This window comes from Podarcis tiliguerta (assembly GCF_965153285.1).
Source record: "Podarcis tiliguerta genome assembly, chromosome: 8".
Classification (NCBI taxonomy): Eukaryota; Metazoa; Chordata; class Lepidosauria; order Squamata; family Lacertidae; genus Podarcis; species Podarcis tiliguerta.
Window position 1 is genome coordinate 32,974,609 of NC_139541.1, and position 144,179 is coordinate 33,118,787.

The 144,179-nt window shown below is 41.5% G+C and overlaps 1 protein-coding gene and 1 long non-coding RNA gene across 2 annotated transcripts; both read left to right on the forward strand.

The window, feature by feature from the left end:
* The first annotated feature begins 14,400 nt into the window (after positions 1 to 14,400).
* On the forward strand, positions 14,401 to 107,156 carry TOX3 (TOX high mobility group box family member 3). The gene is made up of 7 exons (XM_083451885.1): positions 14,401 to 14,522; positions 77,706 to 77,771; positions 84,440 to 84,697; positions 99,003 to 99,272; positions 101,312 to 101,539; positions 102,732 to 102,812; positions 105,188 to 107,156. The coding sequence occupies exons 1-7, from the start codon at positions 14,421 to 14,423 to the stop codon at positions 105,941 to 105,943; spliced, it is 1,761 nt and encodes a 586-aa protein (XP_083308011.1). The 5' UTR covers positions 14,401 to 14,420; the 3' UTR covers positions 105,944 to 107,156.
* An 8,430-nt stretch (positions 107,157 to 115,586) lies between these two features.
* LOC310684959 lies at positions 115,587 to 116,906 on the forward strand. The gene is made up of 2 exons (XR_014515006.1): positions 115,587 to 115,860; positions 116,595 to 116,906. It is a non-coding gene; the product is annotated as an uncharacterized lncRNA (long non-coding RNA).
* Positions 116,907 to 144,179: the final 27,273 nt, after the last annotated feature.

The following is a 144,179-nucleotide window of genomic DNA, read 5'->3' on the forward strand; positions in this document are numbered from 1 at the left end:
GTGATTGACTGGGGGCCACTAAGAAAAAGGGCTGCAGTTACATTCCCTGATAACGCTGCTCTCAGCAACAGATTGTTAAGCCAGAAAGAAACTTGCTTGGGAGCAAGAGTTTACTGCTAGGTGTGAAGCAGTGGCACACTTCTCCCCACATATGAGCAACCAACCTGCACTTTTTTTTGGGGGGGGGGGAGAGAGAGAGAGAGATGGGATGGCAATAATAGTGATGGTGGTGGTCCTCTTTCAGAGAATCTGTTATTTCTTATTTTTTCTTTCTTTCTTTTAAACCATGAAATCACTTTTGCAAACACAGAATCACTTTGTTTCATATACATAGAATGTTATGTACTAACTAGAAACTATTGGCTTTCTGGCACGCTCATAAATATTTTTTATTTTGTCAGGCATTTGGCGTTGACTGGCTCTTTCCTTGGCTCTGGTTCATGATGTATTTTTTTAATAATTATTTGATTTTCATTGCAATTAATGGTAACTTAATCTCTAAGCTACTTTGAAGGTAAACAGGCAGAAAAGCAGCCTAGGAATTTTAAAATAAAAGGGGGTTGTGTCTGGCAAAGTCATATTAAGAGCAGACCCATTGAAAATAATGGGCTTCCATTAGTTGTTTCCACTGGTTTCAGTGGATCTATTTTAGGTATGATTTAGTCAGCTATGAAAATCCATAGGCTACTTTTCTGTCCACTGGCCTTCAGAGCAATGTAGAGATTTAGAAACTGTTCAGTACTGATACATGATACACAGAAAAACTTGGAAGCAGAGAACAATGGAAAGGAAACAAAGGGCCAACTCTCACTTAGCCATAAGGAGAGCAAGCCCACTGGAATTAATGGCCATGACTAATGCAAAGACCAATGAGTATAATGTGTCTACTATTAGTATGACTTTAAGCACATTTAAAGCATGTGGCTTCCCCCAAAGAATCCTGGGAGCTGTAGTTCATTAAGGGTGCTGGAACTGTAACTCTGTGAGGGGTTAACTACAGGCCCCAGTATTCTTTGGGAGATCGCCTGTGTTTTAAATATATAGTGTGGATTTGACCTTATAGCACAATCCTTGCTCAGAAGTAAGGATGAGGGGGAGATTTGATTCAGTACAGACTTAAAGGTGAACCTGCTAGATCCACACTCTCTGAAACGATGCACAAACTGAAATGCAGCCATCCTTCAAAATCCATACTCCTCCGAATTTTGCAATGAGGTTCTCCAGCCAAGTAACATGGACAGAAATGCATATACTAGCAGGAAAATGCATATACTAGGGGAAGCACGCATAGAAGCATATATATATGTGCATTATATTAGGGGGAAGTGCTTGCAAAAATGTGTTAGTCAAAATATGTTTATTTTGAGAAATTTGCACTAATATGCTGACAAGTTTTCATGAGGATTAAAAAGAATGGCAGTGGTTGCAGAAATGTGGAGAACTGAATTTAAGATTAGGACAGGCATAGGCAAACTCAGCCCTCCAGGTGTTTTTTGGGACTACAACTCCCATCATCCCTAGCTAACAGGACCAGTGGTCAGGGATGATGGGAGTTGTAGTCCCAAAACATCTGGAGGGCCGAGTTTGCCTATGCCTGGATTAGGAGAATTAGAAATGAGCAGATTTCTTTCATCCCTACTCAGAAGTAAGTCTTATTGCTTTCAGTGGAGGCTTACTCTCAGGTAAGTGGGGTTAGCATTGCTGGGTTACTTGTATACCATACAAAGTATTTTAGGATAGAATTTTATGCACAAACACTTTCCCCTTTTTAATAAGTTAACTTCAGATCCATTTTACTGTGTTGCTGCCTTTGTTTTCATTTTAAATGAAAGGTAAGTACGGGGGGGGGGGGGAGAGATGAAGCTTGAGAGATGCTCTCAACATATGCTTCCTTCTTACACAGAGGTCAGTACCTAAGTTTAATTGCTGTAGTTGCCCAAATATGAGATGAGTTCCACTATATATGCCAGTCTATTTAGATAGTACCTTAAACCATTTTCACATGTGTGGCTTAAATTGCCTTTGAGCCTCTCTGGTGCTATTTATGTTCATACCTGATGACTGCTAATGCAGAAAAGAAAAAATGGAGATGAGATATCCGTAATACGACTGGGGGATTGTGGGCAGTGCAGGTTTAGTACAGCAATCATATTGTGAGAAGTAATGGCACTACTCTGCTTTGGTCAGACCTGAAGCACTTTGTCTAGTTCTTGGCACTGTACTTGAAGCCCAGAATCTGTCCTTGTCCTTCTCACCTGGAAAGGCCAAGGGCAACGAGTTACTGTATGTGTAAAAAGCCCTTAACGGCTTGAGACCACTTTACCTGCAGGATTGCCTTACCCTTAATATGCCCACTCAGCCACTTCACCATTACATGTGCCACGTGATGCTCATTTCATGCTTGTAAGAAACCAATCTTTTAGCAGCGTAGCATTTACACTTTGGAACTCCCTGTGTCTTGACCCCAGATAGGGCCTTTCCCTGTACGTTTTTCAAAGCCTCCTAAAAATATCTTAGTTTAGGCAAGCCTGTCCTGACATGCAGAATTCTGTATTTTAATCTCTTTTTGCTTCCTATTGATTTTAATTATCTTTTGAATGCTTTTAAAATGCCTGCTGTTTTCACCTGTCTTTTGTTTGTAATGTTAATGTTTTACTTTTTTCACAATCTACTTAGAGGTTTTATTGCAATCAAGAAGCATGTAAATTTTGTGAAATAATGAATAAGACCCCGAACTTATTCATTATTACATTTATATCCCACCATTTGTCCAAAGAACTCAAGGTGGTGTTTTACCCTCACAACAACCCTGTAAGGTAGGTTAGGCTTAGAGACAGTGACTGGTTTCATGGCTGAGCAGGGATTTGAACCCGGGTCTCCCAGGTCCTAATCCAGCACTTGAACCACTATGCCACCCCAGCTCGACACTGCAACCCTGGAAACCTCTATATCTGACCCATAGGACTTTCCCCACCCCACACTCCTCCCCAGCCATGCCCATTCTCCCCAGGCCATGACCCTAAGTGGCTCTGCTCTGCACTTCCCTTGAGTGTTTTTGCCTAGCTGGAAGGTGCTGTCAAACTCTGATCATGCCTTTTCCTAGCTGGATGAAGGATAGAGAGGAGTTTGTGAGCATGTGCGGAAACTAGCGTACTGTACAAAGGTAAAATTTACATGTCTTGTTCCACCCACTTCTGCCTCTGGCCTCGCCCACCACCACACCCATGTGGCCCCTGGAAGGTTGCTGCCTTTGCAGCAGGGCTCATTTTGCCTTCTTAAGTGCAAAACCTGGTTCCATCTCTGGTCCATCTTTTTCCCTCTCTCTCCTGCAGCTGATTGCAGGGACTTTGGTTTAGTGAACAACTGCCCTCCTCCTCTGCCCCCAACCTGGTCCACGCCTGTCTCCCAAGTATGACCACCCACAGCTTGGTTCAAAAGTGAAACTGATTCACTAGATACCAATAGAAAACAGAAGCAAAACAAACAAAAATTTGTGCCTATTGACAAATGGAAGATGCTGTAGAAACGCCATTTGCTGTGCTTTGCCCTTCTCAAAAATTAAAACCTATTTCTTTTATTTCCCACCCGCACCCTGGCTCTGAACAGAAATCAAGCAATTCCAAGGAACTTGCTCTGAGAATCTTAAACAGCCTACTTGAGAAAGATGGTGTTTTGTTGTCATCCCCCTTCAGTTTAGAAAGATTAGAAAGTGATAGCTGTGTCAAGTCCTCTTAAAAATAATATGCTTTCATCCTATGTCTTAATGTAACACTATCTTACATAGCAGATGTTTGGGGAATGCTTTCTCCACTTATGCAACGACCGAGGCATACCAATGCTGGGAACGCAGTTTACCTTTTGGAACTGACAAGTGTCAGGCAGAGAAGAAGAAGAAAAAGAAAACAATGAAAAAGTGGGGGGAGGACTCAGAGAGCAGGTCTGTAATCGACATCACAGAGATATATGTTGGAAACAGGTTGAAAATGCACCTCCTAAAGGGAGAAGGGTAAGGAAGAGAGGGGAGAATAACACAAGACGCGGAAAGCAAATGTATATAAATAGTAAGCATGGAGTTGAACGATGATCTTTAGCGCAGGCAGATCCCAGGAGCGGTGGGAAAGCCTGCAATTTCTTATGGGATGCAGTGATAAAGAAATTGCATACTTATTTGAGAGGAACATAAATAAAGATTAATAGGTTAATGAGTTATTTTCCTTTCATTACTACACCATTGTACTTTATTATAATTGCTTTGCACTCATTTAATTAAATTTGAACTGAGGCCAACACAAGATAATTTGTTTTCCCTGTACTAAACAATGAGTATGCAGATTGAAAGTACCGGAGCCATAATCAGCCCTCTGTTTCGCAACACTTTTCTACTCGGAGTAGACATTATAATTGATAATTTGATTGTTGCGGCACTCTGCACAATATATTTTAAAGCAACATTAACATAATGGAAATTATGTCGTGTGCCTAATCTGTGCTGTTCATTGTGCAACTGTATGAATGAATCCCCTGTTGGAATGAATGAGGGCTGGAACTAACACAGGTACACCTACCTGTATCAGGGTACAGGTACATTTGTTTAAAATGTTTCGATCCCACCGTTCCAATGCTTGACTGGCTTCCTGCAAAGATAACGTGGGACAATAAATAAATAACTTGTACGAAACAGGAAAAAGAACCTCACCACATTCAACACAGCAGGAGCAAGGTTTCATTAAAACTCAAACACCCATTTAACTAGGTTCTTTTTGCACCCTCTGTGGAAGGATAGGCGGAACAATTCAGACTACCACTGGGGAGGTTGCTCCATAGCCTAAGTGCTTGGAACTACAGTAATATAAAACCCTTGCTGCTAGAAGTGGCTCACCAGGTAAGGAAGAGCCACTACCCGACCTTCTCAGCAGGTGGGCCTCTGCTGCCATGGAGGCTGGACTTTAAGGGCAAATGGGGCACAGCCCCACCAGCCTCAGACCTCACTACTATACAAAGCCTTGCTGAAAGAAAGCCGTCCATTGGCACATAAATATGGAGCAGGCACCAATGGAAGCTTGTTGGCAAATATGGTTTGCCATTGCCATTTTGTTTTCATAGCAAACTTTGTTTAAGGCCCGTCAACTAATAGACAGGGTCCCAGTCTAAGAAAAAATAAAATAATATGGGATCCTTGCAGCTTTAACTAGATGCTTTTTAGTGGAATGGTTTAAGCAGGTTCAAATCAATTGATGACCTTGGCTGAGACACCACCTCTCACTCCTCTTTCTGTGAAATGCGCAGTTAAACTACGGAACTGGCTCCCACAGGAAGCAGTGATGGCCACCAACTTGGATGGCTGTAAAAAAGGACTGGACAAATTCACAGAGGAGGAAGTTGTCAACAGCTACTAGCCCTGATGGCTGCTGTTCTGCCTCCACTGCCAGAGACAATAATAATTTTGAATACTAGAACGCTGGAAGTCGCTGGCAGGGAACAGAAAGTTCCCTTGTGTTTGGGTCCTGCTAATGGGTTTCCCACAGGCATCAGGTTGGCTGTGAGATGAGGATGCTGGACTAGGTAGGCCTTTGAGCTGACCAGCAGGACTTTTCCTATGTTCTACCTCACAGAGTTGTTGTTGTAAGGATAACATGGGAAGGGTAAGAGCTATGTATGCAAACCTTGAGTTCCTTGGAGGAAAATATGTGATGAGATGAAGAAAAGATGAGATGTAACAACAACAACAACAACAACAACAACAACAGGACAAATAAGGTTTTGAAATAGGGGGTTCTAGCACCGGGATCCATATATTTAATGTGCTGTATGTGCTGGACAACTAATCTACTGACCAAGCATTCATGCATGCATTCATTCATTCATTCATTCATTCATCATCAATCAATCAATCAACAAATTATAACCTGCTTTCCCCCTCCACAAAGGAGTTGACCAAAGCAGCTTGCAAGTATAAAAACAAGCAGCGATCCCCACATTAAAACACACACTTAAAATGCAAATTTTCTGATGCCCTAAAGAAATATCTAATTTAGCATGCTTATTTTGTTTTTGTTCAGCTAACAAACTTTGAAACAGCCAAGTTTGCCTAAATACTGCATTTGCAATTAACAACATTAATTGCTACTAATTCGTTTATGAAATGTGGGGGGGGGGAGGGGGATTCTGTGGAAAAATACAGCACTGAAAAGTTGTCGAGCTGCTGAGTCCATCCTGGCTCCTCAGCCTGTGAACCTGCATTCCAGGTCTGGGTTAAGGTGTGGTGCACTTGAATCAAAATGGTCCTGATGCTAGCTGTAAAAATGGGGGTGTTTCCTACCAGCAAGCAAATCTGAGGCAGCTGTGAACACCATATTAGATTGTGTAGCTCAGTGGCAGAGCATGTCCCTTATAGCTAAGTGGTGAATCACCTGCCTTTCATGCATAAGGTTCCAGGTTCGATTCCTAGTATTTCCAGGCAGAACTTGGAAAGAATCGTATCTGAAGCCCTGAATAACTGCTGTCAATTATGAGCCAGGTGGACCAATGACTTGACTTAGTGTAAGGCAACATACTATGTTCCTATGCTGGGAAAAATTCAGAGACCTCTGTTGGCTTCAGCACTCCTAATTGTATCTGCATCACACTTGTACTGACTTAGGTGCCTAAAAGACAATGTGTACTGCACCAACCTTGCTGTTAGTATAAATTGGGGATGGTGGAATCCAGATATTCTTTTCTTTACCCAGGTGATGAATGTTTAGGACATTTTTGGTAGACTGCAGATGTCCTACTTAATATCTAGTATTAATAGCTTTTTAGCATTCAGTATGGATTCTGATATGATAGCTGTACTTAACCCCCTCTGCAAAGAACAATCATATGGCTGCATTGGCAATAGCCTCTATTTAAGAATAGACAGGAGGCATATTCGAAACACTGTAGGCCTGTAATTCTGACTTCAGCAATGGAGAAGCTACAGTAAACATTAATCACAGAGAAAATTGAGCAACAGCAGGAAAGTCCTGCTTAGAGCTAAATCAAAGAAAAATAAAACAGGTCCTTCAAAGCTAAACAACCAGTGGTGGTTAAAGCAAAGAGATGAGGGGAGGCTGGGGATGGCTGAGGATACAGGGTAAAACCATTAGTGTTGCTCTTAATGAGATAATAAACCAAACACTCCTGAGCACAGAAGCACCAAATAGGAAGGTTTCAGCACAACATGACTTTATTCTGTCAGTGCACACAAGACCGTCATGAGGTTTTGGTTACCTTATTATGGAGAAGATCTAGTACAAACAGGAAAGGTGCAATGAAAGGTCCAGCTAGCGGTGGCTGGGGCAAAAAGATCTTGCTTATTTATGAAGGTTACAGAAACCAGGTCTGTGTTCTTTAGAAAAGGGGAAATTAAGAAGGCGCGTCTCGGGGTTGGAGAGAACACTGAAGGGAATTGAGAAGATAAATGTTACAAGGCTGGTTGAGCTACTCTGCAATAAAGAACAAAGGATCATGACCTAAAGGGGACCTGGGAAATATATAGAAGAGGAGGAAATATGGAGCAACGCCATGGAAGGTAACACAATGGAGTCCAGAAAACTTATGTAAGTGCTTCACTTGAGAAATGGAACATTCACACATTCTGAAAATAATGGGAAACAAAACATTCACATGCATAATTATGGATTAGCCTGTTATCCTGCTTTTTTAAAAATAGATTAGATTGTTATCCTCCATATATTAAAATATACAGTATGACCCAATAAAATGCACATTTAGATACATACCAGGAAGTGTACTAAGTCTAACTGCAATAAATTAATAAACAGAACTGCATGTATGTACAGGGGTTCCCTTCGTTTCCTAGGTCTCAAAATCACCTCCATCACAGCTCACTTGACTTTGCTTAGACATGCCTTTTTCATGCAAATTCTCCAATCTTGCTCGTCAAACATTTAATATTTTGAATATACTCCTCCAATATCCATCATAAAGAGGCAAAGCTACTCAATAATGCTTTGCGGCTGGAGTATTGTGAGGTCGCCACAAAGGAATGGGTTGGTTTTTCCCCTCTTTCATTCAGGTCGTAAGGTCAAGCTTTGCTGGATTAATTTTGCAGAGCCCCTTTGTTATAAATAACAAACAAGGTCATTTATTTTCATTTCCTTGTTTCTAATTGCATAGATCTCCTTTGGAGTATGAACTCGCTAAACAGGTGGCTGAAATGCTGGGAAGCAGGAGAGGGAAGACTTGAAACAGTTCCAGAAAAGAAGCCCCGTCCCACTCTAGTCAAGCAGCAGTGATGAGTTTGAGGTTTAACTCCTAAGCAGGCTATGCACCTGCTTACAAAGCAAGGAGTATTCACACTCAAGGCAAACACAGATCCATGTAAATGGGGAGCAGAAAGGACAAGGCTCCCCCCCCCCAACGTTGAATGCTTTGCTGGTGTTTTGTAAAATTTAGCATTGTTACATCTTAAAGGAAGGGGAACGCATTAGTGAAGGCAACCAATATCTTCTTTGTTTGGAGTATTATTTTACAGCCAATTCCTAAATGAGCTTTCTCAGAAGTAGGACAATAGCTTACCTCTGTAGCATTAAGTAAGAAAAAACTGCTTTCTTTTCTTTTATTTTTTTAAAAGGGAGAAGTACACTGGAATTCTAAGGCTGGAGCAAGACACCGTGGCAGGGGTGTAGAACTCACATCTAAGGATGGATGTACGTGTCAATTTCAGTTTTATTCAATTCCTCATTTTCCCAATTTTAAATTCAATTTCTTCACATTTCTGCAGCAAATTTTAAAAGAAATCTTCATGAAATTTCACCCACAATTTAGTGCGAATTTCTCCCGATATACACATTTTTATTTTGAATTTTTACTAATATTACATTTTTACAAGCAATTTTCCATGATAAAATGCATGTTTGCACACTATCTTCACTAATTTATGCATTTGTATGCAAACTATCCACTAATATATGCCTGTTGGTACATATTGATTGATGGGAGATCTTCAACACAAAATTCAGAGAAGGGTAGATTTAAAAGGATGTTGTGTTTCAGTTTGCATATTGGTTCAAGGAGTACAAATTATGCTGTTTCTCATTAAAACTGAATTGTCCCCCCTCTTCTCTGCAAATCGTAGCTATACAAAAGTGGCATCACCACACTTTGAATTTCCCCACTGCTGTGCCACTATACCGACTGTGGTGATGATGCCATGTCATGCTTTTTCTTTTTAACAAGATGTTACTTGGGCAAAAGAAGGATAAAATGCTGGGCTCCTGTTTTTGCATCAACCCTGCATCTGCCAAAACATTTAGTTCTAGCCACAGGATGCTAACTTCATTCCAGAACTAGGGGTGAATGGAACATTTGCTTGCTTTGATTTTGGGAGTGAAAGCAGTGCTTACCGGGGGTTGAAATGTTTTACCAAACCCAGCTAGTCCTTAAGTCAGTTCCCACTCTGGTGCTTTCCTTTTTTTCATTTTTAGGATTATCAAAACAGATAGTCTCGGAATAATTATCCAGCCAATTGGGGAAATCATGCAGTCAGTGTGATAATGGTATTATGCAATGTAGCTGATCAGCTTAGGTCACAAAGTATTCCCATATCCCTACATAAGTTTTTATTGGGGTCAAGATTTAATTTTAGAGATGCTCAGTTTCTGCTGTTAATGGTATTGTATTCTTGCATTGTTATTGTTAGGCCTTATTATGAATTATGTGGGGATTGCTTAATTTTATTGTATACTTACTGAGATGTTTTCATTTACTGTTTATGATTACAGTACTCACATTTTGTTATACTTTTGTAATTATGCAAATATTTTCATCTTGTAAGCTGTCTTGAACATTGTTTTAACCATGGAAAGGCAGCATAATGGCAGTAATGTCACAAAGAAAATTTAGAGTGAAGACTTTTCAGTTCAGCGCTGCCCTCCCTCTGAATAAGTGAATAAATTTGTTCTCTTTTGCAGCTCTTCCTTCTTGAAAAAAAGGGAGGGGATTTTTACCATCAAGTTTTACCATAAAAGTTTTCATAAAAACTGTTTGCATTTTCAGCTGAACACTATCAGACACTTTATTCTATACTTACACAAACGCATCAGAAGCAGTGGTGTAGCGTGGGGGTGCAGGGGGTGCCGGCCGCACCAGGCGCAACATCTGGGGGGGGGGCGCTCGCATTCGCAGCTCTCTGCCCCTACCTGGCTCCACAGGTTAGGGGGCGCAAATTACTTGCCTTGCCCCGGGTGCTGACAACCCACGCTACGCCACTGATCAGAAGAGCCTGCTGAATCAGGCCAATGGTCCATCTAGTCCAGCATCCTGTTCTCACAGTGACCAACCAGAGTTTCCAGATACTGATTCCTCTTCTTACAAGGTGCATTGCCTGCAGTCACACTAAGGTTACCAGATGTCCCCGTTTCCCGGGGACAGTCCCTGGATTTGCAAATCAGTCCCCATACAAAATCCATTGAAGTTGAAAAGTGTCCCTGGATTCATTGAAAAAAAAAATCTGGTAACCTTAATTCACACATTACTAAACACATATTTATCTGAATGGCTAAGATAACAAGGGAAACATTTTATCTGGTCAGATGTTCAGACAAATAGGAGTGCCGTTGAGATCAGGTAATTTATTTATTTTTTGCAAGCATTTCCCAGGCCATACTGATTTATTTACTAACCCGATCAAAATGTTGAAGTGTGAAAAGAAAACTTCTGTGTGAATAACTTTTACGCTCCCTGCCAAAGAACAGAGAAACGAAAATCCACTGCAGAAATGACCCAGTATTGACTTTTATTGTCAGGAACACATATCTTCCTCATGTGCAATATTTCTATCATTTTTACTCGGTATCAGCAATCTCATCGAAAGTCAAGCCTTCCTCATTCACGTCAGTCACTCTTTCCCAGTCCCCAAACTCTCCTGTTGGGATTGGGAGCTACCATCCCCCACTCCATGGGGGTAGGAGTGTTAAGCCAAAGGATGAATGGACACTGCAGCATCAATACCACTGACGTGTGTAATACTATGAAAAGTATCCAATGCTGCCTGGCCTCAGCACTGCTGACACTATGACAAATGTTTCTCCCCTTCAATTACAGGGCCAGTTTTGGGCTGCAGTTCTATACACACTTAACCTGGAAGTTAACTACCACTGAACTCATATGATTGTACTTTAGTTATGGATAGTTGTGATTTAGGACATGTAAATTCCACTTTCTGGAAAGAACACACAACAGAGTCCAGCAGAAGTATGCTGTTAGGTTTTCACTGGTGAGAATGATATGTGTTCCACAAGGTTACTGAACATCATTTTTTTCAGTGGGCTTTCTTTTTTTAACTTCCTTTCTACTCTGAAAATTCTGTTGTTATCTTCTAGGAAAACCAGAGCACTTGAAATGTTTGAAATATCAAATATTTGTCTGGTCTATGAGGAAGTGCCCTCATTACCGCCATTGTTCTATAGTTGGCCACTGAAAAAGAAATGCTGTTATTAAGCTTCTGTGTGATGCTAAATGTGTGTAGAAGGGTGGACCTGGATATATGAAAATGGGTCCTTTTAAAATGGAAATGCACTGATGTGCACTAGATATGGCTCTGCCAAACTTTTCTTCTTGAAATGAATGTAAGGCTGAGGAGGGATCTGATCAACTTACAAACAATTACACAAGCAAATGTATGGTTTGGGACCATAGCGTGGCGGTCCCAGGTTCAATTCTTGGTGTCTCCAGGTAAGGCTGGGAAAGATGGAAAGCCTGAAGAACTGCTGCCAGTCTGGGTAGTTACCAGTTTTCAGAAACCACAGGCGGGCAGAGTGCTGTGTGCTCATGTCACAAGAGGTGATCCTCTGGGCTGTTCCAGCAAGCTCATCTTATGTTCTTATGTAAACAATGATGAGCAAGATGGACCAATGATCTGACTGTACAGGCCTATGTTCAATCCCTGGCGTCTCCAGGTTGGGCTTGGAATAGCATAAACCCTGCTGTTCCAGGGTTGAGCTAGATGACCCAATGGCCTCTCTCAGTATAAAGCACCATCCTGCATGGAAGATTCATGTTATTTTCTACTCTCAACTGTTTTCTTTATAAGCTACAGATGGGAGAACCTCAGGCCTAGGGGCCAAATGTCCCCTCTTGCCTTCAGTACTCTCCCTGGGATATCCCTCTCAATGACCCTGGCTTTGAGAATTCATTGAGAATGCTTCTTGTTCTGTGCATGTTGATGCACACCCAGCACTTGTTGGCTGCAGCACCCATGGAGATTTCCATGTATGGATGAACATCACAGAGAGAAGTTAAGAGTCAGATTAGGACCTGGGAGACCAGGGTTCAAATCCCCCACTGGGGCATGAAGTTCACGGAGTGGCTTTGGGTCAGTCACCATCTTCAAGCTTAACCCTACCTCACAGGGTTGTTGTGGCGATTAAATGAGGAGGGGGAGAAGGACCTTGTGCACCACCTTGAACTCCTTGGAGAAAAAGGCAGGATATAAATGCAATAAATAAATTTTAAAAATGCACATTACTTGTTTCATCACCTAGTGTATTCATATATGTCAGTGGGGAGCAGGATTGTGTGTTTAGCACCTCAATACATTTGTGTATCTATCACACCTATCACATTTTCTCCATGCTGGGTTTCTGTGGGGTGGGGAAGCATTCCAGGTGCACAGAGTACATGTATAAAACGAACCTGCGGAGGTTAGATGCTCAGCAATCCTGCTCCCACCTACCACCTTCCTTTATCCTTAGAACGGACAAATTTGTTAAAACAACAGAAGGCCGCGGGTGAAAATTCGAAGGAGGAGCGTTAGATTGGAGGCAACACGAAGTAAAAGCCCGCTTTAGGGTGCTCTACCCAGCTCAGACTGGTTCCCACGTTCAAGGGGTTACAAAGGCTTCCCTTCAGATGCCCGCCTGCGAGCCAGCCTACCCTCTTCCTCTCTACCAATAGAAAGTCTGCTGCATACATACACGTGTATTACACTTTCTTCATTTCCCCTCCCCTGGCGGCCCGGCAAGCTCAGAGGAGCGAACCCCAACCGCACTGCCGAAAGTTCTGGCTGCGGTGCGTAATAGACCCATGGTCCCCATTCACACGTGCACTTGTCTCTCCCCCCCCCCGCGGCTCCCCTCCTCTGCGCACGTGCGCTTCGGTTTCCTCTCTCCCCCTCAACCTTCGAGGCGGCCGGCCGGCCAAGGAGCGCGCGCGGGAGGGCGGGGCGGGAGAGAAGCGAGTGGGCCCCGGCCCCTTCGGACGCGCGCGCGAGGTAACCCTCCTCGGCGGTGTGCTGCTGAAGGGAGCGAGAAAGCAAGAAAAAGAAAGAGGGGGGGGGGGCAGTACTGCCAGAGAGCGAAGCGGCGGCGAAGAACCCGGCGACCCGACCACCAAGTCCCCCCTTCAGCCTCATTCAAGTTGGGCGGTGCCAAGAGCAGCCGCCCCCGTCGCCCCGCTTTTGGAGCACTTTTGGGGCGTGTGTGTGCTTGGAGACAGCGAAGCTGCCTGCCGCGCGACCCTCCCTCTCCGCAGCTATTCGGGGCTCCTTTTCTTTGGCGCCTTCTTTCTCCCCTCACGAGTTCCTCTGCCCTTTCTCTCTGTCCACACACGCACACAAAACAGTCACTTCCAGAAGAGGGGAAGGGAAAAGAAAGAGACACATACATACAGAGAGAGAAAGAGAGAGAGAGACCCTTGCGCCGGCTGCCTCGGCGGCGGAGCGCGCGCCCGCCCGCGCGCCCGGTCGCCGTTCCCCCCTCTCCTGAGGCAGGCGGGAGGAGGGGGCCCGAGAGAGAGAGAGAGAGAGAGAGAAGCCGAGAGAGTGCGAGAGAGCCGCTGCTTCTGCTTCTTTCTCTCCTCAGAGCCGGGCGCGTGGCTTCTTTGTGTGGTGCAGCTGGTTCTGGAGGCAGAGAGAGAGAGAGGCAAAACCCGGGGGCTTGCCATTGGAGGGGGGTGGGGAAAGAGAGAGAGAGAGAGAGGACTGAGAGAAAGCTTTCGCCCCACTTCTCCAGAGGCGCGAGAGGCTCCCCCTTCTTGCTCCCCCCTCACCTTCGCCTCACCTGTGCCTCTCCTTCCACGCCTTCGGCTCACCTGCCGCTCTGCCCCCTCCCCTCCCCCGTCTCTATCATCCCATCCCTTGTTTGTTTTTGTCCCCCCCCTTCTCTTTCTCCCTCCTCTTCCCTCCCTCCTTGTCCTCCAGGAAGCTTCGCCTCTTTCCACTTCTCGCAGATTCCCAAACAACTTGAGCAACGTTCTTCCCTCCAAACCCGGGCACTTTTTTATTTTTATTTTTATTTGGAAGGTGGATCTATTGAGAGCCTCTCAGAACTTCACCCCTTTTTGGACCACACGGACCTCCTCTCTTTAACTCTTCTTCCATCCAACACCCCCTTCCTTCCCCCCCCCTGCCCCAAACAATCCCCCCCCATCCCTTCAACATGGATGTAAGATTTTATCCTGCTGCGTCTGGAAGCTCGCTTCCTGGAGACCCTTCCAATCTGGACTTTGCCCAGTGTTTGGGTTACTACAACTACAACAAGGTGACTACTTCTTTAATTCCTCCCCACTTTTCTTGTTTTATACCTTTGTTTCTGGTGTGCCTCTCTAGTTTTCCTCATAATATTGTGCCTGGTGGTGCTCTGTTTTGGGGTAATATATATATATATATATATATATATATATATATATATATATATATATATTGTTTTAGGGGGTAGGTGGAACGAGGGGGAAAGGGCACTGCAACTACTGAAACTTTCTTTCCCTGATGTTAAATGGGGCAGCAATTTTTTAATCAAAACTTTCTCAAGTGTTCTCTCCAACGCTACCGCCTCGCTGCTCCTTCCATGGCCTGTACAAAAAGCCATCTCTGGCTCCTGTTGTTGTTGTTGTTGTTGTTGTTGTTGTTACTACTCCCCCTCCCCAACTTTGGAGGGATAATCCCTTATCATTTTCTCACAATTCTTTTGAAATAAAGCACAGTTTCCCTTGTAAACACACACATACAAATGTAGGGCTTGCGGAATAGCTACTATTTCATTGGCCGTGGGGGAAATTGCTGATGAAGGGAAAGTGTGTGCATGGTGTATCCGGGCAAAAATGGGCTTGTGCAGTTTGCAAAGATGCTGCTTTCTGCTTTACTTGGAATCCCTGGAACAATGGGCAGTTTTTGCTGAGGCTCTAAGAAGTACTTTGGGAATTGCAGCCAGTGAGCAGCTGCCACTATTGTCTGCCTTTCTTTCTTTCTTTCTTTCTTTCTTTCTTTCTTTCTTTCTGTTTGTTGTGTTGTATTAATTTTTTTAAAATCTTAATTTTTTTAAAAAAGTCAGATCTATTTCTTTTCTTACAGTCCTTGGTATTTAGAGTAGGATAAAATGTAATGCTGATCAGAGATTGTGCATTGCTGCCCACTCCCCCCCCCAACTCATTTGGGTCCCACTTTTTTCACATTCCGCCACAGTTAAGACATTAACTAAGGCATTCGTTCTGACAAAGCATGCTTGTGTGGAGTTTTATTGAAATCTGTGGGATCCACATCCCAGAAAAAAATGTGTTTAGGATCTGGGTGCCAAAGGTCATTCCAAGTGGGAATTAGTTCAGTGGATGCATGATTCCTTGCCTGCTAACATTACAAAGCAAGCGAATTGTTTCATTTGACTTGTTTGTCTGCCGGAGAAGCTGTTGGTACTACTTAGCTCCATGGCTTATTTACATCTTTCTTGTGGCAGTTTATAGATGAGAAGGCAGATGTAGCAGCAGCAGCAGTCAGCAGTCAGCAGAAGAGAAGGGCACTCCCTACCCTAAATGCATTTTAAAATTAATAATAATAAAAAATGTTTCAACCACAGCTAGTCTGTTTTTGCCAACAACCGGGAAGGAACAGGGAAATGCAAACTTAAAGAGAGACATGGTGACTCATGCTATTCTGAAAGGGACTTCACTGTTTGCATTAGGCTGTGTCAATAGCTCACGGAGTTATTAGCACGGGGCCTTCATACATGTATATAAAGATCCCTTTCACGGCTAGCTGTCTCTCTCCTCCATCACCACCACTATGCTGCCTTTGCCCAGCCTCTGGGGCCCCTTGTGAGATACTGCCTGTTGAGATACTGTGCAAATGGTTAACTGAATGAAGAATGTAATGATGATTACCTAGGTAATGCATGAGAAAAAGGAATTGGTCGGGGGTGGGAAGACGGAATTTTCAAAACAATATCTGTGGTTATCAAAAGTTTCTTACTAGGGGATTGCTTGAAAAAAGGATGTCACCAAAGCAAGCTCTTTTTTAAAGAAGGCTCTGTTTTCGAATGTGCTTGGTCAGGCATGATGGTCATGTTTGATGGAAGCTGAACTGGTGTTTGCCTTGTCCCATGTAGCCAAAGCATACCAATTCCTTTTCACCAAGGTTATGTTAAGCTGCTCCTGGAGAATGCATGCCTGAGCGTGCTCTTGGGAGATACACCACTGAGAATATGAGCACGCTGCTGCCTTGATAGTATGAAAAAGGAAAAAAAGAGAGAGAGGAGGGACTCAACACAAATTAGGGGCTAGAGCATCACCTTTGATTTTTAAGAGTTTTCAATGCTCTGAATAACTGCACAGTCGCTTGTTAGGGCAGCCAAATGTATAAAGTCGCCATCATTTAGAGAATGGCTAAATGTTTGCTGCACTTTGTATTAATTCATGAACATTTTTGAGCTAAACTACATACCAGCCATATTTTTTTGTTTGGCTATTTATCCTTGGTGATAATGAAAAGACACTGTGTACATTCTTCTTCGTTTGCTATGTGCCTCTACAGAGTGTGCCTCTACAACATGTGAATGGCTCCAAAATTAGAAATTTGCAGACCAATTGTAGGTACCTTTTGAATAATGTTCTATTATTGTATCTTCAGCATCACGAGGAAGGAAAGTGTGAAACTGCTGTTGGATACCATTTCTTACAACACCAATCTCCTCAAAACAAAACAAAACCAAAAAAACACTAAACTGGTAGGAAGCTATTAACTCTGTTGCACTTTTCCTGCCCCTGTTAAAAAAACACTTGTATTGCCAACTTGCAATTAAGGTGGAGGATGGATATGGCTTGGGCTGTGATCCTAAACACACTTTGAAATAAAGATCATTGAAATCAATAAGCTTTGTAAGAAAATATGTTTAGGAACAGGATGTTAAGACGATAATTTTATTGCACTTTTAAAAAGTAAGTTTACTATGGGTTTACTCTAGGGTAAACAGTTTGAAGCCAGTGGTTGCAAATCTCATTCTGATTCATATAGTTTTAAACCACAGATGGTTGGGTGGTTGATGACTTGTTCAGATGAACCTTGCTTCTTTCTTTTGCTGAGCTCATCCAAGCTGCTCCTGATTGCTTTGTCATCTAAAATGCCTTTGCATTAGTGTATTTTTATATACATAGCTATTAGCTGACGTTCTTAAGATGTGTATCCACCATTTGTAACAATGTTGCAGCAATGTTAGTAGTTGCATTGCAAATAAAAATCAGTGTCTAAGGCAATAATACTGTGGACCATAAGAACCAACTCCTAGGGGCCAATGTCTATTTGGCCCACCCAATAAAATATTTGAGGGGGCTGCCCCCCCAAACTTGATGGGCATTGCCATTCAAATGGTGTACGTGTGCCACATCATGTGATCAGTTATGCAGGACAGGGCTTACCTGCCCCCCCTTCAATATTTTGTTCAAGTTGGCATTCCTGCTGTAGTCATTGCAAAGCTTAAGAACAGGCCGGCAGTATTGACTGGCAACATAGTAGGGAGGACATTCTTCTACATATAGTTGAATACAATGGGCAATAACACAAAATACATCATTTGTGTGTGTCTAGAATAGCTCATGGGTTAGAGCAGGCTTCCTCAACCTCGGCCCTCCAGATGTTTTGAGACTACAATTCCCATCATCCCTGACCACTGGTCCTGCTAGCTAGGGATCATGGGAGTTGTAGACCAAAAATATCTGGAGGGCCGCGGTTGAGGAAGCCTGGGTTAGAGTAACTTCAGGAAAATCTGCATTTAATAGGATTTGTTTAGAGTGAATGCTCTGAGGCTAGGCAATTGTGCAAGGCTTCATTGTACGTGTTCATAGTTAAGAAGTTTATGCTATTTGGGTTGTATATGGACTACTAGGGATTGAGTGGCTTTGTCCTTGCCTCATCCTTGCTACATTTCTAGTGTACCATAATAAGACATTATAATGTGTAAGTTCAGTCCTGTTTGATGGTAGGGTGAAGTTGATGGGGTTGTTCCAGAGTTACTGGTTTCAGAAGTTTGCAATTGCAGGTCCTCTGGATATGGCTGGACTACTATTCCCATCACCCCTGACCATGCTGGCTGTGGCCGATGGGAACTGGAGTCAAATAACATCTGGACATCTGGTCACAATTTTCCCAACCACTTTTCTAACTAGAGATGCCAGGGGCTCAACTTCTGACTTTGGCTTGCAAAACATGTGCCCTACCACCGAGGTGCATGCATGCTACCTCTGAAGTATGTCCTCTTCCCTGGCACACACACTATGTTGAGCTTTTGAGAATGTTTCCACCTGCAACATATTATTGTGCCACGTGTTGTTAAAACTTCTCTGTTAAAGCTTGCTTTGGAACAATCATATTGAAGGGTGGCATATGAATCTATAAAACACATGAATGATGGTGGGTAGGGGGAGAGAAGCAGGTGGCACTGGGTTCTAAGTGTATCTCTCCCACACTACAACTGATGATCAGTTAAGGGATAGTAGCAGACAGGCTGACACCCCATTCATTTGATCAACAATGCTACCACGAGTATGTTGGTGTCCTTTTGGGGACATTATGCCTTTGCTACCCCCCCTCTCACACACTCTCAAACAACTGGATTGATCTGGAAAAAGACTGTATGTGGCATAAGCTAAATTGCTGCATGCTGTGGGTTGTGGCACACTGCTTTCATAAATAGACAATTTTGGGGGGAGGGAGAGGGAGAGCGATAATACAGATGATGTTTCACAAGACAAGGCACAGCAAATGAGTTTCTGCAGCTGCAGTTATCTAAAACATTCAATGCAAACACCACAGTTGGGTAAATAGATGGTACAGATAAAAGAAGGAGCAGATGGCCAATGGATGCTTGTATAGCTTGCAGTGCGAGGCTTGGCTATATCGCTACACTGTGGTGACCCTTTACCTGCTTACGCTCTGTAACCAGGAAGAACCATTTAATTTCCCCCACTTTCCTGCCTATGCAACCTGCCTAAACTTTCACCCTGTGTAAGATGGAGAGCAACAGTTGCTATCCGTGCGGCATTGTTTCCTAGGGGTTGGGCTGCAGTACGGCCTGTAGCCTTGTACATTCTGTATGGTTTTACTCTTCCTACAGTAACAGCTAGGATAGAACTGAAAGTGGGGCGTGATTTCCATGAATCCTTTTGGCTGGTGGGGTGGAGAGAGGAAAAAATAAGACTAAAATGCAGCTTTTTCGCATTTCATCTGAAAAGCATCAACATCTTTGTAATGATAGACTCTTGAGACTATTAGGCTAATTTTTCCACAGAAGATCTATGCAGTGCATTTACCTTGAATAGTGTGCACTCAATTTTAATATAGACTAGACTAGTTTGTCATCTCTCAGAATTTTTAGTCCTGCCAAAAGGGTGGTAAAGGGAGATAATATGAGTGTGTTGAGGTCAAAGGTTGAACGTTACTGCATCTTTATGTGGGGCAACTTTGAAGAGTGTGTGATGAATCTATATCTTCACTGAACTTTCCAGGAGACCTTTGTTAAGTTCTTCCTTATTTTTTCAGTAAAACGAACTGTGTATCATTTTCTACCACTTTTGGAAAGATAGCTTTAAATTGGTGTTTTATCAAACTGTGTTCTGGGGAACTTGGTGGCTTCCCTGGATGCTCATCAGAGGTTCTTCAATGAAACAATCAGTAATGGTGGATAGGTTTTCCTAGAAGTTAAGCTGCCCATCACTACTTAGGCCCTCTCTGCGATACACATTTAAATCAGTATCATGCCACTTTAAACAGGCATGGCTTCCCACAAAGGATCCTGAGAACTGTAGTTTGTTAAGGGCACTGAAAGTTGTTAGGAGACCCCTATTCTGCTCCCAGAGCTACAAAATACAGCGTGGTTTAACAATCTATCCCTTTGCCCAGAGAACTCTAGGAGTTGTAGCTCTGAGCTGGTATTTTTGCTTTGTTGAGTACTTATGTGGGTGTTGTTGATTTTTTGCTTTTCTTGATAAATAAGTCTGCTGTCAAAATAGCTAAGGAGGTAAGCACAAGCTCCCTGTATTCTAACATGAAGAGAGGTGGCAACAATTCTGGCTTAAGCTAATTTACCCCAGGGAAAATGTCACAAATACTTAACGATGCAAACAAGCCATGCGGGACCATGACATACTGCTGTGCACTTGGTAACTAGGTGTTGGTTACCACGCAGGAGGAGCATCAGCTGCTGGTGGTTGATTTTGTGAAATCGACAGGAAGCTACCTAAACACACTGAGAGGAATGCCAGTGCCTGTGACTGTAACTGTATGGACCTCTAAAGGTTTGTCTTTAATAGAGGAATTAGCAATCGGATCACACACACTGCCCTGGACAAACATCTTGTTTCAGATGTGTACAAATGGCAACTCGATAGGAGTCTAGTGGCTCCTGTGTAACAGGACATCATATTACAGTGTCAAGCTTTGTGGCTTTCACACCCATATCCTCAACTGGCCATGTTTAATGTGATAGTGTTTGGTTATGCTATATGCTAAGGCAGGCTTCCTCAAACTCTGCCTTCCATATGTTTTGAGACTACATTCCCCATCATCGCTGACCACTGGTTCTGCTAGCTAAGGATCATGGGAGTTGTAGGCCAAATACATCTGGAGGCCCTAGGTTGAGGAAGCCTGGCCTACAGTAATGAAACCACCAAGAGTTTGAGCCAACATTATTGCAAAGTATTCAACTGAGTGCACAGTATAGCCAGCAAGTCATTCATATTTCCAAATGGTTTGGGGCTGATTCTTCTTGACTTGTTCTGACCTGGTGCTGAATTGGTGCAGGAGCATAGGAAGTATTGTGATTTTAGATTTTTTAGTGCACGCAGCTTCCTATTTATTTAGACAATATGTTAGAGATTGGTTCATTCTGATGATGCTACAATTTCTATTTTCTGCGGTGTGCTTTTTACTGTTTTAAGCTTGGACATTTTGTGAACTGCATCAAATATGTTTGCCCAAAGAAGTCTATATACCAACCAACTAACTGTCATTTCCTGTCTTGTTTTTAACGACTAACTAGATGTTCTACATAAAAAGGGACATTTTTCAGATTGCTTGTTGGCAGCTGTACTTTCTTTGTGTGGTGTTCAACATTTTGATCTACTGGATAGTGTTTGTTCTTGTGAAGCTGATATGAATTGGCTTTCGGGTTTGTTACCTGGTCTTATGAGTGCTCTGATGAGTATTTATTGCATCACGTTATTTCCAGACTCAAATTACATTCATTAGTAGCTAGCACAATGTTTCTCCAACTTCCAGAAGTTGGGTCCTTTGATAAAAACCTATGCTTTGGTCTCCCTGAAGTTGAAACAAACTATCTGTCCCCAGGTGACATGCATTCATTTTGCTCCTGAATATGAGAATTTGTAAATTGAGACATTACTGCAAACACTGGCACCCAAAGTGGAATGAAGCAGTATGTCTCTAAGCCACTGCCCTCTTAAAAACCTTGCAAAGGGAAACCTTAAAACAAAGCAGTGACTCTTCTTCCCAAGTCAGATTGCCAGTCACCCCCACAAATCTCATACACATCAGTTAGAGTCCAGTGCCATGGGATGGTTATTTTAACTTGTGCTCATAACCGGTGGGGGAATTATAAAGCTGTATCTAATGTCTGCTGGCGCAAGGACTTTTGCACTAGCAGATGTTCAAGTTTTCATGTTGTGCAACATAATCCAATACAACAGTTGCTCTAGCAGAAACTCATTATTCAACAGATTGCACAATCTATTGTACAGCAAAAGTTACTAGCAGCATTCAACTTGTGCAAAACATTTTGTCAGCCAAACAGGTAGGACACTATAGGACTTTAACTTAGTGCTACATTACACACAAGCCTAAGACTCTGTGTGCATGAAGATGATATTTCTCCCTAGATTTTTGCACTCCCTTTCCAAGTGCACCTCCAAAGGGAATGTTATCAAGACATTATGAAGCTGAGCTGTTATTAATCACCAGTGAGCTCAGTTTGTTCTGCTAGACTGATGCAGCTAATTTATTGAGATAGTATACACTGATTTGTTCAGTGCAACTCAGAATTCTTTCTTCCTGGCCAAGTGTCAGTGAGAGAGCCTTCTGCAGCTATTCGTCTATTCTGTTCTTCTAGTAAATAATTGACAAGCATCATGTCAACCATTAATAAAAACACACATTTCTACTATTCTGAGACCCTATACTGATTATCACTTCCATGGAAGGGGCTACCACCATTTTGAATATGGCTTTATTGAATTGCATTATTTTGATGAATTTGTTGCCGCTGTTGGCTTTATTTATATGCTATTGCATTTGATAGTATAATGATTGCAATTGTTGGTGGTGGTTGTTTTCTTTATTTAAAAAAATGCTATTGTGATTAGTGTGAGCTACTTTGAGCTCAACATTTGTTGTTGGGAAAACAGAATACAAATATCAAATTAAATCAAAATATTTCATTATCAGTAGCACTTACCCTGTCCGTCTGTGTTGGATTTTATAACTGCTGGATTGGTTACATTTATTTATGGTTTTATTGAGTTGTCGTTTGTATATTTTAATTGTATCTATTTTACTGTGCAGAGCAGGGGTAGATGCCTCTGAGAGAACATAAAGCAATGAAGAGAGTAGGGCATAATGTAGATACTTGGGGACCTTGTACCTCTGCATGAAAATGATCAAGGGTGTAGTGGCAAAAGGCAGTGGTGTCATAGGAAGTTCATCATCGTCCCTAAAAAGGAGCCTCTTAGCAGGACAACAAACTTAGATGAAATAACTGGTGACTAGCATACATTCCAAAAGAATAGAAGGAAGTGGATGGTGATGATGATGATTACTAATTTGATGTATTGCCTGCCTTTCATCCAAAGCCCCTAGGGTGGTTTAAAACAATTTAAAATACAACATTAAAAATGATTTAAAACAAATTGCAATCACAAGGATGAGGTAGGTCCTAAAAGTATATATCTTAAAAGGCTGGATTAAAGAGGTGGATCTTCAGTATTCAACAAAAACCATATATTGAAAGTAACCGATACACCTCTGTGGGGAGGGAATTTCTTAACTTTGGCGCTGCCACAGAGAGTGTGCCCTCCTGGGCCAGCCCCCAAGCTTCTGCAGGCAGTGAAACTATCAAGAGGGGCCTCTTTGTTGATCTCAGCCCCAAGAGGGTCTGAAGGAAAGAAGGTCTTTCAGATATTTTGGGTTGTATTCAACGCTAGTCCTATTCAGAGTAAACCCATTGAAATTAATGAACCTAAGTTAGTAATCTTTGTTAACTTCAGTGAGTAGGACCAGTGTTGAATGTGACCTTTTGGGCTTGAATCATTTAGGGCCTCAAACTAACATGAGCACCTTGAATTGGGCCCAGAATAAAACAGGTAGCCAACAGTGTTCGAAACTCCCATTGTTCTAGGCACATTTTGCGACAGGGAATTTCATTAGTGCAAGCAGTTTTTGAGCTCTGGATGCAGTCCTGCACCTAAAATTTCAGATTAAAACTGTAGAGTAGAAGGAAAGGAGGACCCTTTTCTGCCTTCCCACTTGTGAAGGCTGGAGAAGAGACCCTCTTAAGAATATTAGGGGTGTGGGAAGGACTAGACCATGTGAAAAATAAACATAATATTTTAGTTGCAGTTCATTCATTTTCAGCGTTGTATTCTTATTATTAAAAAACATGCCTAAACATTCTGTTGTTGCATCCATAACCTAGGTTTAAGGTGCCATTAAGCTCCTAGCTTTCATACCTCAGTTTCTAACACTGGTAGCCAATGCAGATGTTGATTCAAAGTAAGATATGGAAGAAGAACTGGAGGAAAACATCATGAACAAACTATACATATGAGTGAATCATTGCCTCACAATGGTTCAGAGACAACAAAGATGCTACATTGCTTGCTACACACACACAGAAGCCATGAAAGACTTTCTGAAGAGGGTTCAATATCTTGCTTAAAACATTTGTGTGCCACTTTAAGGTGGCTGTGATCAGCCTGACCAGGAGCCAGTAAGGTTGTACCTCAGCTGGTTTTGGTGGGAGCCACATTGGGATGTCCGTAAGAGGCCCTACTGACAGGACAGCTATGGATGGTGGGATCTCTGCCATTTGCATCTTTCCTGAATCGATTACCAGCTGCAGTCACTTAGCCCTAATTGAGGTGAAGAGGCTTTTTGTGCTTTCTATAGAATGCTGAACACAAAAGTGGTCCATGGTTGTGTCATTGCACAAAAAATGGTATTTCTTCTCTGATATCTTAGTGGAGCTTGCCCAGGAGAACTGTCATGGCCCCCTCTGGTTGCCATCTCTGGTCCTGTACTGAAAGGGGTAGCCTTGGACTAGGAAGCTCATTATGGAGTAGGATTTGTTAGAACTTGGAAATATTAAGACCTATGAGCAACATTGGTTAAAGTTCTCAAGTATTACCTTCATGAGAATTGTGATGTTTAAATGTCACCATGTTGGTACAAATTGACTGAATAGTTTTAGATCATTTTTAGGACATGTGTTGGCAGGTGATGCCTGCTACTTATGGCATCTGATGTACTGGGATATTTCGCAATTCTGGTCACCAGGGCTAGAAAAGCAACTACGGATCTCTCTATCAAATTGCGACCTTGTCAAAACTGGTTGTCTGCATAACTGCAGGTGGCAAAGAAACACTTGCTGTTGAGCTGTAGGTAGTAGGCCACTATACCTTTTTCCCCTGCCATGGAAATGTTACAAAATATGGCTTTCTAGTGGCTAGTAATCTTCACCCCAGACATAATGTTGGAGTTTGTTTAGACCAGGGATGGGGAACCAGTGGCCTTCCAGATGTTGTTGGACTGCTAGCCTCATCATGCCTGGTCATTGGTCATGCTGGTTGGGGCTGATGAACCACATGATCCTCCTTTCTGGATTAGATGTATGGTAGGGGCATGAAGTCATTCTGCATACTTTGCTAAGATGGTAGTCCTGGCAGCATCTTTTTGGTGAGTGTACTGTATGGACTGGCTGATGGTGCAACTTGATTCTAATACTTGCATGCAGTTTAAACTCACCTTTAATTTGCAGAATAATGTAGCGAGCTTGTGCAAGGAACATTTTGCCCTCTAACTGTTAAGTACCATTTTGGGGGGGCTGATGGGGAATTACCACACGAAAAAGTTGCAAAAATAAGAATAAATTGCACAACATTGAAATATACCAGCTGTTTGACATTCTGCTTCTATCTTGAGCCCTTTTATGGTTTTGCTGATGGGAAACTAATTTTGGGCATTGGCTTTAGTTCAGTAGCTTTTTAAATAAGCAACCCTTCTCCCCCTCTTAGTTATTGAGTCAATTACATGCCTTTTGCTGAAAATATTTAGCAGCCACCAAAGTTCTAAACAGTCTGTTAAACAGCCTCTGCTTGCATGCTGCTAGCATGTGCACTTTAAAAATATTAAGTAGTGTGTTTTTATCTTACTGCTGCACTAAACTCCCCCACCTTGTTCGGTGACTGTATGCTATGCCTTGGAAAGGGAAGTTTTCTGGCTGAATACACACCAAACATTTTAAACATAGTTTCCTCCAAAGAATCCTGGGAGATGTAGTTTGCTAAGGGTGTTAGGAATTGTAGCTACATCTCCCACAATTCCTTGGGGGAAGCCATGTGCTTTAACTAAGGAACGCGGGTGGCGCTGTTGGTTAAGCCACAGAGCCTAGGGCAGGGGTAGTCAACCTAAGGCCAGGGGGCCGGATGCAGCCCAATCGCCTTCTCAGTCTGGCCCGTGGACGGTCCGGAAATCAGTGTGTTTTTACATGAGTAGAATTTATTTAAAATACTTCTCTGGATTTTTTGTGGGGCCTGCCTGGTTTACATGAGTAGAATGTGTGCTATTTAAAATGCATCTCTGGGTTATTTGTGGGGCATAGGAATTCATTCGTTCATTCCCCCCCCCCCCAATATAGTCCGGCCCACCACATGGTCTGAGGGATGGTGGACCAGCCCACAGCTGAAAAAGGTTGCTGACCTCTGGCTTGCTGAACAGAAGGTCAGCAGTTTGAATCACCGCGACGGGATGAGCTCCCGTTTTTCGGTCCCTGCTCCTGCCAATCTAGCAGTTCAAAAGCATTAAGTGCAAGTAGATACATAGGTACCAATGTGGTGGGAAGGTAAATGGCGTTTCTGTGTGCTGCTCTGGTTCGCCAGAAGCGACTTAGTCATGCTGGCCACATGACCCGGAAGCTGTACGCCTGCTCCCTCGGCCAGTAAAGCGAGATGAGTGCCGCAACCCTAGAGTCATCCGCGACTGGACCTAATGGTTAGGGATCCCTTTACCTTTACTATGTGCTTTAACTGTATGGTGTGTACACCGTCTGTTTGGAGACAATGTTTGTGTTCTTCCATTTTCTGTTGAAAACATTCATCTGTTTAAAGAAAAAATAGTGCCCACATTTGACAGAAGCAGAGATGCCCCCCCCCCCGGTTTTTAGTTTTTCCAGGTTCTGCTCTTCCCACTCATTTACCAGCTCTTCCTTTTTTCTTTGTGTTGCTTTTGCTTTTTTTGGCTGGGGGGGGGGCGCTTTCTAACGTTTGCTCCTTTTCTTCTTCTTCCTTGAGAACTGCTCATCTTATTCTAGCACCTCCAGGCAGACACTTCTGCCTACAGCTTGTCTGATTGTGTGTGTATCCTCTGCATTTGGCCAGAGGGGCTTTTAATTCTGACTTGTTGCCAGCACTGTGGTTGCAGCAGGATAGCTGATTTCATGTATTTGGTTATTTTGGTTGATCACCCACCAGAACTACCTGAAAGCAGCTTTGCATTATTATGGATGCCACATGCAAACCTATTTAAATTGCTCTGGGTGGCAAGCATCATGGCTACAATCCTAATTCCACCTACTTGCAAGTAAGCCCCATTGAATTAAGTAGACATAGTTAGAATTGCAGTGCTAGTTACTTGAATGCTGATGTGGATGGTGTGGCTGGAATGATCTTAACACCAGTGGGAAACTTTCATTTTAGCTTTTTTAATATATAAAAAAATTAAAATTATATGCTGCCTTTTGGAGCATAGCCCACCAGGGGTCGTTCATGGTGTCATAAAAACACAGTCTAAAAATAATCAGAACTGACAGAGGCAGCAATGTTAACAGTTATTAAAAAGGCCAGTTGAGACAGAGACTAATATAGCAGCTAACAGAGCTATATTCTGTAAAATAGCTCTCTGTAACGTAGGAGGCTGCCTTAAAAAGAATCAGACTAATGGGCCATCTTTCTCATTATTGTCTACATTGCCTGGCAGCAGCTCTTCAGGATTTCAGATAGGGTACATTCTCAGCCCTACCTGGAAATGCCAGGTATCAAAACTGGGACCTTCTGCCTTCAAAGCAGATGCTCTTCTACTGAGCTATGGCCCTTCCTCAAAAGAACTTGTTTAAGAAAAGGCAGTTAAAAAGAAGAGATTAAGAAAAATTGTCGAGGCCATGCATCCCCAAAGAGGAGGAGGAGTTCCAGAAAAGGTCCTGCCTTTCATGCCCACCAGCCAAATTGACTTTACAGGTGGGGCAGGATGTCTGAAGCACATATCAATGGCTGGACAGGTCTATTTGGCATTGGTACCGAATCACCTCAGTTCTTGTGTGCATGGCTGGATGCAAACAGGATGTCATAGAGAAGAATTTAAAGTGGACTTCATATTGAAGTTGCCTAAGGAAGAATGATAGTGAATTTTGGAATGGGGAGAGCTCCAGAAATTGCCCGGTTGGAAGCAATGAGCCATGGGGCAGGGTGTTAGCCCTCATTACTGAAGACTGTGGTTCACTGTCTCACTACTTAGTGAGTAGGACTAAAATGGATCTGTGACAATCTCATATAAAGGACTTGGTCAAGGTAACTGTAAATCAGGAACACTGATTACCCATAATAAAAGCAACCCTGACAAAGGAGAATGTCTCTTAAAGCTTGCATTGCTGCAGTTAATCCTACATAAATTTTGATGGGTCATACATTAAATTGATAATGAGCTGTCCCCTATGAGCTCACAGTTATATCATATATTGAAGACAGAAAAAATAAATAAAAGGCCATTGACTGTCCACTTGTGGTTGTCCACAGGATACTTGCCTACCTATATGAACTGCTTAGAGGTTATGGGTGATTAAACAGTATTTAAATCCTTGAATAAATACCTCTGAAATGAGATCATGAACATATAACATGTTTAGTTTGCCTGGAGCAATCATGTAGGTTACCTCAGCAGCCAGGGAGAACTCTTCTATTTTATCAGATAGAAAGTGAACACTGAGGTTTTGTGGATCACAACAAATTGTCCTAGTTTCTAGGATAAAGATGGCTGATAGCCTTGGAAAAACAAGTGATTGAGTGCCACATTAACATCTTAAAAGCTATGCAAGTGCATTATTTGTTGTACTTGGCCTTTATGAACAGCAGTTTGGGGTGATGCAGCCCACAGAGATGTGGTTGAAATAGAGGCAATAATTCATCTGCTTTGATGTTCTTATAAGGTCCAACTGTGAGCCAGGGTATTTTAATAACTCTCTGATTTCTTATCACTGCCTGATCAATGAGATCACCAGAGTCTTTGCTGGTGGTCCCCTATGGCTCAGATACATGGCTTGTAACTATGAGATCCTGTGCATTCAGTGTTGTGGGCCCCAGGCTGTACAAGTCTCTCCCAACTGAGATTAGAAAAGCACCTTTCTTGTTGAACTTCAGGTGCATGACAAAGACTTCATTATTTCAGCAGGCCTGCTAAGGTAGTGTTTGGTTTTAAGATGAATTTGTATTGCTTTTTGTATGCACTTTATGTTTTGTAATTTTATACATGCCACTTAGAAATGCCAATGATTAAGTGGTATATAAATACCTTAAATAAATTAAAAATTAAGGAAAGGGAAAGTTGACAAAAGTTATAGCTGGTGGGGAAGCTCCTTACCCTTGTCTGTTCCAGCAACATTGCGTTGGTACCAATGTTAGAAACTGGGATAGAAAAGCTAGGAGCCAAATGGCTTCTGGGACCTGGGTTGTGGGTACCAAAACAGAATGCCTAGTTGCCTCAGGGTGGGGGGTCGGCAACACTCTTTATTATTTTGTTAAGAATGAATTAATATGCACTTTACATAAGTGACACATTTTTTAGCAGAAATTGTTAATACATGTTTAATTTGGTGTTTACAATAAAAATATTGGTACCATTCTTCAGTTTTCAAAACACTCTACTCTTTATTGTTAAACTCCTTAACATATTGTCTATCCTTAACATATACTTTGAGTCTTCAAAGCACATACATTTCAGTAATCCTGGAGGGTCAGCCAGGCAGAAAAAAACGGCACCCAGACTTTTTGAGGTGCTTGTAAATGGAGAATCTCTAGGTGCAAAATGCACCCTACTAATTTTAAACCCTGGTTGGGGTGGAAGAAGGTGTCAGAAATGGAAGGATAGTTTGTCCAGTTCTAACAAGCTTGGGAGGCATTGAAGTGTTAAGCAAGACTAGGGGCTTCTCCAGACATCCTTTCCATTGTGCATTTGTGATGATCTGAGCTCATGCCACTATAGGGGCAGTCACACATGATGGCTTTCATTACTGTTTTCACCTGCAAAAGTTTTGGTGTCCACACTGCTTCCTTTCCAACCAGTGCATAGCTCATAACGTCCTGCTGAAATCCCATTAACTTTTATGGCACAGATATTCTGTTTCATTTTTGCTGTAGTCCCTCCAGATAGCAATAATGTAGTAGCATCAGGGCAGCATCACGGGACAACTAATAAAGCAGAATAAATTCACAACCTAATGCATTATTATTGTGTCAAGAATGTGTGGCAGAACTGCCTCCCCCCACCCATAAACAAAAATGTTCTGGAGTTGTCTTTCAGATGAGAGACTGTGGTTGGGTAAGAGTTGTCCAACACTGGATAATACAGTGAGCTCTTCAGTATCTGGGAGAGCTTCCAGGAGAGACTGGCAGTTCTGGCTCAAGGTCATTGTTGGGAGGAATTAGTTCACTCTGCCACAACAGTGTGAAGATCAGTGAGTGGTCCACAACACGGTTGTGTCTGCTTGAGATCATATTTAGGTAGCAGCAAAGAATTATCTGCAGCAATGGAGATGGGCTTGGGTGCTGGAGATCCATGAGCATTGTGCATACATTCTAGTTTATGAGTCCTTAGGAATCTTAGATTGTAGTCACCTTGAGTCCTATTCAGAGTAAATCCATTGAAGTTCATTAACTTATTAGTCATCCCTGTTAACTTAAATGGGTCTAATTTAAGTAGGACTAGCATTGAATACTGCTACCACCCTTATTCAGTGCCTTCCAATCTTTTCTGAAACAATGAAACGAAAAAGGAAACAATATGCCAATGGTAGCAACTAAGAGTTTGTTTTTGGCTTCCTGGTTGTGAAGGTTCTGTAAGAAAAAAACAATGAAATGAAAAGGGATGAAAATATATGCCCATGGCAGCAACTCAAGAGTTTATAGTAACCCTTGTGCTGCATAATGGTGTGATGGTACTTAAATTGTGCTGTGTACCATGCTTTTTTCCTCCCTTTTATCAAGTTAAGCAACTTCCTTTGCATTGAATAAATGCAGAGAAGCTGTTTTTAAGAAAGCAATTAATGTAGCAGAAACCAATGCACCCTGCTGTTGAAAATGATTTCCCTGCAATTTTCTTTAAGAAAAAAAAGCACCAACAACAATATGAATAAAAAGTAATAGAAAGAGTTCACCAGTACAAACTAGTGTTGCTTTGCCATCTCCCTTTAAAAACAAAAACAAAAGATTTCAATTCATAGGGGAATTAAAAACAAAACAATGACTTGGCCTTCATAGGGAAATTCACACATCTCTAGAAGTCCTGTAAAACACTACCCCTCTTGTGGATTGATTGCCTCTGGGTGGCTACTATGAGAACGGGATGCTAGACTAGGTGGACCATTGGCCTGATCCAGCAGGCTCTTCTTACGTTCAGTGAAGTAAACTTCACCATCCACTAGCGGTTCTTTGTGCTACTGTTGAGAAAGCTCTGACCTTGAAAAGCCCTTCATGGCTTGGGACCTGGTAGACCACCGTTTCCCATATCAACCTGCCCAGACCTATTACCAACCTATTATTCTGAGGGAGTTTCCCCCCTCTGTATATTTGGTTGTATGTCCCTGCTGTACACAAGGCCAGAATTGAGAAAGGAAATACAACAACACACCTCTCTGTTCCTTCCTTGCCATAATGTTTTTGTTAAGTTTGCTCAGTAAAGAGTTATTAGGACTTCTGGACCCTGTCAGCATTATTTAAGGTTCCCTATTCTTGGTGATGCTCTTTAAATACACCCACCCACCCACATAGAAATGGTTTTGTGGAAGTTACCTCTTTTGCTCTTTCCTCTTTACCTGACGAATACCTTTAGCACTTTTTTGGACAGAATTATTGTTGCTTGCCACACAGAAGCAAATTATTTAGTCAGCAGTAGGGAATCGGCAATTACTCATAAGGCTATGCTGCTTACTGCAGTTGTTAGGATTATGGCTAATTGTTATTAAAATCTAATGTTGCTGTCAGAATGATCTTGTGTGTATAATTGAGTCAGCTTCTGTTACTTTGATATCGTTGACAATCTGTTATGTGCTATTTGTATCTTTTGATGTTAAGGCCTACGGCTTAACCAATTAACAGAGTCATTCATTCAACATGGCAATTACGGGAAAGAATCACCTATTTGCAAAAAAGGATCAGGCTGCAGAGTAGGAAATATTGCCTGGGGCACACAGTTCAACCATGTTTTTCATTATCTTTTCAGTAACTGGAAGGATGCAAACTTCTAGGAAGGCTAAAAACTTTTTTAAAATAAATGAACCTTCAGAGCCCCAATCTTGCAAACACTTGCCTCAATGGAATTTACTTTTGAATAGGTGGTATAGGCTTACACTGCTTTTTAAAATGATATTTTATTCCATAATAAACTTGCTGGTATATTTGGAGAACCAGTGTGATGTAGTGGTTAGAGTGCTGGACTAAGACCTGCGAGACCAAGATTCAAATCCCTAGTCAGACTTAAAGCTCACTGGCTAACCTTGGGCCCATCGCTTGCTCACAGTCTCACCTACCATACAGGGTTGTGGTGAGAACAAAATGGAGGGGATATGTATGCTACCTTGAGCTCCTTGGAGAAGAAGGTGAGATATAAATGACACACACACACACACACACACACACACACAGAGAGAGAGAGAGAGAGAAACTTTTATAAGTAAAAACATTAGAAGTTGCTTTATACTGAGATGGCTGTAGCTTTTGACAGTACTTTTGACAGTAATGGTGCTCTCTTTTTCAACACCTGGTGTCTGATTCTTTTAACTGCAAGAGCTAGGGTTTCAACCAACTGCCTTCAGCATGCCAAGCATGCACCCTCCTCCTGAGATCTGACTGTTACTGACCAAAGCTCCTTTCATTTGTTTGTCATATGTCAGAGGTGGCCAATATGTTGCTGTCCAGATACTTTTGGACTCCCAAATCCCATCAGTCCCAGCCACTATGGCCAATGGTGAAAGAGGATGAGACTTGTAGCCCAGGAACATCTGGATGGCACCGCTGCATAGGCTGTGGTGTGATTGAAAAATTGGAACCTATAGGGAAATACACTTTAAAGATTCTCAGCTCTTGAGTCACAAAGATTGAGATTATGCATCATGCTATATCAGTACTCAGTAGTTCCCAGCTGTATGCGTGATGGCCTCAATAAAAAATATATATATAACTGAGTTTGGTGGGATGTCGGGAGACATGAAAATTCAATTCAGGAGTGCCTATGTATTTTTTCTTACAGGTTATCTGGGCCCAGTACACTATATGTGGATTGAGCCCCCTACTCCACTTCCAAAAGAGGACACAAATTTGTGTAATATTTGCATAGACTTCATACAATATGCAGAGTTGTATCTTCACTTGTGGGGTGAGTGTAGGGTCCTGAAAAGAAACCAGAAGTGTCACGTAAGAAAGAGCTACTTATTTGTAAACCACTTCATATTTTTGATATATCACGTGGTTTACAAATCCTTTTAAATAAAGTCATAAGATGTCTGACAGACACAATATCAACAGAAGCAGCCTTTTCCATGATTTTCATACTAGGGAAAGCTTAACCTCTTGCATTTCTTTCTGCCATACAAACTTTAAAGGCACAACCGCTCTGCCTTTCCTTACTGCCAGCCCTAAAGCATGCAAAGGGCTTGAGCTTTATGAGTTTCTAAACCAGTTACGCTACTATATGTCTTTCATCTGTTGCGTGGCAGTACTACACTCCTTGAAACACCAGGCAAGATGGTAGGAGGGGTGTTGTGTCAAAATACAGTCAAGATTTACAGCAACTAAGGTTCATATGTCCACGCTTAGATGAATTCAAGATTAAACTGAACCTCACAATAACTACAGCAACTAGCTGCTTTCCCACTTCCCCTCCCCCATAGTTGGGAAAATCAAGTGACTGGGCCTTTTGGCTAGTGGGTCTTTGTTTTCTGGAATGCCATCCTCTTTTCACAGTGGCCGACCAGATGCCTGTGGGAAACCCAGAAGGAGGACCTGAGCACAAGAGCATTCTCTCTCTCTCCCCCCCCACTTCTACAGTTTCCAGCGACTGGTGTTCAGAAGCATTGCTTCTGCCTCCACCCTTGCTGAACAGAGTACTCTGCAAATAATAGATGTTCACATGAGAGGAATTCTACTCGATTGTGGACTTAGTTCAGTAAATGAAACAAAGCATACCAGCTGTGAGGTTTGGATGAATTAGGCATACTGTACAATGAAAACAAATCTTGTTTTATCTCCCCCCCTCCCATTTGTGTTCAGTATCAATAGCATACAGAAAAAGAACAACCCAAGTTCAAGGGACTTGCAATTCTGCTTATTTTGAAAACTAGATAGTTCATGACTAAGCTCTTTTTAAATTACTGTATTGTATAGTAATCACTATAAATAGCTTCATTTGAAATGGCTTAAAAATCCCCTTAATGGAGTTTATTCATGGGGCTATATATGTGCTAATGGTGTGTTTATTAATAAAGGTGGTCTCCAACTGACAAGATTTTTAAAGCTAATATTAATTTCATTAAGGTGTTAAGTATGTTGGACAATACAATACTCCTTTTCAGAAAGTTTTACATGGCTTAACAAAAAACTACGACCGTGCAACGTGAACAAGATTCTAGTTTCATAGATGGATTCTTCTGAGATCCTTTGTGGTTATGGTTTCTTACCACGACATGAGAATGACTATTTTTCTTTCGCATTGTTGCATGTAATTAGAAGCTTTCTCTTGCCTTGCAGCTGGAACCTCAAATCATGTTTTTCTGGCAAAGATTCTGTTCATTTAAATGGGGCTGTGATAGCAGAATGCTTTGAGGATTGAGATCATTTTGCTTTTAAGAATGGTTGGACAAGATGAGTAATTAACAACTATGCACCAGTTGCAACTATGCCTGTGTCTAAAGCAATCACTGTTTGTGGTACAGTGTGTACCTTTGCAAATACTCCTTAAAATAGCAATTTTGCTTGCTTATCATGTACTGTGTGCATGCTAAATTTGGGAAATTAATGAATTCTCATGGCAACAAATGAAAAATGAAGTCGTAGGCAGATTCATCCCTACCCGCTTCATCTCACCCTGCCCCCAAATGAAGTCAACTTCTTTCAGTTCGAATCCCTGCACTCAGGACATTTAAGGTTTACCAGACATTAAATGGCTGTCCAGCCTAGGTCTGGTTTAAAGATAAAGAACCACGAGAAAGGATACCTGCAGGGGCCTTGAATTTGCTCATTAACAGCACCTGGAAAGCAGACTGAGTGTGCACCTGACCTTCCTCACTTTGGTGATATAGATTTCCATTTAAATTACAGTGACTTGGTTGTATCCAGTGCTGTATGAGTCTATCAAGGCTACTAGTTGTGATGGCTATGCTCTGCTTCCATGGTCCGAGGCAGTAATGCTTCTGCAAACCAATTGCTGGAAACCACAGGAGGGGAAAATGCTCTAGTGCTTGGGGCCTGTTTGTAGCTTTCTGGTTGGCCACTTTGAGACCAGGATAATGGACTAGATCCAGCACAGAGTCTTCTTATGTTTTTAACTGGGCATAGGCAAACTCTGCCCTCCAGATATTTCAGGATTACAATTCCCATCATCCCTGACCACCAGTCCTGTTAGTTAGGGATGATGGGAGTTGTAGTCCCAAAACATCTGGAGGGCCGAGTTTGCCTATGGCTGTTTTAAACCCTCAAATGTTGGAACTTCCCACTACTTTCCTCACCTGTGCACCTCCAAAATTTACCTCTGACCCTCTGGTGCAGACTTTTAAGAATTCATGGATGGCCACAGGGGTAAGGAAAAAAAAGAGGAAGTTCTGTTGTGTGAGTGGAACACCAATGTTGAATACAACCCGTTATTTATATATTTGTATATAAATTAGCATATGCAAATGTTGTGCAGATCTGTGCACTTTGTCCTCTATTCTTTTTGGTAATGCATTTCCCTTTTTGGGGAGACATGTAGGTGGCCACCCAATTTCTATTTGTTACTTTTTTAAATTCAGAAACTGTAGTTTGTATTGTAACTCTGAATGTTAGCAGGGCATCATTATATCATGCCACCTTTATAGATCGAGAGTGGAGAACCTGTGGCCTTCCAGATGTTGGACTACAACTCCCATTATCATGCAGGCTGGGACTGATGGGCATTGGAATTAAGCAACATCTGGAAGGAACCAGGTTTTCCATCGCTGGTGTAGACTGTCCTTTAAAGAGTAACTTCAATAGAATATAGGTTTGTCCCTTGAAGTTTATTTGGAGCTGGCATTAAAAAGATAACAGTGAGGTGGTATCTTGATGTTTTGAGAAGGAGCTCCAGGCATAAGGAATGTAGCAATGATGAAAGTACAGAATTGTTTTAGAGGGGCAGATCTGGAGGCAAATAAACATAAGAGCCTGGCTAGACTGGGCTACGGATCTGTCTTGTTCTTATACTAAATCAGACCACTGGTTCATCTAACTTTACTAACTTTACTATTGTCTGTAAAGACTCTCTAGTGTTTGAGAGAAGAGGTTTTCCCCAGACCTGTTTGGAGATGGCAGGGATTGAACATGGGACCTTCTACATGCAAAGCAGATTCTTTTCCACTGCGCTCTGTCTCACAGGGCTTCCATCAGTGGCCAGCCAGATGGATGAGCTGGGCATGAAGGAGCAGCACTCCACTACTTGTCCTCAGCAAACTGGCAGTCAGAGGTTCTCTGGATATTTTGCGTACCTTTGCAATGCTGTTTGGGGTCACTGGGCTAGGGATGGAGTCTTCAAATGCTCTGTCATGCCAGAATTTCAGGAAAGTATCAATTCTGTGACTTCACCACATCAAAGGCGGTTGTTTTGAATCAGATGTTGGTTTGGCATCTTCCCGAAACAGAAATACTTTAAAGAGAACTTGAAAAGTATAAATAAATAGTGTTGGGCTTTCTTAACTTTTGTGGTTTTCTTTGCACAATTTCCCCACACAAAGATAATTCTTATCCAGGGAAATATATAGCCAGAATATGTGAAAAGCAGAACAATTCTTTTGTTGCTATTCTTATAACATTGTTCAGCTGCGCAGCCAGTACATTAAGGTTTTGGGTTTTTTGGTTAACAAATTGACTACTTGCATCATGGTAGTGAGGCATGCAAGTTTAGAACCAAGTCAGAACTTTCTTTTATTTACTCAGAGAGCCAGAATAAAACTTGCAAAAGTTCATATGCAGCATATATAGTGTGTGTGAAACATAAACACACAAACACATGTACCTGCATTTGAAATGCTGTGCACAGTTCAGGTTGCCTCACCTTAAAAAGAAAGTTGTAGAATTGGAACCAAAATGATCAAGGGAATGGAGTGAGATCTATGTGAGGAATGTTTGCAGCATATGGGACTTCCTAGTTAAGAGAAAAGGCAAGGAAGAGGTGATATTACATGCATGGCATAGTGAAGGTGGACAAAGTAAAGTTTTTCTCCCTCTCATCACACTAGAACTCATGCCCCGTCCAACGAAGCTGAATGTTGGAAGATTCAGGAGAGATAAAAGGAAGTAGGCTTCATGCAGTGAATAGTTAAACTATGGAACTTGCTCCCATAGGAGGTAGTGAGGGCCAACAACTTGGATGGCTTTAAAAGAGGATTAAACCAATTCGTGTAGGATAAGAGGCAGTTATGCTTCTGAATGCATTTCTGGAAACTGCAGGAGGGGATAGGGAATTGCCAACTTCAGGCTGTTGAGTGCTGATGCTTCTGTAGCCAAAATGACATCAACCTCATACAAGAAGAGGAGGTTTGGGAAAACTTGGGGGGGGGGGACAAAACGTTTTAAAAATCCCTAAAGGGAGGACCCCCACCAATAGCCCCATGAGCATGCTCAGTGGCTGTGGAATGCTGACCAAATGGACCAGGAGAAACATTGAAAAGTGAGGATTGGGGAATGGAATGGAATGGAATGAAATGAAATGTCCTGAAAGATGGCATGGCTTCCTAGCTGGCTGGAATCCTAATCAGCAGCACTCCACACTGCAATATCGTACATTCCTATTATTAATTTTTAAAAACTGAATTCATATCCCACCCATCCTCCCAAAGGAGACCATTACTAAATAACTGCTCTGTCATTGATACCTTCCAATGGTGCGCTGATAAAACATAGCTGATGTGTTACGAGTTTTGCTGGTGTTTAACTCATGCTGTTTCTTCCCCATTGTTGAAACCCAGTGCATGTTTAAATGACTGGCTCTGGGTGCCAGTCAGTATGACTTCAGATGGATCGCTGATGCGGATGCTCAAATAAAGGTTGCTCTTCATTTACTTGCGGAAATAGTGTTTGAGTTGAGGGACACCAAGTTTGGAATGTGGCCCTTGAGTGAAATTTTCTCCAGCAGTCTCCAAGTAGTGGCCACAAATGGATTTCCTGAATCTATATATTACAACTCTAGTTTAGTCATGAAAACAGACCATTTGGGTCTCTCACTGCAGCATTCAGAGGTTGGTATCCACACTGCTGTTATTGGAAAGTGTCCTCTTTCCCCAGCATGTACTGCAGATGATTTCACAAGATTAATATCTTGAATTCAGTTTACACCCGCCCACTCACCAATGTCATTGTGAAGGATTCCTGGGATTGTACTTTCCAGACTGCATGTGTCAATTACCTGTTGCCAAGGACAATGTGTTTCCCTTAAAGTAAATTTTAATCGTGTATTGCTTTGAAGTTTACCTGGTTGGAGTATAGTGGGACAGATTGTTACTTTTATTTGGCTCATGGCTTTGGCAATATTATTTCTATAGACTTTGGCACTGAAAAGTCTTGTTTCAGAATAATAGCTCGGCTGGTCCTGCTCACAGAAGATATTTACACAACAAATATCTTGAGTTGTTTGTATAGTCATAAATAATTGCCACACTACTGGTTTTTATTCTTCATTGTTCTGCAGTCTCAGTCTATCATTTCTGAAGCCCTGCATCAGTATTTGTAGAGGGAAATTTAGGGGGATAGGAGTAGCAAAGTAGCAGAGCACCTGCTTTGCATGCAAAAAGATCTCAGGTTCAGTACCCAGCACCTGAAGCCAGGGCTGCAAAAGATACTAGTCTAAATCCCTGGCACGCCACTGCCAGCCAGTGTAGACAGTACTATGCTAGATGGACTGAAGATCTCATTCAGTGTAAAGGCAGCTAGCTGTGTTCCTATGGCCATCACTAGGTCAAAAACAGGCTGGGGAGAATGGCTGGTTGGTGGGTACACCCATTCTGGAACAAGGGGCGGGACTCATAGAGAGGAAAGTGTTCACTAAGGAGACAGAATGCCTTCATGCTGATAAAAATCCTTTACAGTTTAGCAAGTGGCATGGAACTTTCAGTTTAGGAATGTACACATAAGTATCTTACTAGGAAGATTCTTTTCATATATCTACCTAATATTGATGCCCAGTATTCCTGAATAAACTTGCCTAGTCGAAATATATGTATACAATTCTCATGATGTAACTTGCATCTCCAGCAGATGTTACCTTATTTTATTCTGTTTTATTAAATTTCAGGTGTTATTTATGCACCCCTTAATATGCAAAAATTTCTAAGGGGTGTACATAAAGTAATAAAATAAATACAAAGAATAAGAACAAATAAAATTCACCATAGAAACAGACACTACCTTAAAATGACAGATGAAATAGGAATGTCTAAAGCATGTCACAACACACAGATTCACCCAAAGAATCATGGGAACTATAGTTTACCCATCACAGAGCTACAATTCCCAGGATTCTTTGTGGGAGGCCATGTGCTTTAAATGTGCAATAAATGTGCATTGCCAAGTACCTGGGGTTCAGCAGGGAGAGAGGGCCTGCCTAATCACAGTCAGGATGGACATCCACAGTGTTGGGTCCACCATACTGAATGCATTGCTTCTGGTAGTTACAAGCTGTACATCTGAAAACTTAACAAACACTCAGATCTCAGATCTCAGGCTGTCCATAATATCCTAGACTCAAGTTGTTATTACAAGAAAACTAAGCCTGGCCCAGTAACATATACACACCCAGTAGATGCTCTTAAGCACCAGTGTTAAGTGCTGAAGGTAATCTCTCCCCATCAACCGTCTAGCCATTGCATTTTGCACCAGCTGGAGTTTCCGGGTTAGAAGACTAACTGCCCAGCATGATACAATATTTTGTTCCAATTAAGTGTGCCTGAGACTGATTCCTAAAGCCATCATTTGCAAATTATGCTAACCCATATATTTGCATTGAATTGCATGGATGTGCTGTTCATTCCCATGTATCCTTACTCAGAGGTCTCACCATACACTCCTATATTAGGAGTAGGACTGAGTCTTAATAGAAGCTGGCATGAGTAACAACAGCTCAGTCCCAAGACTTGCTACACTGACACATGATGTGCACATTGGTAGTTATATACTGGTAGAAAATGTAAGGCTATATGAACATTGTAACCATTAGAGCAAATCTTAAGGATCAGCATCCCATAGTTGTTGCTTCTTGTAAGGTGATGGAACATTGCTGACTCTAAAGGTGCAATAAAGTTACTATAAGTAGTAATTATGTCTGTAAAAAAAGCCTCTCCTTTTTAATGTAGCGGTTAATGCATGTGTTCTTAATGTGAATTATTTTCAGTCTGAAACAAATTATTTAAATGGTATCAAGCCAGTGTGATCTGAGAGTGTCTACAGAGAAGGGAGTCCTGCTAATTTCAGTGGGACTTGCTGTTTAGTAAATGTGCTTTGATGTATATGTGCTGGGTGGGAGTTTCACCTTATTTTAGAGAGCATTTATTTGGGATTGGGTGTGGTGATTTTCCAAGCCTGTCTACCTTAATAATTAATGTCATCAACCGTTGTGTTTCATAACCCAGATAGGGATTGAAAACAAACACATCTTGAACAATTTATTCTACTCTAGATAATGGAGGAGAAAATTCTGTTTTGTAGAGCAGATCTTTGTGTCTGGTGGATTAGGCTTTTTAGGGGCGGGGGGAGGCAAATATGACATACTTATGATGGTGCTTGATGTAGCTGTTTCTCATTGTCTACTTGCCACATCTTCCACATCTCAGTCATGCAATGTGTTGGACTTGGGCAAGCAAACTGGACTTAAGTTAGTCATCTTTATCAATTTTAATCTAGTATAGGTATGATGTGGGCTGCATACACATTTTACCTTTAACGGAATTTCAAAGCACATCCTTTTCCCTCAAAGAATTATAGGTAGTGTAGTTTGTTAAGGGTTGCTGGGAACTGTAAAGATATAGTGTGTATGCAACCTTAAATGTGTTGAAATCTCATATTCAGAAATACACACATCACACACACACACATGAGAGCGTGAATGAATATATTGTGTATGTCCAGCAGTATTTCACTGGTATTTCCCTTGGAATGCTTGAAGTTCATCTGTACAGGCAATTGTGGGGTAGAGTGTAATTGCTTTTATCCTCTGTGCAGACCTGAATAGAGTTGCTTTTTCTAAGTCAGGATCTTCAATACAAGGGGAAACATGATCAACAGCAAGTGCGCTAATCTCCACTGAAATGTCAGTGCAGAAAATACTTCACTGATGAAGTTAATATAGAGTCAGTTATCCCTGCTTGAAAATCTAGATGCAAACTTGGTGGTGGTGGGATAAAGTTCATCACACTGTAACTCAGAACTCTGCACTGTCTTTCAGATAAGGCGCAAAAGAGGACAAGAAAATTATGCAGGTGTAACAGACCACTCTACTTTTAGCCATTCCCAAGAAAATATCAGTGAATTACTGCTAAGTGTTAACAACAAATAACTGCTAGTACGTTGTGAACTCTCCAGGAGGAAACCTGTGGCTAGGTGCCCTTGTGAACACACTTTAAGAATGCTTGGGGAATTCCAATTTTTGGCACAGAGGTGGGGAGAAAAAGAGGCTTCTTATTTTTTTCTGCTGTGTTCATATCTGGCCATGACTTTTATGCATATTCAAATGCCTTGTAGCAATCATATTTTAATTTTTAAACTTAGTATTGGCAGGTTTCATGACCCAGGATGGTGCAATGTAGTAAGTGGAAGTTTGTTTAAGGTGTGTGTGTGTGCGTGCGTGCGTGCGTGCGTGTAACTGAATGTCATTTTTCTGCCGACATAGTTTTTGTATATATGCCTGAGTGAAAACTGCAAAGAGATGCAGTAAGTCATGGCCCATCTGGTCTGGCATCCTGTTCTTACAGTGGCTGACCAGATGCCTGTGGGAAGCACAACAGCAGGGCATGAGTGCAACAACAATTTCCCCACCTGTGATTCCCAGCAACTGGTATTCAGAGGCATATTGCCCCAGACAGTGGAGGTAAAAGCCATCATAGTTAGTCACCATTGATCCGTAGTATTGTTTTCCAAGAATTTATCTAATCCTCTTTAAACGCTGTCCAATCTGTGGCCCTCCGTTCCTCCTGTGGGAGTTCCATAGTTTAACTACTACCTTTCTTTTATGTGTCTTGAATCTTCCACCATTCAGCTTCACTGAATGTCCATGAGTTTTTGTGTTATGCGAGAGAGTGCTACATTCCAATGAGAGCGATGATAACACAGCCTAATACCAGTAGTAGTGACAGTGTGGCGGTGTGGCACCTTCTCCTTACCATGCCATCCACCACTGAGTAATATTAAGGCGTGTTGAATTTTTGTAGATCTTTATTTCCCTCCCTCTCCCCTGGTCCTGATGTAGATCTTCACTCACCCTTTTTCTTCCTTGGCAGGGTGTGTGTGGATCACACCCTCAAGTGCCAAAATGTATTGGGCTGGCTCTACCCCCAAGGCTTGCAAATGGAACAGATTGAGTGTTCCAGATTGAGGGTGTGTGTGGAGGAGGTCAATTTGATGTGTATTTTTAGTTTCGTTAAACAATTTGTTGTTGTTGTTGTTGTAAAATGGGAAAACGATAAATAAGCTTGTAAAATAAAAACCCCCCTCTTCTCTGAAGTTAAAAGCTATTAGCTCCTCCTTTCTGCCAAAGAGTTCTTAACTATTTCTTTTTTAAATGGGACAGAGGTATGCCACTCACAAAACCCCTGTTGGAATATGTGAGTTATTACATTTCAGCTCATATATGGTTTATTTCTCCAGATGCTGCAGTTCAAAATAATGCACTTTTAATACTACATGTGGAATTCCGCAGATTCATAATAGCATATGACATCTTAATATCCTTTGCGGCTTCCTACTGGTCACATCCAACTGTGATAAACAGTTGCATATGTTATATGACTGGCATATTCTAAGCTTGGGATAATGGGGAGAAAACACAGGAGTTTAAATTTGCAAAACCCACAGCGAAATCTTGAATGTTAATTTTGAGGATGAAGAAAAAAACCTACACACTAAATTTAAAATTTATGTCTCAGTTAATAGTCCTTTATTTCTCTAGGAGGAAGAGAAAAAAAAATCAGACATCTATGCTTTAAATGAATTTAATGAACTGCAAAGACTGACATTTTCACTATAAAAGTCACACTTCATTTCATGAAGTAGTTAAATATTGATGGTATATTAAAATACAGCCTTGAATATAAATGGCAGTCTGGTTTACAAAATAGGGATCTATGGACTTCCCCCTCATTCCCCCCTATATTGAAAATTTCATGAAGTGAAAAAATAATAATATAGCTGAGTGTTCTCTTAATAAACACAAAGTAGTGTGTTGAAATAACTTTAGAGTTGCCAGACAAACTCAGAAAAGCAAGCAAATTAAGTCTTGCAATGAATTTTAAAGTCAGGTTGTTAATACAGTCGATCGATTGATCGATAGCTAGATTCCATGATGATGACTAGTGGGCAATATTTACCTTTGGTTTTGGAACAGGTACTTTTAGATTATACAGGGCAAAAGTGTGTGGCTCAGTCAGTAGAGCATCAGATTCATAATCTCGGGGTCATGGGTTCAAGACCCATGTTGGGCAAAACATTCCTGCATTGCAGGGTATTGGACTAGACGACATTTGTAGTCCCTTCCAACTCTACCGTTCTATGATTCTATGACAATCTTCATGGCTAAAGTGATGGGAAAGACTGTTGTCATGACTGCGTGCATCTGTTATGATTCAGAAAGTGGCTCACCTGTACATTACCTTCAATTTTAAGACTCTTATGAGGCATTAAAAGAGTTATCTTTTCCTTGTAGCTTCTGTGCTTATTGATAAGGCATTCAAGGCTCCTAGCCACAATGGCCGTGCTTTACTTCCCCTGTCAGAGGCACTATACAGGGCCAGAAGACATTTTGGCACCCGAGGGACACCACAAAATGACACCCTCCTCTTCCCTGGCCAGGGAAAAGGGGCTGAGTGAAGATCTACATCAGGAACAAGGAGAAAGTCAGAGTAGTTCCGTTGATATGAATGTCCATGGCTAGCAGCAGCCAATTAGTTTCAGTGAGTCTGCTCTTAGTGCCAGAGTAACAGATACATTTCAAAGCTCTTTGCTTCTTATTTCATTTGAATATGACACATGTATGTATTTGAGAAATGGAACTAGCAGTTGTGTGACCCAGAAGGCACTTGTACTACATGACTCTACCTTAGCATTGATTAGAGGGGTCATGAATCCTACTTTACAGAAAACAGTCTTCTATTAGAATGTGACTTACGCCCCAGTAAGTGTGTTTAGAAGTGCAGTTTGGAGCCTGACAGAAGTTACTAGATGTTGTGTATTGATACTTATTGTTATGTGATGGGGATGCTGTGGTTCAGAGTTAGCATTTTGGGTTCCTGTAGTTTGCATGTTACTGTTGTTGTTTAGTCGTTTAGTCGTGTCCGACTCTTCGTGACCCCATGGACCAGAGCATGCGAGGCACTCCTGTCTTCTTGCATGTTACAGTGGCTCATAAATGAATTTGTGTTCAGATGTGTTTTGCAGCAGTAAGTGATAGTTCTTTGCAAGGCCTACTTTAGCTTTGCCTGTTTTCTTGCTACCCAGATAAAAGACACACCTAAAGAATCATTGCCATGTTTCTATTTTAATGCATCGGTATGGTTAATAATGTTTATCAAATGTTATTTCCAAAGTTCATGATTGCTGGAAGTGGGGGTACAACTCAGCTTGCAGAAAAGGGGTTTGCATCAGTTAAGGGAGGGGCATCCACGTTCCCAGACTATCCCTGTACCTTTAATCTATCAGCATACTTCTCTGTTTCCTTGTTGTTTAGACTGGTACTTTTTAGGTTGCATCCTGCTTACAATTTTCTCCTCCTCCTCTCACTGATTAGTGGTCATCTTTAACTATCCTCTGAGATAACAAAGGAGCAAGCATGACAGCCTTGTTCTTCTCTAGATTAGTTAGACTAGAACTAGAAACTTTTCAACCCACATTATGTATTTTCTACAATGCAACTACAATACATTTTCCTACAACTTTAGTATTTTCTTGCCTACAAGTATCTCTGTATTTGTGATTGCAACAGTTTACCCTCAAACCTAAATTCACTAGCCAAACACTGCTCACTCTGCCTACTAAAGGGTTTCAATAGGTAATTAATTGGCCATTGATAACCCAATAATTACCATGCAATGAGTCTTTCTCCCTTTGTTTAATTCTGGCCTGGTGTTCTAGTTTTGCACGTCCACAGTTCAGTGCTATACATGTCTACTCTGAAGTAAGCTCCATTGAATTCAGCGAGATTTACTTCCAAGTAAGTGTATATTCAGTTGCACTGCCTATCTCTGAATGGGCACTTAATAACTATGCAAAATAACTATTTCTCCCATATGTATTTGTGCTTTGTGATATATTCTGATCCTTATTAAATTTAAAAAGAATCAAATTTATGCAGTTCTGGCAGAGAACTGTGAAAAATGCTCTGAGTGGGCAGCTTGTAAGAGTGCAGTACACTGTAAAAAAAAAAAAAAAAGAGAGAGAGAGAGAAAGCCTTTTTGTCCAAACAGTAGTAATTATTAAGAATCAAGTAAATATGTGAGAGGTTAAGTATAAAAGGAGAAAAGATACTGTTCACCTGCAGTTACTTAAGGTGAAACAAGAATACTGCATCACTTAATAAATGTCATCTTTTTACAACTGCAAAGGTGATAATGTACTAGAGTATACAATTTTAAACTAAGACTTTGGCTTTTTAAATTCTAAAATACACAGTGTAGTACAAATATAGTGTTTGTGAACATGAATCAAACCTAACTGCTTTTTCAGGGCACACTGCAGGCTGGCTTTGAATGGTAGGTAAATGGATTTCCTGGCTTGTGGCCTCAGTCTGGTACAACAGGTGGGTAATTTTAAGCATGCTTTCCCCACAGCACAGCTCAGACCTCATCCCTGTCCAGTAAATGGTTGCAGAACCCAGTTCCAGTCCTCTTCTGCTTGCTAATTAAAAGCACTGCAGTTTCTTTCATCCCTTTACAATGTTTTGTCAGTGCAAGGCCGTAATGGCAGTTGCTACCCCAATGTAAGTAGAGAGAGCTGGCTCTAGTAATGGAGGAAGATAATTTTCTAGACAATCATATACTGGCTTAATGAATGAATGTTGTGCATACGCACAATGCTCCTTCTTGCGTCCTTTTTTGGCACCCCACAATTAACCATGGAAGCAGTGCTATTTTTCTAGAAAAAGAGGTGCTGGAAATCACCACAAACCCCTCCCTCATTCTCTTATAATGGCAATGGCATCCACCTGAGAGGTGCCAGAACTAAGTTCCAGTGAGATCCAGCTGAAAAAGCCCTGCCTGGAAGTCATCTGTTAACCATAGTTTCCTGTTACGTCTGAACTTGTGAACTATGGTAACCAAGTTCGGAATGAGACAGGATCTTAAACCTAACTCAAACTATGTTTTTTAGATCCCGACTTTTTCTAAACTTGGAAATAACATTTCCGCTTGTTCAGATTCAATTTATTTATTGTCATTTAATAAATTTCTATCCTGCTGTTGCCCCCTGGGCATCAAACGGCAAAGCAGCAAAACAGTACAATGAAGAGTAACATCAAAGCATTTTAAAACCGTCACATATCCTCACAGCTAATAATCTCAAGGTTTCCAGGAACAGTATGTTTCAACCATCAAATGCCTGGGTTTTTAGATTCCTCCTCTCTCCTTGCTAACCATGAGCTGTATCCAAGGAGCAAGAATAAAAAATACCAAGGAGGAATAAAGTGCCTGTGATCTCCTCTCCCAGAATCCATGTGGTCCCAGAAAAACCAAAGTTTGGCTTCCTGTGTCATGGACCCCTTTGCAAGAGAAGGAGGAGCAAGAGGAAGGATAAGGAGCAGATATCAGGGGGCAGCAAGGCTGGGAACCAGGGATGGAGGAGGTCTTTCCCTCCTCCATCCCACACACCCACTTTTAAATGTTAGTGGGATGGATGTGTCATCTGTTGGGACAACTTTGGATGCAAGGCATCCCAGAATCTTCTCTCTAAGTGCAGGCTAAGGGAGTAGAAGCTGACATAAAGCAAATCAGTGTAAAGTTAAACCAGATCCAAACCCCATTCAGCAGCAGGCCTGCTGCTCCTCCTCTGTTTTATGCTGGGTTGCCAGGCTGCATGACCAACTGAATGGGCCTGGGATCCAGTCTGTTTTCCCAAGCCACATCCCCTTGGGGAACTTAAACTGGCCTTGACTCAACTAACTTTGGTTGTCACACCTGATCCTCAAGCTATGCTGATGTGTCTACAGCTAAGCCAAGGACTTTATGCTGGCTGAGCAGGAAAACACCTGGCAGAGCCAGAGATCTGCTGCCTCCTAAACTGCTTATCCTGTCAGATTTTGCCATAGGATCTCCACCCCCACCCGATCTTTGGATTTTGTAGAGCTGTCTCTCCATGCCTCTCCAATTTTCCATTGGAAATATTTGGTAGCGCATGGGGTGTGGTTGTTGAAAGTGACTTATGGTGGTTTTAAGAACTTTTTCTTTTCTTTTTTAGCATTTTGCAGTGTTCAATTGGTTCTGGTAGGCTACCATGCAACTGTGGAGGCTGGTCTGCTATCAACTAGCCCATAACTATCTGCCTGTCTTACTGTTTGCACAAAGCCCAGGGGGAAGCCCTGGCTGTCACCTTCCTCCTCCTTAGTCTCAGTGATGTCCTTGTGGAACTCACCAGGGATGAAGGTGTGGGGGGACGGACTAAAATTAATTGTTTCTGCCTGCCATTTGCTCTCTGGCACCATCTATTGTTGGTCTTCCTGCCTTCTGCCCTACTGTCTCAACAGAGATCAACTACCATTGCCAAACAAATGTTTTCAGGTTTTTTTATTTTTAATGTTGTGTCCTCTGAGAAGTCTCAGAAACACCAAACCTAGTACAGTCATACCTGATGTTGCATCCGCTTCAGGTCACGTCTTTTCAAATTGTGTCCCATGGCAACCTGGAAGTACCAGAATGGTTACTTCCAGGTTTCGCCGCTCATGCATGTGCAGAAGCGCTAAATTGCGCCGCGTGTGTGTGCAGATGCGGTGCTTCTGGATGTGAATGCTTCGAGTTGCGAACATGCCTCTGGGATGGATTATGTTTGCAACTCGAGGTTCCACTGTATAGGGCAAGGCAGGGAGAGTATGGCCCTCACTGCTTTTTGTTCCAAAAATAAAGGCATGGTTTGCCAGCTGGCTTTTGCTATGTATTGCGGGAAACTTTTTTTTTAAAAAAAGAAATGGTGCATCACAGACTTCATATTTTTCCACTAAATGCCCTGCAGCATTTATATGTAAGCATGGTGATAGGAATGTTCTTTGTTGGGGAAGTGGGATAAAACAAAACCCTTAAAAAAAATTCTGAAACTATGTGGCTGTCTGCTCATCATATTTCACCTCTCATCTTTAATTTTTTTTGCCAGAGTTTCTTTTGCTCTAAGTAAACCAAGATAACTTGGGGGGGGGGGGGGCTTATATGAGATCCCTTGCTGTATTTCTACCTGCCACATCAAAATATTGAACCTTATCTTCTGGTTTGAAGTACATGCTTATTTTGTTTTCTTCCATAACATGCAACTAGACCAAAACTGTGTCCCCTGACTAATAATGTGCCTTTAGGGTCTGAAGCAGACACATTTTTCCAGTTTAGGCTTAGGGGAGAAATTTGGGTTGCACATAATTGGGTGAACCTACTTAATTCACAGTTTCTGAAATAGCATAGGGTACAATACTTGTAACAAAAGACAAAGCAGATTGGACAAGCCCAAAGTCTTCCCACTCCATACAACAGCAACAATGATAATACCAGTAACTGTACTCTTCTTGATTTCTCTTGATGCTCTTTTAGAGCTGGTTGGTTAATTAGCTAGTAAAACTTTTTAATTTGAAGATAACATATGAGCGACAAGGTATTAATTGCACCAAAGATAACATGCTAATTAAAAGGTTTCTGCACAGTTGTCTAAGGTTAACTGTTTCTTGAAATTATTGAAATGGAGGGCTAATTATATTATGCTCTGCAAATGGGCTATTTTTAATTTATTTTTTATTTTTTGCAGTGAAATGCCAAGATGTGCCTTTTTCTTTTAAATAATTTCTTGTATTTGTGTGTGGGGGGGATGGGGAGTGGATTTCTTTATGCACATTGTTCCATTTTGTCATGAAGCTATGTAGATAAAGAATGTGCAGAAATTACAAACCAATGATGACGTTAACGCCCCTGTTCTACATTCATATACCCCATGTACCTGCATATATTTTAGCAGGGTTCGGGGAGATAGAATGTTAGCCTCTTTCATTAATATTTATATAGTTCAAGCAGTGTACATGATGATTAAAAAGCAACGTCAGCAAAAGATAGGTCTCTGCCCTGAGGAGTTTATAGTACAGATATAGATGGGTGCTGGAGGGAGGAGCATGGGGAACAATGGGAGAATATGAGCAAATGTTGTTACATCAATTTCAAGCTTAGTTTTTGCTGTGAATGCAGAATCAATAACAAAGGAAAGGCAAAAATAAAAATAAAAAATACACTCAAGCTTTAAAATATATTTTTTGAGACAACAGTCAGTCTAGCATTAGAAAGAAAATACTAAAAGTTTTTTCCCCCTCAATGTTATACTGATTATGTATTTTGTAACATCTATTTTCATCTTAGAATTTGTAATCGAGGGTCAAGTATTCTTTTTTGTAAATTTTGAAAATGTAATAAAGTTGTTAAAAAAAGAGAGGAAATACTAAAAGTTTTAATGCCCAGATTTATGGAACATAGGAGCACAGGGAGCTGCCTTACAATGAGTCAGACACCATCTAGCTCCAAGGCTTCAAAGCCTGGTTCTCTCCCATCCTTACCTGGAGATGCTGGGAATTGAACTTGGGGCCTTCTGCATGCAAAGCAGATGTTGTACCACTGAGCTGCAGCCCATCCTGATGCACTGTCAGGCTGGTCTTATTCCTGGGTGGATAGGGGCAACCACTCCAGCCACATAAGAGAAACCAGAGAATATTGTGTGGGTACATTCCCCAGGTCCTTCTATATATTTCTCTCTACATTGGCTATTATTGGAACCCTGCTTGACCATCTTTTCTGTGTCCAAAGCATTAGGCCAAACATGACCCTACACCAGAAGATTGTGACAGCGACTGTTAATATCACCAACAGATGTTAGTACTGATATGGTAAAAAGAAGGGTCTTTGGACTGAAAAAAATATTTCCCATGCCTGCTGCAGAAGGTGATGATTCTGCTCCTTATGGATTAGAATATTAAAATAGAAATGCTAACTAGATGGTGCTGGGCTAAGACATTTTTTTTATTACCCAGACATTTACTAGTTAAGCTGGCCTCTATTGTGGTGATCATTTTTTAGCAGGGTGAGCTAGGATTTGTCCCTATTGGCTGAGCATTAATGAAATTTGCATTGCATGTTTATTTTTATCTGGCATTTAATTGTTTTTATCTGGTTGCATTTTTATCCTGTTGTGTCACTATTTTATAATGCAGTGTAGGGAGCAATCCAAACACAATGAGGGGGTCTGGAGTAGGTGGATCTTGAACTGAGCTTGGGCCATGCTAGCTGAAGTCCCCCCTACTGGTTCAGCCAGAGATAAACTGGTATAATCCCTCCATCCCAGCTCAGCCAAAGCTGGTTCAGTCAAGGCCAGGATAAGTCCCCCAAAGGGGTGTTGTGGGGACAGGGCAAGGAGAGATTTACCCTTATTCCAAACTCCTTTCAGCTGGGACATTACCTAGCAACTAAGCAGAAGTTACACTGGCAGAAAGGGTGGTCTTTTTAAAAGGCTTGTTTTCACTCAGCTGGGGAGCCCCACTCCTGAAAGGAGTTTGCAGTTGGTACCGGATATGTTATGCCAGCACAGTTGACCCAGGCAATGCAAAAGCATATGACGTATGAGATGAAAAATAGCAAAAATGCATGCAATGTTCTGAATACCCATGAGCCTCATATGAATGACCTTCAGAAACAAATATTTCTGGGACTTCTGCAACATCTATTAACTTTTCTGTTACTTCCAACGTTGTTTGTTTAGAGAGATGGGTACTAACAGTGAGCTTTTTATCCAGAGCTTTCACATGTGAAACACTACCACAGCACTGTATACAAACATGCTTGAATTGGGTGTGCTGAGTATATTAAGACTCCTACTATCCATTCTGATAGCTGATAACAATCAGGCTGTTATGTTTTCCACTGCATAATGTGGACTGCAGGTCCTTGCAGGTAACCCTATTCTAATCGTGGCTTCTTCCAACATAAATCCATTAACCTGCTGTGATAACCTTGCCTCGGAGTTCTGAGATAAACAATACTACATTAAAAGTGATAGAGTCTCCACGAAGAAGCTGTTTTTGGAAGGGCACTGTAAATAAACAAAGTTATGGAAGGGAAATGGGAGTCACAAGGGCCTGCATGTGTAAACTTAGGAAGATAGCCACTTCATACTAGTAAGACCGCTGCTGCATCTGGCTTGGTATTGTCTATGATAATTGGCAGTGGCTTTGATTTGCAGTATTTCTTTAAAAGCAGGAGTGATGGAATCACATGAATTTTGAAAGCAAATGTATTCCAAATATATTGTGTTGCCAATAAAGGTGAACGTAGGCATGAGACAACAAATGGTCTGAGACTGAAGATAACTATCAGATGATTAGTTTCTCCCTTTGTACCATCACAACCATCATGATTAATTGAGGATGGTTTCTTCTTGGTACCCATTCTTATTCTAATTTGAGCAACAAGAGTAGATTGAGTGACATTGTGAGGAGATGCCGTCCTCTGAGGTTCAAAAGGAGAGAGAGCCTTAGTACTTTCCAGAAGACCTGTTCAGCATTTCAACTGTACACAGTACACAGACATGGAATAACTTAATAGTATCTTCAAAATCCGTGAATAGCAAAGTACTTCTGTCATTTTCTTCTATGGGTTCTTGTTCCCTAGGGGAAAAAAAATGTTCATGCATTGAAAAGGTTTAACTCTGGAATAGGAAAATTTGTGGGGGTTACTCTAGGGCAGGCATGGCCAAACTTGGCCCTCCAGCTGTTTTGGGACTACAATTCCCATCATCCCTGACCACTGGTCTTGTTAGCTAGGGATGATGGGAGTTGTAGTCCCAAAACAGCTGGGGGGGCAAGTTTGGCCATGCCTGCCCTAGGGGGTGGCTGGGGAAGAAGTATAATGTGTATATAGTGCATAAATACATGCAAATGGACTTGATGGATTGGATCGATCCTGAGGATATGTTTTAGGATGGAAAATTGGGAGAGGAAGTGAAAGCTCCCACAGGAGATCTGGGAGGGTCCATCATATTCTGTAGGTAGTCAGGATATAAAGAGATACTTTTGAGTGAAGATTCTGTTTGTGTGCTTTGAATTTTAGATACCTGTTGCCGTGTTTCTCTTCTTTTTATGCTCTTGCTGTTAAGATAATCTTTATACAGTAGCACCTCGGCTTACATTACTCTTGGGTAACGTAAACTTTGGGCTGCAAAAGCGGTAAACCCGGAAGTGTTTCGCCGTGCGCACATGTGCAGAAGCGTTCTACTGCATTGTGCACATGTGCAGAAGCAGTCCCTCTGGTTGCAGAAACCTCAGGAACTGATCAGAGCTCCAGAACGGATCCTGTCCACAACCGGAGGTACCACTGTATTACTATGTTGTAGTTATATTTATATAATTGGTTTGATACTTCTGTTGTGCAGATGTTCAATTGTGGCATCTATGTTGTATATTGTAAACTGCCCTGTGGGTTTCTGGCAAAGGGCGGTATATAAATTTAGTAACTAACTAAACAAAATAAATACTTTTTTAATTATTAACTTAGTATTGCCAACTCTTGACTCTAGAACTGTGTACCTAAGAAGACTCACCTGGTTCCTTCTATGCTTACCTTCGACCACCAGGTGAAGAATTTGTTTTTTTCTGAAAGTATATGGTTGGTCCACCAGAGAGTGAAATTATATTTGATGCATTTTTTAGTTTTTAATAACCATTCTCTGAGTGGTGCACGTAAACAATGATAAAACAAGTGAAGTGAATAAAATCAAGCAAAATTAATAATTGAAACAGAAAATTTTCTTAAAACGCTGCTGAAAGAGAAAGTTCCTTGCCAAGTTTCAACAGGAAGGAAGCTTGTCTAATTTCAGCCAGGAGGGAGTTCCATAGGATCTGGGCCCAGAATACTTAAATGTACAAGCCATGCATCTGAGCCTTGAGGCCTTCCTTATACCAAGTCAGACCATTGGTCTATCTAGCTCAGTATTGTCTACACTGACTGGCAGTGGCTGTCCTGGGCTTCAGGCAGAAAGAGGTCCCTCTCAGTCCTACCTGGAGATGTTAGGTATTGAACCTGGGACCTTCTGCAAGTGAAGCTGTGCTCCTGAGCTGTGGCTCGTTCCCAGCTAAGATGAACAGATACTTCCCCCAAAACTCTTAAATTATCAGGCAGGAATATAAGGGTCAGTCACATTTATTGATGACAATGTGTGTGTGTGTGTGTGTGTGTGTGTGTTTATCAAAACTGTTGCAAGCCACCTTGAGCATTTTTCTTTCAATGTTGGCTGGGGCTAATGGGAACTGGAGTCCAACAATATTTTGAATTAGTGGCGGTATAGCCATTGTGGACTCTGAACAACTTTGTACTTTGCTTTTTATGCAACTAGTCCAAAAACAAAAAGGGGGAGAGCTTTAGCTGTTGACACTACTGGAAGTGAAAATTGAAATTTATTCTTCTCTCTGTGTACTGCTCTCCCTGCTAGTAGGCAAAGTAATACAGTATATGAATCAACCCAAGATCAACTGTTTCTTTTTCAAAGTGCTGTGTTTGAATAATGGTGGTAGAATTGGATTCTGAGAGAGAAACATACCTAAATTTTTACTCACTGCATTATCAAGGCTATATGTTTTGAAAGATAAATGTGGTTTTAATGTTTGTATATATGTCCAGTGAGATTAAATCTGATTAAAGACAGGATTTTTCTCTACTTGGCATACATTCATGAATAAGTTCTTAGACAGGAAGTGGCTTCAATTGATTTTTAGTTTTAATATTCTTATGCATTAATTGTATGTTGCTTGGACACTTTTTATCTGTCAGCCAACATATGTTATAAGTAAACAATTCTTTGGTACCAAGGTGTTCTTTTTCAGTGACTCCCCCCACCCCATGTTTCCCATGGGCAATCATTAAGTTGTGATAGTTGGTGCTTTTGGGTCCATCACTGGTAGAGTGGAAAGAGTGATTGGGGAGAGTAGTTTGCCAACTGAGGGAGAGATATTGGAGTGGTTGGGTGAATGGTGCCTTTGTGTTTACTGTTGGAGGTAACAGAATCATAGAATTGTAGGGTTGGTAGGGATTCTTGAGGGTCATCTAGTCCAACCCCCTGCAATGCAGGAATCTCAACTAAAGCACCCATGACAGATGGTCACAGATGGTCACCCAACCTCTGCTTTAAAAACTCCAATGAGGAAGAGTGTAGGAGTAGACCGGATTGCGTGGTGCTGGAAGAGTACATGCTTTGTAAGATGGTTTCTACATGTGATGTGTATTGTTTATTTGTGAGCATTGTATATTTGTAGATTGTGAGTCAGGATGTGCCTTTGCAAGAGAGTGAGTGAACAGGGAAGGGATCTCTGAATATTAAGTAGCTTTCAAAATGTACTACTGCTTTTTCCCCATTTCTTCTTTAAGGGAAATTTTATTCTTTACAATTCTATCCTCTATCTATCTATCTATCTATCATCATTATCATCTTTCTATCTATCTGTAAACTGTTTAGGAAATAGTATTAAGTGGTATATAAATATATTAAATAAAATTCTTGGGGTTACATATGAATTCTCTTTTGTAGTGCTCAGGCTCCACTCCCCCTTCTCCTCAAATGTAATAGCTATTTTATATAGTGAATTGGTATTCATTTTAGTTAATACAGAATAATCAAATTGCCCACCATTATTACTGGGGCATTGAAAAAGGGAAATAATGGGGATGTAACATAAATCTCCTAATGTAATGAAACTCTCATTGTATTCGATTAAGAATGCTAAACCTGCTGGTTCCAGCTCACTAGAAACAGTGATTGAATAAGGAAAATAGAAGGCATTTTCATTTTGCCATGTACATACTAATTTGAATGCGTAGTTGCCTTTTTCAGGGCCAAGAACGGGATGGGTGGCTCAGGAAGAGGACTGTAATCTGTCCTAGCCCTGAATATTAGTTTTGATCAGAGTAAGACCCACTATTAAGGAGATTGTGAAAGGCCACTCACAGGTGGCAGATTTCAGGTACCCCTGAAGAGTAGCCATGGGCCACTTATTTATGGCATGATCAAAAATAAGTCTCATTTAGTTAAATGGAGATAAGATAGCCAAAGGCCATATCCACTCACTACTTTTAAGGCACTGCTATACAACTTTAAACAGTCACTGCTTCCTCCCAAGGAATCCAGGGAACTGTAGTTCCTTCCTGAAGGGTGCTGATGGCCCTTATTCCCCTCAGGGAGCTACGGTTCTCAAAGTGGTTTAATAGTCAATCTCTCTTCCCAGGGAACTCTGGGAATTGTAGGTCTGTGAGCAAAACAGGAACCTCCTAACAACTTTCAGCAGTCTTAACAAAGTACGGTTCCAGTATGCTTTGTGTGTGGGGTGGGTGGAGGAAGCCATCACTGTTTAAAGCGGGCTAATAGTGCTTTAAATGCATGTTGCAGACCTGGCCTTGACTTAAAAAATAAAATAAAATACTGGGTCATACTTAGAGAAGACTCGTTGAAAATAATGCACATTACTAACTTAGGGCTATTCATTTCAGTGGTCTGCTTAAAGCACAGGTTAGCTGCAGACAACACATATATAGAAAATAGGTTCAATAACCTGACGCCACTGTAGCAAAGAAATGTACTTCTGGTTTCGTTTCTTTTTCTTTGCCTTCTTCTGTTGTCTCTTTTGTGTCAAATGTTAGATTCTAAGTGCCCTGATCTATTATACTGTCTAAAGCATTGTGCTACATAAATAAAAATAAAAGCAAAAAAATAAAAAATAAAAAATTGCCACCACGTACGTGTGTCTGTGTGTGTTGGGGCATTTGGGTTTTCTGCTACAGACCCCCAATGTCTCTGGTTTATACGCTTTATATATCAATAGATGCTTTGTGTGTGTATGTTTGTAAATTATGAGGAAAAATGTGAGTGGATAATAATTCTTCTGCAGAATTACAGTCTTTATTTCATGATTTATATCCTTTTTGGCTTCATGAGCCCCCGAGCTAGCTTACAATGTAAATCTAAAACACATGCAATGAAGTCACAATAATGGGTGCTATCCAACTAAGCTATACTCTGCATAGATCCATTGAAACTAATTACCATGTTAGGCATGTCCATTGATTTCAGTGGATCTACCTACTCTTAAATTGCAAAAGAACCGAAAGAGCACAGCAGAGCAACATTAAGTTATCTGCAATATGTAAGCACCCCACCCCTCAAAAAAAGAAATCAAGGTTTTTAAAGTCCTTTAAAAAGATTCCTCAACTTTACAAAATAAATAAAGGAAAATGTTCATGTTTGACAGGGATGTTCAGAAGCGGGTGAAGTGACTGCCTAATGAAGATGAATGAAGAAAATTGCCCGTATAAGAGTCATATGTTGGGCGAACAGCCCAGGTTGGCGAAATTGTGTGATGGAACCCCCAGGCGCCATTTATCAGTGTCATATTTGGGCTAAAAGTGAACAGCATTGTTCTCTTTCTTCCTAGATGGATAGGTCAACTTTAATATATATGGCTCTTGTAGAACATTTGCTTGATGTATTTCCATTAGCTAGGCAATAATAGAAAAGCACTGGAGAGAAACTTGAAACAGCTTCCTCCTCCTCTTTTTTTTTGGGGGGGGGGTTTGAAATACGACATATACTAATGCCCAGTATTGCTAAGCTTGTCACCGACTCCCCTCCACCCCCATGTTTCATGACATGATCATATATATATTAGGTTCCTGTGAAAATAATGGACAGCATGAAGGAAATATAGCATATATTACTGCTAGTGTGTAAATTTTTATCTCTGAATACTTTCAATGAACCTCTCCCATATATCATGTTTCTGTGCAGAAAGGGCAGTGAGAGAACATTCATTTAATAATCTTCCAGGGAAGCAAGTCAAAACTCAGAGATTAGGAGGAGAATAAGAAAGAGCCTGCTCATTTAAAATGCACACAATTTGGGATTTGCCCATTCAAGCATAAATAATTTTTTTCTTTTATCCCCCCCCCCCCGTATCCCAATTATGCAAATTAAGCATGTTCATCTTATTTGGTGGAAAGAAACCAAACTAATCATGAATGAGTTGATTTTCTTCATTTCCCCCCCTCAAAGATAAGGGAATTCCATTCTTGCATCTTTTCAAAATGGCGGTTTCTGGCTCAATGTATGCAGGTTAGCAATTTGCTAGCCAATTCTCTCCCCCACCCCAGAGATTTTGGAGGAAAATTCAACAATGGATATAAATGTTATATTATACAGCCAAGGCAACCTTCTCCCTCTCTTTCCCTCTGTTTTAAGCAGGTGTTTTTAAAGTGCAATGCAAACATTGTAGCCATATGTTTCTATAATTTAAATTAATTCGGTACAGTCCTACTGTTAATCTTTTGTGACTTGTTGATTGGCATTTTGCAGACATATTTCTGGAAGGCAACCAATACCATTTTCTGCAGGCTTTCTGGCAGTAGCAGAGAGCAGCGTTTCCACAAATTGGAGTCTTGTACAGCACTGGGAAGCAAGCCAAGATTTAAATTAGACAATAACCTCTGCTCTGTGTATAGCTTGTATTCCTCAACAGTAGGGAGAGTGATTTGTTTAATACAGTCAGTCCTGTAGCATATAATAGACTGATAGATGAGTCATTCCTTGGCAATGCATGTTTCTTAAATTTGTATAGATTGAAGAACTGGATGGTAATGTACTTACTTACAGTTGTGCAAACAGTAACTATTAGCAGAGGCTGCAGAAGGTTTGAGGGGGGAAACTTGCATTGGATTTGGTATTAAAGGTTTTACTGAAAATGTCTTTCCCCCCCGAACTTATTTGGGTGTAGGAAAAGGTCCACTGGCCATAAACACATTTTTGTTGTTGCATTCAGGACTAAAGAGATAGTGATAGCTGTGTTAGACATCATAGTTGGTTGTTTCTCATACTTTGTGTCTATAAATATTGAGTTTGGCACATCATGTTTCTCTATAATTAAATTTAGTATCCATCTGTGTTTGTGGCTACATAATTGGGACTCTGGTCTTTTTTTGGTTGTGCTGCCTTTGCCTTGTTCATTGTTTCCTTTTTTTCTCCTTTGCATGTTAAAAATGTGTCACTGACAATTGATATCCATGGAAGCAAGGAGATCTTTTATTTTCAAACAACGAGGGGCTTTTCTTGAAAGGAGAGGGAACCTCCTCATGCCACTGCAGTTCATGTTTATTTAAAAGCTTAAAATCATTAGACCAAATCTCACTTTTTGTCCCACAGAAAATTGATTTTGCTCACAAAAATGTCGGGGTCTGAAAGAGAATATTCAGAAATATGCAAATCTAGCTGAGATAGAAATCTGTTTGAGCAGCTGCACAAAAGCAATCCGTTTTTCTTTCATTCTTTCTTTTCTTTCCGTCTCTCTCTCTTAACCCCGAGAGCTTATTTAGCCATGGTGTGAACATTTCTGAACAAAATTGTCACCTGCCTCTATTAAAACATTTTTTTCCTTTTTTATTTTTTTGGTCAGGGATAGTGGTGCAGATCTTTCAGAGTTGAACAGCTTACAATGCTTTCCATTTCTGACGGCTTTCACATTTACAAAATAAAGCACACACTGTGTAAATATTGAACGATACAAAGACATCTTTCATAACAGTTTATAGTGCACTGCACCCTCCTCTGGAATGATGCCAAACAGTAGTTAAGATAAACGATATGCCAATCAAAAATTATTATTGCAAGTATAACCTGTTATACTGCTGTATCTTATCTTAAAGTGTCAACTTGATATAAGCCAGATGCTGTTCTTAAAAACTTAGAACTCGTACATATATAATTCTGCTTGTTAGAAGCTAATCCTGCCACTGACAGGATCACTTGAAGTACTCCATTTTAAGATCTGTCTGGCAGGATACACACACACACACTATATATATATAAATACATACATACATGCTGGTTGGCAAGGATGTTACTGATTGTGTGATATACTGCCACAGGCTCTTGAAACATTCTCAGTCTGGAAGCCATAAGGTTTATCACTGACACTATCAGCAGCATTCCTTGCTATGAACTTATAGCAAAGATTTAGCTTACTGAATGCTTCCTACACTGTGGGAAATTGTCTTGTCTTCAGGACCCATTTACCCCGGTAACAATGGGGTGTATCCAATGCCAGTCCTACTCAGAGTAGACTCATTGAAATTAATCAACTTATGTTGGCAATGTCCATTAGTTTCAAGGGGTGTACTCTGAGCAGAATTAACATTGGATACGACCTAATGGGTGGAAGTCAACTAGGTTTTACTCAGTGTTGATCCTCTGAAATTAATGCACATTGACTAAGTTAGGTCTACTAATTTCAGTGGTTCTGCTCTGAGTAAAACTTCGTTGAATACCATTCAGTGTGCCAGGTGCCTCTCTGTTTCCCTTTCTTCAGCTCTCCATATCTCCTGATCCACCTTCTACTAGTTACTACTGTTTCACCAGCTCTGCTTTCATTTGGTCTGACCAGACTCTGAAGCCAAAATAGAAAATAGTTTGGACATCATTCTCCCTAAAGTCTTATCAGTCCAAAGACCCAATTTTAGCTCCAAATTGCAACAAGACACCAACCCTTTATATACGATATATAGCTGTACCTCTTCTTCTTTTCTAACCTGCTGTATTCTACTAAAAACAAACTCTATACAACAAAAGAAGAGAGAGTGTTGTTGCTGCTGGTGGTACAGCCTATGGGCCCTTCCAACCCAACTCCTTCTTGTAACTGGTAATCTGGACCCATTTCAATCTGGATTTAGGCCTGGTTTGGGAATGGAATGGCCTTGGCTGTCCTAGTAGATCTTCTCTGGGACCCAGTCAGGAAAGGCTATCCCTTTTAGTTCTGCTGGGAATTTTTTTGCACATTTTGGACCCCCTGGCAGCTGCTGGTGGTTGGGAGCATTGCTTTGCATGGCTCTGATACTTCCTTGGAAGGTCGGCGGTTCGAATTCACATGACAGTGTGAGTTCCCATTGCTCTGTCCCAGCTTCTGCCAAGCTAGCTGTTCAAAAGCAAACCATTGCAAGCAGATCAATAGGTACCACTGTGGTGCGAAGGTAAACAGTGTTTCCATGCGCTCTGGCTTCCGTCACAGTATTCCATTGTGCCAGAATTCATGCTGGCCACATGACCTGAAAAGCTTTTTGTGGACAAACGCCAACTCCCTTGGCCAGAAGCGAGATGAGTGCCACACCTCATAGTTGCCTTTGACTGGACTTAACCGCCCAGGGGTCCTTTGCCTTACCTTTACCTATCTTATTCCCATATTGGTACAGTTAGAGGCAAGTACCACTCTGAAGATATGTATGAATGGGCTTTTGCTAGTTTCAAGATTCCTAAACTGCTACTGTTGATGCAACTGAAGGGAAGTTGGTTTGGACGCTGTATTGAAGAAGCACTAGATGCATATTAGACCCTTCCCCCACCCCAGGTCACATAGAAACATAAGAGACTGCCTTATACGTAGTCTATTGGTCCACCTAGGTTCAGTATTGTTTACTCTGCCTGGTAATGGCTCCCTGGGGTTTCAGGCAAGAGATTTTATAAGCCCTACTTGGAGATTCCTGTGACTGAACCTGGGTCCTTCTGCATGCAAGGCAGATGTTCTACCACTGAGCTTTGGTTACTTCTCCTGAGCCTTGGTTATTTATATCTAGGATTTTAAGGAATATTAAACTAGCCTTCAGACAATACAGTACTGATTTACTAGTGGGTCAGCTCCTCTCAGAGCTTTGGAATTCTCCAAGCTCCCAAATGTTGCTGTAAAATACCAGTGCTGAGAACTTGACAGAAATAAGTCTGTTAACAGAATCTGAATTACTGTTTTTGTTGTTACAAGCTGGGCTTGGAAGGAAAATGCTCACAGTGGGACGCTAAGGATAAGGGGGACGGTGTAGAAAAATGGCTCTTAATGTTATTGGTATGACTTGGATTTCCAAGGCACATGGCTATAGACAGCTCACCTTCACCCAAACCTGGCATTAGTAGGGAGGAGAGATGTATAGGGTAAAATGAGATTCTTGGTGAGACAGTAGTTAATAAACACTGAAAGTAATCTTCTAGAACAAACACAAAAGTTGGAATACAGGATCATGTAACTTGTCCTTCTAGTTTTCCTGCTGTGTTTCAGGCATCCTGTTAGTTGTCCATGATGGCCAATTCATGATGCCATTTTACAACCCAGCACCCCACATGCAATATTTAGTTTTGGGGAAATTAGTTTTTTTTCTGATTTGGTGGGTGAAAATTACACAATGACTGAAATTCTCTGGGCTATCCCTCAATATAATCCCTCTGGGCCGTCCTTCCACTGAATTTTCTGCTGTCACCACAGGTTTAGCAAATCTTGATACCTGCCCAAAGCTTCATATCCTAGGAGTTGTTGCATATTGCACCCCTGCAGAAAACCTTGTTATGTTGGTGGCCATCACCACATACTTTGGTAGCAAATTCCATAAGTTATATATGCACTATTTATTTCCTGTTTTTCCTCATTCCACCAACCCTTCCTTTAAAAACAATTGGTTTTATTTCGACTATTTGTATACTTCTTAATTACCAAAATATCTAATACAAAGGAGACACCCATAGAAGAGACCTTTTCATCTAATTGGGAAAGCTTGCCGGAGCAAAAATGCCTTCGAATGTTTCCACAAAGTGTGGATAGTTGGCACCTGTTGCATCTTGACAGGGATACTGTTCCACAGAACTGGGGCAGCCACACTAAAAGCCCCGCTCAGTTATGGTGGAGTTGGCTTCAGATATATTTGGGACTTGAAGGAGAAGCTCTCCTGCAGACTGCAGTGACCTACCTAGTTGTATAATGGATAACCTGGTCCTGAGCTGTGCAGCGCCTTCTATGTTAGTACTGATATTGTGACATTGGCCCAGTAGCAGATTGAAAACCAGTGCAAGTCCCCCAAGCAAAGTGTTATATACTGGCAGCCATCTGCCCACACAAGCAGCATAGCCACCCCATTCTGCACCAGCTGCAGAATCTGGATCAGCCTCCAGCATAGCTCCACATAGAGTGCATTGCAACTCTGCACAGAGTGCAAATCCAATCTTGAATTTGCCAGTGCATGGACAAATGCCAAAACCATCATGGCACTTTTAATTTTTATATGTCATTGAGCAAGTTAAATCACTGGGAGGAACAGTCTTCCACCCCCTCCCTAGATGGCTGGAGATCCACTGAGTGCCACAGAATCCATCTTATCTCTTGCCCTGAGTGTGGGGTATGCCAGGCATGGTGTGTTCTCACATCTTAAAGGCTCTGCCATCACCTCCTCCTGTTGTTTCTGCTTCTGCTTCTCCTTCTCATCTTCCTCCTTGAAGACCATCTACTCCCAAAGAGTATCCTCATTTTATCTTCCTGGTCACCTTCAAGGAATGCAGTTCACTGTGAAATGTTCATTATATGGCTAGCAGTTACAGTCTTAAAGGCCTCTGCAGATTTTATCCTCTCCTAGAAGAGAGGTATAGAAGAACTAAGACACTTGTAAGTACATTCATCTGCTGTGTTTAGCCTAAAAATGTCTCGACTAATCTTTCATTATGAATAAAATACCTACATCTGCTTCAAACTTCCTATATTAATTTTTTTACATTTATAACTCAGTATAATTTGAAACTGTGCAGTTGAGCCAAATAACGTTTCAGATTAGAATTCACATTTTTTGCTTAAGTGAGTGAAATTTGATATAAGAGTCTAAGAAAAGCTACTTATAGTCCAATTGCAGTATAATCATATATTCCTTGAAATTCAAGTGTGAAAATATTACAGTAATCTCAGATACTGTGGTAGAAAACCATTCCTTGGGATTCTTAGAATAAAATGCTGTCATTATGTTTAGAAACGAGATTCAGTCCCTTCGTATCCGTCTTGTCTATTTTATATGTATGTGTGTGTGTGTGCGCATGCATGTAATATTTTAAAAGCTATTACGGACCTGAAGTTCATACATTTATTAGAGGAGCACTTTGAAGGTAATGGGAGAATGTGTAAATGTTCACATTAAAAGGACATTGCCTGATTTTTTTAAAAAAAATACACTACATTCTTAAATTGAAAAGAAGCTTTAAAACATATTGTTCAGAGAGGATTGGCAATGCCAGAGTGAGCATCTGGTGTCCCCAGGCAGGTAGTAGGATGGCTGGACCCACCACTAACCACTTCATACATATCTATACTGTTGAGGGTGCCACTTCCAGAAGGGTTGTTCTTATGCTGGCCTGGATAGCGTATGGTACCTTTTCTATACGCAAATCAGTATGGGAATCAGTCCATGTGAATAAAAAGGGGTGGGGAGGTATAAGATTTGACATTACTTGTGCATCTCAGACAGCTATCTTCAAACACTGCAGCCCCCTTTTTTTAAAGCAAACAACTGACTGCCCCATTGCACCTTTTCGAGAATCAATCAACTTCCCCCAGAGCACCCCATCTGTAAGGGTGCTCCAGGGTATTGTGGGAAATTCAAATGCCAGCACTCATCAGAGCAACATGGCTGTTGCCCATCATCTGTACCACCAGGTAAACCCAACAGACTTCACAACAGGGCCCCTATGTATGGTGAGATTCACCAGAGGGTGTTGTGTCAAGAGCCCCCTCAGGTTTTAGGCATGTAAGCAATGTTATGGCAGTACCTAATGCTGAAGAAAACAAAGCCTTCACACTATGATTAGAGTGAAACTTTGTTTAAGACTTTGTTTATTAAGACAAAGCAACTGTGTTGGAGAACATTCCCATCAACCAGAATATATTCTGAATTGATCAATAGGGATCACATTCTGCTTGCATATGGCGCTAAAAGCTTTTTTATGGGGATCAGAAAGTTGTCACAACCCAGTTTATAACAAACCGTAAGAAACTTGCTTAACAAGAAAATCAGCATTGCCGAAGTCAAAACCTTCAACATTCCATGCTTCTTTCATTCTTTCACTTTCTCTCCCACCTTCATGCCAACTTTCTTTTTACACTCTGAGAGACTCATCAATATAAGATCTGAACAGGGTACAGCCTACTATAGGCCCAAGTCAGTGTATACGCCAGACCCACATATTCTGCTTCCACACTGAGTACTATGGGTTGTGTCCAACTAAGTTTCATTCAGAGTAGATCTATTGATATTAAGGGACCTAAGTTGGTTATTAATTTCAGTGGGCCTACTCTGAGTTGGGCTGGCATTGGATACAACCCTATATGTTTCAACTTCTTTTATGATCACATCTGTGAGAAATACTGTGAAATTAAAGATTCCATTCATAAATACAATGGTACATACACTTTATTTATTTATTTCAGGGCTAGGGAACCTGGGCCCTCCAAATGTTGCTGGACTCCAGCTCCCATCATCCCTGAACATTGACCAATGCTAACTGAGGATGGTGGGAATTGGAGTCCCACAGGATATCCCCCTGCTGAGGGGATTTGATCTTTAAAGGCTGCTCACCCCTGGTTTAGGTCTCTGGAGTTTAAGACTAGCCGCAAGCTTCTGTAAAATGCTGGAAGTGACTATCCCCATTTCCTTAGAATGTAGGACACCACATTTGGTAAAGACAATGATTCATGGCCAAAAGGACTTGTAAATATACCCACCTCTCCCATATCTTGAAACTCTCAGTAAAGCTCATTAGCCATCCATATCTGTGGCATATATTCATTGCTGATTGGTATTCATTGGGACTGGTTGGGTGGAAAGGAAGGGAGCCAGCGCTAATTACAGGTGGAGTCAACAAATTCTAGTTATACCTCCATATTCCTGCTACCTTTTGCAATAGCGACAGTGAGACAAAGAAGAAGGAAGCTGACAGGAGCGGATGTCTGGGAGATCTGTTTTTTTCAATCCCGCCTGCCATTGAACCCCATGAGTTTTGATATGTGATTTTGGTTTTACACACTATTCCTGGAACATGACTCTAGCACCATTTTGTGGTTCACCTCCATGTGCCAAAATGTCTTGGGCTGGCCCTGGCTCCAGGTAGCATGGCAGCAGCAGGACTATGTAAAAGAGTGAAGTGCCTGCAATTTTTGCTGTGATTATCTACACGCTTGCTCATTCATGCTTAGCCATGGTTTGGCTTAGCATCACATGGGAACTGGGCCACTGTATTGTGAAGAATAGTGAAAGCTGTACAGTGCACAAAATACATTTTATCTAAACCTACTGCAATGACTAAGATGCTCAACTGAAGCAAACTTTCCATTTGATTTGCTTGCCTTTTTTGTTATTGCAGGCATGAAAATGTTAGTGTATGTTGTAGTTGTTTGGGATAATCTTATTGAAGCAGCATTCAGCTTCTCATCTTCTAATTACAGACAGTTTATTGTCTAGGCTGTCCCACTTTCCATGTGGCTTCCCACCAGCAAACCAGACTTAACCATCTCCATTAATTTAATTTGGCATTTCATTCAATCAGAATGAACATGGTGAGCTAACAAACAAAAATAAAAAACCCTAATACTCATCCTTAATTCATGCCCTTATCAGACATCCAGCAACGTAATGAAACCCACTCAAATGCTGGAAAAGATGTTATCTAGTGGAGTTATTAAGATACAGTAGTTAAACCTGTAAAGTAATTTAGTTCTGGTCTTTAATTACATCTTTTGGGATCATTATGTTTCCTTTACCCATAAGGATAGCTCAACCTCTTATGACTTGAGTTTAACAAAATGAAGACAGAAACATTATGAGCATGAATGCTTTTGAAGAAGCTATTTTTTGGAGTAATATTAAATAGACCAATTTTTTTAGTTTAGTTTTTTAAAAAAGGACCAAATTCTAGTTTTCGCCACTTCAATAATTCTATGGATACAATTGATCCTGACTCCAATTTTACACAATTGATACATCAGGAAGATGCATATTTATACAAATAAGCAGTCCCTATTCATAGCTCTACGATCTAAGAACTGTTAAGCGGGGGGGGGGGGGGGGCAGAAATGGATGAGTAATGATTGCTTGTTGCTTAAAAGAAAGTATGTGAAATGTCTCATATTAGGACCCAATTTCTGAAAAAATATTTTCAGTGTTTACATCCCACCCTTCACCCAATCATTGCTAGATGGGTCACAACGTAATAACAATATATGATCCTACATAAATAACTTAATAAGAAGATAAAGATAATAAAAACTTGCTACAGTATTATGATTGCATGTGGGTGTTGTTTTTTTTTAAAAAAGTTAGCTTGCTATCATGTAACACTCCATTAGCATCTTTGTCAATTTAATCACCCTCAATCACTTGCAAAGTGCTTAATCATTCTTACAGCCTTGTTGAAACCAGTATGGCAGAGCCACCAGCCTTAATCCTCGAAATACCTATTTGGATATTTATAATCAGATGCAATGTAAATAGTTATGGCTGGTGCTGTCCCCCCCCCCCTTTTGTTATGTTGCATCTCTCAGTTGTGATACTGCAGCTAATGCTGCCTGGGCCAGACAGATTAACAAAATAACCCCTTGCCGCCTATTGTCCTTTTCAAAGGAAGTTATACACTAATAAGCCAGTTGTGGGTTTGACACCTAACGGCACAAATAGTAGGAAATATTTGCATTATATACAGCACTGAACGGCATTCCCATACTCCAGTGCACAGCTCCATGTGACCTCTGACACACATCCAGAATTTTCTCACTTATTCACTTAAGTGGGAGCCAACAGCTTTACATTTATGAAAGCAGGTTGTGTGGAGCTTTCTCCTTTGCTGGAGTGGGTGAGTAAGGAAGGCTATGAATGTAGGGAATCCTTGTGTACATTAGGCTTCTTACAGCTGAAAGAAGCTGCGGGTTTGGAGCACTACTGTGCGTCAGTCATTGAGAAATCAGTGGCTATTACCATTGAGGATGGCTTGCATTGCTGATAGAAGGCAGCTGTGCTTGGGTGAAAGCTATTATAATGTGATAATCAGTAGAAACAGGTATTCATGGTGAAAGGTGAGAGAAAAACCACACACACACACACACACACACACACACACACACAAATGGATGATTGTAAATGTAGAGGCAAGAGTTCCCACTTACGTTAGCTCTCCAAATCTCCCTTGAAAATGCCAACCAGGCTCCCTGAAAGTGTAAACCCCTGGCTCTGAGAAGGGAAGGGCAACAGGATATGTTGATTAAGTTGTGAGTGCAATCCAAATATTAGGAACCTATTGAGGAATGTTGTAGATCAGGTGTGAGAAACGTCAGGCCCATGGGCCAAATGCAGCCCTTCAGGCCTCTCCATTTGGCCTTTGGAATTCTCCCTAGACCACGCTCCCTCTCTCCAGGCCACACCCCTGGCTGGCCTTGCTTCACATGTTACGTGTTTTTGTCTGGCTGCAATTCGTCCTTGAACTCCAGTACAGTAAATACACCACTGGTTTGCACAGTGGATTGAGAGGGGTGTTTTGAGTGTGTGTGGAAACTAGCCTATCATACAAAGATCAAGGAACAAGTTTGCATTTTGTTGCTCCTCCCACTTTTGCCTCCGGCCCCACCCAGCACTGAAATTTGCCCAGAAGAAAATGTGGCTCATTGGCTAAAAGGGTCCCCCACCCCAGTTGTAGATGTTGCTTACAAACCTAACTGTGAAAATTTGGAAGAGTTATTTGATGGTTAATGGCTGGGTTCAAGACTCCTATCTTCTCTGCTGAATAGAATAGGGTGGCTGGGGCAACCCAGTCAGATGGGTGGGGTATTAATAATAATAATAATAATAATAATAATAATAGAAAGGCTCATTAGGATCTGAATCTTGCAAGTGGTTGGGTGGGGAGTTGAAATCCTGTGATTTACCTGGTACTAAAGAACTTTACAGCTTTGTGATGGGCTGAAATTAGCAGTTTGCTTTGTGGATCATGGTCCCCATTGCTCATGGTGGGGTGGGGTGCCACCCCATTTCATTTCAGGCAGACCTATAACCATCCTATTTATTTCCAGGCAGAAAAGAAATCTGAGTCTGGCCTAATCATACACTTTTGTTAATAAAATTTCTATACCTCCCTTCATTTGAGTATCACATATTTATATTTCACAAAATAAAACACAAAAATACATGACATAGCAACAAACAAAAACAATACCCTCTCCACAGTTTAAATGGCCATCAATGGTTTAACTAGCAAAAGGCCTAATTCTTAACTTCCTTCTCCCCTGCTCCTTCTTCCTTCAAAGCCACTCCACTTCCATTTTTCTCACAGCAAAGGTGCAGACTGTGACACTTAAATCACCTTCCCTCCAGAACTTCCCTCCTTTTAAATAATTTACTGATTTTGACTGCTTTTAATTCTTGCAGTAGATTACCGCTGAGTGATCATTAGCTTTCATCTGTTGAAAGCAATGCCCTGATGAACAATTGGGAATTTGTTTAGCCCATGTTTGCTTATTTATTTTATTCATTGCGCTTATATTGCACCTTTATTCTCCAAGGAGCTCAAGGTGGTGTACATGGTTCTCCCTCTCCTTATTTAATCCCCACAACCACCCTGTGAGGTAGGTTAGACTGAGAGTTACCGTACCTAGTGAGATGCATAGGCCAAGTGGCGATTTGAACTCTCCCAGGTCTAGCAATCTAACCACTATACTGCACTGGCTCTATGTTAAAGACTGTGATTCTGGTCAGTGGCATGCAATTCTTGGTCTTCCGCTGTATCTGCTCCCAATTATTTGTTCAGTGATCTGGCTAAATGATGGTCAAAACTTGTGGGTGGGGTGTGGGGTAGGGAAATACAATTGTAATCCATTGAGTTCTTCCCATGTGTGCAATCCACTAAAATGAAAAGGGAGTTGTACAAACAAAAGCAGCAAATAGTGGGTTGCAGTGTAAGAACCATTTTGTGCTAAGCTTTTTGATCTGTCTCTCGCAAATCAAATATTTTACTAGGAGTAAAACATGGGAACCTTTTGTTCTACTTAGCATGATTTGTAGCTGTTCCCAGCTGATCACCAAGAATTCTTTAAATTAAAAGCCATTAAATGTAAACCTCCTATAGATAAAAAAGATGTGCAAGAAGCAGTTTGTAATTCCTTCTTCAGGTGAAGACCACTCGAGATACCTGCTTGACTTCAGGTGCCAGGAGACCCACATTTCGGCAGGGCAGCAGAGCTTTTCAGTGTTAACATTGTTACTGATTCCCTCCCTTCATTTCTCCAGGGCCAATACTAATTAATGGATACAATTCACAGCTGATTAGCCGTAGACTCTACAGTAATTACATTCATGTGCTAACAGTTCAGAGAATGATTTCTTACCCAGTCCTTATTTCACTCTGGTTTTTATTATTATTTATTGTCTAGATCTGGAGTGGGAAACATGCAGTTTGAGAGCTGCATAGGCCCTTGATCTGATTCCATGTGGCCCTCTGCATCACCTACCTCTCTAGACTGCAAGTTTCCTTTGCAACAATGTTATCCTCCACTAAGACAGGTGTGGAGAACCTGTTGCCCTCCACTACAGCTCCCATCATCCCTGACCATTGGCCATGATGGCTGAGGCTGATGGGAATTGGAGTCCAATGGCACCTGGCTCTCCAGTTGCCCTAAATCACGTGGTTAGGCTCTTACCAATGTGGAATAAGTAATATGTGGCATCTGTTGTAAGAGTGCCAGTTCTCAAGGTTAAAGTGGTTGAGTGGGCATATATGGAATAGGGCAATCTTGCAGATAAAGTGGCTTTGTCGGTAAGGGCTTTATATACTAATAGTAACACTTCGAACTTGGCCTGGTAGCAAGTCAGCAACCAGTGCAGATCTGTGAGTGAAGGTGTTATATGCTGACAATATCTCATTCCTGTCAGTAATTTGCTGCAGCATTCTGCACTAACTGTGGCTTTCATGTCAAGCGCAAGGGAAGGTCCATACAGAGCGCATTGCAGTCATCCAGTCTTGAATGGATAATAGTTCTTGGGAAGCTGAACTCTGTTGCCAGTACTGCATTCTGCACTTTAATGCATTTCTCTGGGATTTTAGCTTATATACAGGCTGTGCTGATGCTTTTCCCCGATTCATCTATCTTTTCTTTCATTCATTTTAGTGTGTGTGTGTGTGTTTATATAAAAAAGCAGTGTTTGAGAGAACAGCTCTTTTAAGAACCATTAGTGTTTTCCATGTAAATCCTACTTTGTTCTCGGTTCAGTGACATGCAAAAGTCTATCGTGTCACTTTTTGCAGCACCTGAATGAGTAATGAGTAATAAGACTGTGTGCAAAAAGTCACCATGAAATCTTGATTTGGGGGATGGAATAAATTACCGTGAATGTATGAAGTAGGTGCTTTGAAACACGAAAAGCATCAATGACATTTTTATACCACGTATATATATATATAATTTGTTTGTTAAATATAAATCTTTGTAGATGTAACCTGAGACACAATGGACCTTAGCAGCAAATGCTGGTTTTAGTCTTTCCTGGTTAGTTCATTTATTTAGTCAGACTTATAGACCACATTCAATATATATATATATTTCACAATAAGGAGTTAGAGACTGTAAAATGAGGGTGATATTAACACTTTTCAAGGATACTTTATGGACAGGCAAAAACCCAAGGAGGCATGGAGCAAGACTGGGGAAAGGTGTGGCTTCAGGAGAGGGACTGTGGCCTAGAGAAAGGGAGTGTCCCGAGGGCCAGACAAAGAGGCCTAGAGGGCCACATTTGACCCATGGGTTTGAGATTCACCACCCCTGCTCTAAACATACAAGAAAACAATGAAGATATACAGATATATCAGCAGATAAAACCACAGAGAGGAAGTCAAATAAAACACTACTACTAAAAATCATTAGTATGATGATGATCCATCAGGGAAGGTTATGATTTCTTTTGGATAGGCACTATTATTGTGGTAGAGAGGCAGTGCAATATCTTCCCTTAACCCAACAGTGTGAACTGGGTCTTCCATGTGAGCATAAGATCCCAGAGGCACAGTCTGCATGATCCTACGGGAAGCACCGAATCAGTGGAGCATAAATGGGAGGTAATGTATAAAAAATCCTTCCAGTAGCATCTTAGAGACCAACTAAGTTTGTTATCGGTATGAGCTTTTGTGTGCATGCACACTTCTTCAGATAAGTGTGCATGCACAAGAAAGCTCATACCGATAACAAACTTAGTTGGTCTCTAAGATGCTACTGGAAGGAATTTTTAAAATTTGTTTTGACTATGGCAGACTAACACGGCTACCTACCTGTAACTGGGAGATAATGTGACAGAGCATATTTGTGCCTTGCAGAAGGTCCCAAATCCAATCCCCAGCATCTCCAGAAAAGGTTAGAAAAGACTCCTCCTCTGAGACCCTGGAGAGCTGCTGCCAACCTGAGTTGACAATACTAGCCTAGATAGATAGTCTATCTAGCCGCTGCTAAAGGTTTGGCCCAGAACTTACTTCTTCTTTTGTTTTTCTTTCTTTGTGCCTGTAGAATGAGAGTGCTTCTTACAAAAATAATTAAATAGGCTGTATCTCAGTAGTAAAGCACATACTTTGTGTACAGGACGATCTCAGGTTTAATTTGCAATAACTCAGTTAAAAGGATATTATTTAGCAGTATTGGAAAAGGCCTCTGCCCAAGACCCTAGGAAGTTGATCAGAGCAGATTATTTTGTAGATTAGGTTTGGACACCCTTTGGCCCTCTAGATGTTGCTGAACTACAGTCTACATCTCATTGGCCATCTTTGCTGATAGTTCAGCAACATCTGTAGAGCCAAAAGTCCTCTACCCTGGTCTTACCATGGTAGGCTTAATTTCCTGTAGAAAGAGGCCACATATAGCCAACAAAAATCCCACTGGGATAATTAATTAAAAATCACCAGTAGCAGTTGTTTGTAGAACTGATAGGAGTCATCACTGTGTATCTAATAAGAGTAATTAAAACAGTGGTACCTCGGGTTAAGTACTTAATTCGTTCTGGAGGTCCGTACTTAACCTGAAACTGTTCTTAACCTGAAGCACTACTTTAGCTAATGGGGCCTCCTGCTGCTGCCGCACCGCTGGAGCATGATTTCTGTTCTCATCCTGAAGCAAAGTTCTTAACCTGAAGCACTATTTCTGGGTTAGCAGAGTCTGTAACCTGAAGCGTATGTAACCTGAAGCGTATGTAACCTGAGGTACCACTGTACACTGTTTGAATGCCATTGGTTAACTCTGAGATGGGGAACCTCAGGTACAGACCTCTCTGGCCTTCAGGAATTTTTGTAGGCTATGCTTATTTATCAAATGGCCCCAGAACAGGTCACCAAAAACATACTTAAAGCAAGTGCAGTTTACATTAAAAACATAAATTAAAACCACAGAATATTATGTATTCCCAGTTCATAATCTTGTACAGTGGTACCTCGGGTTACAAACATTTCAGGTTACAGACCTCAGGTTAAGAACTTTACCTCAGGATGAGAACAGAAATCGAGTGGCACTGTGGCAGTGGGAGGCCACATTAGCTAAAGTGGTACTCACATTAAGAACAGTTTCAGGTTAAGAACGGACCTCCGGAATGAATTAAGTTCTTAACCAGAGGTACCATTGTATTTTGGACTACTTGTGAATTATGCACTTGCAATAAATTTGAGTTGCTGCAAACATAGAATCACTGTAGTGTTCATTTACTTCAGAGAGGTCTCTCTGGGTAAAAAAAACTGTGCAATTTACTCCAACTGAGATTTCCAGAGTTTAGGAGAACTGATATTTTCAGTGTTTTGCTACTTTGGCATCGTGGTGGAAGGTGTTTTGGGTGAGTTCATTCAATTATCACTCCCAGTATAATGTGAGCAGGTACTAATGGTTATATTGGAGGGAAATTGGTTCTGGATGAGACCAGCAGTGAGAGGATGCCAAGATCTGACTAGTTGTAGTTTTGTATATAGTTTGGTAGCAGCATGCTGCTCAGTAAATTTGTTTCTTCTAATCCAGTCTCTGGATCATTTGTAATCTTGCAAATACTACACCTACTGCAAGACTGATGTCATTTTGCAGTGGATATACAAGGGAATTTGAGATCAGCCTATCCAGTTTTAAAGGCTTTGCAAGTGTTGGGTTTGGGCTTTCCCATGACAGAAAAGTCTTCATGGGGAAAGCACTTTGTGATACCAAAAAGGATTAGGATTCTGCCTTGTGTAACACAGAGAAGCATGTGCTGCCTTGCAGCTTACTCCTGACTGTACTTAACATGTATCTTAAAAAAAAGAAAACAACAACAACACAAAAAATACCTGAAACATATGTCAGGAGATTTCCAGTGCTCCTGGGTAGACACTATCTAAGATCTCAAGAGCAATTCACGTAACAATTGATCTTCTGGTGGCTGTTTGAAATTGCTGTATGTTGTTGTTTAGTCGTTTAGTCGTGTCCAACTCTTCATGACCCCATGGACCAGAGCACCCCAGGCACTCCTGTCTTCCACTGCCTCCCGCAGTTTGGTCAGACTCATGCTAGTAGCTTCGAGAACACTCCAAATTGCTGTATACAGACATGCAAACTACAGGCACTCAAGAGGCCCCAAACCTAATGCCCTCCCTGGCATACATAACACTGTACAGAGGTCAAATTTGCATTTGTTTCTCCACCCATCACTTGGAAGGTGGCACAGAAGGAAATGCGGCCCTGGATCTGAAAAAGGTGCCCTGCTGCAACGTGCACTATCCTCCAGTATATGGTGGTGGTTTTAGGGCAGTGATAATGAGCTAACATGCACAGCACTTTCCAATAACGTCGTAGTCCTGTGAATCATCTTCACTGTTCACAACTTAGAAGAGTCTGTGAAGGAGTAAGCAGCTGCTTGCAAATTCCTTTGGGAGATTTTGTTGTTGTTGTTGCAGGGGGAAAAAAGTGTTTGAAAAACATCTTAACATGGTTGCCCTCTGGGTAAATTTGTTAAACAAGATTAACCAAAGCAAAGCATATGTTTGAGTCACACAACCAAGAGAGGAAGGACTCCTGACATAGTCTTTTGACTGCTTGATGATGAAATCTTGCCTGCAAGATTCCATCCCCAGCATCTCCAGGCAGGGCCAGGGAAGACTGTCTGAACCTCTGAATTGCTGACACCCGTCTTTGTAAACCACACTTAGCAAGATGGACCACCGATCTCAGTTGGTATAAATGAGCAGTTCTTCATCTAGTGATAACAATCAACAAGTTATTTTAATGATTCCTAAAATAATAATATTAAACTCCCATTTTTTAAAGCCTCTGTCAACAATTGATGCCAAGTAAAGCTTATCTGTCTTCTTGTGAAATTGGAACGACAGTTTATTTGGCTTTGCTTGAAACTTCCTGGCTTATTGTTCTAGCTGGCCAGAGAATCAGCTGCTAGTGGGTTCTATTCCTGAAAATCAAAGCTTGTGAAATGCCAATATGGCTTTCGGAACAAATATAAAGATACATCCATATATGTCCAAGATTTTTACACCTTGCAATTTGGCTCCTAACTGGTAACTTGAGCTTTCCTGCGCAATGCATTTCTCAAATGAGGCAGAGTGTGTTTCTCCTCTCCTGTCATTCAGTCCTATGAGCTATGGAAGGAAGACTTTTCATGATTTGCAGTGATTACATTTGTCAGGATAGAGAGGGCAGGAGTAGAAGAAGAGGCACTTCTAGAGTATAGAGGCAACTGCCTGTAGCTACCTGTAAGAGAGATATGGCCTCTCCACAGAAAGGAAAGTGATAATCCACGGCACTTGATTCTTAGTTTTCAAAGGATCAGTCTGCATTTTTGTCAATTTGTCACTGGTTACAGAATCAAGGAATGACTTGCATGTCCAAACTATAATTATAATTAATTACCCACCCTTCACCTTAAGGTCCCTGGGCAGGTTAAAACAGTAAAGCACAATATTAAAAAACTGTTTGAAATAGCTGGCAAGCACAAAAATAATGTGGATCCTAAAAATAATTCACATCCAGTGTCAAAAGCAAGGGTAAAAATGTGCATCCAGCATTCGCTAGAAGCTGTGTAATGAGGGTGAGAGGCACACGTCTGTGAGGAGGGAGTACCACAACTTAGGGACTGCCTCAGAGAATGCCTTCTCATAGGCCACCACTCCTCAAACCTCTGGTGGTGGAGGAACTATCAAGGGGCTCCCCTCTGTCAAGTTTATTGCAAGTGCATCTTAGCACCCAAGAGACTTGGAGCCAGAATGTGTGTATCATTCCAAATACCGTCTTTCAGTGAATTCGTATCTGTTGAATAATCACATGGTGAAGTACATGATTTCAGTCACATGGTTTCAAGTGATACAGAAGTTTTTCTAAGGAGACAGGATCTTTTCAGTAGTGGCACTGTGGTTCTGGAAAGCCTTTCCAAGTGAGTTTCATGTAGCTTAAGACAGAAATTGAAACCCCATTTGTTTCAGTAAGGTTGATTGGTCATATTGCTGCCTCTTTTTCCAAGCTGTTTTATTATACATGGAGTGGAATTGTTTCTTTTAACTTGCATTATTGTTGTATTGTATGTATGGACTTTTTGTATTATGGGGTATAGGGATTTAGCTCTGTTTTTGTACCCCACTCCAAATGTGACTGCAGAAGTATGGAATGAAAATATCTCAGCCACCATTACTATTATTGGGCTGCACAATGTACTAAATTAACTTTGGCAAGGAAGTTCTTACGTACTGCCAATGAAAGGTTGACAAAATTTTCAAATTTCATTTCAAAAGAAAGACAGGCCACACTATTTGTGGCCTGGCCATATGAATAGCTTTCACAATAATTTGCTTAGGCTCTGCCCAAGGACACAGGGCTGTAGCTCAGAGGAAGAGTTATGCTGGAAGCCCTGAGTTTTCAGTCTGCCTCTTCTTCCAATAGGGTTGAGAATATCCGCTCACTTGGACTTGGTGGGGGGCAGTGTCAGCTGAACGGCATGGCCACAACTGGATCCAGGAATGATTGCCTTTGTTCTTCATGGCCAGACATGGGCATGAGGGCTGTGATCTATCCATCCCTGGTGTATTTAGGAGGGCAACATGAAGCAGCCCACCTCTTGGCTATTCAATGTGAGATTTACCTCCCACCCAACTGTACTGTTGGGGCCCACTCACTGGGGGAGCGGGCAAGTTGGTGTAAGGACCTTTCTGTGGTCAATTGATCACCATATTTGGGGCCAGAGAGGAATTGGCTGGCTTGTAGGTTTTCACTACCTCTTAGCAACTGTCACAACTTTAGTGGATAACGTATTGGGCTGGATGTTTAGTCATGTGGGTATCCCATTAAAGGAATGGGTGACTGTCCAGGAGTCCACACGGAGACCAATGGGCCAAAACGCTTCTCCCAATGGCAGGCCTGTGGGGGGTTGTGGCACCTGATCCATGTGGGGTGTGATTCCCCACACAGGGTTGACCCACTGGGTTCCTGTCAGCCAGCATGCAGGCTGCCTGATGCTGGATACATGCCCAATGCCTACTCTTACCTGTAATCATTAAAAGTGCGGCCTGATTCAGCCCAATAAGAATCTCCTGTGCAGATTTCCTCAGTCTTCCCTGCACTGGCCACAGACACCATACATCTGTGGTGGCAAATATTCCTATCTGAAACTCTGTTGAGCCAGTGTCAACCTATTATGTATTGACCCAACGATCTGCTCTGGATTGATACAATTTCCTAGGTCTCAGTGTTCCCTCTCTGTAGGGTAACCATAAGCCCTATTTCACAGAAGACAGCCCTCTATTTGGAGGTGTCCTCTATTTGAAGAGATGCCTATTCAAAGTCTGGCTTAAAGATAAGCACCACGAAGGGAGAGCAGGAGGGGCCCTGAAGTGGCCCATCAACAGTTAGCACCTGGGCAGATTGACATTATAGTGGGATGCACTGTATTTCTCTTTAAGTTGTAAGAATTATTTTTAAATTGGCATATATAGTCATACCCATTATAAGCACGTGCAAAATTTATCGATATCTGCATAATTTCCTTTCCTCTCTTTTGGTGATGCATATGTAGCTACCATAACTCCCCAACAACTCCTGTAGATGTCCAATGAACACTATGCTTGTGTGCCAATAATTCTAAGAACCAGTTTTCTACACCCAGCTCCAGTGCACCTAAGTGGCACATGGTACTGCTAGGAAATATAAGACGCACCGAGAGTATGGCAATGTAATTTTATAAATCACCCAGCTTACAATTTCAGTTGTCCATGTAACATTTATGTTTTGGAGTGAATGGGGGTTGTCTGGTATTGCAGATTAAGTCCTAATGTCCTTTGTGTTTAAAGTCTTCTATGCATTCAGAACTTGACTGTTTTCATTGTGGCATATGTTGTTAAAATGTAGGCGTCTCTTTTTCTTTTTTCAGTTCGGCAACAACAATAACTACATGAACATGGCCGAAGCCAACAATGCATTTCTCACTGCAAACGAGGTAGGCGTTGAATTTCTCTCTCTCCCCCGTTTCCCACCTAATGCTCAAACCCTGACATTTGCTTTGATAATTTTTACAGACTTTTCAGTGGATGACGGGCAAAGTGCTGATTTTTGGGTATGTGTTTTATGGAGCACAAAATACAGACTTTAATGAGAGAGAAAATAACCTGACAGCTCTCCATTACCAGTCAATTTACTTGTCTGTTAGACTGTTACTTACATAGCATGTCAATAGAAGCAAATCTGCTACACACACACACACACACACACACACACGGGAAAACAACACCTCCCTCCCCCTAAAAATGTAACCAGAAGGAAACAAATGAAAGGCACAGTAGGTGTACATCTTTAAAGCAAACAGAGTAGCAGTCATTAGAAGCTAATGCGCTAATTATGGTCATGGATACAAACATTTTATTTTTAATTTGGGTTCTTAACACTATTACGAAAACAAAAGGAAAGCAGCACAGTTGGTGGCATCATTTGTTTCCTGGGGAAATGAGGAAGAGTCTTTCAGTGGAAAGTGTTCAACAGCAGGCTTAAGAAGAAACCATAGATCTGAATTGATGGGGCCTGACTAGGTCATAGAGGTGATGAATTTGGCCTCTAGCCTGGGAGGGCGAGAGGTGGGAGCGGGGTAGTAAGCAGAAAGGGATGCCAACCACTTTGTTCTTGTAGTTCTTCTTACTGTCTGTGTCTCTCTCTTCCACCCACCCCCATGACAGCCAGTGAAAGGATGTCAGGGCAGTGGTAGTGACATCAGTTCCAGACTGTACTGTTTTTGGCCAAAGCAAATGCCTTTGCAATCAGGACAAAAGCATATGTAGCCATTACCCCATGGATGTGCCTGCCCCTCCTTCTCCTTTTCTTATTTACAGAAATATAGAGATTGCACATGGTAGAGAATGAAGGTGACAGCGAGTAGTAGGCAGCGTTTGAATTCTGCTTGAGGTCAACATCGTGGGCAAAAAAAGTCTAGAGATTAATGAAATGTGGAGTGGGTTGACCATTTTGAGTCCAAAACAGCATTCTGCCCAGTGAATGTGCCCCCTCCCCATGGGGAGTGAGGGTTTAAGGAGGAAAAAATTATTGGTGGGGGCAATGCTACAGTAACTGTGGTTATATTCCAAATAGTATTTTTATGAGCAGCTTTTTAAAACAATGGCTGCCTTCTGCCTCTTTCTCTGTCTCTCTTTCTCCTTCCAACAAGACTGCTTAGATAAGGGAAGATTGCTTGGCACCAGCTCCAGTGTTAGTTGTGATAATGAACACAAACCCCCATCTGTAATGACAACATGATGTTTCATTCTGTAGAATTTCATTCCTCCATTTGAATCAAACATTGATGAAAGCTCTACTGCCAGCAGCTGTTCAAAGACAATTTAATTCCAGCTGTGATAATTCACCGTGTCAGACATTGGCTGTTATATGTTGATACAACAGCTCTCCAGATTTGCATTTTTATCAAAAGGAACAAATGTTTTGAACATTTCAGTGCAGATGGCATTTAACCACACACACAGTTTTTGTTGAGGGTTGGTGGAGTTATCCCCCCCACCCAAGCCCTAGCTCTCCTAAAGAAATCTAAGAGAGAAATGTATGAAAAGTTAATAGCTCTTAAAATTGTGATTGGTAACATGACCCCTTAAAAACATTATACTGTTCTGGACATAATGGTACCTTTCTCCACCATCAAATTACATGCCATTCAGGCACTTCTTACAATGTGAATAGTCCCTGTGATTTGGAATAAGGCTACTTCACTATGAGGTTTCCCCCCATTTAGATTGCATTCATTTTACCCACTTATCCATACATTACTTTCAGCAATCATGGCATGAGATACAGTTCGATGTTTTGAATTCTTCTTTTTTAAAAAACCTAAATAAATCCTCACTGGCATACAAGATACTGCTCCCCACCCCATGTGCTTGTAAGAAGATATTACTAACGTGATAAATATATTTTTTGAGAAAATGCTGTAATATTGTATAGTTTGGTTGTACATGTCTGGAAGCATTATGGATTTATTTCTCTCTCTCTTTTTAACATGGAATGTTCCCTTCTTGAAATTAATCCAGCTGCCTCCTCCATGTCATGCTTAAAGCTTATACTATTGGTTTAATTACATTGAAGGAGTGGAATAAGATTGAGTGTTAATATTTGCACTGCAGCATGAGGATAACTCTGCAATTACTGCCCTATAAGCAAATTCAATTACACAGATTTTACTTTTAAGTGAACATCAGTATTTTGAGTGTGGACATCTCAAATCTGAAAATCCGTGCTGGTGCTGCTTCTTTTAATATAATGCCATGCATGCAGCAGTCATTGTGGAATTAGCATTACAAGACCATCTAAGATGAGAAATTGACACGTCACCTTTTTGTTGCAACTTGCTTCTGTGTCGTGATGGCAGTGACCCACGCTTCCCCCCACCATTAATTCCTGAAGCACCTTAAATATTTATTGAAATAATATTTCAAGTGTTAATTACTGCAGTAATGAAAACAGCCAAATGCCACATATCAGGAATGAGTGTTTATCCATATTGTTAATGTGATATGTTAGATTTCATTAAGCAGTAATGGGGTAGCAAATGACTCGCAAATTACCATTGCATCTGTTACTAGACCACATTAGTGCCAAACGTAACGGCAAATGTAGCCATAGGGTTATGTTCATTAGCCATCCGCCTTCCATGGCCAATCCATCCTTTTGTGTTGGTGAACTTCACACCTCCCCTCTATGAAGATGCCCCCTCTTCCTACGAAGCGTCAGTAAATGCATCCCTAATGTAAGAGAAAGCTTTCGCAACCAGAATTAAGTTGCAATCTCTGAACATGTGTGTGCTCACTTTGCTCACTGTGCACTGAGGAAAGACTGCTTAAGTCTCTTAAGACTCTGTCAGTATTACTCCTGCAGACTGTAGCTGTGTGTTACCTCATCATTTCTGGTGTGAGACCAATAATGACAGCTGACAGGTTTTATATGCAAGCGAAGGTTCCACCCCCCTCTCTTTGTGTGTGTGTGTGTGTTTCAGTTTCCATTTTCTCTCAAGCGGTTATTAATTTATATCATCATTAACAGTTTGAGGGATGACAATTTCCAGCACTTAATGAGATCTTTCACTGAACATATCATTTTTAAATTAACTGGCATTAAGTCATTCTTTCAGACAATGTAAATAATGCATTAAAGGAAGGGTTCCTCCCCCTTCTCCTGCACCCCAAGCCTCCACTTTTGCAGTAAAAATTTAAGCCAGTGTAGGCAGACAAATCTCAAAGTAGTATTCCACGCTTGCAGGGTTGGGGGAGAAATCTGATTTGTTTCGCTTTTAAAGGCAGAACTACCTAATTCGGAAGCGATATGCAAACCGAAACACAGCCATCCTTCAAAATGTGGATTTCTCTGAATTTTGCAATGCCCAAGTAATGCACAGATAGTAGTAGTAGTAATAATAATAATAATAATAATAATAATAATAATAATAATAATATGCCACCCATCTGACTGGGTTGCCCCAGCCATTCTGAGTAGCTTTCAACAAAGTATTAAACCACAAAAAACCCCTCAAACATTAAAAACCTCACTGTACAGGGCTGAGAATATGAAAATAACACACAAAAATGCATTATATTAGGGGAAATTGCTTTGCAAAAAATCTGTATGTTGGAAGAAATGTGCACTTAAAATGCTGATGGATGTTCATGATACCTTTTTTTTTTTTAATGCAAACTGGATATGGAAATGTGGAGAACTGGATGTAAGATTGGAAAAATGAGAAATGGAGAAAACCTTAAATTGACAGATCCACCCACCCCAGTGTGCTTGAAAGCAACACACTGTCTGCCATACAAATTACTTTTTAGAAGTTTGGAGTCTTCTGCTTATTTCCCCAGTAGCTTGTTAGTGTTTATGGGATGGGACAGTGGGCAGAAGCAGTGGAAGCTGGCAAGGCGGTTTGTAGGCATAGGAACACAGGATTACACCAACTGCATGAGGGAATCGGACCATTAGCTCATATTATTAAGTACTGCTAGGGTTTCAGACAGGGAGGGACCATTCCAATGCCAGGGATTGAACCTGGCACCTTCTATTTGCAAAGCTATTACTCTTCCCCTAAGCCACAAGTGGCCACTATGGCTGTGGGGATGGAATTCCCAGCTTTACCTTTCCGCAGTAGTGAAGTGGGCAGTGCCACAGGCTACTCTGTGAAATCACATGGTTCCACTTGACAGTTGTATTGGTGTGATCACAGGCTGCTGATGCCAGTAGAGGCAACTATCCACTCAGCTGTGGCATCCTCCTCCTCAGCTGCTGCCTCCCAGCATTGGAATAGTAGGAATTCCTCTTCCCTCTCTGTTGCCATACAGCAGTTGCACCCTGCAGGCTGCTTCAGTAGCCATGGCATGTTCTGAAAACTCACAGAACACGTGGAGATGATCAAGTGGTCTTTAGATTGAGGTTATTGTTCTATAGGTTAATTATGTCTTAAGAATTTCATGAGAAGAACCCTAATAGATGAGAGCCATATACTCTGGTGTTCTGCATCCCCCAGTGGCCAACCAGATATTACTGGCAAATGTACAAGCATGAAGGCGATAACTTTCTCCTGCTGTTGATCCTAAGCACCTGGTAATTGCTTATGAAAATGCGACCAGGTTAGCAATTCCCAGGCTATTGTGCCACCAAAGGGGCTAAAACAAGAGTGGGGAAACTGTGGGTTGCTGTTGGACTCCATTTCCCATCAGACCCAGACAGCATGGCCAATGGCTAGAGGTGCTGGGAGTTCTAGTCCAGCAACATTTGGAGGTGCACAGTTTCGCCAGCTCTTAAAAAACTAAGCCACCATTTTGGATATTTCTATCACTGAGTGGCTCTTAGAGAAATAGAGGCACATGCACCTGGTTCCCTGGTCTCTCTGCAGTGATTTCACCCCAAGTGAGGAAGTAAGAGCTTCCCAGCATACATAAGCTCACTACAGATTGTCCCCCACAAACATTGGGATGATGGCAGTGACATTCCAAGGTTATCCAGGTTCAAGTTACATATAAACACAAGGTGGTTGATGGTCCCAGGAGCACCCAAGCCAGTGTCTGACATGGTGCCAGGGATCTTTTACATTTTATTTTAAGTAAAATGAAAACCCTTAAGCCAAAATGTATTTAAAAGTACCCCCTCCACACACACACACACACACACACTTAGAATTTCAGACAGACACACAAGTGAATTTAATCTTCAGCCTCTGAAACAAGCACACATCCAGAATCATTACAATACTCAGAGAGCGCAGGTCTGTTCACGAACCCCAACTAACTGGGCAAAGGGAATGTAAGAAGCTGGAAGGTGGAGATAACAGTTGCAAGGAGGATGCATTAGGGAGAAAGTCAGGAATATGATGGAAATACAAGGGATGTTCAGAAGATCCACACATACACAATGAATGTGTGATGGAGTAACAAAATGGCACCCACTAGCTATACCGGCTCCATGCTTATGCACGCCATGTGACTGCACATTTGGCCTTAGGGTGAATGGGTCTGCACGCATGCATAGGACTACTACGACTGCACACAGGCAGCCTGATCGGCCAGGGGTCTCATTAAAGTGGAAGAGCCCTATACAGGTACATGCCACCAGGGGCATAGCTGTGTATTGGTGTATAGGGAGGCATGCCTAGTGGGCATGATCCTGCTACCCTTCTCCATTAAAGGGGTGGAGGTGTTATAAGCACCCATGAACAGACACACTTTTGAATGTAGACATGTCCCCACTTTTAATCCAGAAAGAGCTGTATCCCAGAATAATTTATTCATTGTTTCACAGAGAACGATAGCAAAAAGTGTTCATTTCTGTGCCAGATATAAGCAGCATTTCAGCATCAAATGACCTTGAATTTTTTCTAAAGGGGTTAAAAGTATGTGTTGAAGAAAATTAGAAATAAAAGTTTCGTAAAGTTTTTCAGAAGAAACCTACCTTTCCCCACCACAATCCTTGCTCTGAATCAAACCAAAATTCCTCCATTTATAAGCCATTTCCCCCCAAAAGTCCATGTCTCTCACAACCACCTTCATATCAAAGGCTTTATCATACTCCTATTCCTCTTATGGAGGGAGCTTAAAAGCAGGATTCTAATATTTCACATTTATGGGTTGTAAAAGAATTTTGAAGTATTCACTACCAGATTAATGTTGTGTGTGTACTACCAAAGTTGCCAGCATTTTATTTGACGCATCAGAATAATGGTTAGGCTGTTTGTGCTGTTTTACTAACATATCAATAAACTGGCAATTTGTTATACAGCCAAAAAAACAAGCAACCCAAAACCACAACCCAATGTAGCTGATGCTCACACCAACAACAAAGACAGATGTTGCTAATTAAGGGTGCATTAAAAAACAGTTAATACTGATACACCATTAAAGCCATATGATAATGAGACTTAAATCTTTAATCTGAAGGATCCATAAAAGCTGGGCATATGTGAATATTGCTACACTTGTGATTTACAAAATAAAGTAAAATAAAATGGTTTGCTCGTGAGCTAAATCTTACAGGGTGTAAACAACTCCCTTTTATTACACACGCTGCAGTCATTTATTTAGCAGTGTTTCGTTGCAGTGAAGTTGCTGTTCTTTCTTCTTTTTCTTCATTTAGCAAACATTCCACACTCCAAGTCTTGGAGATGAAGAGTTTGAGATCCCACCAATTACTCCACCACCTGAACTGGATCCCACCAATTTAGGGATGGCAGATATACTGTTGCCATTTCAAGGTCTAAGTGATCAGTTGGCTGCACAAGGGAATGAGTTCACGCCACAGTTTCCACCGCAGAGCTTGGATCTTCCTTCCATTACAATATCTCGAAATCTTGTGGAACAAGATGGGATCATCCAAAGCAATGGCTTACATATGGTACGGATTTTTCCTTTCCTTTCCATTTGACTGCATAACTTCTCTTACTGCTGCATAGAACTGCAGTGTTGTGTACTGAGCCAAATATTTATGCTCCCCTGCCACCCCTTCCAATAACTTATCTGGCAAGCACATGAAAATAACATCCAGCTGCTAAAAGATGGTACTCCTTGCACTCAATACAGCATCCTTATTTGTCGTCTTTTGTTGTAGTGATGCACAGTCGATATCACTAGTGTCTTGTGGCAGGATATTTTCATAAATTTTCAGTGGGCACCATAATGAGCATTCACTTATTTCAGGGATGGTGAGATCCTTTGGCCCTTCAGATATTGTTGGACTTTGGCCCTTCAGATATTGTTGGATATCAGGGATAATGGGGGTGAGAGTTCAACAACATCTGGAGGGTCACAAGTTCCCCATCCCTGACTCATTTCATTGCTTGGAAGGCTCCCAGCAGTAGAGAGAAAGGAGAAAGATTCAGGGTCATGAGCTGGTGGCAGAGCATGAATCTGGAGCAGGGAAAACAGCGAGCCCAAATTCAGATGACACATGAAGCCAAACGAAAGTTTAGTCCTGAGTAGCGCAGCAAGAGGAGGAATTGGGGAGGGGATTGATAGCCACAGTCTCCTCTCTGGGAGCCCGCACATTCATAGTAAGCCACGGTTTAGCTTTACAGTGGTACCTCAGGTTAAGAACTTAATTCTGGAGGTCCGTTCTTAACCTGAAACTGTTCTTAACCTGAAGCACCACTTTAGCTAATGGGGCCTCCTGCTGCTGCCGCACCACCAGAGCACGATTTCTGTTCTCATCCTGAAGCAAAGTTCTTAACCTGAAGTACTATTTCTGGGTTAGCGGAGTCTGTAACCTGAAGCATCTGTAACCCGAGGTACCACTGTACTTACTGTAATGTGCAAACCAGGTCAGTGTTTCAGCAATGCAGCTGAATTTGCATTCAACCCATTTGCAAGGCACAGTAATGTGTATATTTGGTTGTATGATGTAATCTTCATTTGCAGAGATTACACCTGCTTCACAGCTTAATAGGTGTAATAGCATTACTGTAAGGTACACCTTGATAGTTAATTTCTTATCCTCGTAGCTTTTTCTATGGAGCAGAAGGCTTTGTAGTGTAAACGCTCAGTGCTAAATACTTACTGTTTCCACAGTATCAGCTGTAAGCAAGTAGAAATAAATATAAATAAATAAATAAATAAATGTAAAGTAAAGAGATAGGTGAAGCTTAAGGGCTGTGTTAGTTTTACTTAGTAATTAATGGGCTTGTTACTTATGACAATTGATTTCAATGGGTCTACTCTGAGTAGGACTAGCATTGAATGTAGTCCTGGATATTTCGAAGCAGCAAAAGCTTGGGGTGTTGTGGTGGGTGGGTGTTGACTTGAAAATCTCTTCTAAATTCTCCCTCATTTCATTCTGTTCCCTCTTTCAGTCTGAACATCTAATCTAAATTCCATAGATGTGGTGGTAAATGTCTCTCATCATTTATTGAAAATGTGCACTTTATTAAACTGATAAATATTTATTAATAATAGAATCCATCTTTAGATTGTATATTTCGTGAATTACCTTTCTTTAGAGCCATAACTTTTTTTTTATTACCGCAATAAAAAAACGTAAAAGAGGCATTTTAACTATGAAATTTCATTTCATGGTCAATTGGGCTTACTGTATCTAAAAGAACTAAATATGGAGCCATAAAATAATTATGATATTCATCTACACTCTTGAACAATGCCTGCATGAAGCAGCATTCAGCTTGTCAAATCTTACTGCATTGTTGAGAAGTTGCTAATCGGTAATGATAGACAAGACCTAGATGTCTATAGAGGCAAGTAATACTTTTTCCAAACCAAAACCATTAGAATAACATAGCCCTCTTTTCTCTTTTTTTTAAGATACCAAATGAAATCCCAGCCACTTTTGGAAACATTACTGTGTTAGACAGCTTCACTGCAAATGATAGCTATTTTAATTGGATTTATAGATTGACCCTGTTGAAATGTCCAGTAGAATTTCACCTTGAAGAAAATGTCATGAAATTTTCAAGCACAAACAGAAGAAATGAAATGTACTTGGGCAGAGCTATGATTAATACAGTGTGTCTCTGGCTTTGTTCTGAGCAGTACCTGACATGTTCACCTATAAACTTGAATGCAAAATCGCCAGAGGCACGGGTAGAAATAGGTTATGTCAAGGTTCTCCGATGTTTCCCTCAGGGTGCGGAGTTGGCCAGCTACATAACAGTACTTTCGCAGGCTTCTCTTAGATTTGCTGCAGGAAGACTGCTGGAATAATAAATAATACTTTCCATTCCATTTCTGACTTAGGATTGCTATATCCAGCAATCCATTTTAAGTGCAAGCAAGCTGTTTTATTACCAAAGTATATGTAGCCCAGCGGTTATTAAAAATGAATGTATTGATGGATTAACAATTCTTCCTACCAGTTAAAAAAAAAAAAAGACCTCCTGATGTATTGTCCTGCATTTCCTACCCAGCCTGTTATTGCTTTTGTTTATAGAAAAAGTGACAATTCGTCATGTTGCTGATTAGCTTCATTATTATTGACAGGATACAAAGGGACATTTATCTTAGTTTAAATGTATGCTCTTACGTTGGGATTTCCCCCACTCTCCCCCGCCCCAAAATGAGGAAGCACAACAGAAAACGAAAGATAAAAGAAATGCACTGTGATTAGCATTTGCATTTTAATAATATGCTAATACCAAAAAAATCAAGCTTCATAAATGAATTACTGGCAGGGAATGAACGAGTTCTAGCTTGAGTTCAGAAAAACACCTGGGACTTAACAAGATGTGGGAAAATATATAGACCTACACATAAATAGATGGAAATCAATTGCTATATGCTATCAAAAGTCATTACAGACTAAAGCACAGTTGACTGTTTAGATGATCACCTGAGAAATTATTTTAATCTACAAAGGGTGGCAATTCCATAGCGCTGTTGCCTGTGCTCTATAGGGTTCCTTTTTATTCTTTTCTCTACCCCCCCTCTCCCCTTTAAACATCTCTCTATAATCTACCCAGCCTGCTGAGTAGCACTGACATCAGTAGTACATCAATTTCAGAAAGTGGATTATTTTTACTAGACAGCTATTGTGACATATTGGGTCAGTCATAAATGAAAGATATTCATGCAAGCATGCAATACTTGTAATGAAGTCTCACTCTGACCTTCTGTATGATTGATTCTGTAATTTAGTTTTCTCAGGCACTGCCTGAAATGAAATGAAATCATGTTGAACAAGTTTTGAATACCCACAGTGCATCAGGAGAAGAAAAATCTGTAGCCCTAGAGGCTTGAGAGAGAGCAGCTGAACGATTTATCTCCATGCTATTATAGCCTTTGCCAGCATTCAACATTTTCTCCTTCTTTTTTTTCTTCCTTATTTGGCTTAAGTACTTAATTCTGCAGGTAGCTGTAAATGGGAAAATAAAATGCTGTTCAGATTTAAAATGACAGGACAGGAGTATGTGCAAGGGACTGATAAAATATCTTGAATAGAACTGACCTTTCATGTTGCTGAAAGTTACTGGGGGATTCATCCTAATAATTACCATATAGATTATTTTTTATTTCTTTCCTGCAATGAAACATTTCAGAGAGCAGTGGTGCTGATTGAATGAAAATTGAACTTGTTAACATTCTTTTCAGCTTAGCCTGTTGTACATAACAGAAGGTTAGCTTTGATGAATTTCGAAATTCCCTTTCTGATATCTAAGAAACAGACGGTAAAATAATTGTCTCTTTTCAGCCTGCATTTATTTTTCACTGCCTTAAAAAAATACCTCTGGTTAACTCTACAAAAATAGAGTTAACTGTAAGTGCATCATTTTTGGGTATATCTCTGTGTAAAGAAGTTTCTATATGAAAATGTGATAATCATTATTCTGCCACAAAAATGTATAGCAGAACTTCACTTTGTGTTCAAAATGTTTAGATTAGATTTGATTCCACCCACACCTTTTTTAAAATTCTTGAACACATGACTGTAATTGTGCACTGGAAATTTTTAGTTCCTGCTCCCACTACTTTGAACAACTCTCTCTTACATCCTATCACAAAGAACCTGCTAGGACACTGCTGTCATCTATTGATGTTCTCCTTGATCAGAGGTGAGATGGATGGTGACCCAGTAGAGGACTTTTTCACCTGTGGCACAATGTTGGCCTTCTATCCCCACAAAAGCTTACCTAGTGCCTACATTGCTCTCTGTTGTTGTTGTAGTAGTTGTTGCCTGCCCTTCAGTGAAGGTTCCCAGTAAATGTTTTGTTTTTGTTCTAAATTCTCCCAGACCCTGCTGGTATCTTAAACAAATTTTGGAACTCTGCAACCTCCTTCCTTAATGGTACAGTTTACTAATTTTTATTGTTTTAACATGTAAACCTCCCTAGAATCAATGCTGAATGCATAAAGATGCTTAAATAAAATTCTTAATGATGGGTTGCATCTAATGCATTTCCACTGAAATTAATGCGCATGACTAATAAGACCATTCATTCCAATGGGTTTGTTCTGTTCTTGGCCATGTGCATTGAACAACTGAAGGAAACAAATCTGATGCTCCCTGGAGCTCATTGTGTTTTGATTTTGTGGATCCTGCTTGATATATTTATCACAATGCCATGGGACAAAAATTGCTAACATAAATAGTATATAAGATTAAAGGATTGCTAGCATCAATCACTCACAATGCAGTCCATGCCTAGTCATCAGTCCCACTGAGTTCAACAAGGCTTATTCCCATGCAAATGTGGATCAGATTTCAGCAACTGAAATCTTATATACCGTACATGCAATGATGTGGGTTTTTCAGAGAAGAATAATAACATTTGGAACATTTTATGAAAAACGTTCTCATGCAAATTAGCAAATGGCAGTTTGCACTGGGAAATTTCCAGTTTGCATTGGGAAATTTTTGATGCTCTAGAGACCCATTGAATTTTGTATGCTTATTTTATTTGTATTCAGCCGAAAAACCTAAAACTTTGAAACTGCAAAACTTGTCAAATATTACATTTGCAATTGGCATCCATTCATTGTTACTAATGAACTTATGAAGTGGAATCTGTTACATGATGAAATAACGTATTGGAATATTTACACCCCATATCACTGTACACATTTACCTTGGAGTAAGTCCCATTAAATCCAGTAGGCGTTACCGCTGAGTAGGAATGTACAGGATTACACTGCTGTAAACAACCTTTAGTATTTCACATAGATATAATCATATGAAGGAAAGATTTTTAATTTTATTTAAAAGACAATTTAAATATAGACATTTATAATCCAGATTCTTGATTTAGCCTTTCAGTAAAGCAAGGAATTGAAAATTACCAATATGTTATGTCAAATCTGTCAGATAGGCATGGTTTCAGGTTATTTTCCTTCATAAAATGTGCATTTTATTCATTCTAATTTTATTTACAAGGAAACTCCCACAATTTATTTTTAATATCCACATTACGATCTTGATATGAATAGGGGAAAAGAGAGGGACTGTGATTACAACAGAGTTACAGCAGTATTGTTTACTATATTACAAATAAAACAGTTATTTCATGGTTCATTAATGTGTTTAGTGTCTGGAACTCTTTATTAAAAGAAGCCTTTCTTGTTGTTAAGAACATGTTTATTGTCATCATTAAGAGGGGGAAACCCAACTAATTACTGAATTCAATCATTTGTTCATTTATAAGGATGGCGGTTTCTCACCTGAGGAGGCACTTAACAGCTCAGTGTGGCATTTTATCATCAGACACCAATCAGTTTGGTTTTGTTGTTTAGAGAAAGAAGTGACAGGATAGATGTTTAAAAACTAATGCATGGCATGGAGAAAGTGAGTAGAGATAAGTTCTCCCTTTCTCATGAACATACAATGAAGCTGTATGGTGGAAGGTTTAGGGCAGATAAATTAAGAGTACTTTCTCACATGGCACATACTTAAAACTATGGAAATCACCTCCAAAGGAGGCAGTGGTGATGGCCTCCAACCTGGATGCCTTTAAAAGAGGATTAGACAAATCTATGGAGGAGAAGGCTATCAACATCTACTGGCCATGAAGGCTGAGTTCAACTTCCTTTGTTGGAGGTAGTACATCTCTGAATACCAGTTGCTGGGAATTACAGGTGAACAGAGAGATTCTGATTAAAAGCCTCACTTAGCTATGAAGTTCAATAGATTATGGAGAATGGTTATGAGAAGGAAATGGGTGAGAGTTGTGCACATCTCCCTGAGGTACTTCAGGGAAAGTCATAATAAAAATGTAATAACATAAATAATGCATTTTTTTAAAAAAAAGTCAGTATCATTGTTTTACAACAAGAGCTTTTTAAACATTGCACATATAAAATCTATTGGTGATTATTTTTGTTCTCATAACAAAATACTCAATTCTCACCAGGTGCCACTGTCAACCATGACACTTTTCTTTCCCACCCTTACCCACAGCCAACAAACAAAAATGAGATGTGGTTTTTAGTCACTGGATTAGAATGGTCTGAGGAAAAGCTTCAGAAAATGTCATGTGCACAGTTTTTCTGAGCACAATGAACCACATACTTTTGTGGAACTTATCCCTATCAAGCTGGTTGTCCAGGAAAACTTTTATTGGACATATAACATGCCACAAAAGGAATATACAGTGGTACCTCTGGTTGCGGATGGGATCCGTTCCGGAGGTTCAGTTGGATCCTGAGGTTTCCACAACCGCTTCTGCGCATGCGCGTGCAGTGGTAGACCACTTCTGCGCATGCATCCCAAAGTTTATGCACCCCAAAGTTTATGTAACCAGAGGGTTACATAACCGGAGGTACTACTGTACATCTCTGACACATTTTTTGACAGATGAATTCAACAATACATCATAAAACCATATATCTATAGTAGGAACACCTACATATTTCCTCTCTCTTTTGCATACCATGTATTTGGTAACCATCAGTCTTTGGTAACCATCAGAGCAAAATGGATATTTGGCATATCTCTAGACTGAAAACAAGGGTGGTGTCCTACCAGAGTTAACTCCAGATGCCACCACACTGATAGGATAATGAGACTCCTACTTACCTCCCTTGACTGCACTGGTGGAGCCAAAAGAAGTGTATCTGCCAAGATGCTTTCAATTGGCCTTGCTGCGGGGATTTGCTGGACAGTGTGCATACTGCCCTTGCTAAATTGCTCTGGTTCTTAAAAAAAAGAAAAAAGCAGCCTGTTATTTATTTGGTTTGATTTATGGCACTTCTGCGCTGCCCCATAATGTAAAAGTTCTCTGAGCAGATTGCAATGAGTAAATAAACCCACCTGAAATAAAAACTGAAGCAGAAACCTGTTTAAAAATGGGAGACCTATATAAAGGTGGCAAAACAGAACTTTCTGTACACCCCTCGCCCCCATTAAAAACAGATTTAAAGATTAGATGCCCTATGTTAAAAGGCGAGTGAGTAACAAAGTCTTCACCTGGCACCAAAAAGACCACAAAAATGGCACCAGGCGAACCTCCCTGTGCTTCTAAGTTAGTTGTCACTGGCAGCAGGATGCTGCTCTTTTTGCAGAACAGCAAGTGGAAGTTTAACCGGGTAAAAGGGTAGCAAAAAAATGAAAGCTGTGGAATAAGCATTGGGAAATCAGGAAGCCATTCCAACGGTTCCTGTTCCTTGAGGTTACTCTCATTTCTGTCACCTGTGTATTATGCAGTAATTCGAATCTTCAGTATTGTAGAACATGAAAAAATGGGGGGGGGGGGAAAGCATTGACCCATAGTTTTGCGCACACAGTGAGCCCATTCCCAAAATATCATTCTGACATTTGGAGAGGTGAGAACCTTGTAGGCAATTTTATTCAGGGCCAAATATTGGTTTGCCCCACTCAGAGGTGCACTTGAAAGGGTCAAGGGAAAGCAATTGCTGGTTTCCTTCTGCAGAACCGCATGAGAGTTGAAACGTTCTCAGAACACTGAGATGCATACATTGTGCCTGGAGAGGAATTTCTTTCTGGGCTCTCGATTCATGTGTGTCTTTATGGCAATGGTTTTTCCTTTTATTTGGGGATTGCTGTTGCTTTTGGTGATAGTCCTAACAGAGCAGTGCTGTATTACTAGATTTTGCCAGAACATAGAATTCTTGCTTTTTAAAAAGTATGTGACAATACGGAGTAGCCATCTTTTTTTTAATGGAAGCAGTCAAGGCATAAAAGCAAATTTTAGAAGGCAAATATAAAATATACTACTGGGGAAACTTGGTTCTGTCAATTGTATCTGTTTTACTTCTGCATGTTTCTTGGCCAAAATAAAATTAGAAAATGGTATGAAAGGAATTTAAATCTAGGTAAATAATGGGCTGAGCCAAACTCGGTGATTTACTCCATTTGAAAGATCAATTACCAAGTTTTAATTAAGGTGCTTTTTATTGATTTATGCTTAATTCTTAATGTTTCATTTCTTGCCACGTTTGTTGTATTATAGAGGTCTCTCTTGTTTTATTATTCTATACTGTGATTTACCTATCATGTTAAGCAATACTTTTAAATCGATTGATTTGATTTTGCCAGCTATTTATTTAGAGTACAAAAACCACATAAATCTGCTAATCCAGGCCCCCAAAACAGTTTGTTTAAAGACAACCCACACAGGTTCAAAAAGTCAGGATTCAAAGAAACTGCATTTTATTCTGGTCCCAAATAATTTCTGCAGCCATGTTTTTTTAGTCTAAACATAGGGGATTGTCCTGCCTTTAGACTTCCCATTTGGGCATGTGATTGGGCACTGTCAAAACAGAATGCCAGACTAGATGGGCCATTGGCCTGATTGAGCAGGATTTTATGTTCTTAGGGTTCCATGTATATCAATGCTTGCAGGATTGTAAGGAGACAAAGTTTAAAGTAGGTTTCTAAAGCAAAATTGTAGATACATTTTAGCTAGCATCAAACTGTTTGTGCACTAGAGCCTGGCACAAAGTGAACTGATGTTTCTTTTTAAAAAAATCTGGGTGCAGTGTCAGTATCTGTGGTTTTGTGGCAGAGACACACTCTGCATGCATACATCTCTACTTAAAAGGATATCAGGTGGTACACCTGGGGGGGGGGAATATCTGCTTGAAATCCTGGAGATCTGCTACTGGGAAAAGACATTGCTACACACAGTACTGTACAGATGAATTAATCATCATGATTCATTATAAGACAGTTTCATATATTCAGGATCCTGGGCAGTCTGCCACCCTGTCCTTTTCCACCTCTCCAGTTTCAAAATCAGTCAATGGCTTCAGGAGCCTTTTCAGTGTCAACATGGAGAATTGTTTCGTGATAGCCCTGAATCATAATTCTCCAATTACTTATGGCAACAGGGTCCCAGAAGCCCCCATACTTCCAGAACTGCAAGTTTTAGGCAGTTAACAACCAATCTTCCAGTGGCTTCAGGCTTTTTCAGGAGCCTAAATCTCGTCACATTTAACAAGACAAATACATGATTTGTAGATATTTTATATTACTTTTCATGGCATCGTGTTAGATATTTACACCAGGTTGCTTGTATCCAAATGTGCAGCGCTAGATCTGTTGTAAAATCACAACTTGCTATGTTGCCACCTAAAGACTGGTGCAGTGTACTTGCCTAAGGCATGAGATCCAAGCCCAAGCCCATGAATAGGTAAAAAATAGGGGAGTGTGAGGAAAGACTTGGGCTTTTTAGTTTAGCAAAGGGTAGTGACTTACTTGCCAAGTGCCCCGAAAAAAATGGGACGTTCCATTTTTTCTCATGAGATTGTGGCAGCTGCTGTGTTTTGACTGCTGTGAGAGAGCTGCTGTGCTCTCCCCCCCCCCAAAAAATGCTTTTAGGGGGACCATGATTTCATGTAGTGCCCAAAAACAGGCCCCACAAACCCCCCCACTTTTGGGGGAGCGAGAGCACAGTGCAGGTCACATAACTTGCATGGTAGCACATTCCAGTGTTTGATTAGAAAAAGTTGGATGGTATGAAGCGAGTGAGGTGAGGAGACATATTAGAGGTGTATAGAATTGTGCATAGTGAAGAGCTGTAGCTCAGTGGTAGCACATCTGCTGAATGCTTGAAGATTCAGCTCCTGAGTTAGAAGGGACCCAAGTTGGTCTGGCTTGGTATAAAGCTGTGTCCTGTGATCCTATACATTTTCTTCTTTTGGTTTGCAAGAGGATGAAAGGCACCTTTACGGAAACTTCTAGTTCCTCCCTCAGTGTGGCCTCATGCCAATTTTGCCTCCCAGGATTGTTGAGAGGACTCCCCCCCCCCTTTTCTTAGGGTGGTGAACTCAAGTGTAAAATCACTGAATGCTTTGGGGAGCAAATGGAACAAATTTAATAAATACTTAAATGCAACTTTAACATATGATAGGTTCAGATAAAATTAATGAAGTGCCATAATGCAATACCCCACTTGACCTAAACAAAATGACTTTTATCTGAAAAGAGAGGTAGAAACAGTAATCTAAAACTACCACTTAACTTATTTCTTGCTGTCAGGATGTGCACTGCAAATTAGCTAAAAAGAAAAAAGGGATATGGCACTGTAATTAAATTGATTTATTTTTCTAGACCTTATTCAAGAAAATGAATAGATTTATTGAAAAACAGTCTTTGTTCTTTAATTTTTGGAATAACAATGTGTAAGTTAAAGCCTTATCTGTACATGTGTGGGTGGGCTAGCATTATGCTAATTATTGTTAATTATGTTCAGTTTTTTTATCAAGTATTATATCAAAATACTGATTTACTATACTGTATTATGTGTCCTCATTTCCACCTCTGTAAAAATCTCCTTTTTGCAGCCCTCTGTAACTTTTCTCTCTTGCAATGATATATTAGGCTATTGGGGTTTTGTTTGCATGTTGCCATGGGCAAATGCATTGCTGCAGATGTACAAGCACCTACTGAAGTTTGGTGTAATGCAGTGATGGGGAACCTACAACCCTCCAGTTTTTCTTGGATTCCAAGCCTCATTAGTCTCAGCCAGCAGAGCCAGTGGTTAAGGATGATGGGATTTAGAGTCTAACAACATCTGGAGGGCCACAAGTCCCCCACCTCTAATGTAATGAATTCAGGACGTTCTTAAGCTTCCCCCTGCAACAAAAAAGTAGAGAAGGGAAGTATGAACAGGAGGTAAAAGCAGTACCATGCATTTCATCTTAGATGAAATGGTTAAGAATTCATAGACTAGCCTATGAAATTGGTTTCTGGGCCTGTTTAAGTCAGCAGAACTTAGCTTCAATAAAAGCCTCAAACTGAACCAAAATGACAAGATTTAGAGTAAAGCATTTGTTAAACCATGTCTTTATATTATGATTTATTTGAATAAGGACTAAGGGAAACCTCTTTTTGTGGCAGAGAAAAGAGCAGCTTTTTATAGGTGAGAAACCACCAGGAAATAGCTCTCTGTATGCCTTGACACCCTAGCTCCCCCCCCCCCGCAAATTATTATTCTCCTCAAGTCTTTTTATTTTCTAACATTAAAAACTCTTCCTTAAGGCAGTAACACACTGTCTGCAGAATTGGCAGTGGGATTGCGGATTTGGGTGGGGTGATTTAATTTGTGGAAAGTGATATCCTTAAAAAGATTCTGAATGACTTCCAGATACCCCTGCCAATATAATCTGCTATTACAGCAGATGAATCTCAAGGGGTGTCCAGAGCATTGTCTGGTCCTGTTGTGTTGGATGAATTTCAGTTCTTAAGGCTCAAGGATGTGGACAAGGTGCTTAGATCAGTCAGAGTGACTGGACCCTTGCCCCTCTTGGCTGGCAAAAACTAGCAGGAAGGGGACATCTGGCTGGGCCAGGGAGGTGATTAATGCCTCCTTGTGAGAAGGGGTGGTCCCTGCCTGCTTGAAGGAGGCAGGGGTAAAACTACTCCTCAAGAAACCCTCCCTGGATTCAGAAAACCTGAGACCAGCCAGTCTCCCCTTCTTGGGAAAGGTTCTTGAGTGGATGGTCACAGACCAGATCCAGATGCTTTTGATTTTCTAGATCTAGTTCAATCAGGGTTTAGGTCCAGTTTTGGCACCAGGGCAAGATGGTTTGAGCATATAACACCAATCCTGGCCCAACTGCACTGACATCCAATTAGTTGCTCAGCCAAAGTCAGAGTGCTGGTTTTGACCTATTGAACCCTAAATAGCTGGGGACTGCAATACCTCAAGGACCACCTCTCCCCATATGAACTAATCCAAACCCTACAATAATCATTGGAGGGTGGCAGCATGAGAATGGGCCTTTTCTGCAGTGGCTCCCTATTTGTGGAATACTTTCCCAGGGAGGCTCACCTGGCTCCTTCATTATACATCTTTAGGTGCCAGGCAGAAACATTTACCTTTAACCAGGCGTTCAGCTGATTAACAGTCTGTGGCTTTTTAAATGTGTTTGTGGGAGTTATTGGCTTGCCTTTGTTTCATTATGTATTTTGTATTCTCATTTTGTATTTTCTGTTGTAAACCATCCTGGGGTCTTCGGATGAAGGGCAGTATACATAAATTAACAATAACAACAACAACAATAATAATCTTAGGTGAGAGTTCCTTTATTATAAGCAGCAGGAAGAATTCACAGGAAAAGTTACCCAGAAGGAATTAGGCAACTTCAACTCCTGTCTGGTTCAGATACATTTGTATTACAAGGTTTCTTTGTTTATTTAGTTCGTGAATTTAACACTGGGAAACTAGAAGCAAAACATTCTGGGAATATAAATAGAGCTCAAGGCAAGCAAGGATTACTGTAATCATGTATCAGAATTATTGCATTATAACATTGGGACACAGGAAGTTCAAGGGGCTAGTTTTGATGTACAAAGTCATATACAGCTTTGTAGGCTGAGACCCTACCTGCCCGTGGCCTGTCTCGTCAGAGTGGTGCATGCTCTAGTTATCTCCCGCTTGGACTACTGCAATGTGCTCTACGTGGGGCTACCTTTGAAGGTGACCCGGAAACTGCAATTAATCCAGAATGCGGCAGCTAGACTGGTGACTGGGAGTGGCTGCCAGGACCACATAACACTGGTCCTGAAAGACCTACATTGGCTCCCAGTACGTTTCCGAGCACAATTCAAAGTGTTGGTGCTGACCTTTAAAGCCCTAAACGGCCTTGGCCCAGTATACCTGAAGGAGCGTCTCCACCCCCATCATTCTGCCCAGACACTGAGGTCTATCACCTAGGGCCTTCTGGTGGTTTCCTCATTGTGAGAAGCAAAGCTACAGGTAACCAGGCAGAGGGCCTTCCCGGTAGTGGCACCCATCCAGTGGAACGCCCTCCCATCAAATGTCAAAGAGATACACAACTACCTGACATTTAGAAGACATCTAAAGGCAGCTCTGTTTAGGGAAGTTTTTAATGTGTGACATTTTAATGTATTTTAAAACTTTGTTGGAAGTTGCCCAGAGTGGCTGTGGAACCCCGGCCAGATGGGCGGGGTACAAATAAATTATTATTATTATTATTATTATTATTATTATTATTATTATTATTATACGGGATACCTGAAAGATTGCCTCAGCTCTTATATACCCAATTGATCACTGTGCTCTGCAGGTGAGGGCCTCCTGAAAATACCATCTTATCAGGAAATCTGTCTGCATAATGTAGGAATCAGCTCTTTATCGTTGTGGCACCTTCCTTTTGGTATTCCCTCCTCTTGAATATTAGACAGGCACCATCTTTATGGCACCTATTAAATACCTTCCTCTTCAACAAGGCTTTTGCGTTCTGATCTTCCCTGGTCTGCATCTGTATTGGAATTGTTTTTAAGAGGTTTTCATTATTTCCCCACTTATAACTTGCAACCCTGGGTTCATTGGGGGAGGAAGGATGGGCTAGAAATTTTATAAATACATAAATTTGGGAGGTGGTTGTGAAGAGCAGGAGCAGCTCCAGGGGACCCATGCTGGTGGACCCTCTGCTGGGCTGTGGGCCCCTGGCATATGGCTTAGTATGCCAATGCTTGCTGCCAATCCTGATTATTATTTTGAATTTATATAGCACCATGAGTGTGAATGGTGTTTTACAGAGTGCGGTAGCACAGATCCCTTTCCTAAGGGGCATGCAATCTAGAATTGGAGATATGAGAAACAGTAGGTGATGGAGAGAGAAGTGGGTGGAACAGTAAACCCGAAAATAACACCTAGTGATTACGTTGCACATCTTTAGGCTGAGTTATAAATTGAGTTGGAGTAGGGCACAGGAATTGACTTGATAATTCTAGCAGCTTAATATCATATTTCCCCACCTTTTTTCTTTCTTTCTAGGATCATAGTCATACAGATGTGCCTCAGTATCGCCAGGACCACTCTTTGATTATGAGATCCATTGTCCATATGACAGATGCTGCTCGTTCGGGAATTATGTCACCTAACCAGCTGACCACTATTAACCAATCCCAGCTCAGTGCTCAACTGGGACTGAACTTGGGCGGGACCAATGTGCCACACACTTCCCCATCCCCTCCTGCGAGCAAATCGGCAACCCCTTCTCCATCCAGTTCTATAAATGAGGAAGATGCAGAGGACTCAAACAGGGTAAGTTCTATCATGTGTAGTAAAAAGATGCTCTCTCTCCCACCACCAAACTTTTGTTTTTGTTTTTAAGAGGAGTTCAGTAAGGGCAAAAAGGAATGAGTGGGATTCAGCTAAGTTTTATTCAGAGTAGAATCATTTCATACGATACGATAATCTTTATTGTCATTGTCCCACACAGAACAAAGAAATTGAAAAAAATCTACTTCAGACATTTAAAAACCAACAAGCCTGCTATCCCAGCTATCCCAGCCTGGTTAACCCCCTAATTAAATACAATATTTCAGTGAGTCTGCTCTGAATAAAACTTAGTTGAGTATCACCCAGTAGCTTTATTTAGTTGCTTGCCATAATGATGCCATGCTGCTATTCTGTGGCGTTTGGTGTGTGTTAATGTAGTGTAATGGTTCGAGTGTGGGACTTCACTGTAAGAACTGGGAGAGCAGGGTTCACATCCCCACTCAACCATGAAGCTCACTGGGTGAGCTTGGGCCAGCCACTGCCTCTCAGCCTCACCAGCCTCACAGGGTTCTTGTGTGGATTAAATGAGGTGGGGAGAAAACCAAGTATATGGTACCTGGAGCTCCTTGAAGAAAAAAGCGAGAAATAAATAAAAGAAAAAGTTGCTGGTATAAGGTTCTTTATAGCAACTTCCTCGTTTTCTAGATGCAGCAATTCTGACTGACATACCTGCTTGCAAATTAATTTTCATTTTACAAAACCAAAAACCTAAGCATTCTTCAATAAAAAAAATCAATAAAAAATAACTTCACCTCTTTGGGAAAGCCTTGAGTGTGCTCTCAAATTCCTTTTCATATCAGATTAAATAGGTTTGCACAGGATAGACAGCCAACTGAGAAATATCTCTGAACAATGACAGCCTATTTTGGGATATAAACAAAGAGCAGATGCCCGATGGCTGGAATATCTATGTCTAACATAGCACAGTTTTGCATTTATTTGTTTTGTTACTTTGCAGTTATTAGCCTTGAGCCTGAGGGATAGAGAGCAGGTTATAGAAAGCTAAATAAAGAGATTGGTTGTGCAGGTTATGTATGCAGAATTTTTGATGAAGACCATGGGAGTTGAGCATGTGGAAGGCCTGAAATTAATCGCATGGATCCATCAAATGCCATTTCCACCAGAACTCTGCCTACAGGCTATGCAGGGCAGCTGCAGAGGGACTCATTGGAGCTCAGTCGTGATTGAATAATGACTCTATTAATTGTTCTGTGACCCGGAAAAAGGAACAAAAGCCATAGTAAGCAGCCTTAACAAAAAGGCTGAAAGAAGAATGACGAGTGGTTTCCTCCTCCTTTCATACTGAGTATCTTATTTCTGTAACTCATCTGATAGGCCGTTGGCTTCCATATGGAACTATGCAAACCTCTAATGCTGGCTACTCTTGCTTGTGGGACAACACAGGGTGAAGGAGCTAGTGGAGGAAATAGGCTCATTTGGCAGGGCCAGTAGGTGGGCTATGAACAAATGTGAAGCTCATTTGATAGGCTTCAACAAACAAACAAACAAACACCTCTGTTAAAAATGGAAATCAGTGACCTATGCTTCTTTTCTGAGAGCATTCTAAGTGAGTGGCTCCAGGGCTACAAGCTTGGTATATGGTTTAAGTAGGAGCTGGTGTTTCACTGTGTCACGTTTGTCAGAAACAAGCTTTAGATAATGGCCTCAAATACTTTGTTTAATGCTGCCCATAGACAAGACTGTTTCTGCATTTCCAGTTGTGCATGAGCTCTTTTGTGCACCTGATATGGTGAATGTGATGCTTCCGATGGATACTTTAAAAAATAAACTAGAAATGTAAGTTTCTCACCCTCATGATCAGAAATATATTCTATGTCTTATGATTTTGAATTGTTTTTAATGCCTACTACAAAGGTCTTCTTTTTATTTCCCCTATGTTGTGGTCTTTTGGCATACTTCTTTTCAAGTAGAGAATAAATAGCTTTGTGTATGCATAGCTGATTTTTATAATTAGTATCCCATGCTGGACACTGATTTTGGTTTTGTTGCTCTTTATCAAGGCTGCAGGAGAAAAGAGAGCTGCCCCAGATTCTGGCAAGAAGCCCAAGACTCCAAAGAAGAAGAAAAAGAAAGACCCCAATGAGCCACAGAAGCCAGTGTCAGCATATGCCCTGTTCTTCAGGGATACACAAGCAGCAATTAAAGGGCAGAACCCCAATGCTACCTTTGGAGAGGTTTCAAAAATTGTAGCGTCTATGTGGGATAGCCTAGGAGAAGAGCAGAAGCAGGTAACCAAGGGACCCTTTGGAGTTTTGGGGGAGAAAGGGGTGATGCACTGAAAGATGCCAAAGTCCTAATTAAACACTAGTGGGCTGATCCTTTTGACTTCATTAATTAGAAATGCAGCAGCACGGGTTGGAGCACAGTTAAGCTTCCTATCAACCCAGCTAAGGATCTGGCTTCATATCAGCCCCTTGTCATTCTCTGATTGCAGTGGTAGTAGTAAGGTTGCAATATTTTAATTGACTTGATTGATCGATTAATCAATGAAAAACACTTTTGACCGGCTAAACAGTTCCTGATTTATTGGACAGTGGAGCATTGCACTGCAAAATATTGCTTTGAATGTAAGTACTTACTAAAAATGCAAGGACCGTCTTAAGAGGCATTCACTGTTCCCTAATGCATGAAAGAGCATTTAGTAATGGGTTTACCCCTTTAATGACAAGGCTCAGAGGCAGAGCACTAACCTTGCATGTGGATGGTCCCAGGTTAAATCCTGGCTGTCTCCAGTTAGGACTTCTGTCTAAAACCCTGGAGACCTGCTGCAAGTCAGTGAAGACAGTACTGAACTTAGATGGACCAGTGGTCTGGTTTAAGGCAACTTCATACGTCCATGTTCTTAAAATCTCAGTGAGGGCTGAACGGAACTCAAGAGAGAACATTTCACAGGCAAGTTCAGAACATCAATGAAAACGAGGTGAACTTGCTTGTGAAATGTTCTCTCTTGAGAGGCTACTGCTTTTATATAGCAAGTAAATTTTGTATTTGTGATGACATCACTGGGAGCAAAGGAAACCCATTGAGTGCAAGGCCTGTTCCCTTACTCTGTGTTGGCTTAATTTATGCTCTGTGATATCATCACATAGTCATTTCTAATTGGCTATGAAACTGCTTCCAGTAAGCGATATAATAAATGGAGTCAAAGATTATTTTTTTTAATCATCTCAGCTCCAACTCCTTCCCATTTTAATGCTGAAAATGTACACAGTAGCAGTTTGGCTCGTTGTTTTAAAGGAGAGGAGGGATGGGAGTCACACACTTTTGTGAACCTTTTTGTTGCAGAGTTGCAGAGTTGGCATTGTCCCTTTTGACTTTCTTCATTTTACAAGACCATAACATCCCTCTTCGGGCAAGAGCTACTTTATGGTGTGAAATTTAAACACTGAAGGTGGTGTTAATTGCAATGTCTTTTAACAGGTATATAAAAGGAAAACAGAAGCTGCCAAGAAAGAATACCTTAAGGCACTTGCTGCCTACAGAGCAAGTTTGGTTTCCAAGGTGAGCTCAAGTCTGACTTCAGTTACGCATCCAGTAGTGCAATGCCTTCAGTGTGGATTCTTTTCACCTTATAAATAAATAAGCAGAGAGTTTGTTTTTTAACCAGCCTTATCTTTGGGAAAGGACAGTAATCTAGAGGCTCTTGCTTTGCATGCAGACGGACTGAGACTAAGTCCCTGGTATATCCATCTTTTATTCCTGTGTTGTAGAGGTTTGGATTAGATGACTCTTTAGGCCCTTCCAACTCTACAATTGCATTATTCCACTTACAAAAATCAGGTTGCTTTGCTCTCTGTGCAACCAAGACATATTGCAGATTCATTCATTCATAATTTTATTTGTATGCCACTTTCCCACAAAAGAATCGTGTCCAAAGTGACTTACATCAAAGAAGACAGGAATAGGTCTAAAATCAATCATTGCAAATCACAGCTTCATAACAGAACAACAACAACATAATAACAAATATAACAACATACCAGAAAACAGCACAATTTCAGTACTATAAATATAACTGGGCACTATCCGTTTGGAAAAAGAAGAGAAATGGTCTTTGAGTAAAGCACTGCAAAACCATAGAGCATGTTACAAGGCGGTGTAATATCACGGTACTGTACATGCTGCATTATTTATTGAATAAAGCTCTCGTGAAAGCTCTTATAATAAACAGCAGTATGAGACTGTTGGCAATTTATTCTTTTGCAGAAGCGATTTGGTATCTGCAGAAATCAGAACCCGATGCAGAGCGAGTCTGTGAGGTGTAGTAGGTTGTCTTGGGCTTTGCTTGTGGGTTTCATATCCCTGATCAGCTAAGCTATCTTCAGATATTTGAGGGCTCCTCCATTCTACCAATTAATACTTGCAAGGAAATAGAATCTTGGCAACAGGCTCCTCCTTGATGCCTTAAAAACATCCAATCCTCCCCCTCCAAATGTCCCGAAAAGGCTCTAGCAGTGGTTATATGGATAAAGGATGTGTGTGATAAAGGTGTATTAAATGATGCATTATTATTACTGTTCTTCATTTACTTTGTTAGTCCCTTTATCTTGCTCATGCCAACCCAAAGCAACTTACAAGCAAGCAAGCAAACAAAAACCTACATAGATACATTAAAATGGGTGTGTGTGTGTGTACATTTAAGACACCACACCCACTTCTAAAAGGTCGCAGATAGTTAAAGGCCAAAGGCCTGGTTATAGAGGGGAAGTTTTCTCTGAGGTCCTAAAGATATCTAAAGATGGCACCAGGCAACCGACTCTGGAGAGAGCATTCCACAGAAGAGGAGCCATTGCAGAAAAGGCGCATTCTTGTGTTACCACCTTTTGGACCTCTTGTGGAGGAAGTACACAAAGAAGGGCCTCTGATCATGATCACAGGGTCTGGGTCAGTTCATATGGATGCATGAAGGTGAATAGAAGTTTTATCTCCTTCCCTCATAAAAATGGAACCTGGAAGGGCTGGAGATTCAGAATAGAAAATAATAATAATAATGTTCTTCTTCACACAGTGCATAATTAAATTATGCAGTTGTCTAATTTGTAGTGATGGCCACCAGCTTGGAGGGCTTTAAAAGGTGGATTATACAAATTTTTGGGTGATAAGGCTATATATGCCTACTAGTCATGATGGCTATGTAATACCTCCAAGCATCAGAATGCCTCCAAATGCTATTTTCTGAAAAACATGAGGGGGGAACAGTGCTATCACACTCATGTCCTGCTTCCTGTTGGCTACTGGTTGGCCATTGTAAGAACAGAACCCAGCACTAGATGTACCTTTGGCCTAATGCTTTTCTGATGTTCCTAAAATGGACAGTTGCCTGACCAGTTATTGATATGACTTAAAGGATGTTGCCTTATAAGCTGGTTTGGTGAGTTGCCTTGATGGAAAAATTAACAAATAATCTGTGACTGGCTAAAGGAACGAAATTCTTTTCCCCCACAAACTGGAACTGTTTAGGAAAGCAAAGCTGAAGTAAAAAGATACATTCCCACAGTATAGAAAACTTTCTGGCTGCTATGAACATAATGGACTTGAATCTTGTTACTTCCTGATGGGTTTTACTGATGGATTAATGTTTTTTGTTTTGTTTTTTGCTTGCCTTTTGTTTTAGTTTAGGCACCCCTTGTGTCCTCCCTGAAATGGGAAGGGGATTGTTCTTTGTTATTAAAATTGTGTTGAAGTGTTTTGTTTTTTTAAAAATTATTAATAAAGAGAAAGGACAAAAACGGGAAAGATGCCAAGGATCCTATTACAAGCTCTGCGAGAGAAATGCAAATGTGACAAATATAAATATAAATATAAATGTATAAATATAATAACATATAAGGCGGCCCCTGTATTAACTTTCATGAACTTCTCTTTCTTAAATGCAGGCTGCTGCTGAGTCAGCTGAAGCCCAAACAATCCGTTCTGTTCAGCAAACGCTGGCATCTACAAACCTGTCCTCGTCCCTCCTTCTCAACGCCCCTCTCTCCCAGCACGCGGCCGTGGCCACTTCTCCACAGACTCTCCAGCAGTCGCTCCCCAGGGCAATCGCCCCCAAGCCTCTAGCAATGCGGCTGCCCATGAATCAGATAGTTGCCTCGGTCACCATTGCGCCCAACATGCCCACAAACATTTCCACCTCGCTGATAAGCTCAATGGGAAGCAGCATGGTGGGCACGTCGGCATCGGCGCCCTCCCAGGTCAGCCCTTCCTTGCAGAGCCAGCAGCACCAGTTGCAGCAGCTGCAGCAGATGCAGCAGCAGCAGATGCAGCAGCAGCAGCTCCACCAGCAGCACATGCATCAGCAGATCCAGCAGCAGATGCAGCAGCAGCATTTCCAGCACCACATGCAGCAGCACCTGCAGCAGCAGCAGCACCTGCAGCAGCAGCTGAGCCAGCAGCAAATTCAGCATCAGTTGCAGCACCAGCTCCAGCAGATGCAGCAGCAGCAGATGCAGCACCTGCAGCAGCAGCAGCAGCAGCACCAGTCGCAGCCTTCACCTCAGCAACATTCCCCAGTGGCCTCACAGATCACTTCTCCGATCCCCAGCATCGGGAGCCCCCCGCCAGCCCCCCAACAACACCAGTCCCAAATACAAACCCAGACACAGACTCAGCTATTATCGCAGGCCAGTATTTTCTGAAGACACATGTTGCAAAGCTGCTTTGCATTGTGAGTTAGGCAAAGGAGGACTGTTTACGGCTGGAAACTGTACATTGCTGTTGGTAGTTATGCAGGGATGCATAACAGATGAGTGAGCCTCTAAGCTGTCTATTAGATAGGCAATAAAGAACTACAATGTAGCTGTGTATATTCATTTAGCTGACTATAAATATTTGTTTCCCCCCTCTCTCTTTCCGATCTTTTTAAAGAAAATGCTGTGCTCTCTTGTTTTCTTTATTTATTTTGAGCTTTACCCATAATATGTGAACTACATAGTCTTGGATATGCCTGGGCAGTGAAACGAAAAAGTTTTGGCCTTTTTCACAGTTCCAGATTAAAACTGATTAGTGAATGCACTTCAAACCAGTTTGGGGTTGTTTTTCTTTTTGGATTTTTTGTTCATGAAGTCCTAAAAAGCACAGTTGTAACTACCTGTAAAATGTTGATTGGATTCCATGCAATCACACTCGTATGACATGAGTAGTTGACGGTGTTTTTCTCTGTCATATATATATAAAAATATAAATATATATATAAAGATTAATGTAAAAATCATAGACTTTTGCCAAAGCTCCTTTTTCTCTTTTTAATATGTCTCCAGAAGGGGGAGGGGGGGGGAAACCTGCAAGTGAAAGTTCTTAAATATCAGAGCCCATCTTTACCATCAAAGCTATAATTTCTCTAAACACTTACAGTGCTTTGTTACAAAATATATTCTTACCCTGTTCTGTTCATTCCAAGTTGTTGTTGTTTTTTTTAAAAAGGATGTGAATATTCTATCCTGTGTTTGGGTGACAACTTTCAGATTTAATACACTGTATTTTTTAAAAAAGGAAATGCACTTAAATGCACTGTTATTACAAAAAAAAAATAGGTAAGAAGGAAAAATGTGAGTTTTTAAAAAATATATGCTGTAATACCAGTAGACTATTTAAAAGAATTGCTACATCTGAATAATCAGTGTAAATATTTCCTTTAAAAAATTGTAAGTTTTTCATATCATGTGTTGTAAAGTTTTCATAAATGAGGCTTTAATGTAAACACTGGTAACATGAATGATTTAACTGCAATATTGCTTACTGTGTTTTTATGCTGTTTTTATACTTTTTTATGAGTTATAATAGCAGCAATTGAGTTGTTTGTATTTTGCTTATCTAAAACAAATGCTTTTATCTTGCTATAGAATAAACACATTTCAGTAAAAAAGAAGGAAAAAATCCAACCACATACCCCCAGTGTTTTGCAAAACTGAAATCAGCTAATCCTTAACCCTTTGAACAAAATACCAGCTTGCCTGTGCTACACCTCCTCTTCATACCATAACATTAAGCAGGGCTGTACATGGCCACCTCAAATCTGGTTTGTTGCCTGATTCAACCTAGTATTACCTGATCTAATTGGTATTAATTTAATTAGTATTAGTATTAGTTTAATTGGTTTTTTAAATCCTAATGTTTGTGGTGGCAAAGGGGTTAAAAGTAGGCCAGGTGAGAGATTCTATCTACATCTCCCACCCACCCCCTTCACCTTGGCACTACCCCCATGTTTAATTAGGGTTTAAAACCCTAATTAAACATGGTTGCCAAAACACCACTACTCTCAAGATTGCTCAGGGTGCACCTGATCGAACCCAGAGCAATTGGCCCAATTCAAGTTGGAATTTGTCCAGACCTGGATCATAGCCCTAACATTTACACTGGCATCCAAGGCTGCGCTCACTAATACAGTGTCATCCAAACCCAAGATCCAATGGGATGAGTGAGTTTAGAATAGGTGGATTGCTGAGTGAGCCTGGGCCATGAAGCCCCTCATTGCAGCCCTGTTCAAAATCCCTGTCGACTTAGCAGAACTTGACACTGGCAAAAAGGATGGTGAAAGTTCAAACTTTACTTCAAAGGCTTGTTTTCCCTCAGCCAGCTTTGGGTTGTCTCAGCCAGCAGCTGTCCTGCTCCTGAATGGAGTTTGGCATATGCCAGTTTATGCTACATGGGTGTAAGTTCTGCCAGTGCCCTAGCTAGAACAGCTCTGTTAGTGTGCCTCCACCATGGCAGGTTCAGCTTAAACAAGGCAAGCTTAAGCTATAAACAAACTTGATATCATATGGAGGCCACAGTCTTTCTCTGAGCTCAAATGAACCACTCCTGCAGCAGTGCAGGCTTTACCTGGAATCTGGAAAGATCTGGATGAAGCCAGAAGCACTTGCATGTGTCAGAAGTTGGATGTGCTATTGAAAACTAGAGTCTATTTAACATGGTCTGCATCAGCCTTTCTCAAGTTGGTTGTCCTGTGGATGTTATTGGGTTCCAATATTATTAGCATCAGCCAGCACATGACCAATGGTCAGGGACAATGGAAGGTGTAATCCAAAAACACTGGGGAGCGATGGCCCTTTTGCCACCACCATCAAAAGGGAAGTCCCAACTCCTGTCACTTCAATGGAGGGTCCTTACAGCTAGGAAAGGAAAAGGGCAATAGACTGCATTTGGGGTGCAGGAGGATGACTGAGTGAGCAGCAACCACAAATCATGAACGGGGAATGCAGAGGTTTTCCAGAGGGGGAGAGTATCAAGACGGGGACTGCAGACTTCGCTGGGTGGCTATTCTGCCTGCCTCACCTCAAAAAGGGTATTGTAGAGTTGGGAAAGGTTGAGAAGAGGGCAACCAAACTGATCTAGGAGATGGAGCAACTTGCCTTTGAAAGGTTGCAGAGTTTGGAACTTGCAAGTAAGAAGCGACAAGATAGAAGTTTCAACCATCAATCATGACACGGCGAAGGTTGTTCTCTCATAACACTAGAATTTGTGGACATCCAATGAACCTGCATGTTGGAAGATTTTGGACGGATACAAGAAAGCCCTTCATGCAGTGCGTAGTAAAACTGTGGAGCTCGTTCCCACAGGAGGCAGAGATAAAGACGGCTTCCAAAGAGGCCTGGACAAATGCATGGAAGAGAAGGCTATCAATATTATGGTTGCAGCCTTAATACTGGAGGTGGTAATGCTTCTGAATACCAGTTGCTGGAAACCACAGAAGGAGAGCATGCTTGTGTGCTCGAATACTGCTTACTGGTTTCCCACAGGCATCTGGTTGGCCACTGTGAGCACAGGATAATGCCCTAGCTGGGCCACTGGCCTGACTCAGCAGGCTCTTCATATGATCTTATAACTGCCTGTGTCAGAGCTTCTTTGGCACCTGATAAATTATCTATTCAGGATGCTGCTGTGTTTAGAATTTGTTTTGGAGGTGCGGGGAAGGAGATATGGTTTTAATATTTTGTCATGGCCACTAGCACATTGGAACACTTGTCGTATATATCAGAAATGACTGTCAAGGCATATTACAGTCAGGAAAAAAGAGGTTAAAGAAAATATGTTGGTCTCTCTGGGAAGTTTTGCACTGGAGATGCTTCTCCAAGGAAGGAATCTCCAGCTGATCTGCCCTTTAGGGTTAACCTTGCAAGTGAAATGGAATTTTACTGAAGCACTCTTGACCCCTTGACAGCATCTGCTGAAAGACGCTAGAAACTTGTAGCAAATTCCCAATGCTTCCTGCCTGTCTCTTGATTTTGCATAGGGCTCAAGCTTGTGCTGTTCATCACCCATAACATCCTAAGATGAAGCAGTAAGTGGAGGTCCAGGGTGGCAGCAACTTTGCCCTCTTTTCCTTGCTCCAATGTAAAATTTCTCGCCTGCTTCTAACCCCTGTAGTTATATATATATATGTGGCTTCTGCCTATCTTCCCATTCAGCTGCACTTCACATTGCAAAATGCCTTCTCAAGCCTCTGAGAAAAGAGGTTTCCCATGAAGGAGGTAGGGGTAAGCCAGGATGGTATTGATCTCGGCTACCCTTAAATGTTAAGGCAATGGGGGACATTTAAAGTGCTAGCCTCTCCCAGCCTCCAAAGCTGCACGTGAATTGGCGTATTTGCCTTAGGCATGGTGGCTAAATCCAGGAAGAGTTTTTTGAAATATTAAGCGCTTTATAAATGCTTTTGAATAGATAATTACACAAATAAGCTGGGATGGTGCCTCGTAGCAGCTCACACTAACAGGTTATCTCCACTGGATTGCTTCATATACTTTCATACATGGGGAAATTGGTCTGGCATATGAATTCTTCGGCCTAATTTTGACTGCTTTGCAGGGATGCAACATTCAGTTAGTTAATTAATTCCTTTAAAAACAAGAATGAAAAACCCCCCTATTCATGCCTATTTGGAAAGAAGTCCCATTATATTATCTGGAGTTTTGGATTACCAGCTTGGCACTCCCCCTCCTCCTCCTCCTCCTCCTCCTCCTCCTCCTCCTCCTTCTTCACTAAAAGCATAAGCATGTAAGAAGACCTCCACTGGATGCATTCAAACATTCCTAGAGTCATAGAACTGCAGAGTTGGAAGGGGCCTAAATGGTGATCAACCCTCCCTCCTGCGTTTATCTTGTCCAGAACTGTAGTGTCCAATCAAAAGCCTCAGTGATGTCCATAAACAGGCATGGAGCTAGTAACCATCTCCCATTGTTCCACAGCAGGCATGCTGGTACTCAGTGACATCCATCCATCATGATTGCCACTTTAATTTCTTCAATAAACCATTTAATTAATTTCAGTAACAATTTTGAGTTCGTAGTCTTTCTTAATGTCCTAGCTGGGGATACGGGGTAATTTTGAGGCCAGATTTGCACCTGACGGGACTCAATAATATTTTGCTGTCAGTGGGGAAAATGCAGAGTGGCTGTGGATTTGGGAACTACCTGCAAACAAACAAGGGGAAAGGCCATAGTTCAGTGGCAGAGGCAGATCACATGCAAAAGAACCCAGATGCAAGCCCCAGCTTCTCCTGGTAGGTCTGAGAAAGATTCTCCATCTCAAACTTTGACTTTCTACTAGTCTATGTAGGCAATAATGAGCTAGATGGACTAATGTTTACAGAAGTGTGCATAAAAATGAAGGCAGTGAAAATAACATACAAAAATGCATTATATTAGAAAAAGTTGTTTACAAAAACGTGTACATTAGTCAAAACTGCATATAAAAATGTGTTCAGAGAAATTGGCGCCAAAATGATGAACTTTCATGAGCATTTTTGCACTAAAATGATGGTGGATTTTCATAAGGTTTTATAAAAGAAACCATCTGCAATTGTTGCAACATGTGGAGAACTGAATTGTAAGACTGGGAAAATGAGAAATGGAGAGAGCTGAAATGAGCAGATTACTCCCAGGTAAGTGTGCATAGGATAGCATCCTAACAGACTTTTCTTCCTTTTAAAAGCACCGAAACCATTAGCTATCTTGCAACAGCACATCCCATAAATTATGTGCTATGTGAAGAACTAATTCCATTGTCTGTCATGAATCAGGTTTCAATCCTAATATCCTGGCAATTGGCAGTGGTGTGTCAGATGACTACTCCCCACCCCCAGACCATGCTCATCCACCAGTATATTTGCAGTTTATCCACCTGACAACCTTGTGAGGTAGATTGGGCTGAGAGATGGTGACAAACCCAAGGTCAGTAAACAAGTCCCATGGCTATGCGGGTATAACTGTGTGGATTGACCCCATGGTCAATATTACCCTGGCTATATATTCCATTGAGTTCAAGACAGCTTCCTCCCAAATATAGTGTTTGATGTGGTGGGGCAGAGCCACATAGCTGCCCTCTCAATGCCACCATCACTACAGCTGGGGTGGGGTGGAAAGTTAGGAATTTCAGGGTTGTGTGGAACCACCGGTAGGAGCACTACATTGACTTTACTGGAAAATCCATGCAGTCCTGATCTTGCTAGCACATTGCCCCAACCCAGCTCCGTCTAGGGAAGCTACAGCACTGGCAGCATTGGAAAAGTGGTTCCGGAGCTCTACGCCACCAGTGCGATTGCTACTCTACGCCACCAGTGCGATGCTACCAATTTATTTTGCATGAGGTTGCAGCCTTAATGTGATTCTGATGCTGTTATTATTTAAACACAAATAACCCTATTGTATGAGGTCAAAGTCCACCTAGTTCAGCATCCTGTTCTCACAGTGGCCAACCGGGTGCCTGTGGGAAGCACAACAGCACTCTCTCCACTTGCAATTCAGAGGCATGACAGGGAAGGCCAGAGGCAGGCCTAGGGGTTGGAAAAAGCATCCCCCGCCAGAGGTGCAGGCCCGGGGCTGGTGGCACAATATCACCTCACAGACTATGGAGTGTATGACGTATATCTATGCGGCAACACAACGCCACTGTTGCCGCGAGATCAAACGCGGGAGAAGCTTCCTTCTCGTACCACGACACAAAGGCATGTCATGAAGTGATTTGGGGGGTGGTGGTGCCAATACAGTTCCTTGCCAAGGGCGCACAGGACCCTAGGTACGCCTCTGGTGGAGGCAATGAATAGCCATGGCTGCTAGTTGCCATTAACAGTCTTATGCCCCGTGAATTTGTCTTGTAGAGGCATGATAATCACCAGAAACCCTAGGCAGCATCTGAGTGAAGCACTGCTCTGCCCTCTTGCGATTCCCAACAACTGTTCTTCCGAGGTTTACTGCCTCCAACCCCGGAGGTAGAACATAGTCATCCTGCCTCGTAACCACTGGTGGTGTTGGTGTTGGTTGTTAGCACCAGCACGCTCACTTATTTTCACTTGTTGTACTTATTTTAACAAATCAGGGAGGGAGAACACATATTTCCCACTCTACTGCTTCAGGGTCTGTGCCTTTGCTGCCAACGCGCCAGCATGCATTATGCATTCATGTTCCAAAGGATCTCGAGGATTCTGTTGTATTCACATTTCTCCCTCCCTCCCTCCCCCCACTCCCTCCCCCTGCACTAGGAGAGCAGTTTGACCACTATCCCCAGTTGTCTTGCATGATTAATTACAGCATCTGTCCTGTCAGAAGCTATAATGAAGAGGTCTTGATAAAAATTGCAAATTACCACTGGCAACAATCTTAAAACTGCTTATGATAAAATGAAAATTAAAAACAGCAAGCGAGGAGCCTGAGTCGAATCCTAATCTGAAAAAGAATGAGGCTGAGCAGAGGTGGTGTCCATGGCTACTGTTCATGAGACACACAAACCGGGGGGTTGGGGGGGGGGAGAAATACAAATCCACCCAGTTTTCCATTCAAAGCTGCAATCCACGGAGAGAGAGAAAAGTCCATTCCTGTTTCCCTTTTTGCTCCCATGGAACTTGAAGGAGTGCTTGGTAGATGGTAGGGACAGGTGGAGGAGTCCATTTTGGCTCCTCTCGGTTTCTCATTTGACACCAATTTTAAAGTTAATTCTTCATATTTCCACATCCATTTGTGATTTATTTTTTTAAGTTCCCACACAAATTTATCAGCATTTTAGTGTGAATTTTCCCTAATATACATATTTTTGTATGAAATTTGGCACAATATACACGTTTGCAGAACAACTTCTCCAAATATAACACATTTTGTATGCTAGTTTCATTAATATATACACACATTTCACCTACGTTTATTTCTTTCTTTTTACGCAGTACTTGGCTGGCGAACTGTGCTACAAAATTCAGAGATCTGCAGATTTCAAAGAATGGCTGTGTTTCAATTTACATATTGTTTTGGGAAAGTACGAATTAGGTAAGTTTGTGTTTCAATGCAGACTGAGTTGAATTTGTAAAGATAGGGCATCACTACTGAATAGGTCAGTCGTCACTCACTTGACCTCTGATGGGGGTATGAACCAAAGTTACTTTTCTGACTCAGTATTCAGGAAGGCCCCATAGAGAAGGAAGTGGTCATTGAGGTATACTGGTCCTAAGTTATATAAGGATCCCAAGATCAAATAGACAGTATTTCACAAAAGCCAATGTTTGTAATAGCAGCCCTATTCAGGTGTTGGGTCTACTCACAATCAGAGGACATGGAAAAAAAGGAGTAGGGTCACACACCAAAGTCTCCCTGTCCTCTCTACTCCCAAAGCACAAAGCTTTGAAGTGAGATTTTTTTTAAAAAATGAGCATTCAGTAAAGGGTAAAAGGTAAAGGACCCCTGGATGGTTAAGTCCAGTCAAAGGCAACTGTGGGGTTGTGGTGGTCATCTCGCTTTCAGGTAGGATGCTCTTAGAATCCTCCCCATAATCTAGAACCTGGAGCAATATATACCGTATTTTTCTGTGTATAAGACTATATTTTTTCCTAAATTTATGAAGTTTAAAATAAGGGGTCGTCTTATGCACGGATAGTGCATAGTGCATTTTCTTTATTTTGAGTCCCCAAAAATAGGGGGCATCTTATACATGGAAAAATACGGTAATTGCAAGGAAGATTCTAAGCACAGTCAGGTGAACATGCTTAGAATCCCTCTTCCAACCTTCACGCTGCAGGCTTAAATGTCAGAAGAAGAATGATAGGAATGGAGATATTGGGATATGGTCGGCAGGTGATGCCCTGAGCTGTTCCTTAGTGCACATGGCATGTAGCTAAACCCAACACCTGAACAGTGCTCATTTTACCATGCTGTCTAATAAATTTGGAGGAGGATAATACTTAATTGCAACAAGAAAAACAATCAAGTGAAGCACGCCAAGAGCCATTGAAATGAATGAGGGTGGTGCAGAAGCACTTGCGTTCTGAAGCTCCCATTTATTTTAATGGAGCCTGCATGGGAGAACTCCCCATGGGATTGTGTCCAATTTAGTTTTTAACCCATGTGTCAGTTTCAACTAACTTAATGTAGCAATCAGTGCCCTTCTTGGAGCTTCTGAAATCTCTTAACCAACCTCTTCAACAAAGAAAAGCTAAACCGCAAGTGACAGGAATTGTGTATATGGCCTGTAATTGTGTTCTTGAAGAGCCAGGATGCATCTTTGGGAAAATGTCACAAGTGATAAGGGTTAATGCCAACAGAAGTCTGTTTCCACAGTTTGGAGGAAGAAGCAGGTGCAAGTCTACTCATTAAAGGATTTAATAAATCCCGGGTTTTATCACACGTGATGAAGGGCTGAAGATCTGTTGATCAGTTCTGAGACAGGGGAAATAGTAATCACCAAAGCAGCTGAACATAGGCTGTGATCCTAAACACAGTTAAGCACATTGAACATGGTGGGAGTCACATCTGAGTAAACATACATAGGATTGCCCTTTTAAAGTAGCAAACATTGAAGTGGATGTGTATGTTTAAAATCAAGCCTTTTCCCTCTCTGGCCTCTTTCACGGCAAACATTTAAAGCACAGTGATAGCACTTTAAACAGCCATGGCTTCCCTTGAGGAATTCTGGGAGCTGTGCTTTGTTATGGGTGCTGAGAGTTGTTAGGAAACCCCTATTCCCCTCATGGAGCTGCAGTTGCCAATCTCAGAAAATCAGTCTCAGGGAAATTGGGGAACAGTAGCTCTGGGAGGGAAACGGGGTCTCCAAACAACTCAGCACCTTTAACAAACTACAGTTCCCATAATTCTTTGGGGGAAAGCCATTACTGTGCTTTCATAGTGCTTTAACTTTATGGTGTGAATGGAGCCAGTTTGTTAAGTTTACATATAGCTTATTCTGGTTAATATGTGCCATTATTGCACACACACATGCTCACTTGCATCATAGACACCCATGTTGCATCTTTTATGTTTCATTAACTCAGCAATCCAAATATGGTTTGTATGTTGGGTAGACCTGAGTTCATTATGTGCATTGATTTCAATGGGTTGACTTAGAGCACAGTTAACACTGGGCACGGCCCTGTGTGTATAGGAGAGATTCCCAGGGGTGTATAGTATTACGTCCTTTTTGGAAGGGAGGTAAGGTGCTTTCAGAGCCTGTGAATCCACGGACACACCAACTCCTCCCTCTCCAAGAGTGACCTGCTTTGGTCCCCACAGCTGATTGAACACTGCTGGCAAGACATTCATGCTACTGGAACTTCCCATGAATGGACCAGGGTGCCTTTGATGGTGTAGGTGTTCTTCTGGTGATGGGCCTTTGCTTGGCTGCAGTATGGTACCCTTTACCCTTTTCGCCTGCTAGAGATCAGAAATATCCCAACGAACTGGGGGTGCAATCCTGCACACCATTCTCCCTCTGCCACTGTGGATTTCACCATAGTTCAGTGCTGCAACTCTATGGATCATAACATAGCCTTAAACTGTATTGATGCGCAATGTTGTGGTGGAACAGTGCAGTGCGTAAGTGATTTCTCTCTTTTTCTCTCTTTGCCCGACACCTGTGAAATCATGTTTTCCGTCCTATCATTTATAAGTACTCCCCCCCCCCTTTTCCCAGGGTTTCTTCACTTTATCACCCCAGTTAACTACATTCTGCTTCAACATTAACCTAGGCTGACATATGATGAAAGAACATAAGGAGGTTTCATTTTTAGCTGAAACGGGGTCATTAGTCTCCAACCACAAACAAAAGCTTTAAATACCTTTATCGGGCAAAGTTTCCATGATATATTATCTATCACCTGACCATTGTAGCTGGAAGGGGTCTCCTTACCTCCCCTCCCCTTTTTGGAGACAGATGGATTAAATATTTCAAGTTTAACCAGGGAGATGCCACACAATGGGGTTTTTTAGACTTATGAATAGCACCCTTCCCCATTTCTCACTTCATGGAGTATTTCTGCAGCCCTGGACTTCATTCTAACCCTTTCCCTCCCTGCTTTGTTTGTCTTTTGTTTCGCAACAGCTGTTATTATCGTTTTTTGGTCAGCTGTGATTGCTGGAGGCAAAAGAGGACCAGATGGTGTTTTGCGATGCATGAATGGCAAGTCAGAGGAGCCTGGATTGAATAGGCCAAGTCTGAATGGTGTCTATGCACCACCTGCCTCCTTCAACAGCAGCAGCGCAGATCACAGAAGTATGATCTGTCTCAGACCAACCCGCATCAGAGGGGGAATGAAGAGAGCCTTGTTGGGTTTTCTCCATATTTATTGATCTTCCATGCACTAACAACATAATGCGGTGCACAGTCAATTTGAATTAATTGGATATGACACAGCGTGCGCATGTAATCTATCACTGTAGTCGTCTGGTACGCTATGGGGATTTCCCCCCCTGTCACAGGAACATGTGAATCTGTAACAATGTGCATTAATTAACAGAGGAGACAGGAGCAACACGAGAGAATGTCGGCTTAAGCAAATGTCATTTTAGCTGGCCTTGTGACGCATTTTTATACACGTATTTATATCATTAATTTATATCTATGAACTGCACCTCCGACCCTCAATGCAGACTACAAAAAAGCAAGGAAGAAAATGCTTAAAAAAATTAAATCAACATGTAACCATACTTTAAAATAAACACACACACACAAAGACACAGCCACAGATTGAACAGGAACAAAGGGTATATTTGTGTCGTACCACTGTACCACTTTAAAAACACTTGGGTTCCCCCAAAGAATTCTGAGAGTTGTTAGGAGACCCCTTTGTTCCCCCCGCAGAGCTACAACTGCTAGTGTGGACCTGAAGTAAGGGTTTCAAGTTATAAGAACTTTCTGACTGCAAGAGCTGTTTGACAGTGGAATGGAATCACATGGAAGGTGGTGAACTCCCCTTCCCTGGAGGTTTTTAAGCAGAGGTTAGATGGTTGACTGTCATGGATGTCTTGGTTGTGATTCCTGTACAGTGGTACCTCAGGTTACAGACGCTTCAGGTTACATACGCTTCAGGTTACAGACTCCACTAACCCAGAAATAGTACCGCGGGTTAAGAACTTTGCTTCAGGATGAGAACAGAAATCGTGCTCCAGCAGCACGGCGGCAGCGGGAGGCCCCATTAGCTAAAGTGGTACCTCAGGTTAAGAACAGTTTCAGGTTAAGAACGAACCTCAGGAATGAATTAAGTTCTTAACCCAAGGTACCACTGTATTAAGAAGATCAAACGTATCCATTCCTAAGGAAATCAGCCCTGAGTGCTCACTGGAAGGACAGATCGTGAAGCTGAGGCTCCAATACTTTGGCCACCTCATGAGAAGAGAAGACTCCCTGGAAAAGACCCTGATGTTGGGAAAGATTGAGGGCACAGGGAGAAGGGGACGACAGAGGACTAGATGGTTGGACACTGTTCTCGAAGCTACAAACATGAGTCTGACCAAACTGCGGGAGGCAGTAGAGGACAGGAGTGCCTGGCATGCTCTGGTCCATGGGGTCACGAAGAGTCGGACACGACTAAACGACTAAACAACAACAACCACTGTATTGCAGGGGTTTGGGCTAGATGACCCTCTGTATCCCTACCAACTCTACAATTCTATGATTCAGTTAGTTTCCTCATGCAATCCATTAACGTGGCAAATCAGCATGAGGCATGAAAGTTCTGGAATGTTCCAGAAACATAGGTAGAATTTGTATTTGGTTTTCCTTCCAGTTGCTGAGAAAAGCTTTCTTTTTATAACTTTTTTTAAAGGAGAAGCTTTCACTTTATAACATAGGTTTCATATGAAAAGTATTGTTACTGAACAAAAGTAGTTCCTAAATAAAGAAATGGAATCGAGGGGAAGGGAGTGACATCTGGGGAAATATTCATGACTGAAACACATTAAGTCAGATGATGATGTGATCTGGCATTTGCTAATCAATAACTGAGGAGTGACACCAGTGTTCCTATTTGATTAACCTTTTGCCTCAGGCTTAGATATGAAGTCAAATTCATGCAAAACCAGGGTTGGGGGTGGATGCATGCATGCACATGGTTTTTTTTTTTGCAAAGTTTTCATGAAAAGTTCAGTGGATATTTTTGTGCCCATTATCTGAAGTTGTGTTTTGTGTTTATGTTTGGTGTATGTGCTGGAACAATGTGTTTGTCTAACAGTAAAGCAAAATACACATACTGTTCTGTTCCTCCCTCGAGTTCCAAGGTTCTTGAGGAGAACAAGCAGAAGTTGTATAGCCGTTAAGTGAAGTTTTAGTGCCTGACTCTAAAATGCATTAGGGCTCCAAGTCTCTTCTCTCTTTCTTCTCCTGCCCTTCCATTTTTACCGCTTTTCTTTTTCACCATTTTAGACTTTAGGGGTCCCTCCGTGGAATGAACAGCACTTTGACAGAATTCAAGAGTGGCAGCTGATTCTGAGAATGCCTCTGCGATATTTTTGCAGAGTAAATAAATGCAAGGGCCGCCTTTCTCCTTGTCAACTTCTCCTGGGCTAAAATCATCTTTAACACAAAAGTGGATAGTGTGGAACAGAATACACAGGTGAAAATTAGAAGGTTTAACGCAGGGGAGAAACAAAGGCTGTGGCAAGTTTGTGGCGCTGTTTCCAAGATGCAGGCCTAGAGCTTTAAACATGGCACCAAGCGAAATCTGCATTTGGTCAAGTGATGAAGCAGGACTCTACATTGACCTGGGTAAATGATTCACATCATCATAATTATTAGCTTGCAGGATTTAAATAGGGCTAAATGTGTGTGTGCGCGTGTTCTAGGCCCAGTTTAGAGTGTTTGTCATCATACAGTAGCTGAATGTCTTCTGTTTTCTACAGATGGTGTTGTTTATATAGCATACATGAACAGAGACTTGCAGAGTGTCATTAAATAGGCCTTTTTTATAATTACTTGCAATTCCCATTGTATAATTGGAGGACTTCAGCTGTTATATTAAACATTTTATGGAATTAGAGGTGCAGTTACACTTGAAGCTTGCATATTAACAATGAACGGGGGATGTTGTAAACAACCACATGGTCCATTTTATTATGTTTACTCTTGGATTTGGCTGTGATACAAAGCTCTGTGGTTTTTTTTTTTAAGGTGGCCTGTTCCTTTTATTAAAATGTCCCTTAATTAAGATTAAACAGAATGGCCTCCAGGAATATAGACCTTGGATATTTCTCCATTAATCCACTGAGAGCTGTGGGAGTGTGGGCTACACATTATAAAGCTTTGAGAGAATCTAGCAGTGGTGAAGAACTTCAGACCTGGAGCTAAATTCTGGCCCTTCCGTCTATCTGGCCCTGGGGACTGTTCCCAGGCCACGCCCCTCATTGTATGCCATATGGCAAGATGGGACACCTCTGCATCTTCCCTAATTTCCTTTGTAGTGTCCTTTAGATCCAGAAGTACCCGCATGACAGTTCCAAACCCACAGGGGATTGTAAGGAGTTTCTTTTAAGCCTAAGAATAAGCAATCAGTTCAGTGAAATATTGTTAGCCTGCCAAGCCAAATAATGATCAGAACAGAATTGTCTTGGGTAGGTTGTGGAAAGCTAGGAGAGAAGGGGCAAAATGGACCCCTTGACCCAGGGAGTTCCATAATCCCAACACTGTACAGAGAAAGCCCACTTCCATGTCCCAGGCGCTCTAATGCATTCCCTTCCACTGTCCCAATTTGACGGAGACATCTCAGAATTACAGCAGCCACCCACATCGCTGGTCAGCTCCATTCTGCTTGGTAGGTTGTAAGTTGGCCAGCTGTATAAAGTTTATGGGGTAATGGTGGAAATAACACATTGATTACTATTCATTTGGTGGTTATTATAACAAAATGAACCATCAGTTCACTTGATATTCCTTTGCAAGCTAAGTGCTTCTGTAAAAGCATTCTCTTGAATGTTGCGTTAGTTAAAATTAACCTCGTTGATTTTACAGTGGTAGCTCGGTTTTCAAATGTCTCTGTTGTGAACATTTCGGTTTTTGAATGCCCTAAACCCAGAAGTAAATGCTTCAGTTTTCGAACATGCCTCGGAAGTTGAAGTGGCTTCCACTGAGTCCAAGATCCTGAGGCCTAGCTGTCGGCTAATGAGTTTTCGGTTTTCAAATGTTTCAGAACTCTAATGGTTTTCCAGAATGGATTACATTCAAAATTTGAGGCACCACTGTACTGTTTCAAAGCTTAACTAGAGTGGGTTGAACATAATGATTCAACTTCCCCCCTTTTTTATTACCCCCCTGGCTTAGAGCACCCTTCCCTAATAGCATTCTTCAGCAGCCATCGTTCCCTGCATTGCAGGGGGTTGGACTAGATCAGCATTTCCCAACCTTGGGGCTCCAGCTGTTTTTGGACTACAACTCCCATAATCCTCAGCTAGCAAGACCAGTGGTCAGGGATGATGGGAATTGTAGTTCAAAAACAGCTGGAGGCCCAAGGTTGGGAAACACTGGACTAGATGACTGCTGTGGTCCCTTCCAACTGTGCGATTCTATGATTCCAAGGAAACGAAAAGGGGAAAGTGTGCTGTCCCCCTGAAATCTTTCATCATTTGGAGATTTGAGGCCATGCAATAATATGATTGAAAAGGGGGCGGGGCAGGCCAGGAGAAGGTAGAAAGTATCTCCCCCACGCCTAATCTGATAGCACTTGATTCATTCAGAGAAGAAAATGTTTGAATGTTGTGACATGCAGCATCGTGTAATGCCATTCCATATCAAGTTACCTGGAATTACATTGTGTCAGGCCAGGTTTGGTTCCCATGTGAAGTAATCTGAACCGACATGCTCTAAATTGAAGCAACGAGATATGAGGTCCTGTCAAACACAAACACCACTCCTTTGAAGACTGGTGGTATCAGAGGCAGGTGTCAAGGGTGAGCAATGAATAGCAGTCTGGAGCAAATCAGGAACCAGGAGTCAGGACTGGAGAGTAATCAGGGTTGAAGGGGAAATGGGTTCGGTCAAGATCAAAGAACTACCAGCATCAAAATGGACCCACCTGATCTGCCTATTCTGGATTTGTATACTGACTGGAATATAGCCGTCAATCAGATGACCCATCTCTCCAAATTTTCTGAAGCAGTTTAACTGCAAAAAAAAAAAAAAAAAAAGTAAAAGCACATGAAAGTGCGTATTTTATAAGGGTGTGCATTTTAGAGGAAATGCTTTGAATAACTTCTAGGAATGCATATTTTGGGGGACGAATGTCTAAAAATGTGAAAAGGGAGTAAAATGAAATTTTGTATGTGTTTCAGAAAAACTGTCAACTGTTGGGGCAACTTATTGGCTGCTGACCCATTCCAGGTAAGAGCGCCTGGCAATGGCCCTGAGCAGGCCTGATGAGGGTTGTGTGGCCTGTGGAGTCCCCCAAGAGCCTGACAGAGGCACAGTCGGCCCCCAGGACTGATGTTTCTCCACCTCTGCACTGGATCACTCTGGGGATTTTGAGGAGTGAACAATTCCTGCTTTTGATGATAGCAGTGGCTACTGAAGATGAACCCATGTCTTAACCATGTCCCATATAACTAGAGGGTTGAAGGTTAGAGAAACAACACAGTTATCTTTCTCTTCACAAGTAAGCAGGTGGATGGTGTCCCAATGTTTCTCATCAACAGGAGGACACTGATAGGCCTCATGTTTTCTGTGCCCTGGGGATGACCCTGGGTTCAAAAGTGGGTATTTGCTGAAAACCAGATGCTGCTTATTACAAATCAAGCATTTTGGGGGTAATTGAATTACATTCAAAGGCTTCATTCATTAACAAAGGCAATCAATCAAAAACTGGGAGTAAAACACAAGCTATTTTCGGCATAAAGGGAATGGAAGCTCCTCTAGTCTCAAAGGGCCAAAATGTGGTGTTCAAGATACTAATTTGACATGCGATATCTGCACATTACTTTCTCTTCCTTCTTATGACTGTAGAATTGCATTGCGTGGGGCATCCGACTTCTGCCACTATTTTATTTTCCTTTCCACGTTCTCTAGAGTCAGGAGGGGGCTCAGGGGAAAAGTTCATTACATTATTTCTTTATAGTAATCATTTTACAAAATGTCAAGATGGATAATGGCACACATATACCCTACAACCCTATGAGATCTTGGAAGATGTCCCAGGGTCATAAGGAAGTGCTGAATCTTCCTGTCTTAGGGTTAGGCTTATTCTTCCTCTCTTGTAAAACTAGAACTTAGGATCATCCCATGAATGATTCAGGACAGACAAAATAAAGTTCTTCTTTACACAGTGCATAGTTAAATGATGGGATTTGTTCCCACAAAAAGCAGTGAGAGCCACAAACTTGGATGGCTTTAAAAGAGGATTTGACAAATTCATGGAGGAGAGGGAGGGGAAAGGGAACCCAAGCACGATATTTGGCTCATTTTGCCCCAAATCTTTGTTTTTTGAGGCCACAAAACCTCAGGGGACTTGTGAATAGCAGAAGGCTGGTAGAGAGAAAGTGGAGATAAAAATGCCCCTGTTCCAAAGATGCAACCTGCATTTTCCCCATTAACTTCACAGTTTGTTATTTTGCTTTGATGACCTCTAAAGAAGAGACCTGCTGGCTTAGATTTGGGTGACATTTTCTTGCGGCATGGGGTACAAAGGAGGAAAGGGCCACTTAAGGCACATTTCCTCCCACTCTCCCCCAGTAATGGCTCCATTTTCCCAGCCTAGCTCATCCATTACAGTAAATACACAATGGTTTGTCAAAAGATCAATAGTAATTCTTAGTCTTTGAAAGCCTTATTTATCCACTAGTCAACTAGGTGGTTCAAACGTAGGAACACTTAAGGGCTTGGTTTTACTGTCTCCTGTGTGGCGCAGGGAGTGATTACTCATACAAACAGCCTTAACTTAGTGTATGGGAGCAATCCCATGTCCTCCTGGAGCAAGAGAGTCTTCGAGGATATGTCGGCTGTTGGTGTCACTGAAACTTTTAACACAGATTAGAACATGTGTTAGTAAACCTTTCTAGCTGCTCAACCGCTTACCCTTTCCAGCACCTGAAAACAGCATCCTCTTGGGGGGAGGCATAAGGTTTTGCCTGAAAGTCTTACCTGGGAAGGAAAAAACTCTGCCCCAACTCTAGCTGTCTTCCAGAGAGGAAAGTCTGTTTATATAGAGCTCATTATGGCAGTGCTCTCTCTAGTGCCTTTCGGTCTCCCCACTGCCCTCAAATAATGCTACGTCTTGATTGTTCCAGGATGTCCTGGGGGGCAAATGATGACTACTATCAGGGTGCAGTACTGCTGAGTTTGCTTCTCATCCAAGAAATTGATCCAGATACCTCCCTCTTGTGACCTGTTCATAGGGATGCAAGAATCTGTCAATTTCAGTTTCTCTCAGTTTCTCTTTTTTCCCCTGGGGTGGGGTGAGGGAAATAAAATAAGAAGTCCTCATGAAAACCCATCAGTGCTTTAGTGCAAATGTAGAGAAGACTCCCTGGAAAAGAACCTGATGTTGGGAAAGATGGAGGGCACAAGGAGAAGGGGACGACAGAGGACGAGATGGTTGGACAGTGTTCTCGAAGCTACAAACATGAGGCTGACCAAACTGCGGGAGGCAGTGGAAGACTGGAGTGCCTGGCGTGCTCTGGTCCATGGGGTCACGAAGAGTCGGACACGACTAAATGACTAAACAACAACAACAATGCTAATATGCACATCTGCATTCAAATTTCCGTAATATACACAATGCTGCCTAATATAATGCGAGTTTGCATGTTAGCTCGGCAAATATATGCATTTTAATGCAACTTTATCCTAGTGTATGCATTTCTGTGCATATTACTTGGCTGGAGAAATGCATGGCAGAGTTTGGAGAAGTGCGAATTTCACAGACTAACTGATTCATATGTTTCGGAGATCACAAATTAGGGAGTTTTGCCTTTCAGTGCTAAGTGAATTGAAGTTCTTCTCCACCTGTGAATCGGGCTACAAAGTGGGGTGGTGGATTTCAACACACCATTTGCGCTCTCATTGCAAATGAATGCATTGCTCTATGCACTTTGAAATTACTGCTTATATATGCACCATAATCTTTCAACTCCCATTTTTTGCTTGAGGAGTCCCCCCTCCCCACCACTCTCTCAAACTCAAGATACATCTCCCCCCTCCTTTCTTTTTTGTTAACAGGCAAATATGAAATCAATTCCATTTATGTGAATGGATCTTTCAGCAATCTTGAAGTTTATGATGAGGACACTCGAGGCAGAATGTAACCAATACAGCTGCATTAAAAAAAAAATGAAATTAAAACATGACGAGCAGAATGACAGAGATAAAAAATGAGATGCAAAGAGTTTTGAAAAGTGAGAATGAGCAATCTTTCTCGACACTAAAAGGCTTGTCTATTTTTCATGTTTACGCCGATCGGCTGTTTCTGTGTTCATAATTTCCTGCTCCATCATCAATCATTGTCAATTTTGAAAAAGTACCATACTTAGGGTCATTTATCCAGGCCCAGCAGAGTCTAAAATTATGCAGCTTCAGTCAAATATACATGAATAAAGACTGTCATTTCTGATTAATGACATGTGACTTGAGTGTGTTACAGAATCATCTCCCTATCCAAGCTTTACAAAAAGGTTATTCTGTAAGGAACATTCTGTCTTATTCTGATTTCCCTTTTTCTTTTTCGGAGCTGAACCCGGGTATTGGCATTTATTTTCCCACTGGAAATGGTTAGTGGATGTAGGAAATTGCCGTATACAGAGTCAGGGCATTGGTACAGTAGGGCAGTAGAATCTAGCCTGTTAAGGGCAAATGGGCTACCAATCTATATCTGCCTTCATCCAGTCTCCATCTCTCTGCCTTTCCTACTTATAGCCATTCCAGCAGGGGGGTAGAACCACCTCTCAGCTTCCTCCTCAGACTCAGTGCTGCACTTGGCGAACTCTGCATGGTAGAGGATGGGGAGCAAACTAAAATGTGTTGCCATTGCCTGCCATTGACCCAGCTGCCACCCGCTGACATAGGCTGAGGCCGCTGCGTCAGGCAGTAGAAGCTCCCCAAGCAGCATGTCCCCCACCTGCCCTGCCACCTCTGCCAGTGGTGAAGCACCACCACCATTGGCACTGGTTTCAGGCAAGATCATGTCCATTGGGGGCAAGATCTTATCTGAAACCACGCAAGAGTGTGCAAGACAATGTTGGGGTGAGATCTCACCCCAAATCAGCACGATCTTGCCTGAAATTGGCATCAACGGTGGCATCACTTCTCTGACAGATGTTTATGTGGCAGGGCAAGCAGTGGTAGAGTGAATGGTGACCACAGGAGCAGGTGGGTGGGGGCAGGAGCAGTGCCAGCAGTGGGGCAAGGTGGCACTTTCCATTTCACCTCATGGGGCAAAATGGGTCGTGCCACCCTTGGTTTTGGGTACCTGAATTCTGCCCTATGAGTCTCAGTGAGCTCCAGCCTCCACTGCAGCAGGGATATGACCCTCCAGATGTTGATGGACGTCCACCTCATTCATCGCTGCCATGGGCCATGCTTTCAGGGGGGATGTAAGTCGGAGCCCAACAACATCAGAATGGACACCGGTGGGCCACCATTCCTTGTCTACACTGATGCTTAGCATCTCTCTAAGAAGTCTCCCCCACCCCTACCTGGAGAAGTAGGGAGGATATGACTATCAATGGCTACTAGGCAGGATGGCTATGCTCTGCCTCCATAGCTGGAAACCAGTTGCTAGAAAGCTCAGGAGGGGAGAAGGCTCTTGTGCTTGTGGGTTTCCCAGAAACACCCAGTTGGCCATTGTGAGAACAGGATTCTGGTCTGGCCTGATTCAGCAGGCTCTTCTCACGTTCTTATGTCCAGGATCTGAACCTGGGGTAACATGCAAAGCAAGCACTCTGCCCCTGAGCTAAAGCCCCTCCAAAGCAAGGGAGTTTACATGCATCTATAACATGTGCGACAAATGTTTTTGCAGGGAGTGGTTTATCCATACAAAGGCTTGCTTTTTCTATTTTCCTTTACTGGCCCAAGATTGCTTTCTCTATTATGGAAAGAATAATCCACGTAAGATACTAATTTCATTGAACTGAGTGCACATTAAAAGAAAATCCTACCATTTTGACATCAATTGCTATTTTTACGGTTCATCAGTCCTGCTCTATTCCAGCTCATAATGGAACACAAAAGAGAATGAACATGAATTTGGAAATGGAAAAGATAAAAGGATCACACGAGGCTGCATTATTCTATGTCAGACAGTTGGTCCATCTAGTCTGGTATCATCTGCTCTGACTAGCAAAGGCTCTCCATTCCAGGGTCTTTTGTAGCCAGGCTATGTGAGATATTCTTAAAGGGTAGGCACTCTGGACTGAAATGGGAAGTTTCAGTATTTCAAAGATGTGCTGCACTGCAGTCATTGGTGGGGCCTTGGTCATTTTCTGAGCCTGAGCGGATCCCTGATGCTGCCAGCCCTTGCTCAGGGTTCCTTGCTAGACTTCCTTGTTTAGGCTTTGTTTAGGGAAGTTTTTAATGCTTAATGTTGTGTTGTGTTTTTAATATTTGGTTGGGAGCCAGAGTGGCTGGGGAAACCCAGCCAGATGGGCGGGGTATAAATAATAAATTGTTATTATAAATTATTATTGAATTCTGGCACTGGGATTGTGGACAGACAGCAAAGAAGGCTCACTTGGGTCACAGCTACACTATACATTTAAAGCACCCTGATACTACTTTCACAATCATGGCCTTTCTCTAAAGAATTCTGTGAGCTGCTGTTCATTAAGGGTGCTGAGAATTGTTTGGTAGTCCCTATTCCTCCCACAGAGCTACATTTCACAGAGTGGTTAACAACCAATCCTTCTTCCCAGGGAACTCTGGGAATTGCAGTTCTTGGGGGAGGATAGGGGTCTCCTAACAACTCCCAGCAGCCTTAGCAAACTCCCAGAAATCCTTGGGGGAAGCCATGACATGTTTAAAATGACATCACAATGCTTTAAATGTATAGTGCAAATATAATCAGGATATTCTAAGAGAAAAGAGAGGGGAGAGAGTTGATTTTGAATCTACAGACCCACATCAATCTTTACTTCTTCTCCAGCTCTGGGAGGGGAATTTGGGGTCTCCTATCGCTGTGGTCTAAACCACAGAGCCTAGGGCTTGCCAATCAGAATGTCGGCAGTTCGAATCCCTGTGATGGGGTGAGCTCCCGTTGCTCGGTCCCTGCTCCTGCCAATCTAGCAGTTCAAAATCATGAAGTGCAAGTAGATAAATAGGTACCGCTCTGGCGGGAAGGTAAACAACATTTCCACGCGCTGCTCTGGTTCGCCAGAAGTGGCTTAGTCATGCTGGCTACACAACCCAGAATCTGTATGCCGGCTCCCTCCGCCAATAAAGCGAGATGAGCGCCGCAACCTCAGAGTCGTCTGTGACTGGACCTAACAGTCAGGGGTCCCTTTACCTCTACCTATCAACTCTCAGTACCCTTACAGTTCCTAGGATTATTTGGGTGACACCAAGACTGTTAAGGTGGTATTATAGCATACGCTCCGATGAAAATAGGGACGTCCCATTCCATAATGACTATTTATACCCCACACATCTGACTGGGTTGCACCAGGCACTCAGGGCAGCTTCCAACATATAAAACCCCTTCCCTATACAGGATTGCCGTCAGACACCTGGGGGGGGGGCGGATAACTCAATACCCTCCAACATTTCTCCATTGAAAATAGGGATATCCTAAGAAAAAGCTGGACACTCTGGGATCAGCTCAGAAACCAGGATGACTTCAATGAATCAGGAGTGTCCATGGAAAATAGGGACACTTGGACGGTCTGTTATAGTCCTCTAAAAGCACGGTGCAGACGTATTCTTGGCTGCATGCATAAGAAACCTACTTTAGCACTCTATCATTAGGTCATGTCTGCAGTATTTTCCAGCACCTGCCCCATCACTTCCACTGGACACGTGAATAATCCCAGTGATCATTTTCAAATGAGCTCTCCAAAGCATTCACTGCGTCACTCTGCTCCTGGCCTTCTGCTAGCTAGGGCTGACTCCATCTCTGAGATATTATTCCCCACATCACTAATGTTCAAAATCTCTGTGCAAGAAAAGAAACAATGTTAGCAATAGAAATGGGCTGGTATCGGATTCACAGATGTCTTAACCTTTACACCGTCTCCGGTTACATTGGTTTGTACAAGATGAACTGCGTTATGAAGTAAATAGATTGGCTTTAAGGAAAAGGTCAGGACATATGTTCGGCTAAAAACTAATTTCACTCTATTGCCCTGTAACCTACTGCTCCCGTCTCTACAAGGGGATAGAATGGTTGGAAGCTTGCATTAATTATCTTTGTGATATAAGGCTTGCCCATCCCTGGAGAATATGCATGGAAATGAGGTGGTATGTATTCAAGAATATTGCTTTTGGTTAAGGGAATGTTTGCCATATGCTCCAGATCCACTCTGCTCTATTTGAAAGGCCATACAGAATTTAAAAGTAACATGATTCTGTGTAAGTTTGTTGAGATCATCATCATTATTGCCATTACCTGGTGTCTTTTCCACTGATATATAACCCTTTATGTAAGATGAATCACACTCTGATAAGGAATATGATAGAGATAGATAGATAGATAGATAGATAGATAGAAAGATAGATAGATAGATAGAGGTGTAGGCTGTATATACACCACACATCTAAAGCACATTTTACCCCCTCCCCCCAAAAAGAATCCAGGGAACTGTAGTTTATCCTAACAGAGCTACAATTCCCAGAACCCTTAACAAACTATAGTTCTGTGGATTCTTTGGAGGAGGGAAGCAATGGGCTTTAAGTGTATAGCATGTATGCAGCCGTGGATGTAGACACATATTAAATGATATCAAATGTAAGAAAGGAAATGGAAGAAGACATAGGATTCTGAAAGGTATCTGCCACAATCTCTGTGTGAAAGATTTGCATAGGAACTGGTGACAATGCATTGTCTTAAATAGAATGATAATTAAGAATTAGTCATGCTTTAACAGATGTGCCAGGCAGAATGCTGAATCGATATGTCACTCTGGTGGAAATATATATATATATTCTGTTCTCATTGAACAGACACTGTAGCGGTTAGTGTGTCTGATTAGGACCAGGGAGACTCCAATCCATACTCAGCCATGAGTCTGACTGGGCGGCCTTGTCCCAGTTACTCTCTTTTCAGCCTAATCTAATTTACAGGGTTGTTGTGAGGATCAATCGGAGAGGAGGAACCATGCTTGTTGCCTGGAGCTGCTTGGAGGGATGGGTGGGATGCAAATGTTCAGCAACCCATTGCTTTTCACAAGGCTGGGATGAAGGGAAGGGAGGATGAGATGTGACGGAATAGAACTTTAACTGGGGCAAACAGCATGTAAGGTAATAGAACAGGGTGAAATCCAGCCATAGCTGTGCATGAGAACACCCCAGTGAGTGTTGGCTGGTGAATGGGAATTTAAAATTGAAGCGCAGAAGTGAAGGTGTCAATCCACTTTTTGTTTGTTTGTTTAAATGGCCTGGGGATAGATATGTTCTTTTTACTTAAGAACAACAGAAGATCCTTTTGGATCAGGCCGTGCAGCCCCCAAAATGTTAGCCAACCCTAGTTTGGAGTGTTGGATAAGGACCACGGAAAACTGAGTTCAAATCCCTGCAAGGCCACAAAACAATAGATTGCTAATTCTCATTGTAGCCTACATTACAGGGTTGTTTCAAGGATAAAATAGGTTTTAAAAAATAGGTTGCATGCATGCCGATTATGGGAAAAAACTCTTGCTTTCAATGGGTTGCAGGGTCTGAACTTTCAATGGACTGCATGGTTTATGAATAGTTCAAATTTGGTTACACACACACACTTCTCTAACAGTGAAGTTAGCCTGTGCTGATGACTGTGGAGCTCAAAATAAGGTTACTGAGGAACAAGAGGGAGAAATCATTAAGCTTAGGAAAAACACAACATTGTAGAGGAACAACAAATCTTTTAAGCACCCGCCCCTGGGCCATGAAGAAAGCACATACTCAGGCTGTGTACACACCATACATTAAAGCACACCTCACAGAATCTTGGGAACTGTAGTTTGTTAAGGGTGCTGGGAATTATAGCTCTGTGAGGAGTAGACTATGGTCCCCAGGATTCTTGGGTGGGTGCTTTAAATGTATGGTGTGTCCATCGCGTGAAGGAGGAAAAGTGATTTGGAGGTCATGGGCAGCCTGGTTGGAAGGAGCCCTGAAGAGGAGCACACCTGGAAGTGCAACATTGAGTTACTGCTGCAGCCGCAAAGCCCTGTTCAGGGCAGAAAGGAATAGGGAGAACCTGGCTTTTCCTGTGCACCTTAGGAGCCTGTGTTTCGGCCTTTGCCAGAGTTGCACTTTCTGCACATGTTAGATACCAGTAACTCTTCAAAATGTGCAAAGCCAACCCAGGGCTTTCACAGTCAAGCCTTTCTGGATATGATGCTAAATTTGACCACCAACTAAGAAAATACTGCATAATGTGAAAATGAATCTTAATAAGCGTTCTGATTTCTTGGAATTACGGAGTTGATGGGGTGAAATTATAAGCAGGCAGTTCAGAATCTACAGTTTCAAAAGAGCAGTTCTTTATCCCCTAGGTATATATATATAATATCCATGTCAAGATGCCAGTTCAATCTGCTGGCCAATTAAAAGAGCGTTCATTTGTCCATACATCTCCCCAGAGCCTTTTACACAGAAGGCAGCAATAGTTAATACCTTGCTATCATTTTTCATGCTGAAGACCTCACACAGGCCAATGGTAGCTTTGCTTTAAATTGTACACATGCATAGATAACAATGATTAGGTTTCCCCTTGTAGTGTCTCGCTTGTGGGGAGGGGGAGGGGGATAACAAGTTGACTGAAGACAAATTGCCAAGAAAAGTATATGAATGGTTTTGCTCTAAAAACTGACACATTGCTAGAAATGCAGTGGTGGTTGGTGTTCATTGCATAGGAGACAACTCCAGGGAGCCGTGGGTGCTTGGGCACCCACAATAATATCATTCTGGAGGCCGAGTACACACAAAGTCAATGAGAAAACCTGGCAGGTGGCAGCGGTGCTGCCTCAGAGAGAAGCAGTTTGGCTCCATCCTCTCAGCCCAGCTGGGCACCTTTTTCTTGGGAGGGGGCCTGGATGTGGAGGCAGAGTCTCTCTGTCTCCAAGTCCATTCCCCTCCCTGTGGAAAAGGGTGCCTCGCTTACTGCAGAGAGGAGGAGGAAAAGCAGCTACCACCGCCAACCGCCGCAACATGGACGTGCAACGTCACACACACTAGCCTGTGGGCACCCACAATCCTGAGGGAGAGTTGGCACCCCTGATTCATTGGAAGGGTGAAAGGCAGGGAGCCAACAGCAGGGGGAGCCACATCCAATAAGAGGCAGAACAAGGACCAATGGCAGGCAGAGCTAACTGACTCTACTTTTCTTCCTACCACTTTCCTTGCTGAGCTCTACAAGGGCAAAACTGAGACTCGGGAGGAGGAAGCTGAAAGGCAGTGCTTGTCGCATTAAATTGGTTGTAAGAAGGTGGGTTGGTGGAACAGTGTCCCATTCACACAAATGGACCCACCTCCCCTGTAGAAATTGCAACTTAATGTCAGAAAATGGATCACACTCTACATTCAAACTAGGTAAAAAAGAGGTAAAGGACCCCTGGATGGTTAAGTCCAGTCAAGGGCGACTATGGGGTGTGGCACTCATTTTGCTTTCAGGCCGAGGGAGCAGGTGTTTGTCCACAGACAGCTTTCCGGGTCATGTGGCTAGCATGACTAAACTGCTTCTAGCACAACGGGACACCATGATGGAAACCACAGGACATGGAAACACCGTTTACCTTCCTACCACAGCAGTACCTATTTATCTACTTGCACTGGTGTGCTTTGGAACTACCCGATTAGCAGGAGCTGGGACAAAGAACGGGAGCTCACCCAGTCGCAGGGATTCGAACAACCAACCATCTGATTGGCAAGCCCAAGAGACTCAGTGGTTTAGACCACAGTGCCACCAGCATTCCAACTACTGCAATTTACCAGGGACAGCCCTTGTTTTATGGGGGATGCTGGGTGCAAGTTCCAGTGGCAGAAAGAGCCACAGAAGCTGCACCCCTACAAGAAACTCCCAGTTCATGAGGAAACCTGTGGCTATAACCCAGAGTGGTTTAACAAGCAATCCCTTCTTCACAGGGAACTCTGGGAATTGTAGCTCCAGGAGGGGAAATACAGGGTATCCAACCACACCTAGAGTGGGCCACAGGTAACCCATCATTGGTACATCCTCTCCAACATTGCCATCAGCTGATGCTCCTCCTCCTCCTCATTGCTACCACAGATTTGCTTGGGAGGCAGCGAGGAAGCAGGCAATGAAATGGACTGCTCCTCCTGCTCACCACCACCATTGTCTGGGTCAAAGCAAGAGGTGGGGGGCACTAGTGAAGGGGGGAACAGGATTAGTGGGAGATCTTGTCAGTGGGCTCCCTGTGGGAGCATGGGTCCTCGGCAGGTACCCAAGCATTCTGACTTTTGACGCTGGCCCTGCTTGACTATGTGCTCCCTAGAGATTTTTGCTGTTTCTTTCTTATGGGGAAAATAGAGATTCTATTGCTTATTATGCATGTGGAACTGTGTGTATGTGTAAGGATTTTGGCAATAACATTTGCTGGTTTTATGCTGCCCAGGTGCACTTGCATTTACCAGCATGCCAGAGCATCCCTGCTTTTTTAAAAAAGAAGTATAGCATTTCATAGCCCATAAGATCTACTCCTCCATTGCTGCAAAATTAATTGTAATTACAAAGACTGATGGGTTTGCTACTTGTTATTCTTACTTTTTGGAAATTCTGAAATGAATGTTTTTCCCTCCACTGTAACTGATCATTTTAATTTCCCCAGCTTTGTCTGTAATAAAAATTGACGTTAAAGGATGCCTGAGGCAGTGTAATGAGAAAATGAAATTAGTTTTTCAGTTGGCTGATCAAAAGCATTTTATGCGTGATAATAAACAGTTTATTTTACTCTTTTTTGCTTATGACATAATAAATGACAAAATGTTTTCCTGAAATACATGTTATCCATTTTTTTTTTTTTTGCCAAAGAAATAAAGAAATGATATGCTGCATTTCGGGGGCTCAATATCTTTCAGTATGAAAAAGAGACCTTTAGGGGGCCAAAAATATTCCTCTGAATGTATCCTGTTGGTGCCTGTTTGCAGTCTCACACTACCCTCACTTCAATGTAATTCTACCAAGAAAAATTGTTTCCTTTTCCAGGCTGGTGCCATGATCCCAGCCAATCAGGGACCAGGCAGCCAGCATCATGACATCATTCTATCATGTAGCCAATCATTGTTGGTCATTAAGTGCCAACATAACCATCTCATTGCCCTTATCTTGAATGGTGGATGGACAAAGGAACACTGCTCTCGTTGCCAAGGCAACTGGGTTGACACATTCTTTCCACACTAACCTGATAATTTCACTGCCCACTTCCACAGCACAGGAAGTCAGAGAGCTCAGCAAGCAGTGAGGCTACATCCTGCTTTTACCCTCATCTCCCTCCACTAGTCAGAATGAGAAGAATATAAAGATTACATGTGCACTCAGTGATGACACAACACAGGAACTGTGAAGGCACCTGACTACTAGGAACTGCAGTGATACCATGGTTTAATAAATATTTTCAATTACATTCCAATAATAGTCTAATTATAACAATGTCAATTTATAATACAATTATTAATGCCAATCATTCAAATACCAAATTATATAATTTAATTAAAGCGTGCTAGATTTGATGGCTTTCTGGTTTTCTTTATTTCTGTGTTCCAAAATCTTATTAGTTTCAATTACACTCCAGTCATAATAATAATCCCTTATACAACAGATGCAGTATTAGTAACTTCTATTTGTGTTGACACATTAAATGATTTATAAAACTTCAAGTGAGGGACTCAAACTATATCATTGTTCTTTCCTGTGTGTAGCAATTATTCTGTCTGTGATGTTTCTTCCTGTCCTTGTAAGATGTTATGTCTTTCTTTCCCCTGATGGTTTCTGTTATCCATCATGCCTTGGGTGGAGTTGATATCCTATTGTTGGTCCAAAAGTTTCTCCATTGCTCTGTCCCATGCTTTATGGTTTTGCACTAAGAACTTTAACAACAGATGCAAAAGTTGCTCTATCCCAGTAAATAAAGTGTTGTCACTATTTTTTTCACCTCAGCCTGGGAAGCAGAGCGGTCTGTTGACTCAATAAAAACCCTTATCAGTTCCTTGGCAGCTCACAGACTCCTTTCATCCTTCCAGCTGAAGGTATATGGCCAATTATCCTTCCAATTAAATTAAATTCCAAGCCCTCTTAGCATTATTCAGTTTACTTTGTAGATAACAAAGGATGGGGAAGAGTCGGCTCTAAGTTTCCATCGTAAACCTTTCACAAAATAGAGCTTCCCTCCCGTTTCACCTTTTTTACACATGCACAGTTCCGTTTGACGTTATAATCCATATTTTTTATCCAATTTCTTCTATCCTCACTTGTACAAGTATAATTTGAACTAACATTCAGGGGAGGGTTGCCGAATCATAAATGTAGAGACGAAAACTTTAAATAAACAAACCATAGGCTCCCCTCCCCCCTCACATTCTTTTGCACCAAATGAAGTCCTATTTCATATTCAAACCTCAAAGTCCTTGCAGTTGGTTTGTTCCGCAGTTTGTGATCTCATCTCTTCCAGCACACACCTGTACTTTAGTCCAATTAAGCTCTAATTAACAGGATAACCTCTGTTTCTTAATGGTGGTGAAGGAGGGTTTTCACCAGGTGAAGTGCTTTTGCACTCCCTGCCTCCCGCATTCCATGCCAGAGTGAGATTTAGGTACTGAGACGGACTGTGAGTGAAGCCCATTCCCCCCTGTCCCTGGGAGGAATTTGCAAGAATGATTTACCCTCTACCATCCTTGTTTTTTCATCACCTACTCTCTCCTGCTCTCCATTAAGGCAGACTGGAACCGGAAGAGGTGATATCATGGTTTCTTTTTCTGCTCAACCTTTTGTGCATCTCCTAAAAGGGAGAAAGAAAGGAAGTGATTTTTAAGAGGGCAAAAGTGTTCATAGAGTCATCATTTTACTTACTTACTTACTTACTTACTTACATTATATTTCTGAATTGCCTTTCATCTGATAGGATCCCAGAATGAGATAAAAACATAAAAATTAAAACCAAACAACACAAATAAATGTAAAAACATCTTAAAACATAGCAACAATCATAGTACCAATTCAACACTGGACATTTTGATGCACCTAAATGGACATTCTTTCAGCAACTGCTAGTGCATTTTTTTAGCTAGTGTCTAAAGGTAACCAGTAATAACCTAATCTTTACCCCATTGGTGTCTATAGTGCTGGGATACAAGTGAATGCAAAAATGGTTGTCTCTATCCCATTTGCAAGTGTTTTGCTTCTATGGAACTGTTCTTTTCAAATATTGTAAGTTACTCTGAGTAGCATTTTTCACTACAATGGCGGAATATAAATATAAATGCTCTTATCAGTCAGTCAGTCAGTCAGTCAGACAAAGACAGGATTGCATCCTGGCCCTCCTGCCTTAGTTAGGTTTCATAATATATTTTGTACCCAGCTTCAATAATTTATTTTTCTCAGTGAAAAAGTGCATCAGGTAGGATTGTATAGAAGGTGGGTTTGGGATAATTGTCTGCATCAGTGGAACTATGATCCCTGCACTGGAAACCAAATCTGCCATGTTACCGAGGCCTCTTTACTATGAATCATTAGCAAATGCAGCGAATAAGGCCGGTTATATAATCCATCTCTTTCAATTTACTTCATTAAACAATAGACTAATTAGATCCCATCATTCTAAAAATACTTCCCAAGAGTGTCTAATTCTGCATGTAATGAACTCTGTCTCTCTAATGTCTTGTAGCTTCTTAAACTACATCGTTACTTGAACTGTACTCAGCCTTAAAAGAAGCATTGTGTCGGCGTTGCTGCTGTTTTGCCATTGATACCAAACTATCTTAGGTGGCATTCAGACATGGGGATTATTGTGTCAATTTTCCTGCTTACAATGTTAGTGCTTCTGTCCTGGTTACTAACATTCCTTTTACACTGCATTACCTGTTGCAGTATGGAACTTTGGCTGTTTGATCAATGAACTGCCACGTTGGGCTAAATTTCATTCAACCCAGGGGGCAAATTGTGACACAACAATGGATTCCATTGGGCACTCTACTCCCCTTTATTCACATGTGTGCATCTGTCCCCCTCATAATTTACCTGTGAAAATGGTGGGAAAGAACTGCATGCCAGGATACCACCCCAAATTTCATCCATGTAAACTGTGAGAAAATTATAGTGCAAAACTCCACTTTAACAGGTGTGCAAAAGAATTATTTCTGGAAGAAATAACATGGAAATGAGCACTAAACTTCTACTAGAATCTGCAAGATTTCTAGATGTGGTTTGTGAAGGATGCTGATGCTAACAACAACAACAACAACAACGCTTTTATTATTTATATGTCACCCATCTGACTGGGTTGCCCCAGTCCGTCTGGGCAGCTCCCAACAAAATATTAAAAACACACTAAAACATCAACCATTAAAACACAAAACATTGAAATCAACAGGTAAGAAAATGTAGGGGAAATGGGACAAAGTGTTGTCTGAGCGCAGCCTTACACACATGTGCTATGGATGGGAGCTCTTGGCATTCTATGATTCCATGGTCCAGCAGAGCTCCAGATACAATATAATAGGGATATGGTGCTCCTAGACCTCCCTATGCACTAGAAAGCTGACGTCCCCCGGGAGCTAATCCAGATTGCCCCTTAACCTCATCAAGCCTGTATGATGTCAGAACCTTCCTTGCTCAGACATGGTCTCCAGTTCCTGGATATAATGGCTCCAATGGGCACCAGGAAGCTGTAATTCAACCTGGAAGTAATATGGCATTGAATAGCAGTAGCAGCAGCAGCAACAACAACAACATAAGAAGAGCCGCCTGGATCAGGGCTGTGACCCATCTAGTCCAGCATCCTGTTCACACAGCCGCTAACCAGATGCCTACAGGAGGTCCACAAGCAGGACCTGAGCACAAGGGACCTCTCCCCTCCCATAGTTTCCAGCAATTGGTATTCAGAAGCATTACGGCCTCTGACCATGGAGGAAGAATATATTCACTAGGGATAGTACATAGACTCATAGAATTGTAGTTGGAAGGGACCCCAAGGGTCAACTCCCTGTAATGCAGGAATCTCAACTAAAAGATACATGACAAGTTGCCACCCAGCCTCTGAAGGAGGCCAATGAAGGAGAGTAGTAGTAATCATTGTAGTGGTAGTTGTCGTTTAGTCATGTTCGACTCTTCATGTCCCCATGGACCAGAGCACGCCAGGCACTCCTGTATTCCGCTGCCTCCTGCAGTTTGGTCAAACTCATGTTGGTAACTTCGAGAACACTGTCCAACCATCCCGTCCTCTGTCGTCCCTTTCTCCTTGTGCCCTCCATCTTTCCCAACATCAGGGTCTTTTCCCGGGAGTCTTCTCTTCTCATGAGGTGGCCAAAGTATTGGAGCCTCAGCTTCACCATTTGTCCTTCCAATGAGCACTCATGTAGTAGTAGTAATAAAAAAAAATCATTGCTATACTCCCCAATCTTTTCAAGGCACTTCTGTTCCTTTTCTTCTCTGCTTTTGTTTCTTTGACTCTCATTTTCCTTCCTTATATGTACAAATTAATTTGACTAGCTTCATATCCTCACTAACTGCCAGCTAACTTTAGGGCTTAATGGTCATTCAAACCATGTAAATCAGTCTTTGTGTCAAATCCTTGCAGGAGGGTGGGGGTCAAAGGTCCTTGTGAGAACATGACCTCTGCCCTGTGGGGAAGATAAAACGATTTAAAGCTACCAAATGAAACAAATACTAAAAGTCAGAGTGGGTGTTTAAATGGAATTATGAAATGACAAGAAATTGCAACTTTTTGAATAAACACTGACTTACCATTGGTCAGGATGTAAGGGGGAAAAGCTGGCAACTGAGGAGTGGGCATAATTGGTTTACCTGTAAGAAAGCTTAGATTTCTTAGATTGCACATTAAAGACTGAATTATTTTAAATTGAGAGCTTAGGAGCTATAAAAAAAAATCCAAGAAATTTAACTCATGCTGTTTAATTTGAGTTGGCAGAGCAAGAGTTGTTAATATTTGTCTTTCTTAACTTAGTGACTAAAATCATTAATTTTTCAATCATCTGACTATTAAATATGCAAGATATAAACCACAGTCAATTAAATGATAGCTAAGGTACTGTAGCTGACTTGATTAAATTGGTTTGTTATGAAGATTATATACACAATGCCCAAAGAATAAGGTTTGGTGCGTGCTTTGAGAAAGTTAAGCAGGATTTCCCCCACCTGAATACTTTTAAGACTCGTCTCTCTCCCCACACCCCAGTCCTAAATGCCTTCCTCTGTTAGAAATCAGCCATAACATCTGCCAACTGGGCATATCGTCTAACAAGAGAGGCACTGTAAAATAGGCCCTAACCCACATCTGCAATGACAAATGTTACCATTATTCTGATCCAGGGTTTTTATTTAATTAAAAAAAATGTCTTATAGTTATTTTCCAGTTTAAGGAATTTCTTTAATGGATGCTGGTTGCAATGTGATCTTTTTGGGCCCAGAAATGGAAGATGCTACAGCACTTTAATCTCTCAGTGAAGTATAAGGGATGCTGACTAGAAGGAACGTTCCTAAATTTTGGATATTGTAGATTTGTCCTGGTCTGGTGCATGTAATGTCTTTCATTTCGTAGCTGTGTGATTTGTGCTCATACTGTATTGTGATGGCCATTGGCTATAAACAATAAAATTTACTGGTATCATTCACTGGTACAATATTATGTGGACTCTGGCTATTGCAGAGAAAATAACTCACAACTTACATGTTTCTAAGGGTCAAGAAGACCCAGAATATTTCTCCACTATTTGGTGAGATGTCATTTCTTTTGAGTCAAAATTCAGATGTAGAAAACACTATTCACTCCAGGCACATCATCCATAATGTCAATACAGTTTCACCCAATTTTTACAAATAAATATAAAACCTATGACTTAGAAGGGTGGAAAGAAAAACAATTATACTGCCTGAAAGATTTTTTTACAAAAATGGAAGGCTGTTTACCATTAATAAGATACAAGCCCAGTTAGGAAATCCTCAAATACTGTGACTATTAGGACATCAACTAAGGTAATTTCTAACAAACTCTAAGATTAAAACTGAAGCTACAAGACAATTAACGTCATACCAAAAAAAAAAAAAAAAAAAATAGTAGAAGAAAAGTAGCATTAAAAGGATTAATATCATCCATGTATAAATCAACTATAGAGGCATATTTCCCTCCCCAGAATAATATGAGAGAATGGTGGGAATCAAATTGAGATTTAGAAATTGAGGATGGGGCATGGAATGGACTGTGGATAAAAGCCTCGTATAAATCTATTTCGACAATGACAAGAGAAAAGCCCTCAAAATTGCTCATGCTGGTATTTAACACCTAGACATCTAGCTTATATAAAACTCAACTGCTCTCTTATGTGTTGGAGAGGGTGTCCCACTATCAGAACATACAGACATATGTGGTGGAAGTGTTCAAAAATGGAAAAATTATGGGAAAATGTCTTTGCAGAGATATCTTTGATTACAAGGCAAACATTTCCTATGTCCCCAGGACTGGCATTGCTTAATTTGACCATAGCCAGAACATGGAAAAACATTGCAAATGTTGACCATGGATAAGTGGTATGAAGAAGTCTGGCAGACAGCTTTGTTGGAAAAGCTAACATGGAAACTGATGGTAGTAAGAGGCCAAAAAGGCCACAATTTTATTGGTTACCGACATGAAGGTTTGACATAGGGACTGGGTGAAGCAAGCACTATTCCACTCCAGCCCGTCTTCTGGAAGTGTCTCTAAGGGCAAACCACATCCCTGTGTGGTGTCTGACAGAAGCTTTTAACAGGATAACCTTTACCAAGGAAAGGCAGATAGAGGCTACAACCACCCCTCCGGCCAAGACCTAGGCTTATTCAATGCTTAGAGGGTTGTGACAATTGAGTATGAACGATAATTAGGTGAAAACCAGATGGCCGCTGACAATTTGCCAAGTGGGGAAATTCCTGCCCAGCCCTGAATATGGCGGCCGACGTGGTCCATAGCAAGGTCATAGCATAAAGAGAAATCATAATTAAGGGAGGGTAGGATATCTGGCAAAAAGGCAGAGAGAAGTGGAGTGTAAGAAGAGCCTCCTGGATCAGGCCAATGGCCCATCCAGCCCAGCATCCTGTTCTCACAGTGGCTGACCAAATACCTGTTGGAAACCTACAAGCAGGATTTGAGCACAAGAGCTCTCTCTCCTTCTGTGCTTTCCAGGAAATGGTATTCAGAAGCATTTGGAAACATTGGAGGCAGAGCAGAGCCATCCTAGCTAATAGCCATTGATAGCCTTGTCTTCCATTTGTTTCATTCTCTTTTAAAGCCATCTAGGTTTGGTGGCCATCATTGCCTCCTGTGGGAGTGAGTTCCATAGTTTAACTATGCACTGCATGGAGAAGAAGAAGAAGAATTTGGATTTGATATCCCGCTTTATCACTGCCCTAAGGAGTCTCAAAGCGGCTAACATTCTCCTTTCCCTTCCTCCCCCACAACAAACACTCTGTGAGGTGAGTGGGGCTGAGAGACTTCAGAGAAGTGTGACTAGCCCAAGGTCACCCAGCAGCTGCATGTGGAGGAGCGGAGATGCGAACCCGGTTCCCCAGATTATGAGACTACTGCTTTTAACCACTACACCACACTGGAGAAGGACTCTCTTCCTTATATTTTACAAATCTCAGTCTTGTGCCCCTTTGTCCCCAGTCATGTGTGAGCAATGGTTAAAACAAAAAACTTCATAACCGGGTGAGCATCTAGATGCAGGTTTGCCCAGCCCTCCTCCAAAACACCCCACTGCCATGCCCCTAGCCTCTCCAGGATGAACACAACACATATTTCAATATGAAGCATAACAAATTAAGCATAGTTAATTAAAACGTCCAGGCATAAAAAATAACCTAAGGTTACTTAAACATTGTTTCAGTCTCAAGTAATATATACACCCAGGTAATGCTTATAATTAAAGCTATAATTTATCTTCAGATGGAAGCTGCTTTAATAGTAGCAGTAATATAATGCCACATCCAGAAATGCAATAATAGATTTGTTTAGCAGTGACATTATAAACAAATGCCGCACTCTATTTGTTCTAAGTTATGATACAGATTCTTTACTCATACATCTGACGGCCTTTAAACCATTTCAAATGAACTACATTAATGTAATCTGATGCTGATGCTGCACATAACATTTCAGTTTGAATTATCCCAAATCCATGATCCATTTTATTATTCACAAAGCACTTCACACACATTTATGATAATGGCAAACTTCGCCGTGTTGTTTAAATCCCATTTCAGCTGGGATCTTTTTTTCTCTTTTTTTAGTATTATTATTATTTTACCTTTTTATATAAAAAAATACATTTCTGGTAGTAAAATACAAATAAAGAATAGTCAGTGCTCAGTAAGCCCTTTAACAAAGCAAACAATTCAGGCTTTTTTATGACATTAGCAAATAACAGAGAAGATTTGACATTTACAGTTGATGAAATTTTATGTTATAACAGAGATGAACGAAACAGAATGAAAATCACACATGATAAAACCTGACTGTGAAATTCAGAAGGGTCTGAAGTCTGATCTTTAGTTCTGGAGATTTATGATATTTTACTACTGCCTTTGTTTTTGGGAGTGGGAGGGGAGGGGGTCTTTCATTAAGGAAACCCTGCAAATATTTCCAGAGGGCTGAAAGGAATGTAAGTTCTACTCAGAGTAGACCCACTAAGATTAAAGGACCCAACTTGTTGTTACAGTTGATTACCCTAAGATCCCAGGGCAGGTTACAATTGAAAACCCAATATTATAAATACTTTAAAAGCCAACTTACAGACCTTCCAAGTGTCCCTATTTTCCAGGGATGTCCCTGATTTAGAGAAGACATCCCGGATTGTCCCGCTTTTCCTTAGGACATCCCTATTTTCTTTGGAGAAATGTTGGAGTATATGGAGTTATCCAATCACCAAGTTGTCTGTAGGCAATCCTGTATAGGGAAGTTTTTTTAAAAAATGTTTTATTATGTTTTTATATATGTTGGAAGCTGCCCAGACTGGCTAGGGCAACCCAGTAAGATGTGTGGGATATAAATAGTAAAATTATCATTATGGAATGGGACGTCCCTATTTTCATGGGAGAAATGTTGGAGGGCATGAACTTAACCATTACAGAAATAAGATGGGTCTTAAAAATATGTATCTATAGTGTTAAAAGCCAGGGCAAAGACATATTTATTCATGTATTTATTGCATTTCTATCCCACCTTTTTCTCCAAGGAACTCAAGGTGGTTCCCCTCCCCCCTTCGACTAATCCCCACAACCACCCTTTGAGGTAGGCTTTGGCTGAGAGGCAATTGCTGGCCCCAGGTCACTCAGTGAGCTTCATAGCTGAGTGGAGAGTCAATTGATAATATCCCAGGTCCTAATCCGACACTAGCTGCTACACCACACTGCTCTCCTTGTGTTTTAGAAGATCACCTGTAATAGCCTGTGGTTCAATACATCTACATCTATAATGTTCACTAGTTTGGGCCAGATCCAATGTGAGGAGCCTGTCTTTATCTTTGTATGCTTCCTATATGATTTATAACCCCATATGTTCAGGGTTTTATGTTGTGTTCTGTTTCATTGACTACGCAAAAGCATTTGACTGTGTAGACCACAGCAAACTATGGCAAGTTCTTAAAGAAATGGGAGTGCCTGATCACCTCATCTGTCTCCTGAGAAATCTCTATGTGGGACAAGAAGCTACAGTTAGAACTGGATATGGAGCAACTGATTGGTTCAAAATTGGGAAAGGAGTACGACAAGGCTGTATATTGTCTCCCTGCTTATTTAACTTATATGCAGAATTCATCATGCGAAAGGCTGGGCTGGATGAATCCCAAACTGGAATTAAGATTGCCAGAAGAAATATCAACAACCTCAGATATGCAGATGACACAACCTTGATGGCAGAAAGTGAGGAGGAATTAAAGAACCTCTTAATGAGGGTGAAAGAAGAGAGTGCAAAATATGGTCTGAAGCTCAACATCAAAAAAATGAAGATCATGGCCACTGGTCCCATCACCTCCTGGCAAATAGAAGGGGAAGAAATGGAGGCAGTGAGAGATTTTACTTTATTGGGTTCCATGATCACTGCAGATGGTGACAGCAGTCACGAAATTAAAATACGCTTGCTTCTTGGGAGAAAAGCAATGACAAACCTAGACAGCATCTTAGAAAGCAGAGACATCACCTTGCTGATAAAGGTCCACATAGTTAAAGCTATGGTTTTCCCAGTAGTGATATATGGAATTGAGAGCTGGACCACATAGAAGGCTGATCGCTGAAGAATTGATACTTTCGAATTATGGTGCTGGAGGAGACTCTTGAGAGTCCCATGGACTGCAAGAAGATCAAACCTATCC

Excerpts from the sequence above, each read along its gene's own strand:
- TOX3 (XM_083451885.1), top strand. The coding sequence starts at position 14,421 with ATGGATGTAAGATTTTATCCTGCTGCGTCTGGAAGCTCGCTTCCTGGA. Across the intron at positions 14,523-77,705 it reads GTTACTACAACTACAACAAG|TTCGGCAACAACAATAACTA; the intron begins GTGACTACTTCT and ends TTCTTTTTTCAG. Across the intron at positions 99,273-101,311 it reads ATGCAGAGGACTCAAACAGG|GCTGCAGGAGAAAAGAGAGC; the intron begins GTAAGTTCTATC and ends CTCTTTATCAAG.